This window comes from Canis aureus, chromosome 28 (assembly GCF_053574225.1).
Source record: "Canis aureus isolate CA01 chromosome 28, VMU_Caureus_v.1.0, whole genome shotgun sequence".
Taxonomy (NCBI): Eukaryota; Metazoa; Chordata; class Mammalia; order Carnivora; family Canidae; genus Canis; species Canis aureus.
In genome coordinates this window covers 19,099,135-19,243,313 of record NC_135638.1, presented here as the reverse complement: position 1 = coordinate 19,243,313, position 144,179 = coordinate 19,099,135, and the positions used below count along the sequence as shown (strand labels likewise).

Sequence of the window (144,179 nt, the reverse complement as noted above, 5' to 3'; positions counted from 1 at the left end):
GTTGAGACAAAGGAAGTGTTGTAATTATTAGTGAGCCTGACATATTTAAAAGGAACCACAAATGTTTAATTGTTTGAAGGGAATTTGCAGACATCTGTCCTTTTAGGAGTTAGGCATCCCAGTTTTGGACTATCTAGCCCTATAATTTCACCATGTCTCTTAGTGCAATTTAGAACATGGCCTTCAGCTGGGTGTTCATTTCTTTCTCCTGGAGATGGCTGTCCTGCTATCTGTCCCCCAAGTTTGCCTCCAACTACCACTGTCTCCACCTGCTACTGATTTCACTTTCTTTGTTTCCTTCCCTGGGCTTTTCTTCCTCCTCCCACCTCTAGGTGACTGATCCCAAGGGAAAAAAAAATCCCCTAGTTTCTTGTTGTGGCTTCTACATTCAGTCTCACAGACCTCTTGGTCATCTTAGCTCTTCTGGCTCTCCATGGAACAACTCAGGTTTGCTTTTTCTCTCCTGATAGTTTTACTAGCTGAGACCCTTTTGTTGTAGCTGAGAAAAATGCAATAATTCAGAGGGAACTTTTATTTTTAAAAAATAAAAAGAGGATAAGATTTTTTTAAAAAAAGGTAATGAATTTATAGATTCTAAAGTATTTGAGAGAGAGAGAGAGAGAGAGAGAGCACATGTGAGGGGGGAAGGGGCAAAGGGAGAAGAAGCAAATATCAAGCAGATTCTACACAGAGCATGGAGGCTGACATGGGGCTCAGTCTCACAACCCGGAGGTCATAATCTGAGCTGAAATCAAGAGTCAGACACGTAACCAACTAAGCCATCCACCCCTGAATTTATAGATTCTAGGTTTCAATCCTGACTTAATCACAGATTGACTTAATTGGCACAATTTCAGGATTCTTTTCCAGGACCCTTTTCCTTTGTGCAGGCCAGCCTGGGGGAATGCTAATCTTATCTGCCTGGCTTTTTGCCTCTTATGGATTCTGGGTGACACTGCTGCCGAGTCCAGGAAGATTGAACTATTTTTGATCTTTGCTTTGTAAAGTCCTCAGCTTAATTCTCTGATTTGTGGTTCTCAAGAGCTCAAGAAGTTCTCTTATTAAAACAAAATAAACATTAACAATAAGAGATATAAGAGAAGCAATTTAGATTCCTTTCTAAGGAATTAGGAATTAGAAAATTCCTTTCTAATTGTCTTATTGTTTCTAATTGTTCTCTTATATTAACAATAAACAAAAACAACTCAACATTTTTCTTGATTACTTAACTTTAAGACTGTGGTACCTGGTTTGAGCCATACAAAGAAAAGCAAGATAATTGCTGAAGTAGCTCACGTTTAATGAGAAAGAGGGACAATACCCATAGAATTGCAGTAGAAGGGGGCAAAAACTTTTGGCAGACACTTGACTTTTTTTTTTTTGATTACCCAGCATCCAATAACATCCTTTCTGTTCCTTAGGATCTGCAATAGATTGCATCTTCATGCTAGGCAATGCTTTCCTTCACCTCATATAAATTATAGAAATTCTTTCATGTCCCCAGCAGGAAAATGCAGGCATGTGACCGTGCTCAGCCAATCTAATGCTCCTGCCTAGGATTATGAATAGCAGTGGAAAGAGATAAAGATACAGGAACTACTGAGAAATGTTTTTAAGGTGGTGGCCTCAGCACTGAGTCCAGGATTTGCATTTGGTTCTAGCCTATTTACTAGTGTTCTCCAGACTTCCAGATGTTGACACAAAAAGAACAAACCTTTTAGAATCTCTAAAAGTAAGAGAATTTTATTTGAGCCCAAGTTGGACAGTTGCTAGGAAATACATTCTTCACAGGGAAGAAAGTGCTCTGGAGAATGAAGTTTTTAAAGAGTTAAATACTTTTTTTACATCTTGTAAAAGCTCAAAAGATTATAGATTAGCATATAGGCAGGAATTACAAGTTTTAATGTCAAAGAATGCAGGAAGTAGGAGCATTGATTGGTATCTTAAGAACAAGATGGTTTTCCTTTAGGCTACTCATTTACAAATCAGGTGCATAATGTATGCTTGGTGGGCCATAAATCAGGCTTTTTGTTTAAACAAAGTTTATGTGTAGTCATGCTGAATTAGAAAGGAATCTAAATTGCTTCTCTTATATCGCAGGCCTTTAAGGAGTTTTTGATCTCATCATATGTACTCAATATCTTCCAAAATATATTTATTTTCTCCTTAAGTTTTTCAGTCTTCAATCTGTCTCAGGTCAATTTAATTCTTAGTCTAGCTAGAAGAATCTGAAAGAGGACATTTTTTTCCTCCTCAACAGTATGAACTGGCAAATACTAGTTAAGTGATTGTGCATTGTTACCTCTGATGAAACACTCATTGAAGGCAAGATCTGGGGCACCACATTACTGTGGACACAGAATATGAAGATATGAGGACTCAAGTGTAGTGGGTGTAATGGATTCTTCAAGAAAACCCAAAGAAGGAGAATGATAAAGCCAAATATATAAATTCTCAACTGAAAGCAGAGATGGCACTCCTTGATCTTCTACAACCCTACTAAAAAAAAAAAAAAATCTCTTATCAAGTAAAGCAGCCTGGTTGAGATAGCCCAAAACCAAATTAAAAGTTTATGTAAGTGGCTGAATTACCTTGGTCAGAACTACAGCTTTGTCAAGCCTTTTTTTTTTTTTTTTTTTTTTTAAAGATTTTATTTATTTATTCATGAGGTACACACACAAAGAGAGAGGCACAGACACAGGCAGAGGAAGAAGCAGGCTCCATGCAGGGATCCCGACATGGGACTCGATCCCGAATCTCCAGGATCACACCCTGGGCTGAAGGCAGTGCTAAACCACTGAACCACCTGGGCTACCCCTTTGTCAAGCCTTTTACACAAGTAGCTTTAAATGTTTTTGACCACAACCCATATAAGACATTTATCTTACAACTTGATCCATGTGTGCACATACACACATACCTCCCGATACAACTGAAACAAAGCTGTTATGAAATAACAATTACCTTTATTACAAGCAAAGTGTTCTATTTTTATTCTATCTTAAAAATTCTGCTTACAACCAACCAAACTCAAAACACTGTTACAGGAAGAATGAGGAAGTGTGGGTGGATGTGAAAGACTCAGACAGGTAAATGGACCCCCAGACTACAGGGAGCTTTGTCAGTCAAAGCAGCCCAATTTCCCATGTTTTGGGGCAAGGGACATACCCTCACTTGAATACTCTGTGACTCCCTCCCAGTGTGAAACCAGTTCTTCTCAGACTTTACCCACTTACCACCATCTACTCCCCTCGGCCCCACTTGTCGTATCTCTAAACCTATAGCCAGTGTCAGACCTCAGCATGCCCCAGGAGCCTGATAAAACAAAATTGGGAAAAGGAGACCTCCATAGCAAAGAATTATAGGACTATTAATTTCTGTTACCAGCATACTGGAGAATGTATGTGGAAATAAATTCTGATGGGATGCTTCTGAAGCAAGGAGGAAGAAATCTAATTTTAAATCAGACTAGTTTATTGATAAGCCTGCGCTTAACAGAAATTCTAGGATCAGTGTACTGGGTTTAACAGGTGCAAATCATTCCAATTTTTAGCTTGATTGGCTGACCAAAAAAAGAAAAATGTGGCTTCAATAGCAGCTCCCATCAAATGAAACTGACATGTGTAAGCAGGTAGAGGACGGAATTCAAAAAGCTAGGAATCCTGGAGTGACCTTCCAACCACCAGCTACTTATTCCCCCACAGGAAGACTCAGAGGACCCTCCTTTTGCCATTTCTTGAGAAATAAATTGATGAGAGGAGTCCTGGATCTTTGAAAAGCTCATTAGTGACTTATCTGAAGGTCAGAATTGCTCGAAGAGATGTTTTCATTGAAACAGGGCTTTTGCTTTCATTGGCAAGATGAGAAAGTTGTAGAGGCCCCATCCAAATGCAAACTGAGCAGAGTTTACCACAGTAAACAGCAGATGGGGCATGGCAATATACTCCATTCAAAATTAAAAGACAAGTTGCTGTCCCTTATACCTCTACTATAACACACTAGAGACAACAATTGATACTTATTGAATATTTACGCAATGTGCCCATCACTGAACCCTCATAATACTATGAGGTAGGTACTCCTATGATCTCCATTTTACAGGTGAGCAAAGCAAACCACAGAGGTTAAGAACTTTGTCCAACATCTTGTGGCTACTAAATTGTGGAGCTAACATTCTATTTGTGGGACCCTTGACTCCAGAGTCTATACTATATACTATCCAGTGTTTGATTTTAAAGGCGACTTATGACCAAAGGTGGATTTGCCATGAAGCTATTCCAGCTTAAGCCTCTGGGATGCTTTTTTGCATGGGCTTCTTCTGAGGCTCTGGGAAGGCCCTAAGAATGTACTTACATGGTTTTTTGTTTTGTTTTGTTTTGTTTTTTGCAAAAGTGAAAAGTTTGCAAAAGTGAAATATTTTAACTGCAATTCATTATGATTCCTGTCTTTTTCACTCTCACTTTCCTTGTGTCAGGTGGTTTTGGAGGGGCTATTTTTTTTTTTTTTTTTTTTTAGGACCTAGCTAAGGGGAAGTTGGGTGTTCATTTTGTTTAGTGGGGTTTATTTCTGTGGTTTATAGCCACTCTGTTAGATCCCACCCAGGACACCACAATACATCTAGTTGTCATGTCTCCTTAGGGTTCTTCTGATTGGAACAATTTCTCAGACTTATCTAGTTTTTGACAAATTGATAGTTTTGAAAAGTAATGGTCAGATATTTTGTAGAGTGCCCCTCTGTTGGACTTTTTCTTATGGATAGACTGGGTTTATGTATTTTTGGGAAAGAGACCACAGAGGTACGATGCCATTGCCATTATATCATATCAACATACTGTGATTTAGTATCATAAATCATCATAAGATGATTTTTCACTATTGATGTTGACCTTAATCACATGGCTGAGATACTGTGTGCCATGTGTCTCCACTATAAAGTTAGTCTTTTATCCCTCTTTCAATACTACAGTCTTCAGAAAAAGTCACTATGTATAGCCTGCACCTAAGGCATGGAGAGTGGTGCTCCTCCTCCTTGAGGGCAGACTATCTATATATATTATTTTGAATTCTGCTGCATAAGAGGCTTGTCTCTTCTCTCCCATTTGTTAATGTATTCAATTATTTATTTATGTAAGTATAGAGTCTGGTCTATTTTATACTTTGGATTATAATCCAAAACTTTTAAATTTATTTTGTGAGTCAAATTGTTCCAGCTTTGGCCATTGGGACTGTTTCAGTTGGCTCTTGTGTCCCTCCGGCATAAGTAAGTACTTCCTTACTTTTTGGCAGAACAAGATCCTCCAAGCTCTTATTTTCTGCCCCAGTCCTAGAATCAGCCATTTCTCCGAGGAGTCATGATTCCTTTTACAGAAGAAACCACAATTTGGAGGTTAGGTGTGCTCCTTGCTGCTGGGGTGTTATTGCCTCTACAAGGCAAGGTTTTTAAGAGCTAGATGTGAAAGTAGCTTCAAAGTGGGGTCCACAGACTAGAAGCTTCATTTTCTCTTGAGGCTTTATTAGAAATACACAATCATAGACCCCAGACCCACTGAATTAGTATCTACAGGTTTATAAGATTGCCATGTGATTTGTATGAACATTCATGTTTGAAAGTACTTGCCAGAACTCAGTCCTAGACCCTCCACTGCAAGGGAAGTTGAAATTGTGTGCCCAGAAGAAGAAGAAAATGTGGCAAACATTTTGTACTATCCCTACAATTATATACTCAAGTATTTGCTCAGTATTGGTGTTTTGTTTGAATAAGTTATGCTTAAAACACCTATTTTATTTTTGTTCTTGCTCTTCCATTATATATATATTTTTAACATAAAACATTCATTTATTCAAATACTTATGTTTCTGGCACTGTTCTGAGTACTAGAGTTGCACAATGAACAAAAAGATAAACATTCCTGTCTTTAAACAGCTTGCAATTCATGTGGTAGAGGGTATGGAAAAAGAAAATATGTTAGACATGGTATCTGTTATAAAGAAAAATAAGGCAAGTCAAGGGGTAGAGAGTAATGGAGAGTATGGGGGAGGGGGGGAAATTGTTGATTAAATAGGATGACCAGATCATCTGAGTAGAGATCGGAATGAAGTGAACAAGTGGAGCTTGTGGCTATTTGAGGGCATTCCAGGCAAAAGGAGCACTAGGCAGTGATTTTCTTGAAAGCCAAAAAACTATTTAGATTAAAATTTTCCATCTCAGGTCCAAAGTCAGATGTCAAATATTAAGGGGTTGAAAATTTTTGGATCTTGGACTGATTTTTTTTATTTTTTTATTTTTATTTTTATTTTTATTTTTTTTAGTTCATGAGAGACACACACAGGAGGAGGCAGAGACACAGAGGGAGAAGCAGGCTCCATGTAGGGAACCTGATGTGGGACTTGATCCTGATACAGGCCTTAGGCCGAAGGCAGGCGCTCAACCGCTGAGCCACCCAGGGATCCCCGCTTGGACTGATTCTTGTTTGGTTGTCGCCATCAAGATTTTTGACAACATATAGGTCCTTCTCTGTGATCATAACCTCTTTTGTCATAGTGCATGTGATACGGTAATGTACCTTTTACAGGCCATGAAAGACCACACTATGGCCATTCCCAAAGAGGTTTTTTTTTTTTTTTTCTAAGATTTAATTATTTATCTGAGAGAGACAGCAGAAGTGGGGAGAAAGGGCAGAGGAAGAGGATAAGCAGACTCCTCACTGGGTAGGGAGACTGACATGACACATGGCTGGCTTCCTTCCAGGACAGGTGGCTTGATCCCAGGACCCTGGGCTCATGACCTGAGCCAAAGGCAAATGCTTAACCAACTGAGCCACCCAGGTGCCCTGAGCATCCTGAACGGTTTTTGCTTATATGGGTTACATGTGTAAGTATTTGTTGCATTAAAAATTAAATCTAAGGAACATTTATTAAATCATTTAAAAATAAGAACCCATTACATATTAAGATAAACAACATACTTTTTATGAAAATGTTTTTCAAAATAAAACCAGAATTGAGTGCATTTTTGCAAAATTTGTTGTATTTTTTCTCTGTCTGCTTCTGCCTCCCACGTATTGCAATGTCATAGATCATGTAGCAACTGGAAAACTTTATTTTATATCTGTAATAGAATATGAGTAAAAAGGGCAAATAACAGGCTAGCATTATTACAAAACAGTTTTGACCTAAGGACCTCTCTCAAAAGGCACCTCCAAGGGTCCCCAAAGCATAGTTTGACAACCTTTCCCTTATCGCATTCCAGCTTCACTATTCCATCTTGGTAAGTCATTGAACTTTTCTGTGCGTGAATTTCCTCAGTTTAAGAATGCTACCTTGAGAAGTTGATGTAACATTTGTAAAGCTGTGCCTGGCACAGATAAAACTCAAAAGTCATTTGCATTATTTTTAAATACGGAAGTTGATTATGACTATTTTTGATCTGTGATATTACTCACATATAGGATTTAATTTTGTACTACTTCCTTGGTCAGAAATTCACCCCCTACTTAACACCTTGTTGTGGAAAATTAGGCATAGGGGCAAAAAGTATTAAAGACTCACACACTGCTCTTTTCCTTTTCTTGAACAACAATTTTTCACTGTATTTTAAGCTTCATTGAAATTTTTTTCATATCGATCATCTCTTTGTGATCAGAGCTGGACAAAACATGTCCTTCCTCTCCCCAAGAGAAACATGCCTGTACATGACAATTCTCCAAACAAAAATCTCATTTGCTATTTTTTCTCACTGATGATCTGAATCCCTGAGAAATCCAAGAACAAAATTGCCTTCAACCACTGTAATAATTCCTTAGAGATCATTGACTTTCAGTGCTGCTTTTATTTATAACCATTTTGCATATGTAATTGTTGTGAAAGTAGTGTGAATCAAAAGTGCCAATCAAGAATATTAAATAGAATGTGCCCCCCGACCCGTGTTCAGATTGCAATGATTTCTCTTAATTCAGGATGTTTGGCATATTCGTTCCATTGTTTGGTTTCACCATGTGAGTTAAAATGAAAACGCTTCGCATCACTTAAGCAACAGATGTACGACGCATGCAAAGTTGTGCAGTCTTGTAATAACTCTCTTAAATGTGAAAGAACTTCAAACGATAATAATACTAGGTTAATCCAAGAAGCATTAGCAGTCTCCTCTTCACTCACCCTGAAAAGGGAAGCATTTATGTAACTAATTAGTTTACCATAGTAAATAATCCACTGACATTTAGAAGAAGCTTTCCTATTGGAGCCTGGAGTAAATATTATGTTACATGTTAAACTATAAATAGGATGAATTGCGGTGCCAGGCCCAGTTTTAAAACGCTACGGAAAATAAGTGAGCTCCATCTGGGGAAAATGGGTGTTACGCGTCCTCTATACACAAGTGTCCAATTGCCCAGCTCAGGTTCCGTATAGCTGCTGTGGAAACTTGACGATTCATCTCACTTTCCAGTGCAATTCTACAAGGTAGCTAGAAAAGTGAGTGTTTCTCTTGGGAAAAAAAAAATGTGGAAGAGGAAAGAAAACAAAATTTGTAACCGATTTAGAGAAGGAAATGTCTAGTTTTAAGCAAATGGAGAAGACAGCATTTCCTACATAGGGGAATTTTGAGGTTCTACTTACAGCTTAGATGATTTGAAATGTTTATACAAGGAAATCATATGATGCTCCAGATCATTTTATTACCATTTATCTTAGCTTCAGAGATCAGGGCATTTAGTGATTGTCTTCAAAATCGCACATCAAGTGTAACAGGAATAAAGCCCAGAGTAGAAAAGTGAATGATGCAACAGAATCTCTACATACAGAAAGCTTTTCAAGATCATGGATTTGTGTGAAGATAAGCCAGGTGCTCAGTTTAAGGCCCAATTAAGAGGGGGTTGAGGAGAGGAATAGAAAGGAAAACCAGTATTTTTAGGGCTCACCCAGGCATAGCCAAAGCAGCAGTTGGCTTTCCAGGATATAAGAAGGGACCAGAGATTCTCACTTGCCCCATTCTTGAAATTCCTACCAGGAGAGCCACACATTCAAATGAAATCTTTCTTTGTTGAATGATCCCATTCCTGTGTGTGACAGCATATTGATCCATTCAACTCATTGATTCAACATTTCCTATGACTCATGAATTATTCTGGAAACGTAAAGATGTTAGAAAAAGAGATGGGTTGTTTCCTGTTTTAAGGAAGTTCATAGTCTAGTGAAGTAGAAAAAGAGATAAGAAAACAATGATGTCTGTCTTAGTTCGGGCTGCCATATCGAAATACCACAGACTGCGTGGCTTAGACAACAGACATTTATTTCTCACAGGTCTGGAGCCAAATCAAGGTGCTAGCAGATTCTGTTCCTGGTGAGCCCTTTCTTCCTGGCTGCATCTTCATGTGGCAGAGAGAGAGAGAGAGAGAGAGCTCATTCTAGTGTCTCTTCCTCTTTCCATAAGGACACTAATCCCATCATGGGGGTCTCACCCTCATGACTTCATCTGAACCTAATCATCTCCCAAAGGCCCCACCTCCAAACACCATCACACCAATTCATATGTTAGGGCTTCAACATATGAATTTTGGGGGACACAAGCATTCAGTTCATAACAATGACATATTAGTATGACAAGTGCTTTGTGGATGATGAGTGTATGGACAAATGGACAGATGCACACTTCACACTGAAGACATCAAAATATTAGCAAATGCGATTTTGTTCATCCTCTTATGACCTAGAAAAGTCCTATGTTTGGTGGCGGAAATTTTTAAAGATAATACAGTTATTTCAAAAATGGTGTCTGCCAATCATCCCAGGAACAAAGTAAAAAGGAACAAAAATAACCTAAAATACTCTTAGCCTTAAAATATGGGGGGGAATGGATTCTGACCCAAACATCAGAAAAGTTGGGGAACGTATAGCTACTTCCGCAGGGAATATAAACAATATTCCTTACCATAACTTTGAAGAAATCATTGTAGTGTCATTTACCATAAAATACATACATGCTTACTGTTTTCTTTGCGTATCTTTGTCTTTCTAATTACAAAGGTAACACAGTGTGTGCAGAATTAAAATACACAAACATAATTAAAACACAAAAGTCTCAGGGCAGCCTGGGTGGCTCAGTGGTTTAGTGCCGCCTTCAGCCCAGGGCCTGATCCTGGAGACCTGGGATCGAGTCCCACATCAGGCTCCCTGCGAGGAGCCTGCTTCTCCCTCTGCTTGTGTCTCTGCCTCTCTGTCTCTGTGTCTCTCATGAATAAATAAATACAATCTTAAAAAAAAAAAAAAAAAAAACCACGAAAGTCTCCAAGTTGCCAAAGGTAGCCATATTTTTCTTTTAGTTATGTCCAATTCATATTTGATATGAGACTTTAGTAAAGTTCCCCGTTCTTACATGTCCATTTCCATTTATTCATTAAACAAGAATGCCAGCTCCGGAAGGGCAGGAATCTTTATATGTCTTATTCACTGTAGTACCCCTAGCTCCAAGAGCAGCACCTGGCACATAGCAGATGCTCTAGGAATAATTGTTATGTGAGTAACACCCACGATGAACACCAATGGTATGCCATACTCTGTCCTGAGTAGGTTTAGCAGTGGAAAAGTTGGGTAAGGTCTGGCTTTCGTGGATTTAGAGGATTGGCATGATTACCCCATCTAACCCTGTTCCTGAGAAGCCCAGAGACCCACACCCTGGATCTTATCTTTTCTTCTCACCTCTACCTGCCCCCCCGCCCCCATCCCCGCCAGGGAAGATTACCCAAATCTATTCCAGCCACACTCCTACCTGGGTTAGATTCCCATCTCTTGTACTTATTCTTGCTTACTTATCTCCAGCAAAGCGCTTATCACACTAAAATGTCAACTGAATACTTGTGTCCCCCAAAATTCATATGTTGAAGCCCTAACCCCAGTGTGATGGTGTTTGGAGGTGGGGCCTTTGGGAGATGATTAGGTTCAGATGAAGTCATGAGGGTGAGACCCCCATGATGGGATTAGTGTCCTTATGGAAAGAGGAAGAGACACTAGAATGAGCTCTCTCTCTCTCTCTCTCTCTCTCTCTCTCTCTCTGCCACATGAAGATGCAGCCAGGAAGAAAGGGCTCACCAGGAACAGAATCTGCTAGCACTTTGATTTGGCTCCAGAACTGTGAGAAATAAATGTCTGTTGTCTAAGCCACGCAGTCTGTGGTATTTCGATATGGCAGCCCGAACTAAGACAGACATCATTGTTTTCTTATCTCTTTTTCTACTTCACTGGACTATGAACTTCCTTAAAACAGGAAACATATTTACTATGTCTAAACAGATTAATAAGTGATACAAGTAAACAGGCAATGTCATGTTGTAAGTGCTATGTTAGAGGAATATATCATGTTATGGGAACACACTGTCAAACCCATTTAGCTGAGATGGAATTAAGTCAAACCCAGGAGAATGTAGAAAATGGAATTTTAAGATACTTTCGTACACAACTGTTATATTTTAAAAATTTCCACTTTTAGCTAAAATCATTTGAAGGGTTTTTGTTAAGATGGTTAGGTGATTACCTATATTGTTAAGTAGGTGTGCCACAGAGAATTCCCACCTGCATGGTCCTGTGCTTTGGGGACATTCTACAGAAGTGCACACTAGATAAGGCTAACGCGGTACCCAAGGTAGTAGAAAACTAAGTAGAGAAACAATGTTTCCATAATAGTTCTCACTGATTGGTGAAAATAAACCAACCAGATGTTCAATTGAAGACATAATTAGGAAGGAAAAGAGGAGCATATCAATGTATGCCAATAACCAGGGTGCTGTGGTCTGAATGTGTCCCCTCTAAGTTCATAGGTGGAAATCCAAATCCCCAAAAGTGATAGTATTAGGATACGGTGCCTTTGGAGGGTGCTTAGGTGGTGAAGGTAGAGGCTTCATGAATGGAATTAGTGCCCTTATACAAGGGCTTGCCGCTTCCCATGTGAGGAAATAGCAGGAAGGCACTGGCTAGGAACAGGGAAGAAAGCTCTCACCAGAATGTGACCATAGTGGCACTTTGATCTTGGACTTCCAGCCTCCAGAATTATGAGAAGCAAATTTCTATATAAGTTTACCCAGAGTGGCATTTTGTTATAGCAGCCTGAACAGACTAGGACAGAGGGGCACACCCGTTATCAGGGCCCTTACTGCCCCTCATGCCTGGTTGCTCTTCAGTGTGTGCCAAAGCCCTTCCCTGAGAGCTGGTCCATGAAATCCCCCAGAGTGAGGGATCTCCTTTGCAATCTGGTTTCTGTTACCCCTACAGAGATGGAAGGGAGGCTACATCCAATATTAATGACCTCAACTGATATTCCCATGTGACCCATAGGCTTAGAAGAAAGAATGCAAAGAGGGACAGTCAAGTCAAATGGTCCTCTGCTGGAAGACCAGCTCCCCAACTCTTCTAGAGCTGATGTGCCCCCTGGGCCAAGGCTGCCTCCAGTTGATGGTTTCCCTCACCTGGGATCTTAGTGGGATGTGAGGAAGGCTGAGCGAGGGCAGCTGCAGGGCCTGTTGCAGGATGCCCTTGGTAATCCCTGTGCTGGGGAGTACGTGCTCTGATTTACTCCCTGCATGGAGAGCTGATGGGGGCAGGGCAAAGCTGGGACTCACACACCAGGGAATCTTAGTTTCTCATCAGGGAATTGGCTTTCAGTTCTCTAAAGCCTCATTGGGACATAGCATCTCAGGTTGTTCAAGGCACTGGCTATTTAAGAGTTCCATTCTTGTTTTGATTCCTTTTGTCTAGTGCATCTGCTTGGGGAGGGGATTTTATGTGGCAGGGATGATCTGAGATACAGACTTCCAGTAGGAATACCCGGAGTGCCCAGGCTGCTCTACACATGGCGGCTTTGATGGATACGGCATCCAGGTGCCTTGATGACTGAAGCAGTGGCTAGGGAGGCTACTTAGTGTCCTGCTCTGGGCTTGCCCCTGTCTACCAGCTTTTCTCCTCATTCATGCTATGCTACTGCTCCAGGTCCCCTCCAGGCTGCTCCAGCCAGAGAGGAGGTGAGGATAGGAGCACCATTTTCCAGGGAGCCCTAATCCAATAATCTCTCCCTTTGAGAGGGATGATGAAGGACAGCACCTCTTGCCTCCAGAGGATTCCCATTCTCACTCTAAAACCGGGATATCTTGCCATACCTCCCGGGGCCCTGTGTGCTCTGGCCCCCGCAGATCTTCCTTTGGTCATTCCCTTCATTACTTAGCTCATGTCAATTTTGCTGGCTTCTTTGCTGATCCTGGAAGGTGACTGTGGTGTAAGCCTGTCTCTGAGCACTTGTGCTTGCTGTTCCTTCTGCCTGGGTTTGTTTGCAAGCCTCACTCTCTCTCGAGGGCTTCTTTCAAGTTTCTGTTCAGATGTCTCATCAGAGACCACTCTACCTAAAGTATTACCTTTCCTCTTCTCCACATCACCTCTTACTCACCACCTGCATTTATTTTGTTTCCTGGCACTTCTTACCATCTGACATATGTTGTGTTTGATATGATATGCCAAGTGCCTCTCTCTCACCACTGAAATGCAAGCTCCTGAACAGCAGCTACTTGGTATGACCAGTGCCTAGAACAGGGTGCAGTGCAAAATAGGAAGAGTCAAAACTATTTTGGGATGCTTGTTGAATGGGTGAGGGTGGTTTTCTAAAACAACGCCACCAACAGATCTACCTTCGCAGTCTCTGTGTGCTCACCTCTGTTCACTCTCCAACCCACAGCAATGAAGCTTCCTCCTCGCCTGAACAATGACTTCTTACATTTGTCCAGCCATTTTCAGCCTTACTTGACTTGACCTTTCTGAAGCAATTTATGCTATGAAAAGAGTATTACAAACTTTGGAGCCAGATCGGTTTGGCTTGAATCCCATTTCACCACTGGTAGCTCTGTAATCCTGGGCAAGTTACTTCTCCTCTCTGGGATACAATTTCCATTTTAGTTAAATTAGGAAACTAATACTCACTCATGGGATTTCTCCAGGAGCATTAAGTGAGAGAACATATGTAAAACTCCTGGTACAGGGTTGGGTACAGAATCAGAGCTCAGTCAAGGTTCACTCCATTGCTTTCTTTTCTTTCTTTTCTGCTTCTGTACTTCCTCCCTTCCTTCTTCTCAGCTCTAGTTACTTCTTTGTTTCCCTTGCACTTTTCTGTATGTTTCTCCCACCCCTGGAACTATTGCTTCTCTGTCCTTAGCTTTGTTCTCTTTATCTGCTGCTGTGTGCTACCTGGGTCATCTCATCTACACCTGTGACCCCAACTACCATCTGTCTATCAATGATTCCAAAATCCATAGTTCTCTTCCCAATCTCTCTCCCGAGCTCCAAACTCCTGTCTCCCACCTCCTATCATGTCTCCCACCTAATCACCTAGGTGTCCCACTGGCATCTCCACTCCCACTCAACATCTTTTATCCCAACTCAACTCCCCTACCCCCACCCCCGTGCCTCCATTGTAGGGAAAGACACCTTCTTCCCAGTTGCCCAGTGGAAATTTGAGTCAGTTTTCACTTTCCCTATTCGGTAAACCCAATAATTTCTAGTTTCTAAATATCCCTTAAGCATTTTCACCCTACCTGTTCTCTTAATTCCAACTCTAACCATTTCTTACCTACTTGGCTGCCATTATTCTTTTTTTTTTTTTTTTTTTTTGGCTGCCATTATTCTTCACTAGCCTTTCCATTCAGTGTATCCTCTTTTCTAAATAACCCTCCCTGTAAACTTCCTAAAATGGAAACATGATACATCACTTTAATTTATAAACTAAGCCACTGAACATTACCTGTCACCTTTAAAGATCAAGTTCAAACTCTTTAGCATGACAGGTGACATTTCATGAATTGGCCCATTCTCAGACACGCTTGCAGTTGCCCCAACAGGCAGCACCATCACAGGTTCCCCTGCTTCTGCCTTTAGCTGTTCCCTTTGCCTGGAACATACTCATCTTCCCCTAGTCCAGTTGGCAAATTCTGCTCAGCCTCACAGTACCCAGTTTAAACATCACCTTCTCTTTGGAGCTTTGTGGACCTTGCCAAGCTGGAGAAAGTACCTGCCTGTGGAGTCCCTCCACTCCCACATACTCTCATTGTGAGACTGACCAGACTCCACTGTAACCCATTGATTCTCCTGTCTCTTGTGTGGTCCTACAGGCTGGAATGTTGCTGAGGCATTTCCCTCTGCTGCCCTACTATAGCACAGTGCCTGGCTCTGAGTAAAGAAAGGCCAGCTGGATGGATGGTGGGGTTAGTGCTTATTTTAGTAAAGCAGTCTGGCAGCGGCCTAGCTCGTCCTTTAGAACAGTGAACCTGTTGATAAATTCAGCTTTGCCCTACTCCTTAACCATTGTTTCTCTATCACATATTGCATGTGCCCTGGTTCTAGACTTGCTTTACACTTCAGCTTTTGTTTTTTAGAATTAGCTCAGTTTTTCTCTGGAATCAAATTCGAGGGAGTGCATTGGACTAGTTCATCTGCAAATTCCTCTCAAACTCTGATATATCACAATTACTTCTAGTGGGAATAGATACTAGGAGACCCAAAGTCACGTTCCACATCTGCCACTACACAGCTTGCACAAGTCACCTAGCCTCCATGAGCTTCGCTTCTCTCCTCTGTGAAGTGGAAGAATAATCTTTTAAATATTTGTGAGAATTGGGGGCACCTGGGTGGCTCAGTGGTTGAGCGTCTGCCTTTGACTCAGGTTGGATCCTGGGGTGCTGGGATCAAGTCCTGCAATGGGGAGCCTGCTTCTCCCTCTGCCTATGTCTCTGCCTCTCTCTCTCTCTCTGTGTCTCTCATGAATAAATAAATCTTAAAATAAAATTTGTTAGATTAACACGAAAGCACTGATATGCAAGGCAATATCATTGGGATGTTATGCCACAAGTTTCTACGTTTTCTGCCATCTTGAAATAAAGAGAGACAGATGCCACATGGATCCCTGGTCTAGCTATTTTGAATGAGGAGAGACTATCAAAAATCATGGGTGAAGTCGTGAAGAAATAATGCAGTCCTGAAATAACTCAGAGCATTCAGAACATACCAGAAGACTCTCAGAGAAGTGGTCTAAGAATCTCTTTTTTTGAAACCTGGACAAGCTGAAATGGAATTTCCTGGGGTGGAGCTGTGAAGACTGGGATGTGTCTGCCTCACTGGGTCTCTCTGAGTTCTGTGCTAGACGAGTTCAGGGCGTTGTCCTGGTACATTCTGTTGATGCCCTCTTCTGAAACCATTGGCAATCACCGATGAAGATGTTACTGCTGCAATTTAGAAATCCAGGAAGCCCCAAAGAATGTTCCCAACATAAACCCCAGAGATTGTCTGGCTTAATGGTGACAGAAACAAATTGAGAAGGCAGGGGGCCAGAGTAGGAATGAAGCCATCTATGGACACATCAGTCTGTTTGAAAAGACTGACAGGGCAACTAATATGTGCCAGGCCCCCTGTGAAGCTCTGGAAATACAAAGATGAATAAGAAATGGCTTGTTGCTTACAGTGGGAGAGGTTGGAGGGGTTTGGCATCACCAGGGTCTATAGGAAGGGGCACCCCCAAGGAGATGTCACCCTTCCCCCAATGGCTGGACACCACTAACCACTGCGGAAACGGACCACAGCTGCTCTGGGATAGGACGTGTGAGGAAGCCTGACCTGGGCCCCTCTCTCTGCAGCCCTTGCCAATAACTGTGTGAATGACAGGACACCAGTCCTCCCAACTCTATACCCTGGTGGCCTTACTGCTTCCCAGACATTCAGAGGCAGAACTGCTGGTATGGTCTGAGCTTTGAGCAGCCTGAGAGAATTCTTGTTCACACATAGGATTCGATTTGGTAGGCACCAAAGCCCCTCCCACCTAGAAGAGAGACTCGTACCACTGAAATTCCACGATTACAAATTCATTCCTTCAGACTCTCAATGAGTGATCATTTGAAATGTGAATAATTCTGCATATATTAATGATAGCTGACACCTACTGATATTTCCTCCATGAAACTCTGGTGTAAGGGCTTTACAACTATTAACTCATTTAATTCTCATAGCAACCTAATGAGGTCAGTATTTTTATTATCCCCATTTTCCACATGAGGAAATAGAAGCACAGAGCAATTAAGTAACTTGTCCAAAGCAGGTCACTAGAAAGTGGTAGAGACAAGATTTGAGTCCAGGCAGACTGGCTCCAAATTCATACTATTAATCACTATTCTATTCTAGAAAGAGCTGTATTGAGCTTTATTAACAAGTAGTTCCTTAATGTAAATCCTAGTAGTCAATATTTAATGCATATTTGTGGCATTCCAGGCACCACACTGAGTGATTTTTGTTTATTATTCCATTTATTGTTAATAAAGCCCAATAGGGTAGGTAGGTATCATTAGCATTAGCATTTTTACAGATGAAGGAAATAAAGACAAGTTGAGGTCACATAAGTAGGAAATATAGAGACAGGATTTGAAATCAGGCAGTTTAATTTCCAAATCCATGTGTCCAACAACACATTAAGCTATAAAGTATAACTGGGTGAGAGCAGACACTTGTGAACTGGAATGCCCCATAAGTTTTCTCAGGGAGAGAATGTTTCCTGTGGGGAAGGTCAGTTCAAGGGCCCTGTGGTGCTCTTCAGGCGAAAGGGATGTGGGGGCGAGATGGAAACAACCTCTTTTTTACTCCTCACTCGCACTTGGGACTAACTCTGCTCTATGTCCAGCTCAGAATTTGAGGGAATAGTTTTATTTCCTGAGGCCTTACTTAATAGGCCAAGCATTCTATCACTGACCTTTAAAATCTGAAATGTTAATGATCTTGTCTCCAACATCCCGTCCAGGGCCATACGTAAGTTCCCTGGTAGATACCAACTATCTCTCTTCTTACACATTCTCATTCACAAGAACTCATGGCTCCTCAAAGACAACCATTGCTATCTCTGTGAGAGCTCTCTATTGCTGCCAAATCATTAAGCTGAAATCTCCCTCCCTGCAGCTCCCCACTTGGAACTAGACAAACTGGGCCCCTCTGTTTTGTATCCATCTCTTGGTCTCATCTCACACCAGGCTCCCCCCACTCTGAGGGCTCCTAGTAAGAAATCAAAAAAAGCTATGCTTTCTGCTGCCACAGGACCTTTGCTCATGCTGTTTCCTCTGCCTGGAAGGCTCTCTCTTCCAATTCACTTTGTGAATTTTGACTCTTTCACTTCAACTCAGTCCTTTCTTCAGGAAAGCTTTCCTTATCGTCTCGGACTTGGTGAAATCTCCCAGTTATATACTTTCAGAATATCATTGTCTTAGATTAAGTTCTCTAAAAGCAAAGCCTGAGGTGTCAATGTGTGTGTTCATAATTTATTGAGGAAGTGCCCTTAGGAAGACTGGAAGGGAGAGAAGGAAGCGAGATAGGGAAGGATAGGCTGCTGCACGAGAATGTGGTTTTGGGCAAAATCTTGATCAGTCTGATCTGGAGGGGAGATCTATAGGGTAAACTGAACTACAGTCTGTCCTTCTCTGAGACAAACACAACACATCTGTACTTCCACCCAAGTCAGTGACTGGCCTCTGGCTGCTGGGGTAGGTTAATTTCCAAGCACTTCCTGTAGGAGATGTCAATGGACAATTCTCTGGAGAAGGTTGCAGGTTGAGGCTTTAGGTAAAAACTGGCCACAGCAGCTTGGGGATAGGCTCATCGACCAAACAAGTAGAAGTTATCCCAGAGGTCTGGGTGGGGCACCCACTGGGGATGCTACAATCAGGACGTCCTCTTCATAGAACCTGCCCGAGTAAAACTTTTGCATTTACACATGTGATTATTTGCTTGAAATGTGTCTCTTCCCTTGGAGCATATTTTTTTTTTTTTTTTTTTTTTTGTAGGCAGGACCTACATTGGTTTTGCTCTTACAGTTCCTCAAGTGCCAAGCACAGGGCTTGTAGATAGTTGGTATTCAGGAGGTATTAATAGGTATCAATAGTTAAATACACAGATCAACAAATAAATGAACAAAGCCTACTTCCTCTTTTAGATGATAGCTGCCTCTTTTACTTCCATGTCTGTTTTTCTATTTATCAGCTTTTGGGACACCTTTATTTCCCTTCTGTCTTACAGAACTTTTCCTTTCTGGCTTTCTTGAATTATATTCTCCATCCTATCTAAGAATCCTACATCTTGGTTGTTAACAAGCCAGGATGTACAGAGACATTCCTTAAGGGCTTGTTCTCAAGAATGGTGTCAGCCTACCTTGTAACAACTCCTCATTGTCAAGAGCCTCAAGGAAAGAGAAAAGCAGCAGATATCATTTAGTTCAAGGTTCCTGTATGTTTCCTTAGTGTCCCTTTCTGGGTATCAAGGGCAACAGTGGTGAATTACAACTTTTTGGTTCTCTAGGAAAGTCCCATGGTAACTTCCCATTGATCTTTTGCTATATCTTACTACCCTGCCTTATACTATTTAGACTGCTGAGGATCTTTATTAATTCTTGCCCATCTGTTGTCCATTGGTTAATTTAATTAGTCAAATCCCACCTGTTGCCATATAGGTTGTTGGGGGGTGGTCAGGGCCCAGAGGCAATGAAATGAGAAAAAGTGAATTTTTAAAAAGATTTTATTTATTTATTCATGAGAGTCACATACACACACAGAGGCAGAGACACAGGCAGAGGGAGAAGTAGGCTCCATGCAGGGAGCCCGATGTGGGACTCGATCCCAGGACTCTGGGATCACACTCTGGGCCGAAGGCCAATGCTCAACCGCTGAGCCACCCAGGCGTCCCAGAAAAAGTGAATTTTTGATGGTAGAGAAGCTGTTTTGAGCCTAAAAGCCTTTAGAGTGTTGAAGGTACTGGGTACTGGGCAGAAGACATGCTAGCAGATAATAGAAGGTTCTGGGGCACAATGTGTCTGGCTTAAAGTCTAGAACTGACTCTGTCTACGGACTAGGCACTAGAGTTCCATGAATGCTCTGCCTTGCAGAAAGAAGCGTGTGTGTATGTGTGTGTTTCAGTCAGTTATCCAAAAAATACTGGCTGGGATCTACTCATTGCAGGCAGTGTTCTAGGCACTGGAGCTATAGCGGTCAGTGAGATCCAAAGTTCCTGCTTTAAGGAGAGTTCCAGAATGTATGCATGTGCGTATGCACATGTGCACCTGTAGGCATGTATCAGCTCTAAGATTTGCAGCTCTCTAACTCTTCTCCTGAAACATGCATACTCATCGGGATTTCCACAACTCCCCTAGTACAAGTCAGAGCAGTATGGTATATGAGCACAGAGCACCAGTCCAGGGGTGAAAAGAGCTGGTGCCCGTTCCTGGCTCTGTACTGCCCAGCTGGGTCACCTTGGGAATTCTACTTCACCTCTCTGAGCTTTAGCTCCTTCATTTATGAAATAGAAGTGTTGGAGCAAATGGTCTCCAGCTGTAGAGTCCTCTGGATACATTTACTGGGGGGTCTGCTATGTGCTGGTTACCTTTGTGCTCATTGGATTTCATCTTTTCACTGAATTCTTTGTGGGACTGGTGTTGTCTTTGATTATAGATGAAGAAACTGACAAGGGCCATTGAGTTACTTGTCCAAAGCTCCTTAGCAACCTAGTGTTGGAGAAGGGTCAGAGTTATTAGATCTGAGTCCAAGTCCAGTGCATTTGGAGTCACCACAGCCACCCAGGTCATTCTCCAGTCCTTGTCTCATCATTCCATCTGCTTCACTCCTCACTCCTGTGCTTGCCATCAGCAAGGAGTGCAAAGTGGCTTTGGTGGGGAGTCAGGACACAGAAATGGAGGGAACATCCCATGTCATTGGCTACTGCTATCCTGTTTAAAAATCTCTGACTCTACACCTTATTCCATGCTGGTACCAGTGGGTAAGCAGCATCAAGGGGAAAAGGAGAGCCCTTGATAGAACAGTGGGCATGCAGGAATGAGAGTGATGTTAGCAAATCTGACATACACCTAGTGACAAGCACCATAGTTACTATGTTCTGTAGCATTGAAGAACAAATAGCAAGTAGTTACATAAGTATGATTAGTGTTAGATTTTAGAAGTTATGCTAAGCACTGAGAGTTTCAGAGAGAAAGAAGACTTGGCCACGATAGAAAATCTTTACAGTCACTGTTCCTCCAAAACTATTCGAGTCCCGGCCCTAACCTTTCCTGATGGTGTGGTCTTGGGCAGCGGTTCATCTGGCTCCCTGACCTGCAGTTTCACCACCTATGAAATGGGCTCAGGGGCAGCCCCAGTGGCACAGCGGTTTAGCACCGCCTGCAGTCCGGGGTGTGATCCTGGAGACTGAGGATCGAGTCCCATGTCGGGCTTCCTGCATGGAGCTGCTTCTCCTTCTTTAAAAAAAAAAAAAAAGAAAAAAAAAAAAAAGGGCTCAGTCATGATAACTATTTTCTGGGGTTTTGGTAAAATTCGATAAAGATTTGCAAACTGCAAAGTGCCGAACAAACGTTAGTTATTTTCTGGTGAGCTTTGTGCTATCCTGGTTGCCCGGGAATATGAAAATAAAGAGGGCACAGTCATGGCCTTTAAAAAACTGCTTTCTTGAAGCCCTCATGGCCAGGCTACCTTTGATTGAGTTTTCTAGCTGCTGCAGGCCATATAGTTTCCTATTTCCCTCACTTCCCACAGTTAATGTTACGCATAGAGCAGATTGAGTTGATTTAAGGGAATATCTCCTTCCCTCCCTTGCAAACCTTCAGTCTCCTAGTGTAGATTTTTCTAACAGCAGCATTTGTCAATGGCTGATGGCACAGTACAGAGGCACAATGCAGGGTGGATTGCTGGCATGAATTGCTGGTGGGGAGGAGAAGTCCCCCACAGTGGCCTGGTCTAGCAGAGGGCCTTGACTTTGTCCAGATATAAGGGGTGAGTGCACAAGACTGCACATTGTCCATTCATAACCTTCCTTCTTCCATTAGGCCGAGAGCCCCACTTTGACTGCTAAGCTCCGTTATACCTAGGTGTGCCTGCACAACTGAGTTCTGTGGTGCACACAGAAGTGATGTGTGCAACTTCTGGGTTATGAACAAAAAGGGATGAAGTATTTACTCAGTCTTCTCACCTTTCTGTAGGCTGGAATGTTGACATGATGGCTTGTGTAATGGCTGCCATCTTCGACTATACAATGGAAGCCGCACACCAAGAATGGCAGAACAAGATCAAAAGTACCTGTGTTCCCAACACTATAGAGATGTCATTATTATTATTTTTTAAGAGATTTTATTTTTAGGGGTGCCTGGGTAGCTCAGTCAGTTAAGCATCTGCCTTTGGCTCAGGTCATGATCCCAGGGTCCTGGGATTGGGCCCCACATTGGGCTCCCTGCCCAGTGGAGAACCTGCTTCTTCCTCTCTCTGCTGCTCCCCCTGCTTGTGCTATCTTGCGCGCTCTCTCTCTCTCTCTCTCTGTGTCAAATAAAAATCCAAAAAAATTTTATTTTTAAATAATCTCTATACCCAATGTGGGACTTGAACTTACAACCCTGAAATCAAGAATCTCATGCTCTACTGACTGAGCTAGACAGTACCCCAAGGGATATCATTATTAATAATGGACTACTTCCACATTGCCTCCTACATAAGGGAGAAATATATACTATTTTGCTTGGGCCTCTATTATTTTGGCCTTTGTTATAGCAGTTATGTTCTAAGTGATCCAGCTAGAAAGAGTATTTTTGTGCCCTGGTAGTGATTGACACCTCTATATACTATGATGAGGGAGTTGTAATTTCATGGGATAAGCTCAGACATTTATATTGCAAGATTATTTTAGCATTGCCACATAATAATTATTAGGCAAGTTATTAACCTCTGTGTCTCAGTTTCCATATCTGTAAATAATAATAATAATAATAATAATAATAATAATAATAACAACAACAACAGACCTAAGAGTATCAACTTCTAACATTTTGTTGAGCACATAAGTTGGTTCAGGTGCCGTGTAGTTTGGACTGAAATAAGAGATTCTTAAGTAGACATGATATAAATGTTAATTATTTTTAAACTTTATTATACATATATGTGTTATTACCTTTTTTCCATATTGATTTATTATTAACTGCTTCCTGGGCATTGGCCACTTATGAGCTTACCATCCCTCAAAGGACCTCGTTCAAAATTGATCATATAATAGGTAATGAATGTGTGTTAAAGGCATAACTTACTTTTAATACTTCTATTCACAGAATGACATTTTTATCTTGATTTTTAAGAATTTAATTGTGCCATTAAATAACATAAAATTTACCATTTTAACCAGTGTTAGTGTACTATTCATTGGCATTCTGTCCATTCACATTGTTGTGTGGCCATCACCGCCATCTATTTCCAGAAAGTTTTCATCATCCCAAAGAGAAATCCCATACTCATTAAACAACAACCCCCCATTTCCCCCTCCTTCCAGCCCCTGGTGAATTCTGTTCTGTTTCCTGTCTCTATGAATTTGCCTTTTCTGAGTACATGTAAGTGGAATCATAAAGCATTTGTCCTTCTGTGTCTGGCTTCTTTTACGTGGCATAATGTTTCTGAGGTGAGTCTTTGTTGTAGCACATGTCAGAATTTATTTATTTATTTCCTTCCTTCCTTCCTTCCTTCCTTCCTTCCTTCCTTCCTTCCTTCCTTCCTTCCTTCCCTCCCTCCCTCCCTCCCTCCCTCCCTCCCTCCCTCCCTCCCTCCCTCCTTCCTTCCTTCCTTCCTTCCTTCCTTCCTTCCTTCCTTCCTTCCTTCCTTCCAACCATCCTTCCTTTATTTAAAGATTCCATTCATTTATTCATGAGAGACACAAGCAGAGGGAGAAGCAGGCTCCATGCAGGGAGCCCAATGTGGGACTTGATCCCTGGTCTCTAGGATCACGCCCTGGGCTGAAGGCAGACGCTCAACTGCTGAGCCACCCAGGCTGCCCTTTCCTTCCCTTTTATTTATTTATTTATTTATTTATTTATTTATTTATTTATTTATTATTTTTTTTAAAATTTTATTTATTTATGATAGTCACATAGAGAGAGAGAGAGATTGGCAGAGACACAGGCAGAGGGAGAAGCAGGCTCCATGCACCGGGAGCCCGATGTGGGATTCGATCCCGGGTCTCCAGGATCGCGCCCTGGGCCAAAGGCAGGCGCCAAACCGCTGCGCCACCCAGGGATCCCCTTTCCTTCCCTTTTAAAGCTGAATAATAATCTGCTGTATGGACATAGCACATTTTGTTTATCCATTCATAGGTTGATGGACACCTGGGTTGCTCCTACCTTTTGGCTATTGTGAATAGTGCTGCTGTAAATATGAGTGTACAAATTCTTGATTTGTTGTTCAGACAGCAGTTTTGACTTCACCTCTGGAGTGGACAGCTCTGTTTCTCTGGGGTGGCATGGTCCTGGGACCTGCCTGCAGTGTTTCTCCAGGAGGCGTGCTTGGAATATTGAAAATGCCTTTTTGGTGCCTAGACACAACAACTGGTCCCTGGCACGGCCGCGAGAATGTTTGCAGTATGTGGCCATCTCCTCACTTTGCACGGAAGGACTCTAAGGGACAGAACATGCAGAGGGTGACATTGGTCTGTCTGGGCACCATATACATTTGTGCAGATGAATTTCTGTCTGTTCCTGGATTAGCATATCTCCGACCTGACATGGCCAGCTGCACGAAGGGGCACCTCGATTTGCTGAAGAGAGTCCAAGGCTGGCGTCTTGGAGCTCAAGGTCAGGCCTCCGTACCCCGGTACTGTAAGTGCTGTATGTGTTTGGCTGATAATCCTGTGGTCTCAGTGTTGGCTCCCAGTTGTAGAAACAGAAGCTCATGACTTTGAAGCTGTGTTACAGGAGAAGAATGCCTGAGGAATGTGGCCATTACTCCAACTTCTGAGAAATGCAATCATAAGGATTCTCACTTAGGTCATCGAGCTCCAAAGACATGGCCCCCGAGCGAGGCCTGTAGTTTTAATACTGGCTGCCAGTGAATTTTAGAGTCCCTGTCAACATAGAAACCACTGCATGGCCTTGGAGTCCGTCACGTTGATCCTGCAGTCTGTGATATCAGATTCCAGGATGATGGGATTTTGACTGTCTCTAAGTTGCAGACAAAGTCAGACGAGGACAGCACAGGCAGGTGTTCTCATATGTCCTTGGTTTTGGGATCTGTCCCTTTTGGGTTTCAATCATTCAGTAAAAATTCAGATCCTTTTATGTATTGTGGTTTTAAACTTTCTGTTTTTACTGCTTGCCAGACTGTGTAAAAGGCCTAATAGGATGCACTAAGAAAAATGAGGAGGTTGAGTTGTGTTAGAAGAAAAAGGACTTATATTTAATTTTTTGGTTAACGGCAGCAATAAAAGTTTATGGAATAGAATAGCTCCGAATCCACTGGTTGAGGTCCAGTGCCTTCATTTGTTATGCTCACTGGGTTTCTAAAAAATGAACTAGTTCTCCCTCTCTCTCTCTCTTTTTAATTGAAAAAGAAATATATACACATTGCCTTAGCCTAGGAAACAGAGCTTGAAGAAAAGCTTATGTGCTATTGGTTAGATGGGAGGCACATTGACATGTGGCCAGAGTGAGGAAAGAGGTGGGGAAGATGGGAAGCACGTATAAGGTGGTGTGTTACTTCACATACACATAGGTGGTGGCTGCTGCTTCACAAATGAATCTAGACAGTTTCTCAGTCTCAAGTAGGGGGACGGGGGGCAGGGTGGCCCTCTGGACAAGATACAAAGAGGCACCATACCCTGGAGCATTCCATCAGGGGATGAATGAGGAAGATATTTATTTGTCGGCTCTCTTCTACTTCCTGTCTTTCCATAAGCTGAAGTTCATCCCAGGGGGTGTTACTGCCCCCTCCCCTCTCACCTGATCCCTAAGTAGCTGTGGAGGTCAGACCCTACCATGTGGTGTTTCATCTGAAGCAGTGGGAGGAGACAGAGACACTGGCCACTTGGCTTACCTGGTGGATTCAGCATGTCACAGTGGTAGCAGATGAGCAGAGCAAGCAGCAGGTCTAAGAGAGAGCTGAAACTACAGAATCAGGTCACCCCTAAGATATGTCTATATAGACATAGTAGACATTTAAGCAGTAAGAGTATCTAATAAATACATTTCCCTTCTAATTCATGAAAGTTTTTTATGAAATGATAAAACCACAGACCTTCAAATCATTGTCTATAGTTTGTCACAACATCCAAGTATACCAAATATTCACCTATATTGGCAAGATTGTATCAGGATAAGATTTTGCTGCTTGTAGTAGAAACCCCAAATACGTGGCTTCAAAAAGAGATTTATTGTTCTTTGTCATAAAGAGTTAGAGGAAGGCAGGAGGAAGGCAGACAAATAACAGCTTCCTAATTATCATTCTGCTCCATCAATCTAGCATGACTTCTTCCTCCAAGTTTGTTTTTTTTTTTTTTTTTCAGGATAGTTACTGGAGCTCCAGCCATCACATCCATGTACCAGGCCATAATTAAAAAGAAATATCAGAAGGGTGTACTCTTCTGGCTGAGTTAGCTTCATTGAAGCAGTTTTGTAGTGGCCTTCCCCAACAGTTAACACTTACACTCACGACCATCTTCAGAAGCAAAAGAAGCTGGGAAATAAGGGGTTTTGACAGGTGCTTTGCAGCCCAGAATAAAGTCAAGGTTTGTTTAGTAAGGATTAAAGAATGAATGACTGGGTAGACAACAAGCAGCTTCATTTCGTACAAATTCAGTACCTTGCTTTTTAAATTCAATGTTTATTGTGGTGTATATAGACTTCAGCAATTTGAATACCAGCATTGCCTTCTATCATGTGGAAATCTGAAAATCTACTTAGCATGTCCTGTGTGGGTAGATATTTAAATTATTTTCAATATTTTGGCTATTATAAACAGCACAGCAGTGAACATCCTTGTATATATGTACTCATTATTCAAATATATATCTCTAGGATAAATTTACAAATGAGGAATGGCTGGTCAAAAGGATAACTGTATTTTACCTCTTACTATATATTGTCAAATGGCTTTCCAAAGTATTGACATTAATTCACATCACTCAACAGTATATGAGAGTGCTTATTGTCTTCCAGTAAGCACTGTGAAGAGAACACAGATAACACTGTGTCATTAAACTTTACGACTTCCTCCAACTTGGTAGGTAAAAGTGATATCCTGTCAGTTTGAATTTCATTAGTTGCCTCGTGAACTTTTTAAGTGATTATTGAAAGCCATCAATTCTACTTGTTTCCTGGCCCTACACCAGTTTAGATCAATGAGTATTTATAATACTCTTCAAGATTCAGAAAGAAAGATTTAAATTCTCATATTGCAATTCATTCCGGTAGATTAAGAATTTAAAAATTAAAAAAAAATAACAGCTTTATTGGCATCTGATTCACAAACCATAAAATTCATCTTTTTAAAGTGTTCAATTTAGTGGTTTTGAGTATGTTCACAGAGTTGTGCAACCATCACTACTCTCTAATTTTAGAACATTTTCTTCAGCCTCCAAAGAAACCCTGTTAGCCATTAATAACACTCTTTATTCCCTCCCTTCCCACAGTTCTTGGCAATCACCTAGTCTACTCTCTGTTTCTGTGGATTTGCCCATTTGTCTATTTTGGACATTTCATATAAATGGAATCATACAACATGTGGGCTTTTGTGACTGGCTTCTTTCACTTGGCACAATGTTTTCAAAGTTCATCTATGATGTAGTAGGTGTCAATACTTTGTTCTTTATTTTTGGTAAGATATATATATATAACTTTTTATCATTTTAATAGTTTGTGAGCATATAATTCAGTAGCATTAAACATATTTATAATGGTGTCAACCCATCAACACTGTCTATACCCAAAGCTTTTTCATCTTCCCCAGTGTAAATTCTATGCACATTAGACAATAACTCTCCCTTTCTACTTCCCCCAGCCCCTGCTAACCTCTATTCTACTTTCCGTCTGAATTGCTTATTCTAGACACCCCATACAAATGGAATCATACAATATTTATCCTTCCGTGTCTAGCTGACTTCACAAAGCATAATGTTTTCAAGGTTCATCCCTTTTATACCACATATGAAAATTCCATTTCTTTTCATTTTATTTATTTATTTATTTATTTATTTATTTATTTATTTATTTTCCCATTTCTTTTCAATGGCTGAATAGTATTCCATTGCATGTATGGATCACATTTTGAATCAATTTTATATACATGAAGTTGAAGTGAAACTTTTAAAAAAAAATATTTATTTATTTATTCATGAGACACAGAAAGGGAGAGAGAGGCAGAGACACAGGCAGAGGGAGAAGCAGGCTCCATGTAGGGAGCCTGATGTGGAACTCGATCCCAGGACCCCAGGACCATGCCCTGGGCCGAAGGCCGGCACTAAACCACTGAGCCATCCAGGGATCCCCAAGGTGAAGCATTTTCAAAATCTGTTATAAAACAAGGAGTTTTTCATTATATTTAAACTCCATACATCCTCCCATAGTTTTAGTTCGTTTTCCTTCAGGAGAGATTTGTTCATTCATTCACTCATTCAGCAAGTATTTATTGAGTAACTTCTCTGGGCCCAATTTAAGTGTAGAATGGCAAGGGGGATAAGGAATAGTTTCTATTTCCAATGAGCCAACAGTGAAGAAGGAAAAAAGGCAAAGCAGCTAACAATTACTGGTTGCTATGGCGATAGGACGGGCATTTCATTCTGAGGAGGTCAGGGAAATGTTTCTCTGGAGAGAGAATGATTGACTTGAGCATTGGATGAGTGTGATGGGAGGGAGATGTCATTCCAGGTGGGGTGAAAACACAGGTAAAGAAAGCCAAAGACACATGAGAAAGCATGGTACATTTACAGATGTGCCTTGAGGTTGTTATCATGTGAAGTATCATATTGGGGATCTGTAGTACAGTTCTGGTAGCAAAAACCAAAGGTGAGCAGACCCTGTCCTTGGAGGCCTTTGCTGTAAGTTATGAAAGGTCCAACTAGAACAGAGACAGTGGAAGTGAAGTGGGAGGTAGGTTCAAGGAATTCAGTGACATTGAATAGATGGGGAGTTGGTGATAAATTATGTTTGACCAGTGAAAAGGAGGAAGTACCTAGGATTAAAGCTTCTGGGACCTCGGGGGGACAGTATGGGAATGATGAATTCAATTAAGGACCTACATATGGTTTGTAAACACCTACCACATTTTAAGTAAACTTGGGACAGCTCCAGAGCTTTCAAAAGGCTCCAGAGAAGGTAGTTTAAGTGCTTTATTCCCCCACCAAAGTCCAATATTTCCATTTGACCTAAAATATGGAGTTTCCTTTTAACTTTTTTTAAGGATTTAATTTTTTTTAATTAATGAGACACACAGAGAGAGGCAGATACATAGGCAGATGGAGAAGCAGGCTCCCTGTGGGGAGCCCAATGCAGGAGTTAATCCCAGGACTCCAGAATCATGACCTGAGCCGAAGGCAGATGCTCAACCACTGAGCCACCCAGGCACCCCCCAAATATGGAGTTTCTTTTTTAAAAAATATTTATTTATTTATGAAAGACACACACACAGAGAGAGGCAGAGACACAGGCAGAGGGAGAAGCAGGCTCCATGCAGGGAGCCCAATGCGGGACTTGATCCCAGGACCCCAGGATCATGACCTGAGCCAATGGCAGGTGCTAAACCGCTGAGCCACCCAGGGATCCCCTGGAGTTTCTTATACTGTTGCCGACACATCACTGTAGCAGGCTTGTATTCGTCTCTTCTCTCTCCTTCCTCCCTCCTCTCTCATTTCCCACCCTCCCCTTTCCCCAATATTCTTTTTATATTTGTGTTGAGCCAGCCTATTGCAGGTGAAAAGAGCGAGCTCAGGACTTTCTACTTAGCACTGCTTTCCCCCCACAGCCTCCCTGTGCTGTGGTTCCTCTCTGTGTTGGAGAACTCACCAGAGCCCAGTGATACAAAGGAATTCACTTTCTGGCTGGTTCCCTTGGTGAGAGCACTGCATGGAACTAGCAGATGCCTCACAAGGAGGAAAAGCTGTTGTTAGGATAGGAAATGCGGATAATTGGCATCCTTTCTTTCGTCTGCCAACGCTGCTCTGAAAACAAGTTGCCATAGACTGCAGCTTTTCCTCGGTGCAGCTGTGGATCCCAGCACACAGGATCTGTTCTTTAGGAATTAGAAACACATTGATCTGAGCCGTAAGAGCTGATGGCTGAAGACAGTCCAATTGCATATGTCATCTGAGAGGCTCTAACTAACGTATTGTTCGGTCAGTGGGGCTGTCAGGGTGGTGACAGAGCGAGCTTTTTGCCGCTGCTTCTGCTTTGCTGTGACCCAGTGCTTCCACAGCACAGTGCTGGGCACACGGACCTTACCTTCAGGCCCAGGAAACTCGAGGTGGTCGGAGAGCCACTCCTTTGCTGGAGTGTAAGCTTTTTGAGGACAGGGGAGTGGAATTTACTGCATTTCCCAAAGCACCTTGCCTCATGTTCTTCCAGAAAGAAGGTAGTTCAAGCCAATTTACCTAAGTGGCTTTGTTCTGGGAAGGCAGCAGCTTGGTTGCATCATTGCCTCTCCGTTTCCGCACCCATTTTCAGGTGAGCTGATGAGGCTTGGGGCAGGTGTTCAGGCCGCAGTTTCCCAGGATCTCTCTCAAGAGAGCACACACAGGATTTTCTTCTCCTTGGTGCCTGGGGATGGCTGCGGGACCAGCTGAAGAGGAGAGAGCTTGCCTCTCCTTGGGGCTTGGGGTGCACGCTGGCATTTCATGGTTGCTCAGGAGGCTGAAGCTGGAGAACATGACTTTCTTTTTTTTTTTTTTTTAATTAATTTATTTTTTATTGATGTTCATGACTTTCACTTGGTGATCCTGCTGACCTTGGAGGGAACGCCCCTCCCCAAGCTTCAGGAGAATGGTACTGATTTGCTGGCTTGCTTACCAAAGGCCCACCTTCAACCCCAGAGCCTCCATCCTCCTGACTCCCCAGCTTGCATGGCTGGGGACGGGCCATGGGACACAGATTCATGAACAGCCACTGGATCCAAAAGCCAAGTAGGATATCTGACCCAGATGATCCTCCAAAGCAAACTACTGCCACAAAAAACCAACAACACCTCAAATCATGAACATTCTTAAGGGAACGAAACTAGAGGTTTAAGAACGTTTTATGGAATGAAAGAATCATGTTTTTTTTTTTTTTTTTTTTTTTAAGAAATTCAATAGATGCATTTTGAGTGCTTATTCCTGTAAAAAACCCTTTGTGGAGCCTTTTGAAGAATATAATGATCACCGAGATTGCCCTTTTCTCAAGGAGTTTATAATCTGCTGAAGAAAAGAGACTAAAATGACTAGACGTGGAGAAAGGAGGATGACAGAAGAGCTTATGTGAAGTGGGAGGCAGAGGTTTTGCACGTAGAAGGGACATCATTCCAAGCGGCAGCAGGGAGCAGCTTCAAGGAGGCAGCACTGTTTCAGTGGAGGTGGGGGGCACGTGCATGGTGAATGCTGGGCTGGGGAAGGACCAGTGAGGCTGGAGGCACGTCATGGGAGGCGAGGTTGGAAAGTGGTGTGGAGCCAAAATAAAGGGGGTCTTGATTTCTTGATTGCTATGGAAGGAATTTGAGGACTGGCGATTGGTGAACAGTGTGAAATATCAGCCACCTGAGGGGCTCCCCAGGTGTAGAAGCAGCACCAGGGGCCAAGATGTTGGCATCAGGTGTCCCTAGGTGTAAAAGCCTGTCATATCCCTCACAGCTGTGTGACCTTGACCTCGGAGGCATCTTGCAGTTTGCTCTTCTGCTGATGTAAAAAGAGAAATGCTGGAAGAGCTGGGAACAATGTACGTGCAGGGTGTTGGGTAGGTCATGGCCTCTCGGTGTAGGGCTGCTGCCTGAATAAACGGCTTGGAGAGAGGCATGGGTATGTTACTTCATTTTACAGTTGGAATGTTTGAGGTTGAAAGAGTTTAAATAGCTATCTCAGCTGCCAGAACAAGTAAGAATTCTGGCCCCGACTCCAACCCAGAGCCCACCTTCTTCCCTTTGGAATATACTGCTTCATGGAGAGAAAGGCCATCGTGGGGAGGGATACTATGTCAGAGCATGTGCCACTGCCCTCAAGGGGTTGACCATCTGGCCCTTCTAACATGGGAAGTTGGATTGTGAACCAGGGTTGTGGTGCTGGTGGGGCTCAGAGTTGTAGCCCCTGCGAGAGGCCACGCGATGGGCCCCCCCACCCCCCCCCCCCCCGCCCCTGGATTTCACTGAACAGAGGCAATTCAAAGGGCGGTGGCTGCTGTGAGTGCTGCCCAAGATCCAAGGCTGGGCAACAGGCCTGGTCCTCTCATCCACCTTGGAATGACTCAGGGCGGGGGGTGCCTCAGCCTCACTCAGCCAAGGCCCTCCTTGGGGCTGCATCACAGCTCAGCTTCTCTCTCCTCCCTCTCCTGCTTCCCCCTAAACCTGCCACAGGTGCTGACCTGAGAGCCGCTCCCTTCCTGATGGACATTGGCAAGCTAATCTGTGTCTCATTCTGCTTCCTGGGGGATCCCCAGTTGTCATATCCAGGTTTAGATAATAGCCTTGTAGCTTTGGACTGCAGTTGCATCTACAAGGTTCCGACCTCTCCCTAGGTGCTCATGGTGAGAGGACAGAGAACCATATGGAACGTAGATGGATGCCCAAGAGCCCCCTAAGTACTCTCTTACAGGACCTGCAGCCTATTTGGGTCTACTCCCTTAAAATTCTTGTCTGGGACAGACATTCTCTTTGATGCCTGGTGGGATGAACAGACCATGTGTGTTTGCAGGGGGGAAGGGAGGTGGGCAGTGGGTGGCAGCAGGGGTCAGTAGCTCTAGGAGTCTGAGTGGAGGCATTCATCTTCCAAATGCCCCTGCGGTTACTCTGGAATGGGGAGAAGTGCAGAGCCTGGGGAGGGAAAGGTGGGAGGACCTGGCTGGCAGTGGGGTACCACAGAGAGCTGGAAGGAAAGTCAGATTCCAGGAAGGGCACTTTAATGCCTCAGTCTTTTTTTTTTTTCTGGTGTGCAACGATTCCTCAGTTGCATATGACACCCAGCACTCATCACACCACGTGCCTTCCTTAATGCCCATCCCCTAGTTACCCCATTCCCCCCCTTCCCCTTCAGTAACCCTCAGTTTCCTATAGTTAAGAGTCTCTCATGGTTTGTTTCCCTCTCTGATGACATCCCAGTTTCCCCTCCCTTCCCCTATGATCCTCTCTGCTGTTGCCTATATTCCACATCTGACTGAAACCATATGATTGTCTCTCTCTATTGACTTACTTCACTCAGCATAATATTCTCCAGTTCCATCCATGTCGACGTAAATGGTATTTGTCCTTTCTGATGTCTGAATACTATTCTATTGTATATATGTAATTAGCCTCAGTCTTTTTGAGATCCTTTCATAGTGAAAAGGATTGCTGATGTGCAGAATGGAGAACCCAACATCTGCAAACCTCCACCAGGAGAGTTCCACTCAAATGTACTTTCTATGGTTTTGGTGATGAAAGAAGCAAGCTATTCTTTATTCCATTTTATGTGTATAAAATTAGAATTTTAAAAACTGAGACCCCCGCCCCCCTTGGATACAATGTTGTTGTTTTTTTAAAGATTTTATTAATTTTATTCATAGAGACACACAGAGAGAGACACAGAGAGAGAAGCAGGCTCCATGCAGGGAACCTGACATGGGACTTGATCCCGGGTCTCCAGGATCACACCTCAGGCTGCAGGCGGCACTAAACCGCTGCACCACGGGGGCTGCTCCAGAAACAATGTTTAGTGCTAAGCATTGCAGCCTGAGGCTTTGTGAACCTGGAAAATCTGGCAGCCTAGGGCTGTGGGGTCCCTTTACTGCTGAGCAGCTCCTGGAACTCAGGGACCCCAGGAGCTGTCCTTGCACCCCAATGAGAGGAGGGTGCACACCTGGCTGGCCTGTGGTTGTACAAACTTAACACTCAAGTTTCCGGGGAATTTTCTGTTTAGCCTTCTGCCCCTCTCCTGGCTGAGTTCTCTGGCTAAGTGCTGGCCAATTGGAAAATCAAGACTTGGCAGGGGACTGGATCCCACTGGGGGATCCTCTGATCATCCTCCTTCAGACCTGAGGACCTTGTACTGGAAAGGGTCTGGCCTGGTGCCTGTTTCTTCTCATTTTTAGGGCAGAGAAGAAGTGAGCATACATTCTATAATAAGGAGGTCACAGGTTTGGAGCTATGTTCTAGAAATATTTGGCTTCGTCTCTCTGGCAAGTCCTAGTAGGAACAATAGGAAGGGCAGACTGGGGGCAGGGAGACCAGTTTGGACGCTCCCATGATCCACTGCCTGGTAGTTACTAGGAGCCAAATCAGAATGGTGGTGAGGAGACCACAAAAGGGGGGATCATTCAAGAGGCACTGGCGGCAGGAAGTGTGGGAGGTTAACAGTGGCGCCTACAAAGAGGAGTCAGTCAGCCCTGAGGGAACAGTGGCAGATAATGCCGGTCAAACAAACTGGAAATCAGTTCTCACAAACCCTATGACACAGACTTCATAAATAGACCTGGTTTCAAATTCGAGCTCGGTTACTACTAGCTGCGAGGGTGCCCCTGGATATACATTACCTCATGGAGCCTGATTTGTTGTTTTTAACTTGTAAATCTGGGATGCCAATGACTGCTGCGTAGTTATTTATTGTAAAGAATGAATTTAATGAGAAAAAGTTCATGAAGCATTTCTAACAGGCCAGTACACAGTCAGTGCTCAAATGGCAGGGACTGGGGAGAGCCTGACTGGTGCAGTTTATGAGCTTGGGGGTGTGTGTGGGTAGGATGGACCCGCAGAGGATAGCGAATGGTCTGGTTGAGGAGAGAAGAGTTCACGCAGCTGTCTCTTCAGGTTTCCAATGTTGTATGTATTTAAATTTTGTTAGTGAGCATACAGTGCAATACTGGTGTTTGGAGTAGAATTCAGTGATTCATCACTCACATATAACACCCAGTGCTCATCACCACCAGTGCCCTCCTTAGTACCCATCACCCGTGTAGCCCATCTCCCACCCACCTCCCTCCATCAACCCGCAGTTTGTTCTCTGTTGTTAAGAGTCACTAATGGCTTGTTTCCTTGTTTCCTTTTTTATTTTTTCCTTTCCCCCTTCCTGTACGTTCATCTGTTTTCTTTCTTAAATTCTACATATGAGTGAGATCGTATGGTATTTGTCTTTCTCTGACTTATTTCACTTAGTATAATATACTCTAGGTCCATCCACGTTGTTGCAAATGACAAGATTTCATTCCTTTTGAAGGCTGGGTAATATTCCATTGTATACGTATACCACGTCTTCTTTATCCTTGGGCTCTCTCTGTAGTTTGGCTGTTGTTGATAGAGCTGCTATAAACATCAGGGTGCATGTACCGCTTTGAGTTGTATTTTTGTATCCTTTGGGTAAATACCTAGGAATGCAATTGCTGGATCATAGGGTAGTTCTATTTTTAACTTTTTGAGGATCAGGTCTTCAATGTTTTAGAAGTCCAGTTCTCTCAAGTACAGAAATGAATCGACTTCTAAATGGTTTCTTCTTTTTAGGGTAGATGCAAACAATAAGCATGAACATTGTTGTCTTTTATATTAACACAATGTTAGAACCATTTCTCTCCTTTTATTACCTTTTAAAAGGGGGATTTTTTTTTTTTTAAAAAGGGGAGATTAAACCATAATGACATTTATTATTTAACAAGAAAATTACATCGTTATTAAGGATCCAAACTTTTTCCAATTTTCTGCTTTTCCCCATTCTTGTTTGGTTTTCTTTCTTATGCTCATTGCTTCACAGTTTCAAGATGGTTGCCACAGCACAAGACATCAAATTACATCAAGACAGAAAAAAAGAGGAAGGTGGAGCAACACTTTCTCTCTGCTATCTATCCCTTTTATCAGGAAAGCAAAACCTTTCCAGAAGATTTAGCAAAGTTTCATTGGCCAGAATTAGGTCACATAGGCACCAAGGATTAAAAGAATCTGAGAGAGCAAAAATCTAGCAAAGAGGAATGAGATTACCTGATAATGATTTCCTACCCTAGAGGTAGATTTTTAGGTAGCTGAGATCTTAGAAAAGATTTTGGCAAATTTAGAGCTCTGATTTATCTAGCGACTTATTTAACTGTAGATCAGTGGAAATTTTCATGGATTAGTAGGTAATCTCTCTGTTTTCTAAGAGGTAAGAGAATTGAAAGACCATTTTAATAGACAAGATCTATTTGCCCTTTTGGTTTCCCAGGACCTACAGAAGCTTTCTCTTTTCTTGACTCTTTTTCTCCTTCTCTCTCTCTCTCTTTTTAAATTTCAGTAAATAAATAGTGGGTCTTTCCATCCAGATAATAACTAAAAAATACTGGTTAACATCTAGATCAAACTTTGTTGTTTCTTCTTAAATTTATCTATGAGTTCAGTGGGAGGCTCAATTGCACAGGAAACCGAAAACAGGAAGGAGGACGAAGAAGCCAATCCCACCTCATGCAGGAAGGGGCTTGAGCAGTAGTGATTAGCAGCTGCCCTCTTCTGCCCCCGGCTCCTCCTCGTGAAGGAAAACTTTCTTGACCCTCCGTGATTCAGCTGAAGATTGCTTAAGTATTCACAGATACATACAGTATTTAATCATCAAATTCTTTGTTATAAAATGAATTAGAAAAATTGTGCATTTGATGTGATGCCCAGTGACCTCAGACTCAGGAGAAAAGATTTATTGTAATTACTCCAAACACCTCTGTAATAATTGAGCCTGAATTAGTGAAATTAATGACAAAATAGTTACTTTTGGAAAGAGAGGCAATTGAAAAATATCAGTTACAAAGAATCTGAGGATGGATAGTGTGGTGGTTGCACAGCAGTGAGTGTGAATGCCACTGAGCTGTACACTTAAATCTGGTTAAAATGGTAATGATGTTATATATATTCCACCATGGTAAAAAAAAAAAAAGTCTTCTGAGTGTAGTCTTGTCGAGAGACCTGCTCTAATGAATAGATAGAAATATTTGTGAAGAGAAAAACGAGTTCTTGCACTTCAGTGTTGTTATCCCTTTGCCATATGCTGGGGACACAACTTGCAGAGTTCTCTGGAACACTGGGCCCATGTACTCAATGGCATCCTCTCCTCTGAGCCCATCTCACAAACCCCTCAGGTCCACCATGTCTCAAACTAAAACTTGTGCCTTCTGGCCTCCCATGCACACCTCCTATCTCCCCTATCTTAGGTAAGGACTCAAGCACTCAATGGCTCAAGCCTGAACCCTGGGTGTCATTCTGAATCCGACTTTTCCCTATTCTCTATACTAAATCACCACTTTGGGTTTATTCTGTTTCCTCAGTGTTGCTCTGATCTGTTCATTTTTCTTCCCCTTCCAGTTGCCACTCTGAGGCAAATAATGCATGAGGAACTCTCATCTTTGAATGAGCTCCTGGCATCCGTTTGCCATCCACCTAATCCTAAATATCTGAAAACATTTCAAGGTGTTAAATCATTAAAATTTTTTATGGTAAGAACAAAACATAAGATTTACCCTCTTAAAAGATTTTTTTTTTTAAGATGTATTTGAGAGAGCGAGAATAAGAGTATGTGAGTGGAGGGAGGGGTAGAGGGAAAGAGTCTTCAAGCAGACTCCCCACTGAGTGCAGAGCCTGATGTGGGACTCGATCTCACAACCCATAAGCTCATGCCTGAGCCAAAACCAAGAGTCAGATGTTTAATCAACTGAGCCACCCAGGGGCCCCTCTTAAAAGATTTTTAAAGGGTGCAATGCAGTACTGTTATCTACAGGCACAATATTGTACAGCAGATCTCTAGAACTTACTCATCTTGCTTAACTGAAGCTTTTCTCGTTTATTAGAAATCCTTTTCATAATCAAGATAGATGATCTGGTGGCTGCCTTGGATATATTATCAAATTGCTTAGCAAACTGCTTTTTACAGAGGCTCTCCATTGTGATTTTTGCCAAGTAGAAATGAGTGACATCTGAACAGGATTTTTACATATGCTTGAAGTTGCTTACTCTTCCATAAATATTCACCCTCCCCCCACACACATTTAGCATAGTAATATTATTATGATAAGACCAAAGAATTGGGGGTCATGTCCTCAGAGCATGTTGCAAAAAGATAGCTTCCTTTCAATAGTGAGCCAGCCGTCCAAGTAGGCAAGGTTATTTTGGTTGTATTAACTCACTCATCAATCTTATTGGACATATGTACGTGCCAGACACTGGTGGGTAGAGACATAGGACAAAGTCCCCACTTGCAAAGAGTGCACAGCCTAGTAGTTGGAGACAGATTTGAAAAACAAATGGTTCATGCAGTAAAGTGCTAAAAATCAAGCAAAGTGGTTTGGAGTAACTGAGGAGGGACTTTTGTGGAGCTCAGGACAGTTTCCCAGAGTGAGGAAGTGAAAATGCTCTGGAGTGGAGATCTAGGGCTGACTCCAAATCAAGCTCCTTTACTATTTCAGCTGAGAATGTAGTCAATGTGGCAGGCACTGGATTTTGAAAGTCTTATTATTTTAATTTGCATTTCCCTGGCTACCCGTCAGATTGAGCATCTTTTCACATTTATTGACCATTGTGTTTTCCTCTTCTGTGCATTGTCTATTCTTGCCATTGTGGAAAATCTCAGTGTTGAAGATAGGCTCTCTGAGGCAGATCGGGAACTTGTCTGATGCTCCTTGAAGGATCAATTTCCTAAATCCCACACACGTCTCTTGACAAAAATAAGGACCAGGATGTTTTCCTAAAAGCCCCCTTGCTTCCTGGCAATCACTGCCTTCTCTCTTCTTTGATAATCAGGTTTCCTCTTGGAGGCTGGTGATTGCTGAGGAAGGTCAGCTGACATGATGGAATCTGCATGTGAGACACTGTTGTCATATTTAATGGCATAGAGTTTTTTTTTTTTCCTGTCAAAAATAAGGGAGATTGTCTACACAGATGAATAGTTACGTGTAGGCTTGTAAATGTGAGCATGCCGGATAAAACGGAAGTACCTGAGTGTGCAAATCTTAAAAGAATGAGGTCTGATTTCATAATGTGTTTTGAGAGAAATGGTTACAGAGAAACCACTACATGGGCTTGAGAAAGACTTTCATTTATGTGCTAAATGATGCATTGCCTTCAACTTAGATATCAAGGCTTTGTTTCAGTTAAACCGGAGGGCTCAGCCTTCATGTCTTGCCTGACAGTCCTCAGAACAACTTTGCAATGTGCGTGGTGTTCTAACCTTTCAGTGACCAGGGGATAGACTCAGAGCTGCTGAGATGTAGGAGAAAGAGCACCCAGACTCGTTGCCAGAGGCACTTGGGTGGGAGTGTTGGTTCTGTTCATTAGCTGTTTTTTTTTTTTTTAAAGATTTTATTTATTTATTCATGAGAGACATATATATATATAGAGAGAGGCAGAGACACAGGGAGAGGGAGAAGCAGGCTCCATGTAGGGAGCCCGATGTGGGACTTGACCCCAGGACCCTGGGATCATGACCTGAGCCAAAAGGCAGACGCTCAACCATTGAGTCACCCAGGTGTCCCATCAGCTGTGTTTGGTTGAAGAGCTCTCTACCCCACTCGGCCTGAGGTTTCTCACTGCAAAATGGGAAAGTTATCTCAGTTCTTTGATCTATTATAAGGATCAAATAGTATTGTGGTAACGGGTGTTAACATGTATGTATGTATTCTTTCCCACTCTTCTCTTTGCCACACCACACACACAGCCGGGCCGTGGGCCTAACTGTAGTTGGTGACTCCTACTTGTACACTGCGTGATTATATAACACGGTGGTTCTCAAAAGTGTGGTTCCCTGGGCAGCAGCATCAGCATCACTTGGGAACAGGTTAGAGATGCGAATTCCCAGAACTACTAAATCAGAAACTGGGTGGGACTCAGCAGTATTTTACCTCTAAGTGATTCTAATGCTCATTGAAGTTTGAAAACCACCGAAATAGTCTCCTTCCTGTTGTGGTTAATATAGAATGAGATTTGGTGGTGGTGGTGGGGGGAGGGTGTGTTTTAATGATATAAAAGCTATTTAGAGTCCCAGGAGGTGACTTTTCCTCGAATGCCAGGTTTTCTTAAAATAGTGAATGAAATATGTTTCGAGCAGGAGAATTGTTTCTTATTTTCTATTGAAGAAAAGCATTCAAGTTTAACTTAATGCAGGATTTGAGATAAGCTATCAGGAGATCTACACTGAACTGAGCAGGCAACTTCTTATCCTCTTTTCTGTTCTTTCTAAGTATTAATGACGAACTTACAAACTAAAGATGCTACACTAACTACTCAGCTCTGGAGGATCTGACATGAGGATGTTTTGCTATGCTATTATTTCTGATTAAATGTATTTTAATTTTCTTTAAAGCCAGAGCCATTTGCCTATGTTCATAACCATAGTGATTAAACATAATAGCTGGGCCCAGTAACACATTTCTGCAAATGAGTGAACATCTCGATGCTCTACCTGCCTCAGGAAGTTTTTTCCTACAACCAAGAGTATAATCATCATGGCAAGTCTTTGTTGGGCTCATTTCTCATACACCTTAATTGTATCTTTTTATCATGCAGTTTTTGTGAGTAATAGACATTAATGAATAGTTGTACCTAGTATGAGTGTTCCATATTAAGTATTCCTAAGCTTCTAATGAGAAGCGCATCAATGCTCACTAGTGTGTCTTCTGAGGATCAGTAAGGACTTTCATTTTTTTATTGTCTTCTGCCTCTGAACTCATTTAACTATTTAAAGTACAGCTGATTCTCTATGTAGAATACATCCCTTAGTGCAGGAGGACCTGATACTTAATGACCAAGGAATTTCATTTCAATGAATTTAAGGAAAAATCAGTTAACTACTACTGAAATATTCAAGAAAACAATTTAGGTGTTAAAAACAAACTTTAACACTTCATAAAGTAAACAGTCTCCTTTTGGAGAACTGCAAAATGGGGTAAAAGGCAGGAAGCTTTTATAGGTTAAAGAATAAAGAAAAAAGAAAAAATGTGATTGGTAGGGACCATAACACTCAACCTTGCTTAGGGTGAGTGATCCAGAGTTGGCCTGGGGTTTGGGGTTTGGGGATTCGCTGACTGGATATACTGTGTTTCTGGTCAAATAGAGAATTTATAGAAACCCAAAAGTTATCTAAGTTCTAGTTTGCTGACAAGGCACCCCAGGCAAGGGCCACTCTATCTTGGGCCTAGAAAGTCATTTCAATGATACATAATAAATGTTTGATGAAGGGATAAGTAAAATTGCCGATAAAGTTGAGACTGTCAAGTGTAATACTACCTACCGTATGTTGAGAGCTAACCATGTGTTAGGGAGTTGATTGAAGTTCTCTACTTTGATTTTTATAAAAACACTATGGAGGAGCTGGGGTAGCTCAGTTGCTTAAGCATCTGACTCTTGGTTTTGGCTCAGGTCATGATCTCAGGGTTGTGAGATTGAGCCCCGCGTTGGGGCTCTGGGCTCGGCGTGGAGTGTGCTTAAGATTCTGTCCCTCCCTCGTCCTCTGCCGCTCCCCCCACCTGAGTTCACATGCGTGCATGCGTGCTCTCTCTCAAAATCAATAAATCTTAAAAAAAAACAAAAAACTAAAAAACAATATGAGGCCGATATTATTGTTCCCATTCTATAGACACCAAAACTGTCCTTAGACTATACCAAAATGGACATGTAGTTTTGGCATTTGGCACAGCCAATGAATTGGGGGATAACTCAAAAGGAAGTGTGTGGTTGGTTCTATAAACTGGCATCTGAGAAAGTGACATGCCTTTTTATGCTTTTCTCTTTGAATTAATATCCTCAATTAAGCTGACATGTTTGTCACACTGCACCAGTAAATTGTGTGTCTTTAAGCATGCTGGTGAGCTGAGGAGCCATGATTCAGTGCAGTGGAGAGCTCGGTTTTTCAGGGCACTAAGGGGTCAGGGTGGGTAGTGAACGCACAGGCTACATTGAAATTCCTGAAAGCTCATCTTTTGAAAAAGGTGGGGGGCAGTGTCTGGCTGGCTTAGTCAGTAGAGCATGTGACTCTTGACCTTGGGGTTGTAAGTTGGAGCCCCACATTGGGTGTAGAGATTACTTAAAAATATCTTTAAAAAAGCAAAAACAAAACAAAACTCCAGGGAGTGCGCAAAGCAGGGTAGCACATCAGTTTGCAATGCTTCGTCTATAATTTACTCAGATAAGTCTGTAGAATGTCAACACAATACAGGTAAATTGTTGACAGCTGGAGTGAACCAACAGAAACCCCAAAATACAGCCTAGGGTCTTTTAGATTAGTAATATTCTTTCATGGAGGAAAAAAAATGGACCGGATTGTCAGAAAACATGGAAAGAGATTCCTATGCACAAAAATCCTAATGGGAGAAAACCAAATTGAAAAGTACGTAAATATTGGGAAATTAAAGTGGACACTGAGAAATGAAAAATTATGCTGAATCCCCCACATCACTTTGTATCACACCAAACAAATGAGATGTAGTAGATAGCGTCAAACTTTATTTTGGGCAAAGATGTAGGGCATTCTTTGGTGCTTTCTTGTGTTGAGATTACTTCCCAAATTCTTGCTTGGTTTCAGTGGACTGATGAATAACCATGGACTTAAGTGATAGCGGTCTATCCTTTTAAATATCATGTGGATTTGAATGTTTCTAATCTCTGCTAACTTTTATTTGGCCCAATTATCTGACGTAAAATTGCTTTTAAAATGCTAGGTCTAGTCCTCAGGTGACAGATTGCACCACCTGTTAGCTCTACAACAAGGGTATGTTTGAGCATCTTCTTGGCCTTTATTAACTTCAGGAACAGCTACCTGACTCTAGGTACTTGCTCCAGTGGTTGGAGGCTGTTGTTAGAACATGTCCAGAACATGAGAAAATTAGATGACCTTTGGCTTCTTCTCACCTTTGCTTCTGCATTTACTGTATGGGGGGCATGATATTTATCTATCAGTTTCTTTTCTTCCAAATATGTGCCATAAATGGCAGGAATGTGACATGTGACATACATTCCTGAAACCAAAGAACTCCATTGCTTTTCCTGAAGCAAATATCATAATTCCATTGAAAGCTTGATGTTGTTCTTGATATTTCACGAATGAGTTTGCTTGGGGCAAGGATGGAAAGACCTGTACTTCTGTACTGTTACCTTCCACTGAGTCCGTCTTTCCCACTTCATTTCTTCTCTCCAGAATTCTCTTCAAAGATTGATACACTCCTCATCTTTGATAAGTCACAGCTGCTTTGCCAATCACTAGCCAAACAAATCTTAGGCCCTCACTTTTGTGTTAATTTTAATAGTTTACCTAAATCACATCTGGGATCCAAGACAATACAAAGACACTGTATGGAACACTGAGATGATGTCACAAAAGAACATCATGATATTTGTCTAAATCTTTTAAGTCTTTTGGGCACAATGTGTAATTTCTGGGTTAATCCTTGAGATCAAGTTCAAACACACAGAGTTTATGTACAACATGCTTCTTACTCCAAAATATTTAAATGCTTTTGTTACTATTTAGTATTTTATGAGGTTCAAAAATATATCAAATACTTTACTAAAAGTCATGAAACAGGACTGTAAATACATTATTCAGAACTTTTAATAAACTCTACTATAGTCACATTAATCTTGTGGCATTAAGGAACTTATGGAAATGGACTAATTCAACCCATACTGTCACCTTGCATTTCATCATGTTTTCTACTTTTTTATGGTCGATGAGCATGACAGTATGGAAATAGTATAAACCAATATGTGAATGAGAAAGTACCTTCAGAGTCAGAGCTGGGACTTGGATACAAAGTTTTGTAACTTTTTGGCTACACGACCTTGGGCAAGTCATTTAATTGCAGGAATTCTTCCCTAGGAATCTTTTAAGAATCTTTTTTTTTTTTAAGATTTTTAAAAATTTATTTATTCATTAGAGACAGAGACACAGGCAGAGAGAGAAGCAGGCTCCTTGCAGGGGAGCCTGATGCAGGACTTGATCCCGGGACCCAGGGTTCACCCCTGAGCCAAAGGCAGATGCTCAACCTTCTGAGCCACCCAGGTGTTCTGGGATCTTTTAAGAATCTAATGAGTCACTGCCGCGAACGTTTTTCGTAAAGCAAATGTCTCACATCATATTAGACAGAAAACTGCCTCTTAGTGTAGAGCAGGAACTCTGTTTAGAGAGGCCTTTGATTTTCTCAGTGATCACCACTGAAGAGAGAACATCTGACCTGTGCCATAATTAACCTTTAAAGAGCAGCCTTTATAGTGGGATCTCACTATATTTTTTAATGTGTTTGAGGCACTTAGAGAAATTAAGATTGTTTTTCCTAGTTCCTCCAACTGGCAAAAGCTAACGCAACAGAAACTATGAGCCAGGCACTATATGAAGCACCTAACAACGTAAATGAGCTCATGTCACCTTTACAACCACGCTGTGAGGTCAGTGCTGTGGTTACACCCATTTTTATAGATGAGGAAACCAGGGCACAGACTAGAGAAAAATCCAGACTCAATCATGACCACAGCTGAGAATTTTATCCATATTCACTGCATTTAGGACTATTTGTTTTATTCTATATATTTTCTCCTACTCCCATAAATGAGACTCATGTAGGAAGAGTACAGAACACTATTTTTCAGTACTTTTGGGGTAAGAAGGAAATGATGGACATAGATAGTCCACAAGCCTGGGATCATCAGACAGCCTGATGAGCCGCTGGTTACGCCGTGCTCGCCGAATATGCCGTGTGCAAGGCCACATAGTAAGTTGGGAAGCCGAGGCTCTACAAGTTTCCAAAGTTTCCATGGGAGGAGAGCTGCAAATTGCAATGAGCGTATTCCTGAGGAGCCTGCTTACCATAGTTCCTGAAATGGTTATTGCATTAAAAGGGTATGTAGAAAAATTTCCAGATTTCCCAACCACGAAGTCTGCACCCCAGCTTTGGCTTTAGCCATTGAAACTTGTGGTTTGGGCATGAAGCTGGAATCAATAACCTAACACCCTGTGCTTTGCCTGCCTGCTCCAGAATAGTCTGTTCTATGTTCCATTCTTTTAGGATTTACTAGGGGATTAATCACTTAAGTTGAAAAATCTTTTACTACTTAGAGGTGATAACTTGATTATTTGTACAGGGGTCTCCATACCTTAGCCTCCAACAGGAGTGACTCATTTGGGAACGTAAAAGCCCCATGGCAGTTCCCTGGGCAGCTGTTTGGAGGTGGTCCTTTTATTATATACCTCATAGCTTGCTACGTGTCAAGGCAGCCTTGGCCAGTCCTGGATGGCTGCAAAGGGAGCCCAGTGGCTGGAAATTCTGGTGGCGGCAAGTTTATTCAACTGCACAGTGTCTCTAGCCTTCCAGAAATGTGTCTAAACAGGGGCCATAGCAACGTATTAGCTTATTTGGGGCACAATGATCCAAAAACTTTAATTAACTGAAAAGGACTCATGCAGGAGGGGGATTTACTCCAACTCTGAGATTTCCCTAAAAACAGGAGCAGACTTAAAATCCCTGGCTAAGGAGCTAATCCAATTAATGAAGGCAGTGAGCAGAAAAATGAAACATATTTTACAAAATTATTTGAAAAGCTCAGGATGAAAGAAACGTAGAAGAGAACAATGGTACAGTGTAACTACCTTTTCCCATGTGGCTTCATTGAGCATCTTGCACCCCGTTTCTATTGTCAAGTTTTCAGCAGATCTTTCAATACAACCACCAACCCAAAAATTCCACATAACTCAAGACAGTAATTTACTCACAAAGGAAACACACCTGCAACTTTATTAATAACCAACTTTTTTTTTATTAGAGCGGATACAGTTGTGAAAACTGTACATTATACATTTTGGTTTCAAGGATTATAAATAAAGGAACTCACAGGTAGGGAGTTCTTTTTCACAGCAAGAAACTTTAAATAAACAAGGTCATGTTTTATTAAGTACATTGGCAGACTTCATGTGCTGTCCAAAATGTAGAGTACAGTATAACAACCCATTAGAAAGAGCCTTTCATGTAAAATACAGCTGTGCACATTTTAGAAAAATACCAACAATTTGAGCTTTGTTTTTTAAAAAAGCTTATAAATCATACATATATTTATAAATGGAACCAACATGCTCACTTTATAAACATATCCTTTAGTTATCTGTTACCCATTATTTCCAAAGCATTACACGTTTTAAATAAACACTTAATAAGATTAAATATTTTATTTTTTTTAAAAAAATCTGCTTTCCCAGCATCAAGAGCTACAGGGTTAGGAAGGCGCAGTGAGAGTACTGAGACTGACACAGGAGCTTAAATGTTTCTTGGCTAAAAACGTACTTCCTAAATTTAAAAGTCAAAGCAAAATGTAAAAAATAAATAAATATACAAGTTGTAATTTTCATTTGCTCTCTTTCTGCTTTCTTCTTTATTCCATATTGGTCACACCCAGGATTCTCAACATATTGCACTTCTGCAAAAAACATCACTGGGTTACTACCCTGCAGATGACAAAGCATTCAAGTCCACACCTGTGCTAACATCTGAATTGTCTCTTCTGCATTAAAAAGGTAGCAAATAAGGTAAAAAGAATCTGATTAAACCATGCAGATCGTGAAAATATTTAGGAATAGCTAGCTCCTTCTCCACAATGTAATGTCTTCGAGAAATTTAAGATACCTTTCCTCCCCTGATTTCTTTTTAAATAATTATTTTTATAAAGACCACGTAGTGTCTCTAAATAAGCATGCTTCTGAGTAATAAAGATGAATTATAAAACAGCAAAAAAAATCAGATTATGTCAGAATAACAAAGGACTGCAAAAGACAAATATTTAAATAAAAATGTCTAAGCCTTTAAAATGTGAAATAAAATTACGAAAGGACTTTGAAAAACACGAAAGGCGTAAAATTGAGAAGCAGAGGTTTAACAAAGCTTTACGCTCTACCTGAATGTATTCAACAAAAATTTAAGTTGGAGAAAAAAAAGAAAAGAGCAGTTATTAATAGCATCTTGCTTAACTTTCATGGGAATTAACATAGTCAGTGACAAGATTTTATTTGGTTGTAAAGTACGTCAGCAATGAAACTGAATCCTTTAAACACCGATTACTGCAATCCATGCAACATTTTGACTACACTTCTTAGAGTTCTGTTGTCCTTCAGCTTTTAAAATTTAGCACCTCTTAAGTGCATAAATAATTCATCTCAGTAATGTTAAAAATATTTAAAATTATTTCTTAGGAAGGTACGATGCCTTCACATTGCTAAATTTTAAACAGCCTGTTACAGGTTTAGGAAGACTAAACGGCATGAAAAAAAAAAAAAAGATGTATTGCTATCGAAATGAACACATCTTCTCTAGAGTGTTGTTGTTTCTTTTCCTTGAGATGCAACAAGTGTGTCTCATCCAGCCAGGACCACACGTTGTAGAGGACTCTACATCCTATTTCAATAAACAGCAAAAATGAACATAGTCGTGCACAAGCAAACGAAACGTTCTCTCCTGGAACATTCCAGGAGATGTTTAGAGCAGCAGGTCATGGCATAAGACTGGTGAGTGATGCTGCTACCTATTTCTTCTAATGAGATAGGAGTGAATGCTGGAACCATGGCCACAGCAACACAGTCCTCCGACCGCATTCCTCGGGCAGTCGTTTGTTTCCCCAGCTCCCTACTAAAAACGTCAGATGGTAAAATAGTAAGGCAGCTGTTGACTTCCATCAAAAAAAAAAAAAAATGCAGCTCCATACATTTCCAGTTTAGTCACTCTCTGCTAGGACAGATGGAGTAGCCAATGCCAAGAACTTCGCCGGATGGGGCTGCTTCAGCAGATTTTAAAAAAGAATGATTATTAAGTTTTGCTCTCCGACACGGCTGCTTGCTTCAGCTCCCAGAGGACCCCAAAGCCACAAAGCATTCCCAGGGGAACTGAACAGGTCCTCTGGCTGAATTTTCCAAGTGTCATCTCTTTCGCGATCCCATCCTAATTCCAAGCCTCCTTCCCTGAGTCTGAGTCTGACTGGGGTGTGCCATTTAAAGGGCTGATGATGCCACGGCAGAGAACTGTGCGCTAACACCGCTAGTTGTCATGACTTCACTGAAGGGTCAAAACAGTTACATCATTAAGTAACTATGTTGAATCACATTCAGGCACAGCCAAAATTTAAAGTGAAGGACAGTATGCAGTTGTTAAAAAAATATATATAAATTCGAATACGGGAAAAGAATGTTATATGCGGTGATTTTATGTAGAAATTAAGGCTATTCTTACCTTTCCTAATTCCAATCAAGTTAGAAAGTGAACAAAAAGAATGGCCAACCCGATATTCAACAGCATGACGAGGACAATCATGACTGAATTGGGGCCCTGGAAATGAAACAGAACAAAAGGGCCATAATGTTTCCATGTTAATATCAACACGCAAACTAGCTCATAAAATCAATTACCAAAAATATAAAAAAACTCAACCCCGCTGCAGTAAATAAAGCAGGAACAAATGACAGCAGCTCCAAAAGGTATAAACTAAAAATAGCAATGCCATATTTAGATGGAGCCGTCTCCGCACTTTCACTACGAAATGAATCCAGTCTTGATTAAGTCTAAAAGAAAAAAAAAAAAAAAAAGACTTACAAATAATCTAGTTCATTCATCTCAAAACCTCTGACAACAGTCCAGGTGAGGGTTTGCCACAATGGGGTTCGGGACTAGTGGAAGGTGGACAGGCACTGTTTGTGAAGATGTAATTTAGGTGAGAAAGAGTGATCTCCTCAGGAAGGCAGTTAGAATAAGAGTAAGAATAAAGTCTTTAGGGTATGAGGCCTCTCAGGAAAAATGTAGGACTCTTGCTTTTCCTGGTCATAGTTTTGGACACCACCCCATCCTTAAAAATTGCCAGCGGGGAGTTGAACACTTGCAGAAATTATTTTATCGGCCTAATTCTTTGCTTTTTTGCTCACAGCTACAACATGCCAGAAATCAAGTTCTTTTTAAAGATTTTATTTATTTATTAGAGAAAGAGAGAGACAGCAGCAGCACGAGAGAGCATGAGGAGGGGAGGCGGAGGGAGAGGGAGAAGCAGGCTCCCCGCTGAGCAGGGAGCCCATTGTGGGGCTCGATCCCAGCACCCGGGGATCATGACCTGAGCTGAAGGCAGGTGCTTTACCGATTGAGCCACACAGGTGCCCCAGTCAAGGTCTATTTAATAAACTACAGAATCCTATTTTGATAAATGCGGCTGTGATAAATACCAGCAACCCAAGGTACCCAAACTTTGTTTAAACAAAAACCCACCTTATGACCTGTCTTTTCAGAGCTGCTCATGCTTGGCCGTCTTTATTAGAGACATGATCTTGGTATTTACTATTAAAATAGTGTATTAAGTAGTATTAAATGTGTTTTAAATTGGCCCTATGAGGTGGGTGGGGTAGTATTTTAACTGTTATTTTACAGATGAGGAAACAGTTTTACTATATTTGAGTATCTAATGAGGCTACATTGAAACAGGGTAACCAAGTCCTTGAATGTTGTATTGGTGTGATTTTTGTTGTGGGGGAGGTAAGGAGGACTGGAATTGTAATTGGTCTAGTGCTCACGTTGCAAGGTATAGAGCCTGGGTCATATCCTTATAGAGATTTCCTCCCCAGATGAGGTCACAACTTCCCTGGCAGAGGTCAGGACACCCCAGCCATTGTCTATCCTAACACTTCACACTTTGTGACTTCTTGTTAGTTTCCATCTTTGCCTTAGACTAAGTTCCGTAGTGGCGGGAGCTGTGCTTTGCTCACCACCGTGCACCTGCACACACGGGTTGCCCAGTCCATCCAGGTTTTCATTATGAACACCTACTATCTCATCTGGTACTTTTCCAGGTGCTGTGGATGTGGTTGTTGACCTTATTAATTCACCGCCTTAAATGAAGAACACAGTGATTAGTAAAAATCAGAGTGGGGAAGAAAAAGAAGTAAAAATGGGTATCCTTGAGATAGGGACTACGAGGAAGAAGTAAAGCCCTAGTCCCTAAACCCCAAGTAAATGAGGGGAAAAAGCACAATTAGAGGGTAGGTGTCTTGCCCAAGGTTACTCATCCAGTTTAAACAAATTACAGAACTAAAATTAAACTTTGTCTACTTCAGAGCTGCTGTTTTTTCCCCTACATCCTTGTTACAGCCACAGGACTTAGTTTAAATATGATAATTTCTAATCAAGTTCTTGAAAATGGCATTTTCATCTCTATCCCTCTGATTTCATTGTAGCAGAAAACCATCAAATCTTGATATGACCAATTGTTCTTTTATAATAGTTGCATTCTAAGTTATTAGGAGGGTCCTAATCTATGTAACTCTTCAATAATAATTAACTTAAAATGTATGGTATAGGAAATTCTTATAACTCAGAAAATAATTGAAATAATCTTTCAACGTCATAACTCAGCATAGAGATTAAAGAAATGCTCTTACTACCATAAATTTTGATTAGATTTTTCTCATGAATATGATCAGAAGTTTGGATTCACTTGACTCTTTTGGGTCAGTGGATTTAATTCATAATTCCTTTCACATATGAAAGATGAGGAAAAGTATATGGGGTCAGAACACCACAATGTAGAGTTTTAGTGTCTTGGTCCTTTGGACCAAGGAAAAGTAGAACAACAAAGAAAGTGCATTCAGTGAATCTAACTTCTAAAGTCTAAGGTATGTCTGGACCTTAAACTCTTATTTCATAAATCCTTATAAGGTTCCATGAATTTATCTAACTTTTTGAATTAGTTAGCATTTTTGGATGAATGACATATTTATATACGTAAATATATGTAAATAAGTATACATATATAACACAGACACATATATATTTATCCAACTAGTACAACTCCATTTATAAAGCTATTTTTAAAGATGACTCAGTGAAGATGAGGGTAAGGCAGCAAAAGAAAGTTCAAACAGCAACCAGGTGAAAAATAAATTCTGGGATGCTATGTTTAATAGGCAGATATGAAGACGTGACCTCTGTGTTCTTCAGATACCTAGGCTGGGCACAGGGTGGGGAAAGCTTTAAGGTGAAGTCTCATAAACATGACTGTGGTAGCCAGTTGTGGCTTAAAATAGCAAAATGAAAAAAAAATCAGTCTTGCTTTTCAAGACTGACTGAGACAGGTGTAATAAAAGAGGCTGCAGCAGGGCAAAGTGCAAGTCTTGATTGGAAGAACTTTGAGACAGAAAATAATAAAGTGTGGGAAGTCAAAATATGGAAAGAAGTTCTAACTCAAGAAATTTAGCTTTTTTTTCTTCAAAAGACTATTACTCATTTAAAACAATGAGGAATCTTCTGAAGGGTTACTATAGTTTGTTAAATCTAAAACTTCTCTAAAAACATGAACAAAATTCAGTATTAATAGCCAAATTTATATATATTCACTGTTTGTAGGGTGTTAGTATGTGTACATGGTTCAAAAGGGTGTGACACGGATGCTTGGGTGGCTCAGTCGGTTAAGTGTCTGCCTTTAGCTCAGGTCATGATCTCAGGGTCCTGGGATGGAGCCCTGCTTTGGGGCTCTCTGCTCAGTGGGGAGCCTGTTTCTCTCTCTGCTCCTTCCCCCTGCTCATGCTTTCTCTCAAATAAAATCTTAACACTCCCCCCCCCCCGCCCCCCCACATGACAGGGATGCCTTGTTTTACAATTCAAAAGAAAGGTAAGTTTCAAAATAGACTTGGAAGAGAGTAATGGCTAAGAAAAAGTGCAGGCAGTTCTCAGAAGAAGTCAAGATTCCTAATGAGAAGACCCCTTGCTAGTCTGCTTGATAAGGCTGTAATGTCTCTTCTGGCTCCTACCCAAGTTGCCATGTTGCAAAAAATGTTGGTACCACATGGAATGTGTTTCCATGCATGAAACATCAGTCTGTGTGCAACCATGGCTCATACGAGTCACATTCCTTGAGAAGCGTTGTAGAGTAATCTGTGGCATAGCCTCCTGTCTCTTACCACTCACACTTGAGTGTTAGCTTATGTCTCAGAAGATTTTCTGCATTTCTAGGAGATCAATACCCAGGGTGATCCTGAGGATGGGTCAAATCTATTGGAATATTTATGAACTAGTTTATGCTTCAACTACTACAGTACAATAGCCATTGCCTTTTGAGCACTTACTATGTGCCATGCACTGTGCTAAGAATTGGGTAAGTAGTAACTCATTTAATTTTCCGAACAACCCTACGATATAGGCAGAGATGAGGAAAACTACTCACGGAGCAGTTAGGAAACTTGCCTGAGGTCACATGACTGAGAAGCAACACAACTGGGATTTGAACCTAGGAAGTCTGGGACCAGAGTCCACACCCTTAGCCTCCAGCCTATCCTGTCTCAGTCAATAAGCTGGTGACTAAAATTCCAGGTCCCAGGGTACTCAACCACCCAAGAAATGACGAATCTGACTCATACTAGATCTCTTGCTCACAAGGAACACCGCTTCACTGTGGTTTTCCCTCAAGGGTGTGCTTTCCTGTGACTACTCCTACAAATTTTCAAGTTATTTATAAACTTCTAACTTATACAGTGTCTATCTTAAAACTGTATGCAGTACTCTTTTGTTTTAAGGGTGGTTCATTAACTACCTTTATGATGATTTTATCACTTCTAAACTGTCAAGTAAACAGTCATCAGGAGTGCGAAAGGCAGCTTTCTGTTATTATCAGGAAAAAAAGGTTAATTGTTAAAATCTTCACATGAAGGTGCCAAGCCAATCTTGACTTCTGGTTCCTGGCATGCAGAGTGCTAGGCTTTCTTTCTTTTGGGGTATAGAAGGATCCCTAGAGATCAACCTACCAGGCTGGAGGATGCTTGGCTACCTCCAAGAATCAGACGGTTCTGCACATAAATAAGACACTTCTTCTAAACAAGGAGGCTATGAATTTATCAAACATTAGTAATATTTCATATAAAGGGTCATTCACCACCTCTTATGGAGTTCTAGAAGTCAACTGAACCCCACTACTGGGTATGCCCAGGATAGAAACTATATGGCCTTGCATTGTTTGAATTTCACCCTTGTAAATCAGGCAAGCTAATAATAATCGACTTAGTCTGTCTTAAAAACCATTTATCCCCATGCAGGATGATTCTCAAGAAGTTAATCTGATTAATCGAATTATATTTAGATGATAAACCTAAGAAACACCAAATGTAAGTTAATAAAAAAGATGAACTTCAATTATTTAACATTGTTACTATTTAATTGTGAACAGTGTAACTCTTAAAATGGACAAAAGAAAAAAAACCTAGTTGTATTATATTCTTGTTCATCAGTTTATAATCCACACCTTTATGCAAATGACTCAGAAATTACTAGTAAATATTGGGTCATCTGTGGCTTTTCCTAAGCTACATTTAACATGCAACACCACTGTTGCAAAAACATGTGACTAGGTCAACAGATCAGTTGATCAATTTATTATTAATTACTTAGCTTCAAGAGTTTATAAATTCTATAGAATTTGATAAAGTATGAATTCCATATATCATTCAACAAATTTCTACATGCTCATCAAATGACACAATAACATACAGATTTCTGGTTGAATACTTAAAAATGTTAGATTCTCAAGACTAATTGATAATAAAACTAGCTTTTACCAGAAAACTAAAATTTTAGAAGCATTTATACTCTGAGAAGTTAGAAGACCAAAGTGATTTTAAATAGTTGGAAAGAAAGAAAATGTTCTAGTGGCAAAGCCTGACTAATTAAGTAAAATCCAAACTAAATATTTAGGGGAATAATTCACAACAACAGCTAGAAAAGATACTCTTTTGTCTAAAGATGCTGACTGGAGTATTTTTCCTTCTCCTTCACTTTTAGTCTATTTCTTTAGGTCTGAAGGGAGCCTCTTACAGGCACACAGACATAGGTCTTTTTTTTCTATCTACTCCTTTATTCTATGTCTGTTGTGAGGATCAAAAGCAGGACTAAGAACCTAGCAAATGGTGATGGAATCCTCTTCCCAGCTAGGGCTCTGAGAGGAGGTGTCCATTCTCAGGGCCCATGATTCCTTTCTAGCCAATCGGAGGATTGAGCTGTAGTTACGGACTATGTGTTCATGTTCCTCCAAGATTCGTATGTTGAAACCCTAATCCTCAATGTCATGGTATTTGGAAGGGGGCCTTTTGGGAGGTGGGCCCTGGGTCATGAGGGGTAGAGCCCTCATGATGGGATTAGTGCCCTTATAGGAGACCTGAGAGAGCTTGCTCTTCCTCTCTGCCATGTGAGGGAACAGCAAGAAGGTCTATGAGCCAGGAATCGGGTTCTTACCAGACATCAAGTCTGTGGTGCCTTGATCTTGGGACTCCCCAGCCTCCAGAATTTTAAGAAATAAATAAGAAATTTTGTTGTTTAAGCCACCCAGTTTATGGCATCTTTGTTATAGCAGTCTGAACTAAGCTACCACAAAACTTACCAAGAAGTGTGAGTCAAGGCTTGCTAACATATGATGCGAACAAGCTGGCTACCTGAATGATGTCTAAGGTGGGTGGCTGAGCAAACAGGGAGGAATTTCTGCCTGGGGAGCTCTTTGCTGTCCCAGGATACAAATGTGCTAACCTCTATTCTACATAGAGTTCATCATTAGGACTTCAGCTAGAGAAGCTGTCATCAAGATGTAAGTCACCCTGTGCTGCTACCTCAAAGAATCAAAAGGAAGAAAAAACACATCTTGCACAACTTACTGAATTGGCTTCTTTTTCCAAAGAAGGGCATGAATCGTTGCTTGCTGGATTCTTTGGTATAGCAAGTTCAGACTTCTTAGCTTTTGGCTCAGCTTTGCTTTCTTTGGCAACTGGTTTTGTCACAGATTTAGGGGGACTCCACTTGTTGGGTGATGGCTTGTGCACCAGCGCTGAGGAAGACTGGCTTGATCCTTCGTCTTCCTCCATGTCTTCTGGAGGGTGCTGGGGGGCGTTCAGTTTCACATAGTAGCCGTGGTACTGAGAATGCAGTTCCCCATTACTGGGGTTGGGGATGTGGTGGCGGCCAGAGTACTTGGACGTGGGCACCATGGCTCCCACCTCCTTCGTGGGAGCCTTTGACATCAAAGGCTTATTGACGATGGCTGTCACGTGCTCATCAGCCACACTCCGTTTGTCTTGGTTGAGTCTTGCCCCTGAGCTGGGGTTCTGCTTCTTCGTGGGTTTTGGGGAGGAGGGCTGGGGAGAGTGGCTTTGTTTGGGACTTGCTTCAGGAGACCTGGGGGGTGTCGTGCCTTTGCGATAAAAATGAGGAGATTCCTTTGGTGTAGGTGGCTTTTCTGGTACTTTTTCTTCTGGATTTTCTTTAGCATCTACACCTTCCTGAAATCTCTGTTTGATATAATCTGGGCCTGGGGAAAAATTGACAACAGAAGAGAAGCTAATAAAAATAAGGCATAAAGGCTGTTCCTTCTGGCTATCTATACGCATTTTTGCTACGTCAGATTAGCCATTCCTCTTTTTTTTCTTTAAAAATATTGACAAGGCTTGGATTAAACATGAGCACACTTCATTTCCCAGGGAAAAGATTATTTGTTGCAGAAAAACTTAATATTTACCAGTATTCCTACTATTTTGATAGCCATAAAGGTCAAACAGTTCTGACTTCCTAATAATTGCAACATTCCTACCTGCTTGCAGAACACTGAGGTGAAATTCACGTTGATGAAGCACTGGATAACACCATATTTAATCTGCATATTTAAATTATCCAGCATAACTAAAACACAAAGTATATACTCAAGCTGACTCTTATATGTTTAGTATATTGAAATATTTAAATTATTTAATAAATTAACATTTAACAGAACATCTGTGTAAGAACAGAATCTGCAGATGACATTTGTAATGCTATTTCATCAGAGGATCATTTACTTTTTATTTCTTTTAAATATTTCATTTATTTATTTGAGAGCCAGAGCATGAGGGGGGAGGGGCAGAGGGCAAGCAGACTTCCTACTGAGCAAGGAGCCTGACATGGGGCTCAATCCCAGGACCCCAGGATCATGATTGAAGCTCAAGACAGTTGCTTATTAATCCACTGAGCTAGCCAGGCACCCCATCAAAGGATCCTTTAAATTTCCTGGAGTCCTTTCACAGCATGGATCCATTTCACTATTTTCTGTAAGCAAAGACATGACAAGGCAGTTGTCCTAGACACTCTAGTCTTAGGATTTTTTTCTGAATATTTTAGGATTGTTTATAACAATCATGTTATTCTTTTAAATGGAAAAATTTGTACTTAAAGAAATGGACCCTGGGTGCCTGAGTGGTTCAGTCATTGAGCATCTGCCTTCAGCTCAGGCCATGATCCCAGGGTCCTGGGATTGAGCCCCACAATGAGGTCCCTGCTTTCTCTCTCTTCCTATGTCTGCTGCTACCCCTGCTTGTGCTCTCTCTTTGTCAAATAAATAAATAAAATCTTTAAAAAAAAAATAAAGGACCTTGGTATAAGTGTTGCTATCAAGTGTTTTGTTGTTGTTGTTGTTTTTTCATTAGCAGGGAGTATCTTTTCCTACCTCTTCATTTTCAGGCTATCTATCTCTTTAGTTCTTAAGTGAGTCTCTTATAGGCATATAGATACAGGTAGGTCTTGTTTTCTATCCATCCTTTCACTCTATGTCTTTTGAATGGAGCGTTTAGGCCATTTACATTTAAAGTAATTATTGACAGATATGTATTGTTACCCCAGTTTTTTTTATAAATACATTAGTTCAGACAAAATAGATGTTAAGACAAAGACTGTAACAAGACACGAAGAAGGGCAATACATAAGGATAAGAGGATATAACAATTGTAAAGATCTATGCATCCAACACTGGAATATGTGAATACATAAAGCAAATATTAACAGATATTTGTCTTCTGCCTGGCTGATCTATCCATTGATGTAAGTGGGTGTTAAAGTCTCCTACTGTTACATTATTATTATTTTCTCCCTTTAAAAGGGAGCAGTGTCTTTGAATGATACATTAGACTAGATGGACTTAACAGATGACATACAGAACATCCTATCCAAAACCAGAAGAATATACATTCTTTTCAAGTGCCCATGGTAGATTCTCTAGGCTAGATCACATGTTAGGCCACCAAACAAGTTTCAATAAATTTAAGAAGCCTGAGATCCTATTTTGCATCATTTCCGACCGCAATAGTGTGAAATGAGAAATCAATTATAAGAAAAAAACTCAAAAAAAAAAACATAAATGCAGAGACTCAACAATATGCTACTCAACAACCAAAAGTCAAAGAGGAAATAAAAAAATACATGGAGACAACAAAAATAAACTCAAAATGATTCAAATCTTTGGGATGGAGCAGAAGCACTTCTAAGAGGGTAATTTACAGTAATAAATCTCAAACAATCCAACTTTATACGTAAAGGAACTACAAAAAAAAGGAATAAAGCCCAATGTTTGACATTTAGCCAGACTCATTAAGAAAAATGACAAAATAAAATCAGAAATAAAATAGCCAGCACCACAGAAATATGAAAGAGACTACTGCAAAACTTATCTGCCAAAAAATTGGATAACCTAGAAGAAATGGATAAATTCCTAAAAACATACAGTCTTCTAAAACTCAATCAGGAAGAAACAGGAAATCTGAACATATCAATTACTAGTAATGAAATTGAATCGGCAATCAAAAAACTCCCAACAAAGTCTAGGACCAGATGGATTCACAGGTGAATTTTACTAAACATTTAAAGAAGATTTAAAACCTAGTCTTCTCAAATTATTCCAAAAAATAGAAGAGGAGGTAAAAGTTCCACAGTTATTCTATAAGGCCAGCATTACCCTCATATCACAACCAGACAGACATTACAAAAAAATAACAGGCCAATAGCTCTGATGCACATAGATGCAAATTCCCAAAAAAATATCAGCAAATCTCATTTAACAATACATGAAATGAATCATTAACCATGATCAACTGGGATTTATTCTGGGGATGCAAAGGATGGTTCAATGTTTGCAAATCAATCCATGTGATACACCACATTAACAAAATGAAGGATAAAAATCATATGATTATCTCAATAGATGCAAAAAAAAAAAGCATTTAATAAAATCCATCATTTACTCATGATAAAAATTCTCAACAAAGTGAGTTTAGAGGGAACATACCTCAACATAAGAAAGGCCACATATGACAAGTGCATAGCTAATATCATATTCAGTGGTGGAAAACTAAGAGCTTTTCCTCTAACATCAGAAATAAGAGTGTCCACTCTTGCTACTTGTATTTAACATTGTTCTGGAAGTTCTAGCTGCAGCAATCAGACAAGAGAAAGAAATAAAGGCATACAAATTGGTAAGAAAAAGAAAAAAAAAAGGCATATAAATACCTACCATTTGCAACAAGATACTAATATAGAAAACCCTAGGGGCACCTGGGTGGCTTAGTCAGTTAAGCGCCTGGCTCTTGGTTTTGGCTCAGGTTATGATCTCATGGGCTTTGCACTCACCAGGGAGTCTGCTTGTAGGGTCCCTCCCTCTGCCCCTCTCCTCACTCTCATGTGCTCTCTATAATTAATAAATTTTTTTTAAAAAGAGGAAAACCCTAAATACTCCACCAAAAAACTATTAGAACTAATAAATGAATTTGGAAGTTGCAGGATATAAAATTAACATATCGAAATCTGTTGTGTTTCTATACACTAATAATAAAGTGGCAGAAAGAAATTAAGAAAACAATCCCATTTATAACTGCACCAAAAACACTGATGAAAGAAACTGAAGATGACACAAATGGAAAGATATTCCATGCTCATGGATTGGAAGAATATTGTTAAAATGCCTATTCCATCCAAAGCAATCTACAGGGTCAATGCAATCCCTATTAAAATACCAAGAGCCTTTTTCACAAACCTAGAACAAATAATCCTAAAATTGGTATGGAACTACAAAAGACCCTGAGCAGCCTTAAGAAAAACAAAGTTGGAGGTACCACAATCCCCGATTTCAAGATACACTATAAAGCTATAGTAACCAAAATAGTATCATATTGGCACAAAAATAGATCAATGGAACAGAATAGAGAGCCCAGAAATAAATCTATGCTTATATGGTCAATAACTCTATGACAAAGGAGGCAAGAATATACAATAAGGAAAAGACAGTCCCTTGAGAAAACTAGACATCTACATGCAAAAGAATGAAAGTAGACCATTTTCTTAAACCATACACAAAAATAAAAATGGATTAAAGACCTAAATGTGAGACCTGAAACCATAAAGCTCCTAGAAGGAAACATGGGCAATAATCTGTTTGACACCAGCCGTGGCACCATCCTAGGGGATGAAAGTTATAAATTTTCTAGCTATGTCTTCTCAGACAAGGGAAACAAAAGCAAAAATAAACCATTGGGACCACATCAAAATAAAAAGCTTTTGCAAAGAGAAAAATCAACAAATCAAAAAGGCAACCTACTAAATGGGAGAAGATATGTCCAATAAGGGGTTAATGTCCAAAACCTTATGCAAGAACTAATGCAACTTAACACCAAAACCCCCACAATCTAATTGAAAAATAGGCAGAGGACCTGAAAAGACATTTCCCCAAAGACATACAGATGGCTCAAAGACACATGAAAAAATGCTAAGCATCACTAATCATCAGGGAAATGCAAATCAAATCCACAATGATATCACTTTACATCCTCAAAAAATTAACAACAGAAGTACCATATGATCCGGTATTCCACTATTGGGTATTTACCCAAAGAAAATGACAATACTAATTTGAACAGATCTTTGCAACCCTGTGTTTATTGCAGCATTATTCGCAATAACCAAGATATTAAAGCAACCGAGGTGTCCCTTGATGGATGCAAAACAAACTAAAAGCAGGAACAGATTCATAAATACAGAGAATGGATGGTTGCCAGAGGGGAAGGGAGATGGTGGGATGAGCAAAATGGGTGAAGGTGATTGGAAGATAAAAGCTTCCAGTTACAGAATAAGTGATGGGGATGAAAGGTATAACATAGGGAATATAGTCAATGATATTGTAATAGCATAGTATGGTGACAGATGGTCACTGTACTTGTGGTGAGCAAAGCCTAAATGTATAAACTTGTGGAATCACTATGCTATACACCTGAGACTAAAGTAACATCTGGTGGGGCAACTGGGTGGCTCAGCCAGTTAGGTGTCTGGCTCTTGAGTTTGGCTCAGGTCATGACTGATCTCAGGGTTGTGAGACTGAGCCCTGTGCTGGGCTCCATGCTCAAGCAAGGAGTCTGCTTAAGATTCTCTCTCCCTCGGCCCCTCCCGCCCCTGCTCCCACTCTCTTTCTCTTACAAAACAAATAAACAAGTTTAATAAAGTAACATTTGGTGTGTCAACCATATTTTAATTAAAAAATTGTACTGATATGTGGGAATTTTTGAAGGAGTGAAGAAAGAGTAAAGACCCAGACTATGCTGCACAAGATGGTACTGCCTTGAGAGTTTATGAAGGTCAGTGGTCCAGGCAGTGGAAACCCTGGGGCTGTCCAAGACAGCACTCCAAGGCAGCACCTTCCCTGTAGGCACTTCACCTCTCAGCAACTCCCCTATGAGCAGATCACATACTTCTTATGGCCACTGCTCAACCTATCAGCCACTTTCATCTCACGAGGTGAAGTCAAGGTCATACAGTACAGGTGGCCCTATTCTCTGCAAATGGGCAGGAGCCAACAATATCATCCTTAAGTATACAAGGAGAAACCACCCCACCAATTTGTTTACAGAAACTGGCATCTGTTCACTTTCCTCCCTGCCCCCTACTCCTACTCTTCAACCCAAACTCAGAAGATTTACAGAGAAGCTGAAGAACGATCATCCTTAATCGTTAAAATACACATGGCCTACTTATACTTTCGATTGCTCTTCTCTGGTGTTCTGAGTAGTTTTTATTGTTCTGAGACTGCTATTTAGATAAGGTATTTTCCAATTTAAAGCTTCACCAAAATCTTAGGAAGCAGGCATCATGTCAATTGACCAATGTGAAAACAGCTATAGTAGCTGAAAACCAAAAAGTCACACAGCTCCTGCGCATCCTTAAAATAAAATATGATGCAATGTATAATGTAATACTTTAAACAGAAAAATGAGAATTCCCAAAGACCCACAATTATACGTTATATTCAGGGCCCCAAACATAACAAACAGTATTATCCCATTTTTCATCCAAATAGGATAAGATCATGTGTCAACAATTGTGATTTCCTTTCTAAACTTGGTAAGCTCCCCCAAATTTGGCAATTTTCTTTGAAAGTATAAATTCTTGGCCTAGAGAAAGGTATCTCAGTGCACTGAAGAAAAAGGGGCATCTGAGAATCCTTCAAAAGGTGACTATTTTCCTGTTTCTAAATTCTCTCTTGATGCTGGGACCTGCACATACCACCAAGAGAAAGAAGTAGCAGCAGCACCAGAAAGTGGTGTTCTTTCATCAACAGATGTGCCCCTCCTTTAAAAAGCCCATTAAGGGGATCCCTGGGTGGCGCAGCGGTTTAGCGCCTGCCTTTGGCCCAGGGTGCGATCCTGGAGACCCGGGATCGAATCCCATGTCGGGCTTCCGGTGCATGGAGCCTGCTTCTGCCTCTGCCTATGTCTCTGCCCACCCCCCTCTCTGTGTGACTATCATAAATAATAAAAAAAAATTAAAAAGCCCATTAAGGTCATTTATACGGGTCTTTCATGGAAAAGAACCTCATGATTCCATGGCACATTTATTTATTTATTTATTTATTTATTACAAAATCTCTCCACCTCTCCTGTGATAAGGGCTAATACCTGATAGAGTCTGATGCAGTGTGTTCTTTATGTATTTCTTCTTTTAACCCTTCTAGCCAAAATTTCACCAGAGTTGGTTGATTTTATTTGTACTTTACTGCTATTCAATTTTACAGCATTATTGGAATACAGAAATTACAACATACTTTTAATGCCTTCAATCTAAGGGGTAGGAACAAAAGTTATTTTTGCTAATCTAAAGATAAAGGCACATTAAAAGCTAATATTTAACTTAATTACCAGGACAGAAAAGAGCAGGGGAAAATGGACTCTGACAAACATGATTGGTTATACATTCTTAAAGTTGTGAGGAAAAGACAGTCACTGAACCATGAGAAATAAAGCTGTCATAAAGCCCACATGCTTCATTTTGAAAATGTGAGACCATAACGGTGCAGCTTACAAATTTAGGATTTATCCAAATTTGTAAAGAAGTAGTAAACTGTCAATATTTGCAGATAACACGATACTATACCATATACACAGAAAACCCTAAATACTCCACCAAAAAACTATCAGAATGAGTAAATGAATTCAGTAAAGTTGCAGAATACAAAATTAATATACAGAAATCTGTTGTTTTTCTAAACACTAATAATGAGGTAGCAGAAAGAGAACTTAAGAAAACAACTGCACCAAATATAAAATACCCAGGAATTAACCAAGGAGATGACTTGTATTCTGAAGACTGTAAGACTGTAAGAAAGACACTGATGAAAGACACAAAGATGACACAAATGTAAAGATGTTCCATGCTCATGGATTGGAAGAATTAGTATTATTAAAGTGTCCCTACTACTCAAAGCAATCTATGGATCCCTATCAAAACACCAATAGTATTTTTCACAGAATCAGAATAGTCTTAAAATTTGTTGGAATTGCAAAAGCTTCAAATGGCTAATGCAATCTTGAAAAAGAACAAAAAAACTGGAGGTATCACAATCTAGATTTCAAGCCATACTACAAAGCTATAGTAAGCAAAATCAGTATGGTACTGGCACAAAAACAGACACATAGATCAGTGGGACAGAACAGAGAGCCCAGAATTAAACTCATGCTTATATGGTCAATCTATGGCAAAGGAGGCAAGAATATATAATAAGGAAAAGACAGTCCCTTTTTAATAAATGGCTGGGGAACTGGACCACTATCTTACACCATACATGAAAATAAACTCAAAATGGATCAAAGGCCTAATCATCAGGCCTGAAAACCTAAAACTACTAAAACTGGCAATAATCTCTTGGGCATTGGCCGTAGCAAAATTTTTCTAGATATGTCTCCTCAGGCAAGGAAAACAAAAGCAAAATTAAACAATTGAGACTACATCAAAATAAAAAGCTTTTGCACAGAGAAGGAAATGAAAAGGCAACCTACTAACTGGAAGAAGAGATTTGCAAATGATATGTCTGATGAGGGGTATCAAAAAATATATAAAGAACTTATACAACTCAACACCAAAACCTCAAATAATCTGATTAAAAAAATGTCAGAGGACCTAAACAAACATTTTTCCAAAGAATATATACAGATAGCCAAGAGATACCTGAGAAGATCCTCAGCATCACTCATGACCAAGGAAATACAAATTAAAACCACAATGAGGTATCGCCTTACACCGGTCAGAATAGGTTAGTTATGTTATCAAAAAGATCAGAAATAATAAATGTTGAAGGTGTGACGAAAAGGGAACCCAAGTGCACTATTTTGGTGGAAATGCAAATTGGCTCAGCTTCTGTGGAGAACACTACAGAGGTTCCTCAAAAAATTAAAAATGGAAATACCATACATTACAGTAATTCCACTGCCGAGTATTTACCACAAGAAAACAAACACTAATTCAAAGATATGTGCACCCTTATATTTATTGCAGCATTTATAATAGACAAGATGTGGAAGCAACCCAAGTGTCCATTTACATATGAATAAAGAATATGTGGTAAGCACATGCCACACACACACACACACACACACACATACTGGAGTATTACTCAGCCATAAAAAAATGAGACCTTGCCATTTGTGACAATGGACAGACCTAATGAGTATTATGCCAGGTGAAATAAGTCAGATTTGGAAAGACAAATACTGCATGATTTCACTTACATGTGGAATCTAAACAACAAAACAAACGAACAACTAAAAACCCCCCAGAAACAGATTCATAAATACAGAAAATTGGAGGTTGCCAGAGGGAAAAAGGGGGTTGGCAAAATAGGTGAAGGGGATGGTAACTGCACCTAAGGTGAGCATTGCATAATGCACAGAATTGTCAAATCACAATACTGTATACCGGAGACATTGGACATCAAGTACTCCTCAATAAAAAGAATTTACTAGAATCTTGGACATACATTCTTGGACTTCCTTCCACATTAAATTTCTCAGCTTTACTGTCCATTAATAAATGGCTAGATAAGAAAATAAATGTACTCTGAAGCAGTGGCTCCATTTTTGCTGTCCATCAAAGGCAGCTGGGGTGCAAGTCGCAGAGACCTGGAATAAGTGCCAAGTCTTAATGTCTAACACATGCTCCAGGTGATTCTAATGTACCCAATATAGCCATTTAAAAGCCTGCAAAAAATAAAAAATGTTGTCTAGAGGTGGGCCTAACTCCAGCGGGCAATGGTTCCAACATGGGGCAGTCACGTGGGGACTGGCCAGCTAAGGGAGGATATACAGTTAGATTTTCCAGAGTAAGATGAAATGCTTCTTGAATAAGACATATAATGCAGAGGACAGAAGTTTTTCCTGGACTATCTTCGTGGAAGGCACATGTCGTGCTTGCTCCTTGTTCTGTGTAGTAATGTGTGTCAGCAGTGCCATGCCAGCAGCATGAAACTGATGAGATGCAGCAGTTCATTAAAGAGACCAGTCAGGTGACTGCCGGGGAGCAACATGACCATGTATGTTGAGAGCCGTCACCGTAAGCATTTTTCCTCTATCTTTACAGGCCACATCTGTGAATCTTAAGCGACTTCTTCCCTTGGGGATTCATAGTAGGAAGAAGTCAGATGCAAGTCACCTGCTCACTGACATGCCCCACCACTGAGCACTGAAAGGTTCCTTGCTACAGTTGGCGGGAAGGCTCTGAACGGAGGGTACGGCAGATGGTAACAGCAGGGCATGCAAGTCGTTCCTCAGAGGTGAGCCTCGGTGGGCTGCCTATGGGCAGAAGGAGCACCGTGAAGATTCCCCGGAACAAATGTCTACAAGGGCAGGGCTGATCGCAAATGCTTTGTAGTAACATCAGAATTCATTAAATAGAAATGAGATATTTTCTATGGAGACTGCCAATCAGTACAAGAGGATCACACTGAGAGATTCTGAAAAGGTTGTATGTCCAGTAGCACGATTACTTTCATATTCTATGTGGAAAGAATGCCCCTTTCCTACAGGCCTTGAGGAGTCCCATCTATAAAAATACTGCCACTTCCATGAGCACAGCCACAGCGCTCTTGTCTGCACGCCGTGGGACATCCATTCTTGTGCCTTGCGCCAGGCTGGCACTCGGCACACATTTGTGGAGCTGAATATACAGAAATGAGGTAAGTGGTAGGAATAACCAGCAAGCTCATGAATTATTAATTTCATGTCAACTAGTGGATTATTCCATTTCCCTTTTTCCATGAAAAAACTGATTCTGAGTTTTGGGTTTTGGAGAGTGGGTTTAGAAGTCATCTGTTCCAGGATACTTCCCTTATTCCAAAATACTACATACTAATGATAAGCACGGACCATTATATAATGAAAATATGCTCTGATCTCTAAAGATTTCTAATTCATACCAGAAATGTGAGCTTAGTTAACACTGGCCCATAATAGCCTAAATATTTCACTTTAAGTAATGTACAGAGAATTATGTGTGTGCACGTACATGCTATTATGGACTAAATGTGTCTCCCCCAAATACATATGCTGAAGCTCTAAACACCTAGAGTGTTCATATTTAGAAGTGGGGGCTTCAGGAGGTAAGTAGGTTTAGATCAGGTTATGAAAGTGAGACCCTCATGACAGCGTTTGTGCCCTTACCTTTAGAAAGAGGAAGAGACACCAGAGTTCTCTCTCTCTCTCTCTCTCTCTCTCTCTCTCTGTCTCTAACCATACACATACACCCACGGAAGGTACGTGAGGACCCAGGGAGAAGGCCATCACCAAGCTGGGAAGATGGCTCTCTCCCAGAACCCAACAATACTGGCACTCTAATCTCCAGATTTTCAGCCTCCAGAACTCTGAGAAATAACTTTCGATTGCTTACGCCACCCTGTCTGTAGTACTTTCTTTCGTTATAGCAGCTGAGTTAACTAATACACACATTTAAACATAGGAAGAGAAGAGTGCTCACTTGCTGAGGATGTTGCCTCAGGAAGTGGGCTAGTTGTCTCCTAAGAGGGCCAAGGTAAATATGCTTATACCACATCCTGGGACAGTACTTTTCAGTCTTTTCTCACCCAGTCTCTCCCATAGCTGATAAATAGAAAAGTTTTGCACCCGTTTAATACCCCTTGAAATTAAAAACAAAGTCAGTCCCTTGATGGGAAGGAGACTGGAAGAGCACGACAAAGAGCCATACAGTTTCCCAATCAGCCTCTCCTCTGCTTCCTCAGTGATGGGCCAAAATCTCATCTCAGCTTTCCTGGCTTAGAAACCTGATTTCATCAGCACTTTGAAGCAGAGCCATCCCTTGGGGGCAGACTCACATCAGCAGAGCTCACAAGACTGATGTAAAACACCAGAAGGTCAATTTGTTAGTTGACAATGAGCTCTGTAAACATCGCCTAGGCCAGGGGACTCGCGCCAAAAGCACCAGTGCATGCTGTTCCTGTTGGTAGACCTCCGTGAGCAGCTCAATCCCACATCAGAAGGTTACGGTGAGCATGGAATCAGGACAAGAAGCATGAGATGAATCAAATATCGACAGGCATGAGGCTGAGCTAGCCTGATGCATCCATTTCCTCAGTTGGATGATCTTGCCAATAAAGCCATCCACGGTTGGCTGCAGTTCCCTGCATCCTTCCCCATAACACCAACGTCCTTGCCAATTCAAATGCAATACTCTGAGATTTTGGCCTCGGCTTCTCTCTCCTCTGGACGGTGTCTGGATGGGCGCTGCCAACTTTTGCCTCTGTGGCTTTTTTTTTTTTTTCCTATACTACTTTGGGTGACCAATTGTTTAGATGTTTTAATACACTCAATCAGGTTACAAGGAAATCTTGCTGTAATATACCTGTGCTATTTCTTATGATCACTATATATCTTTGTGCAGGATCCCGGGTCATTTGAAAATTTAACTCTCAAAGGGAAAGGTCAAATCTAAGTTCTTGGGGGATGACTTACTGTGCCATTTGTACACATGACAAGTAAGGTTTCTTTGTGTGTATATGTGTAATTATCTACATATACACTCATATACCTCCACTTGTATGCTTTTTATTATTTGTTAGAACTTAACCCTTTGGGTGACCATCCCCCATGGGTCTATTTTTTCCTTAGTTTTTAACTGAACTGTAGAATAATGCAGTTTTGAACTAAAAGCAAGATTAGATTTAACTAATGGCAAATATCTGAAAATATTGCCAACGTTGGGAAAAAGCGTTCAAAATGTAAGGTAGAGCAGACCTCCTTTATCCCAGGGCCAACAACTTCTATGCACGACAAATGCATTTCAAACAATGGAAATATTTATATCTAAGATACATAAATTAAATGAGAAGCCTGATTTTAAAAAAGTACTTGAAAGCCCTTTTAGAAATGTCTGATTTGATCGCCCTATAAATGCAGAGTGGAAAGCTTGAGTTATGCTCCCTTGAGAAGATCAATAATACTTAGTACAGAAAAGGCTTTCTGTCCAGTTGCTGAGGGAAGAGTTGGCTGTGGGTCAAAGGGGACTGCAGCCTTCCCCTCAGCCCTTGTCTTAAATAGACCCGTTGTCAACTCGCACTACTGTGATGTATTCATTACTGATGGACAACTTGCTTGTATGAAGCTGGTATGTTAGCGAAGAGGGTGGAATTACAGTTTCCCACAATATTTTCTTCCCTCAAATGCTTTTAGGCCATAAAAAGCTTTTAAAACCACTTAGTCTGGGAAACTGAGATGACCTTCGGTATCATTTACCTCTTGGTAACACCTAATAGAAATCTATAGGGACCCTATCCCCCAAGAGAATTAGCAACAGAACCTAGAAATTACCATCCGCAGACAACAATACTAAGTTTGTTTGCTTTCAGAGAGGCTCAAGCCTAGGACTACTTCATGGAGCAGCACCAATCTCCTGAGTACTGAGCTGCTTCCCAGCGGTAGTGCCATTGGGGAGGGAACAGGACAGTACCTCTTGGGTGGCTGCACTCTATCTGCAGCTGTCACACCAACAGGTAGTGACCAATAATATACTTAGGCATCAGAGAAGTGTGAGTTCATGTCACACCAGGAAATAGTTTATTCCTAGCAGAGGTCACTGCAAAGAATGGAGGGTTCCCCTTTCTTAATTATATACATATACATTAAATGATTGAAGTCTCATCCAGAGGCTTAAAAAAGAGGTACGTTAAAGAAAACACCCATTACCATGGTCGTCTCCCTGGAGTTGAACTATTACAGAAGTCCCTCTGACAGCTCTATCACTCAGCAACAAATAGAATGAGTCCTTTTTAGTCTCTCTCATGTAAAAATGGAGTCTTTTCCCCCTAGACTTTTACTGTCTTCACTCTTTGTAGGAGAAAAAAAAATCACCATGTCCTTTACCTTCTCATTCCTCCATCCTTTATTACAGCCAAGTTTCTAGCTTTTGTATGGATCTTGTTATACTGTTCACTTTGACCTGCCTAGTTCATCTGGTGGGTTCCAGGATTATATTACGTTTACTGGAACCAAACATGGATTGAACACCTTTGTTGTTGTACAGGGTGCTAATTTTCCAGCTTGAGTTCATAGAAACCAATGTGGAAAAATTCTTTACCAAGAAAATACAAATTTTGGCATGTAGAAACTCATAGAGCATTTATTTTGATCCCTTCATTTAGAAATCTGTTGATCCCTCAATCACTAGGGAGATGTTTCTAAAACAATGAAGAAACATAAATAAAAAAGCGGCTAGAGTATTATAGAGAGGGATGGAAACAATCTACTAAGAAACCACTAGGAAGTGAGTTAAATATTTAAACCTACTGCAAATATTTGTGTATTGTTACTTTATTACATTTGAGAGGTAGATGGTAGAGGTAGATCTGGACTGAGACTGATTTTTTTTTTTGAGGTTGTTATTTTAATTTCTTCTACCATGACTTGGATTTTCCTGTTAATATATGCATATTAGTCTGCCTTTAAGTGTGTATGTCCCTACCTAACCACAGTCCTTTGAAATTCAGTTTAGAAATATTAAAAAAAATAGTCACAATAGTTATTGGTTCATCTCTTACTACCGCTAACGGTATTGTTATACCTGCCTCTGAATTTGGAATGTTTGTGACGACATCCACGACAGTCACTAACACACTAATGCCATTGCTTAGAATCAGGTACTCCTTTGGGATTCCCATCTCATTTGATGCTATCAGCTCAAAGTTTGTTGCTGGGAGTCAGGAGGCAGGAAGGGAGAGACACTGGGGAATAAACCAAATCTCCAGCACTAACACTCAGACTTCAAATACTTAGCACTTTTTATACCTACTTGTTCTGTAGTATTGCTGGTATTCACAGACCTTTAAGGAAAAGGAAAAAAAAAAGAAAGGAAACCGAAGGTCCAACTCCTAGTTCTCCCATCAGTGGGCAACGGTCTCACCTGGCTGGTAGAAGTCAGGCGACAGCTCCCTGGCCACAGCTCTTGCGATGTCACACTCCTGGCGGGCAGCCTGGGCAGCCTGGTCGGCGGCGTCAGCTTTGGCTCTTGCGTGTGCAGTCCTACACAGGGCAGAAAGGGGAGTCAGCAAGGGGGGCGCCTTGTTCATGACACGTGGACAAGCACACGGTCTGCGGCCTGGGGAAGAGCCACGCTCACTGTGGTCATGGCCCGGCGCCTCCCCTGCAAGTTTTATGGTCACATTGTTGTGAGCCATCGATGAAGACAACATGGGTGGAACCACCTGTATAATGCCTCAGTCCTCCTTTCAAGGGAAACGAAAAGGGTGAGCAAGTTCTGCGCAGCTTGATGCAAAGCCTGGTTTTCAAAACTTATGGGTTGAAGCTCCTGCTGCCTTTGGCTGGCAGCTCCCCCCGCCAACCATGGAGAGTAGAGGTAGAGCTTAGGAATACAGTGTTCACGAATTTATTTCCTGCGGCAGAATCTATATAAGAATTTGATCAAGGGGATCCCTGGGTGGCTCGTGGTTTAGCGCCGCCTTCAGCCCAGGGTGTGATCCTGGAGATCTGGGATCGAGTCCCAGGTCAGGCTCCCTGCAAGGAGCCTGCTTCTCCCTCTGCCTGTGTCTCTGCCTCTCTCTCCCTCTCTGTCTCTCATGAATAAATACATAAAATCTTAAAAAAAAAAAAAATTTGACCAAGAGGGTCTGCCCCATAGAATGCTGGAAAAAAGTAACTCTGGAAAAGAAAGTAGCATTGATTTCCATGGTTAAATACTCCCTCTATGACCAATTCAAGTGACCAGTGTGATGTCACTGGACGTGCAGTTGGGAAGAGACACACACAACAGGCTCTCACCAGCCTGTAGAAGCAGAGCACCAGGTCTGCACTTAAGAATATGCTCAGGAGGTTCTAAGGAGCCCATTTAATTGATCAATTAATTCTTGTGAAACAAAGAGGCCGAGGTTGGAAAGAGGAAACAGAAGTCTCTCAATCTTCCACCTGCCCTCTGGCCCATCCTCAGTCATGAAACCTCCTGTCTTTCCAGAGGACTAGGGTGAGGGAGAAGGCAGTAGGTTTAGAGAAGGGGGCTGTTTATGGCAACACAGGAGAACTGATGTCCACGTGCCCAAGAAGAGAGGATTCAGTGGGTAAGACAGAGAACTCTAGGTCATCCACTTCCAAAGAACACCTTGTCCGGTCAGTATTTAGATGATAATCATGGGCATCTATTTCTTCTAGTTTTGCTAACTTTCTATTCTAATTTTATTAGCACCAGGCAGGTATTTAAGTAACTATAATAAAAGCTTAATGAAAGTCTGAAAGGTGCCTGCACTTATTTTGGAAACAGCAGGAGATGGGGGCACCTGGGTGGCTCAGTCAGTTAAGTGTCTGCATTTGGCTCAGGTCATGAGCCCAGGGTCTTGGGATTCAGCCCTGCACTGGGTTCCATGCTTAGCAGAGAGCCTGCTTGTGCACACTCTGTGTGTCAAATAAATAAATAAATACATAAATAAATAAATAAATAAATAAAATCTTAAGAAAAAGGAAAGAGAGAAACAACAGGAGAGAAAAAGTTGAGAAGCAACATTGTGCCCCAGCAGTTCTTAGGAGAGAAAAGGCAGGTGGCAGGTGGAAGAGGTCAGCAGATGGAATTCCTGGGACTAGCTGCAGGAAGGAAGCAGGGAAGTTGGGGTCTGCCCTGAGACTGAGGTGGGGGCTAATGGGCAGGAGGTCCTGTTCCCAAATTCTCCAACTACCTCCTCTCATTCTGTGTCTTCATGGGATCCTTCACTCCCCCTTAGGACCTAGCCAAGACGGAAGGCTGGAAGTACTAAAATGTAAGCTTTATGAAGACTGGGATTTTGCATTGCTGGTCCTCTGCTATATTCCCAATGTGTATGACACAACCTGGCACATGGTATCGACTGAGGGTTCATTTTATGAATAAAGGAGTCAATGATGTGTCCTCAGGAACATCTGGGTAGTTACTTAAAAATGAATGGATTGACAGGGGTACCCGTGTGGCTGAGCAGTTGAGCATCCACCTTTGGCTCAGCGCGTGATCCTGGGGTCCTGGGATCAAGTCCTGCATTGGGCTGCCTGTGAGGAGTCTACTTCTCCCTTTGCCTATGTCTCTGCCTCTGTGTTTCTCATGAATAAATAAATAAAATCTTTAAAAAAATGAGTGGATTGACAAAACTATTGAGCCAGTAAAAAGATTGGTGGTTGCTAACGGTTCAGAGTAAAAGTAGGGGAGGGATGAACAGGTGGAGTGCAGGAGAAAGAGCAACACTACTCTTTTTGATACTGTACTGGGGGCTCCACAACACTATGCACGTGTCAAAACCCACTAAACAGCACTGCACAAAGAGTGAGCCCTCATGTCAACTGTGGTCTTTAGTTTACACTATAGTGTCAATACTGGCTCATCAGCTTTACCCACCAGTGCAAGATGCTAGTAATAGGGGGAACAGTGTGGGGGAGAGGAGGTATATATGAGAACGCTGTACACACACAAAACTACTCTAAAGTCCATTATTTAAAAATGAATGGATCTACTTTCAATCATCGAAACTGTTACTTCTGAATCACAGAGGATGTTTCAGATTATAAGGTACCATGAAACGGAAACAGAGTCAAGAGGGTAAGAGCATCCTAACACCCTCACAGGAGCCGTCACTGAGGATGGATAACACTGTAGCCCTTGTGCTCCTCCTGAGAATCCATGGATGCCCTCTTTTATGTTCTTTCACAGTTTCTCAGAATCTCAACTCTTTCCCCCAGAATTATTTTCCATCTTCTCTGCTATTTTTAGATAGAGCCTAATTATGTCTAGGCATCATAATTAATGAAGCCGTAAGAGAACAGTTATGCTGCCTTATAACAAAATCTGCTAGCCCTTCAGTGAAAAATTTGTAAAACTAAGTACAGTTTATTCTGATAATATCAAAACACACCACCACATACACAAATAAAATGATAACATTTATCTCCACCACTTCTTATGATATGCTAAACTGGAGAATAAACAAATATGGGCTTAACCTTTCTGCAAATATATCTTGGAGGCACAGTGTCAGTAAAGCCCTAACCCCTTTCCTTTTCTACTTGCTCTTTCCGGTAAGACCAAACAGGGATGGGGACCGTTCCATCTAGAGCCCCTCCCTGTGTCAATGCTGTTGCACAGTTGGTAAGATGAGTCAAAACCACATTCAAACCTGAAACGAAAGGTCTGCACGAGAGCTACTGGTAGCCCTAAATCCAATGACAGGAAGTAGAAGAGAACAGGAACCCATCTGAATCAGCTGTCTCTGCTAGCTTTGTGTGGCTAGGCCACTGACAAGTCTAGATTTGCCTGGGGAAAAAAATCTGGGCTCAATAATGGCTCATGTTAGTGAATTCATGTGTTCAAATCCCAGGCTCAGTTCCAGAGCTCAACACACGACCCCTTCATTCAGCCAAGTGGTAAGACATGCCATTGTTCATGGGCCTGGAGGCGGGGAGGGAGGCGGGTTCAGGCTGGGCAGCTGCAACGATGCAAAGTAGATGATGCCCTGCTGTGTAGCTGGTCACATAGAAAACACACACACACACACACACACACACACACACACACACACGGATCATGCTTGCCCAAAAAATCTCGCATGTATTCAACACACTGCCAATATCCATAAGGGGTCAGGCCCTCACAAATCTCCAAATACCATTATCACATACACTTTCTCCCATAAAATGCAGTAAAAAGTAAGTAAAAAGCAACTTTCCATTAGGGCCATATTTTTTTCCCCCCAAATAAACCCATTTTAGCTTGTAGAGAGTTACTATGTATAGGTGAAGGGGCAGGAAGACCTGAGGGGCTGGCTAAGCTCACACAAGCAGCTGGGTGAGTCCCCCCTGGACCTTGGTTCTCCTGGGAAGGTCATTTGTGAACAGCCAAAACAGTAAATGTAGAATTTCTGGATGTGAGGCATCCTCTGTACACAACAACTGAATTTCAAGCTATTTTTTCAATCAGTAATTTGATGATCACTATCCAATTTTTTTTTCTTTAACAACTGAAATAGTTTTTCATGAACTCTCAAGTCATCTTACCCAGAAGAAAATAGTCTGGCTTTCCAGATTTTTCTTAAACCTAGGAATGCTTTTATGAAAAAAGTCTATCAACAATATACCAAACATGCCTGGTATATATTCCTGCTAAGGTAACAAACTGGACTTTAAGCTGTCTGTCTCAACTTCTAACTTTAATCTTTTTTTTTTTTTTTTTTTTTTACAGATTTTATTTGAGAGTGAGTGAATGAAGGGGGTAGGGAGTAGAGGGAGAGGGACAAGCAGACTCCCTGCTGAGTGTGGAGCCCAAGGCAGGGCTCAATCTCAATCTCATGACCTGGAGAGCATGACCTGAGCTAAAATCAAGAGTCAGATGCTTAATCGACCGAGCCACCCCGGACCCTCTAACTTCAATCTTTTACTCATCTATTCACTGACGTAGCTGATGAAGATTTTAATTTAGAATGGACAAGAAATCTGCTAAAGACAAAACTGTATATAATATTAACAAATTTTGCTATTTCTGCTTTTTATGTGTTTTCTTCCCAACAATAAACTCCTTTAAAAAAAAATGTGGATTTTGATGTTTGATGTCTTTTTAAAATTTGTTATATTAAATCTAAGTTTACTGATATGATTTAAAATTTGACAGCAGAGCTGATGATCTATTTGGTTCAGGGGCTGTATTCATGATTTGCTTTGATGTCGAAATATTTAAAGGAGATTATTAGGAAAATTTAAAAATAATCTCAATTGTACCTAAGGATCCAAATCTCAGGGGATGGCAACCCCATCTTCCAGTTCCTCAAGTCTAAACTCTTTAGTCATCCTTGATGCCTCCCTTTCTGCCATACGCCACAGCCACGGTCAGCAAATCCAGTTGGCACTACCTCCAAACATATCCTCAAACCTGCCAGTTCTTGTTGTCGTTGCTGTGCCTGCCCTGGTCACACCGCCACCCTCTCTCACCAGGGTGACTGCAAAGGCAGATCTGAAGTCCCTGTTTCTATCTTCACTTCCGTTTCCCTTCTGGTTCTCCTGAAAACATATGACGATAGCTAACATTCTTCCCTGCGCTAAGGCACCATGATAAGGACATGAAAGAAATAGGACTTGTTAGCCTTCCTTTTGGACTGTGACCCTACCCGTTTATGTTGACACCCAGATCTGTGAAAGCCAATTCTCTTGTGCCTACAGTTGTAGTCCTTTTTAAGAAGAAATCAGTTAAAAAAAAAAACAAAAACAAAAAGAAAAACAAAAAGAAAAAAAAGAAGAAATCAGTCTGTTGTGTGAGGAATACTCTTGACAGGAACAAGAGAGGGGAGGCTGCACAGATCTTGGCTGAAAAAACAGAGGCATGATTTCTGAGTTACTGTACCCGGAAGAAACTGCTCTTTTGATCTTGATTTGGTTCTCTGATAAGACCCAGCCCAGCAAGGCTCAGCACATGCTCCTCCTGTGGAGGTACAGGCAGGGCTCTTATATGTTGGGCTTGACTTCTAACTTCCAATCTTCTGGTGCCTGACATAGCAGATGAAGATTTTAGTCTGGAAAATGGGTACATGTTACATTCTGTTAAATATCTATTTTCAGTAAACGTGGTTTGGGAAGACTACTTGTTATGGGTCCAGTCTTTACCATTTTATTAGTTCTTCAGTGTTCATTTTCTCCCTCAGTTACCTTCTTGTTTTTTTTTTTTTTAAAGACAAGACCTGGAACAGTAACTTCAAGACAGGATTCTTAGGTCCTGGTTAGAAACAAGTTACATCATCAACAAAGAGTTGTCTCTTTCACCGGGCAGGAGTTCATGTCTTTCTTTTCAAAAAGTGATATAGAGTTATAAAATATAAACTAAGGGGCGTTATATCCCCATTGAAGTTTGGTATTTGATCTTGCAAGGGCCCAAACTTTTACAGAGGTGTGATAATATGCTGGCTTTGAAAGCATTACTAGCCAAAGATGAGGCTGAGTCCAGTCTAGGCCACAGATGATTCTGGTCCATGAGATCAAAAGTCAAACCACATTACATTAGCTATCACCGAAATCCCTTTGTAGAATCATATCATACCCTTGGCTTTTTATCAAAGGCAGATGGGAGGAACCAAAATTCATATGAAGAATGTTTATATGTATTTTTGTAAAATGCCATCCACTATGTGTGACATTGTTAGGTTTATAAAGATCTTGGTGACACATTCCTCTTAAAGTTTGTGCCAGGAAAAAATAGCCTCCGATGATAAATCTGTGTGCCTCCTTGTATCATACAATGAGCACTACATAATGTATTCTCCCTTTTTGTTAAGGCTACTAGGAATCTGGAAGTAAAATTAACCTTAATCTATGTGTATGGTTATGTACTCTCACTACATGGCTTTAACATTCTCTAATGTCAGGAATGCTATTATGTATGTGAATCATAATGCCCTGCAAATCCTTTTTGGAAACTGGATATTGAAAAAAAAATCACCAGATCAATAAGCTCTTGTTACACTAAGTTTTCCAAACTGTAGCCCCTCGCAATATGCTAAAGCTTAGGAACATAGGTCATAACTTAGAGACAGCAGAACCTATTTATTATTCAACTTCCTTCACAGGATTTTTTTCTATATCCATTTTCAAGCTTGAAAAATAAGTCCTCATTCTTAGGTACTTTACAGATTTTATTCCATAATATTTGATCAAATTTAATAAGCTTAAAGGCTATATTCTCTGGAGAGCCAGGTCAAAAGCACATTTGTAATCCTCTGTTGGAAGAAAGGCCAAATAACTGGATATCTTCTACTTTATTCTGAGTTTTATAACATTTATTTAAAATTGACCTTCCCATGTAATTTATGCACTGAGAAAAATCTGACGTAAAAAAGAAACATTTAAGACATGTTTTACTCTTCAAATGATTTATAGAAAATGTCCTTTTAAATTGAGGGTCATTCTAAAGTTCAAAAACATTATCACTAAATTAGACTAAAACTTCTCTTTAAAATATAATCACCTGCAACTCACTGAATGGGAAATAATATTTGCTGATCATTTATCTGATAATGGGTCAGTATCTAGACTATGTGAGAACTCCTTCAACTCAATGACAAAAAAACAAAACAACAACAACAAGAACAAGAACAATAACAACAACAAAAAACAAAAAAACCCCACCTCAACTAAAAAAAGGGCAGGGGCTCCTGGGTGGTTCAGCTGGTTAAGCATCTGCCTTCTGCTCAGGTCATAATCCTGGAATCCTGGGATTGAGCCCCACACTGGACTCCCCACGCATGGGAGAGTCTGCTTCTCCTCCTTCCTCTGCCTTCCTCTCCCACTCTCCCTCCTCATGCTCTCTCACACACGCTCTCTCTCTCAAATAAAGTCTTAAAAAAAAAAAGATACAGCCATCAGAAAGGATGAATACCTACCATTTACATTGACATGGATGGAACTGGAGGGTATTATGCTGAGTGAAATAAGTCAATTGGAGAAAAACAATTATCATATGGTTTCACTGATAATGTGGAATATAAGAAATAGTGAAAGGGACCATAAGGGAAAGGAGGGAAACTGAGTGGGGAAAAATCAGAGAGGAAGGCAAACCATGAGAGACTCCTAACTCTAGGAAACAAACAAAGGGTTGCAGAAAGGGAGGAACAGTAGGGGGATGGGATAACTGGGTGATGGACATTAAGGAGGGCATTTGATGGGATGAGTACTGAGTATTATACTATATGTTGGCAAACTGAATTTAAATAATATATAAAAAGAAGGCAAAAAACTTGAATAGACATTTCTGCAAAGAAGATCTACAAAGTGTCAACAAGCTCATGAAAAGATGCTCAACATCACTAATTATAACAGAAATACACATGAAAATCACATTGAGATACTACCTCATACTCATTAGGATGACTACTATAAAAAAAAAAAAAGGAAACAAGTGTTGGTAAGGATGTGAAAAAATTTAAGCCTTGTGCATGGATGGAGTGTAAAATGGCATAGCTGCCGTGGAAAATAGTATGGTGGTTCCTCAAAAAATTAAAAATAGAATTACTATATGATCCACCAATTACCTGAGGGTATACAGTCACAAGAATTGAGAACAGGGTCTCAAAGATGTGTCTGTGCTCCCATGCTCACAGAAGCATTATTCACAACGGCCAAATGGGGAAACCCTTTGGTGTCCATCAACAGATGAATGGATAGGCCAAGTGTGGTGTACACATACAGAGAATATTAGTCAACTGTAAAAGAGAAGGAGATTCTGACACCTGCTATGAACCATGGATGGACCTTGAGGGCACCATGCTAAGTGAAGAGAGCCAGTCACAAAAGGACAAACATCCAATGATTTTGTTCATATGAAGTCCCTAGAAAAGTCAAGTTCATAAAGACAGAAAATAGAAGGGTAGCTGCCAAGGGTTCTAAAGCAAGGGGAATGAGGAGTTGTCCTTTAACAGGTACAGGTGTTAGTTTTGCAAACTAAGAAAGTTCTCAAGATTGGTTGCACAACAACGTGAATGTACTAAACACTACTGAACTGTATGCACACTTACAAATGGTTAGGACGGTAGATTGCACATATATTTTACGTGTATATTTTACAATTTATTGTATGTATTTGCATGTATATTTTACAAGTAAAAATAAAAAATACCTTCGACTTGATATCACTTGATGTGTAAGTATGGATCATCCTATGTATTCTGACGAAGTGAGGAGAAAAGACCAAAGGCTAGACTTTTTTTTTTTTTTTTTTTTTATGATAGTCACAGAGAGAGAGGCAGAGGGAGAAGCAGGCTCCATGCACCGGGAGCCCGACGTGGGATTCGATCCCGGGTCTCCAGGATCGCGCCCTGGGCCAAAGGCAGGCGCCAAACCGCTGCGCCACCCAGGGATCCCCAAAGGCTAGACTCTCAGATGAGCAGCTGCTGTGCTAGTCCAAGCCAGGGCACGTTAAGTATCTAACAAGGGCAAGAGTTGGAAGGAACAACACACAGACATTTTAAGGGAAGGATTATCAGAACTTTGAAACATTGAGGGCAGCCTCTGTGTCTGTCTTGCCAGCTTTTAACAAAAATCCTGGAACAGAGGATGTTTCAACAAATACTGGTAGAATGGGTAAATGGGTAAGAAGAGAAACATACAAGATAACCCCAAGGTATCCAACTTGGTGTCCATATGAATGGCTTACTACAGATCGAAACTGTGCAGGTAGTAAGGAGAGACAGTTGGAAGGTGATGACAAGTTCAGTTTTAGACAAACCGGATTTTTACATAACACAGGCATTTCTAGTTGGAAATACAGGGCTGCGATGCAAAGGAAAGGTCAAGGTTACAAACAGGAAGGTGATCAGAGAAGACATTCCAGAGTTCATGGAGATGGATGAACCCAAGTGAGTCACAAAAAAGCAAAGAACTGAGGGAAAAAAAAAAAAAAAAGAACTGAGGGCAGAGGCAAAATTGTTTTAGGGACCTGGAGAAAGAAATAAGTATTCCAAGTTCTTATTCTTAGATAAATTCTTAGATAACTCCTCTTATGAGTTAAGTGGGGCCAGATGTGAACGGGTCTCTTCTCTGGGGCAGAGGCACTGATTTATGTGCAATCCCAGAAACAAGCACAGTTGGAATCTGAGGAACGGATGATTGGTAAATCCTGCCCTGTGCTAGAGAGAGGTGAGGGCAGAGGAGAGGTTGCTGAATTCAATAAGAACTTTTGAGAGGGCAGTGTGAACAAGCAGCCCACTACAGAAGCCAGACTGAGGAGGGCTGGTGAGGAAACCGGCAGAGGAAGTGGAGGAAGCAGGTGTGGGCCACATGCTGGAGACTTTTGTCCAGAAAGGAAGGAGGAAATGTGGACAGTAACCAGAAGGATTAGCTGGGCCAAGGGAAAAGGCGTTTTACTCTTTATCTTAAGAAAACGAGAGCTGATCTTATCACTAGGTGGGAAGAAAGATGCTCAGACAATAGGGGAAAATGAAGAAGCCTTGAGAAGGTGACAATTGTTAGAGACAGGTCCTGGATGAAGGCAAAGAAAGGAAACAGGAAAAAACATGAGAACAGTGAGGGGGTTGATGCAATATTTTAAGGTTATTCGAAAGATCCTTTGATAGCTTGAAAGAGACCGAGAGTGCTGTGGGCTATGGGATGAGACAGACCTGGGTTCAAACTCCAGTTTATCATATACTGACTGTGTTCCTTTAGCCTCAATTTCCTTATCTATAAAATGGGGAGGACATTACCTTGTAGAGTTGTTCTGGATCAGAACTGGTTGATATGAAGCACTTAGTACTAACTCGGAGAGGGCAGGTAGTCAATAAATGGCCATCATTAGCCTTCTGCTACAATTCAGGGCTGATGGGAAGGACCTGGGGAGTGACAATGGTGAAGATTTGGAATTAGAACTGCACAAAGATTCTAGGAAATGGAAATAAGGAATACTAGAATTGCTGACGAGGACCCGGAGGACCTGATTTCAGGTCTCCAGGATGCTACATCTTCCTCTCGCAGGGCTCTCTCTCTTCTGGGAGAAGCACAGACAGTAGAAAGTAGCCCTGATGCAGGGTAGAGACGTGAACAGGGAAGATGTGGATGGAACCCTGTGTAGGGAGAAAGGGCACAGCCTACGGTGGACTGTGGACCAGGGGAAACAGCAAGGGTTAAGTTAGGATCAAGTGAAAAATGTAAAGGAGATTTGGTAACTGTGAAGTGCTATCAATGCAGACTATTTTTACAGTTTTAGGCATTTTTTAACTGATTGAAATAAGGCATCTGGCTTTCCTATGGTGGATGCATAGAAACTGCCTTACTCTGCCTAAAATTGGTGCGCTACTAAAGGGTAGATCTTTAGTTCAAATTATCAGCCAGGAGGCTCTTGGTAACAAAAGGTGGGGCAAATTATTTTAAAATGGATGCATGTTCCATAAAATGAAACTGGATGCAATCACGACTTTTTCTATTTAGTGCATTAACAGAAACACCTGGATGTGCATGGTTAAGAACTTTGCAACCCTCAGAACAGAGAAGATCTGAGTAATGACAAGAATTGGCAAGTCAATGCTGTTTTTATTTCTCATCTCATTAGTGTTATTATGGTTCTTATCCTTTACCAGGGATCCATTATGGGTACAATTAAAGTATGACTACGGACTAGAGCAACTGAAGACTAATGGTCAAAAGACATGCTAGCAGTCGATAGTACTGAGCTGAGTGACAGATGATAGAGTGATTGGCTCACAGGTGGACCTAATCTTCACTTACTGCTGCCGGTGCCCATTACATCTACACCCTGGTGCTCAAACTATTCCATTAAATAAATGTTTGTACATTTAAAAAATTAAGCAAACATCATTCACTCATTAAAATCACAAACTCTCTAGAATTCTTCCTTGAACTCATAGTTGAAACACATTTTCTTAGGTAATAAAATATCCATTTCCATCTCATATAACCTAAAATTGTTCTCTCTAAATATCCCAAATCTAACAGTTTCCATTTCACTTTGCTCTATTTAGATAAGTTTAGAAAGTGAACAATAAGGGATCTATGTCTCTGTTGAACATTTGATGCAGAATGAGCAAGAACTGGCTTGGGACTGACCATGCAAAACCATTCTGCATCTTGAGCTGTCATGTTAAACGTGCGTATTTTGAAATTACAGAGTTTAGGAGAGGCTTGCCTTGTGAGGAATGCTGAAATAGTAGGCATAAACAGTGGACTCTTGAACAACGCAGGGGTGAGGGGTGCCAAAAATCTGAGTATAACTTGACTCCCAAAACTTAACTACTAACCACCTACTGTTGATCAGAGGGCTTACTGATTACATAAACAGCCACTTAACACGTATCTTAATAATATTATATGTATTACATTCTTAAAATAAAGATAGAGAAAAGGTTAATAAGATAATAAAATATATTTATAGTATTTTACTGTATTTGTAAAAAAAAAAACCTGTTTATATGTTCAATGGTCAACTGTGTTGTTCAAGGGTCAACTATAATTATACTTTCAGCAAACTGGTTTTAGTTACTTTATGTTTCCTTGTAGGATTTATGATTCAGTTAGTCCATATATTTCATGCCCGGTTCCTGACAAGGAATCATTCAGTAGTTCAACTAAGAGTCCCTAACTGTTCTTACTTTCAATCTTCAGTCTTCTGCTGCAACAGATACTGGGGACAATGATATAAAAAGCATGAAGGGTTTTCTCTGATTTATGTTAACCTTCTGGTTTTGAGGAAGTGACTCTTGAGAGTTGTGCTTTACCTGACAGATGAAAAAACACAACTGTTCACTGGAAGGGACTCTGAGAACTAGAAGGTACTCATGTGGTAGCAGTCAGGCAGGACCCACCAAGTCTCCTAAGCTTTAGGGCAAAGCAGGTGACTATATTGTAAAATGGTTTCTGTATTACCATCTTCTATATTTTGCTTTAGCAAATATTCTATTTAATTATTTCATCTCCTAGTTATAAACTTTCTGTTTTTATTCATATCCATAGTTTATGATTCATGCTTTATTATTCATGCTTTCTCTTTGGGTCTGTTGCCCTCCTTATTCCTCTATCTGATCCTTTAACCTTAATAAATTTATGTCTCCCTCTAAAAATTGTGAATTTTGAGCTTTCTTCTTTAAATATTTCTTAAGATCAGTTTTGGCTGACTTTCAAATGAAAATAACACAGCTCAGAAAACATCTCGCTATAGACTATAGGAAAGATTTGGTTTTCATCAAGGGTATTCTTTAGCAGGAACATTTTTAGGTGGTGTTAAAAATACTACAGATTCATCCAACTCATAGTTGCCTTTCCCCAAATCACCGAATTAGTAATTAACGCCTCCGACTTTAAAAGGAGATATCAGAAGATCATCCAGTTCTTCCGGAATTCTTAAAAAGTTTTCTTCTTCATCCTCATGAGAATCTCAAAAAAAAAAAAAAAATCTGTGTTGTAATTTTACCTGTACTCAGCACTTGCTGTGTTAAACTGAGAACAGCAATTTTTCATCCCAGTATTCAATGGATAAAATAATGGCTTACCCAAGGACACAGAAAAATGGAGACAGAAACAGATATACAAACCAGGATAACCAGTTTTCTGTGTTGTACCCTTCAATAAAAGTAGCAGTATAACTTGGGAGGGGGGGCAGAGGCACTTTTGAAGGAATATATGAATATTGAGATAAAAATGTAAACTCCAGTAGAGATGGTGGTAGAAACACAAGCAGGATTCAAATAAAGTAAAAGAATCATCTTATATTCGGGCTCAAATAATAGGAATCTTTTCCTCCTGGTCCTGATAGATTATCAGTGATGTGCTTCAATACTACATCCTTGTGGGGCTAATAATACTTGGAATATTCCTGACCAGCAGCCTATTGTCTGCCTATGCCTACCCTAGACACATTTTGATGAACTTTTAACCTTTATTTTTCTTCTTGGAATTAATCGACTCTGGAGCCTGGGATGCCATGCCTGTCAGTGGGATGGATGGACTCCTGCTATAGCCACTGGGGGGTATAGGAGCTGTCTTCCGGAACTCCATTCCTTAAGAGACAGATGCATTACCCGAAATGGAACTACTGCTCATCAATCTGAGATTTAGATCAAGTCCAAAGAATCAGAAGAAGCATTCCAGGCATAGAAGGAATACCGCACATCCCAAGAACAGGGGAAACTTTAGGACGTGATTTGCATTAAAGTGAGGATATCCTTTGAGGCCCCAAATTCCAAATCTACTAATTGCTATCTTATAACTAGGGGAAAGTCAGATTGAACTCTGGAGGGACAGGAGGAGTTATCTGCTCTCCCCCTGGCAGAGAGCTGTCCAGTGTTAGCACAAAGGTTCAGTGTCTTCCCTGCTGCTGCTGCTGCTGCTGCTTCACTGCTTTTTGATGGTTGCTCTAGAGGCCTGCAGGTTTATCTCAGATCATTGGGCTACGCTTTCCAAGTTAGATTTCCTGATTGTGCTAAGTTTTAGCCACAGCAGGAGTTCTGGAAATAGTTCTTCCTTCCTTTTCAATACAATCACAGTATCTACTGAAATGACAACAGACTTGGGGACAATGGGATGTACTCTTGCCTTAGGGCCACTCTGCCCTATCTGACTGATGTAGGAATGTGAAAAATCTCCTTGCATCTAAGGCAGAGAACTCCATAGCCCTGAGAGCCTCTGTAAGATTCTGCTAGAAACTGATAAAACATAATTTTGGACCCAAAGAATGCCACAATGGACATGAAGTGTAATACTTCACAGTCTTCATTTTGTTCTGGAATGATATGGGGGGCACAGAAAGTCCCTTTATAGCTTAGTATACAGACCCTTTGGGCCCATCAGTTACCCTGAACACATGAAGGACATCAAAGGAAGGAGATGCCGACGAGAGTCCATCGTGATGCACATAACACGCTCATCCTGAAAAGACCTCCATTCTTTGAGGAGAATGTGTGGACTCCACCGCCCTGTTGACAGTGCTTCCTCCAGAGAAGAACTAGAATGCCCCGGGGAATGGCATTGGTTCCACAGATTAAGAACAAGAGTTAAGAAGCTCTTTCCACCCAAGATGAGGAGGAGATGCGCATGGAAGTCTGAGGCTGGTGAGCAGCTTGCAGCTAGCTGTTGGGAGCTCTTACTAATGTTAAGAACGTCCCACTGTTCCTCATCTCCCTATGGACACTTCTCCAGGTTTCAGATCACTTTTGGATTTGGCTCCCTAAGATAATCACCCCTGGCTGTCTCTCCTGACATCTTCCCATTGCCATCTGAATCCTCATTTCATGATCAACTCCTAATGTTTTCTACCTCAAATAAAACCTCAACATACTTAATCATTACAAATGTCTAGAAATGCTTTTGAGTCATTTGCTACTCCAGGCACACATAGTTCTACATAATTTTAAACATCACGCTCACTTTTCTTTCTCGGCTTACTATATCTGTATCGCATACCTCACCATCCTGCTCTGACCCCTCTGCAATTCTGGCAATGCAGGTGGTGAAATTAAAGCTTATTTTCCCTTAAATTTCTCTCTGGCAGATGATCACTGCTGGCAACAGTCAACTGTAAATACGAAATTTCTCTGCAATGTTTTCCTGAGACATCACAGCAACAGTAGCTCAAACAAGTGATCTTGGGTGGCAAAGTGAAATGAAAAAGGTTGATGTTGGTCTGAGAAAGAGGCTTCCCCTCATACCCTGAGCTCTGAGACACTATATAAAATGTTTCCACAAGCGACACATTTTAATACGATAAATAACTTCATGCATTTTATGTTAAAATACCTTCTCCATGGTGCTGGCATAGTTCCAGAAAACAGCTTATCTACCTTAGATACCTGTAAGTCTGAAATTAATTTTTGAGGCAAATCTTTTTCATTCTAGACATAATGGAAAGAACTAGGATTTTTTTTTTAAATCTACTTTGTAATCTTAGAAGTAGCCATCAACTATCAATTTAAATGCCTGTTAAGACCATTAATCTCTGGTATCACTAAAAATTTCTAAAGTAGTGCTAAAGGTATGCTTGGTAGGTTTAACTGGACAGTGAGTTTTAGGAGAAGAATACACAAATACATGTCAATATACAATATAGCACACATTTTAATATGTGGCTGCTATGTTTGATTGAGATACATCTGTGTACCTACAAATGTGAACCACTATTATAAGTGTCTAAAAAGGGTTTTTTTGTTTGTTTGTTTGTTTCTTCTCATTGGGGGTAAATATCTAACTGTACTTTTAGTCCTCTACTAAAATGTTTCTTTGGTTTTACCGAGCCCAGGGAACACAACGGGGTTGGAATGAAGAAAAACTAAAAAACCAAACAAGAAATTTTAGGGATAATTTAACCAAAACACTAGCTAAAACCCTTATACTGACTATAACACTGCCCTAGCAACTCGTTAAGTTAGGGTTGCTTATATTTTTAAATTATAATCTCATTATGTACAGCACCAGGCTGCTTTGACAAAATAAGGCTTTATTACAGGGCCATGATGTAATTTAATTCATGAGTTAAAAAGGTTTCCTATGACTGGAAAACCTAATTGCAATGGTATTGCCCTTAACTTTGCATGAGAAATCATGAAACTGGAACTCAGTAACCAGATTTTAATTTAAAGATAATAATACAGCACATTTTAATCAGTTTTTGAGATAGCCTTATAAGCTTCTGAGTATTTTCACCAGTCTTCTTTTTTATGCTCTGGGAATTTACATTGACCTGAAATTTAAGTTATGAAGTAGGATCCTGGGGTGTCCTATTTGCTGTTGTTACCGGAGCCTGGACGATCCATCCCAAAAGCCCATTTTTCCCGTCCCTCAGCCATCTCTTGGCAAAGAGCCCCACTGCCTGCCATTTGCCACTTGTTCTGGGCTATTTTAATTCTGGACAAGTTGTGGTCGTAGGCTATATTTAAGTTGGCCTGCTCTGTGAAGAAACACGGCAAATGCACGTGGCACCTTTTCCCTTTTTGACATAATCCAATTGTGCTTTGGCTTTGAGTCAAGCTGTGTAAGGTTCTGTGTCATTCAGGCCGGCTTAGCGCCCACTCCCCACCCATTAGGTGGGGTGGGGGCCATTCACTGGGAAGGCATGAGGCATGGCAGGGACCCATGGAGCAGCCACCAAAAACTTTAAGAGCAAACTGAGAAACAGGAACGAGGACGAAAGGAAAAATGAAGACACCTCCAGCTCTTGGCTGAGTGTTACTGGCATATTTGCAGAATAATTTCTCAAAGATGAACTTCCAGATATGAATTTTGTAAAATATTATGCCTCTATTGAGAGAGCCTTAAGAGAAACTACATGCACCTTTTTAGAGAAATTACATGCACCTTTTAAAAAGCCAGCTTTCTCATTTCTGAGCTTTTAGAAGTGGACATTGGAAGAAACTCTCAGTTCTCACCTGCCCCTCCTAACGGACCCCCACCTTCTCCACTGCATCGGTTTGTACACTTTCTATCTAGTACAGAAGTGTTGAGTTTTCACTTGGAGTTACACTGTTCCTTCAGAGAAGAAAAATAGGTCGGAAATGCACACTAATCATTAAAGTTAAATACAATGAAAAAAACACCTTTCCAGAGAACTACGCTGAGGTCTTGTAAACTTCGGAAGTTCAAAGCTAACCTAAAGGCAGGCTCTGGGATGAAGAACCAGAAGACACTTAACTTTTAAGGAAATATTTTACAAGTCCAGGAACTTTGCCTCGAGACCTTAATGTACAAATGCTGGTACTGATACTCATTTTGCTGGCAGTGGGATTCAAATCTGTACTAGTTACATGATCCTATTCATCTAGCCATCTAGGGAGGCGAGGTATAAAAACCAAATTTCTGCCTGTTTACTTGAGAGGTTTTAACTCTGACTGCTTGGTCTATTAGAAATGACCAATTTACTGACCTGTTGTGAGCCAACACTCTACTTGTTTTTTTTTTTTTTTTTGCTGAGTCAGCTTTACTACCCAAGCAGGGAGTAAGTAAGACTAGGCCTTTTTATTCTGGAATGGTCAGGAAAACCATTTCAGAAATACTATGTTAAGACAGCATTCACTCACACAGACTCTTGTCAATTAATATGAAACCACTTTTAAATGTCCCTAACAAAGGAAGGGCCATTAGTAGACTATTTGGTTACATGCAGTCAGGGCTACGGGCTTTCAGATTCATCTACACAGTAGCAAAACAGAGATGAAGAAAATGGATCAACACAGAGATGCCTGCTTTTTACTAGAAGGCACACCAACGTTATGGAGTATCATTATGTTCTGAGTATCATGAAAACACAACCCAAAATAAATTACCCTTTAGTTCTCTAAGCTTCTCTCCAGAGCTTATTCCAAATTTCTTTTTTTTTTTGATTCCAAATTTCAATAAATAAAATGCCATCCTGTTTCCCAAATGCATTGCGAGGCTCCCTGGTAGTCTTTTAGGAATGAAAATTACCTAAGGTTTTCCCTATCTTTCCTTTTCCTAAAATACTGTCCAAACTCATCCTTAAAGGCAGCATGACAATAAAAAAAAACTGAGCGACTCTTCCGCCACAACCATGCATAACCATTTAGGATAAATCATGTATTTACAAGTCTGGATCAGGAACCTGCCGTGGAAATGCTGCCAATGGGAGTATAATTGTGGCTACAGCACAACAGATAATAGAAACATAATGTCCCTAAAGGAACTTCAAATCCCTTAATATAACTGCATTAACATCACCAGGATTTTCCTTCTAGAACAAGGATAGGAGGTAGGCTTTTCTGCACTCCCTGCTCTGAAAAGGCCTTTATGAGAGTCATATTCTTAGGTCAGAGCAAGGCAGGGAAGAGACTAATTCTGGCTTTAAAACAAAACAAAACAAAACAACTTAAATGATTAGTAGCATTTGAAAAGACATTTTTAATGATGTCTTAATTACTAGTTCAACTTTTATTATATTGTGTGCTGCTGGTATTATCAACTAAAACACACACATATACAGATCACACATGTCCCAAGATTAAAATAAACAAAGGGCTTATGTGTCATTATTTCTAGGAAGGACAGGGTAAAGGAGAAGAGAAATTCTATCCTATTTTTTTTAAAGAGCCCGGGAGAGAAGTGAACATTAGACAGAAAAAACAAAAAACAAAAAAATAAAATAAAACCATAGGTGGTAGGAGCTGAAAACAAAAGGGGCACGGGCCAAATTTCTGGGTCTGCGGGATATAGAGAAGGGTGAATGGATAGGACAGGACCCAGAGGTTTACAGCAGCCATTGGCCATGCTTCGTGTGACCTGATCAACAGGCCACGGTGAGCTGTCCTGTGTGGTCTCTGTGGCATGGAGGTCGGCCCTGCCTCTGGTCATTGTGTGGTACTGACAGCATGAGACACAAAGCAGAGGGGCAGATTGTTTCTGGTCAGTTCAATGTCCTGTACTCTACGAAGTATCACCATTGGAAAAATATAAACGCCTGGGATATATCCATTGTATTAAGTTAATCAAGCAAGTAAGTGTTGATGATGATGGTGATGATAAATACCATCACTTACTGAGTGCTTTGTATATGTCAGGTTTAACTGGCATTATCTGTTCCAAGAACTTTTGGTGTAATATCTCCTGTAATCCACCCTGGATTGTGAGCTAGTGAGTGGTGGGAGCTAATCTGAATTGAAGGTAAGGATTGTGCATGCATTCCCCCATCTCACCCCCAAATCCTAGTCAAACCATAGACTTTCCCCACGGTGATCTTTCCTTTCATTCTGTGAATACTTGTTTTTCCTTATCATCTGAATTTACTAAAAGATAAGCATTTTTTTTCCCCAGATATGATCTAAATTAACATATATATTTTATCTTTTCTCATGAGTTGATTCTTTTATAGAATAATCTTTTAGGGACAGTTTTTAGTTTGTCTTTTCTTTTTATTAAAGATTTTGTTTATTTATTTGACAGTGCGAGCATATGCAGGGGGAGGAGGAGGAGAGTGGGGAGGAGCCTCTGCTGAGCCAGGGAGCCTACACAGGGCTCGGTCCCGGGACCCTGGCAGATGCTTAACTGACTGAGCCCACCCAGGCACCCTGACAATTTTTAGTTTAAATAAGAGTATACTCGATACTATCAAGTAACAAGTGAGTATTAGCTGCACCAGCTTTTCAAATGATTTTACTCTAAGATATGGGATTTTTTTAAAACCAGGTTGCAACATCTCCCTCAGACCTTTATAAGATGTTGAGGCTCTGCTGTCTTTCATTGAGGTTTCAGAGAGACGCCCCTAGAGTGGGCATTTCACCCCCATGGTAGTGGCATCTGAAGCCTTGCGCCTGCTTGGTCACCCTGAGGCCACCATGCCATCCATCCTGGTTCCTGCTGTCTCCTGCCATCTGGAGGCTCTGGCTGTTCCTTCCCCACACCTACTGCCCTCACCATGTCCTTGGGTGTCTCAGCATTGGTAATAGTTGGCATTGAAAGCCCAATACCTCAATCTACCACATGTTGTTACAACCACAGCACCAATGTAATCCTTGGATTAGATTAGCATAATGGAAATTTCACGGTCTCCCTGGGCTTGCTCTATAGATGTGGACACATTATTTAGGATTCACAGACTTCAAAAGTGCCAAACTAAAAATATCTCTTACATCATATTGGAACACACTCAAGATTGAATTTCTTGCTATTTGTCGAATTCCTGCCTATAGTGGCCATAAACCTGAATTCTAGAGTCAGGCCGCCTGGATACAAATTAGCTCTCAACACTCACTAGCCCATAACCCAGGGCAAGTTACTGACCCTTGCTATGACACTGTTTCTTCTGTAAATCGAGAATACTGGGAGAACCTGCTTTGCAAAGTTATTATGATGAAGATCCAGGTGATACATGTAAGGCTCTAAGAACAGATAGTGCAGATAAAGCTGGGCACAGAACACTCAACATCATTATAGATAATATTTATCTACTTAATTAACTGAATACCTTAAAAATATATTAAGTTGCTAAATACGTAATATATTCAAAGTGGTTCAATGGGAAAAGTCTCCCTCTTACTTTGTCCCTTATTCATACCCTTGTATTAACCCAGCTACAGCTAACCAGTGTTGCTTTTTTTTTAAAGACTTTTCCAGAGTTTCTTTAAGTATATACAAGAAAACTGGAATTTCATATTTCCTTTTCCAGACAAAAAGAAGCAATACATATATACTGTATTTCTGTACCTTTGTGACACACAACCACAAAACGGCCACCAAATTCCATTGGGCATCATACTGTGCCAAACTAATGCAATCCTTAACTTTCATGGGAAATGACAGCAAGTGTGACTAGCCAAGTGAAGCAGGGGCAGCAGAGAGGTGACAAGGGTTCTAGTCAGAGGACCTGTATGTGTGTCCTGGTCCCACCATTTGTAAGCTGTACAATCATGGACAGATTACTTAAAAGTCTTGGAGGCACAAATTGGTTTTCAACATGTTTGTTGTGGGGATATCATGAGATCTGCAAATCCGAAGACATGCACAGACACACCCACAGTGTTATTGCCAGTTAGAAGCTACCACATCCCACAGGGCTACTCTTTCTGCTCTGGAAACACTGGTATGTGGATATGGAGACAAATAGTCTCTATCTATGACCTGGGATGTGGCTGGCCTGATGCAGTTCCTTGCCTAAGGTCACAAAGGTCTACTTTTCCTTGAGCAACAAAGAGTTAGTATGGGCTATACTCTGTATCTTAAATCTATCTTGTTCAACTTTTCCAACATGGATCCAGTTTCTCTGACAGCTGATCTGAAATTGCATCAACAAAAATTCTTACTTTACACGAAGCTTAAGTGTTGAAAAATAAACCAGAGGGTAAATTGGGAAGGGGAGTATAAGACCATACTGAAGGCCCTAGTGTTCTTCACTTCCCCAGAAGCAGTGGAATGCATTCAGTCCTCTAAAGGCACGGCTGATGGGCTTCATCACTTTGTGTCCCTGATACTGGCTGCAGCTGGGTCTGTTGCTTCTTGTATGGGGAAGCAGGGGTCTGAGGGGTCTGAGCACTTGTATGGAGCGTAAGAGATTTGGCTTCTATTGCTGATTCCTTACTATTTATGACCAGAGGCCTCTCACCTTCCTCTGATATACTAGCATCCTCATCTATAAAATTAAGGAGTCAGAATGAGAATTCTAATTCGTTCTTTTTGAAAAAAAAAAACTTTATTTTTTATTTTTATTTTTTAAAGATTTTATTTATTTATTCATGAGAGACACCACAGATTGAGAGACAGAGAGAGGCAGAGACACAGGCAGAGGGAGAAGCAGGCTCCATGCAGGGAGCCTGATGTGGGACTCGATCCTGGGTCTCCAGGATCATGCCCTGAGCCAAAGGCAGCACTAAACTGCTGAGCCACCCGGGCTGCCCAAAAGATTTTATTTATTTGAGAAAGAGCATGTGCATGAATGGTAAGGGGGTAGGGGATGGGGAAGAGCAGAGGCAGAGGGAGAAGCAGGCTCTCTGTGGGGCAGGGAGCCAGATGTGGGGCTCTATCCCAGGACCCTGGGATCATGACCTGAGCTGAAGGCAGACACTTAACGGACTGAGGCCCTCTAATTCATTCCTATAACCAAACTTAACCTACTTTCCCCTACCCGTATAAAACTGGATAAAAGTGCTGACTTTTATAGCATGAGGGTGCCCATCTCCACCTTCTCCTGTCCATGGCCCCTCCATAAACCCCGAAAACTCTGAGGTGTGCAACTATGCTGGAAAAGGCATTCTAAAGTTCTCTTCAACCTAAATATACAGTAACTTGTGGCAGCTATGCTTATTTCTAGGGAAGTTTGCTTATTACATATGAGTAAAAACTAGACCTCCTTTTATTTTTTTAAAAAGTAGTAACAGTCTTCCTACTAAATCTGAGGAATTATTTTTGCTTTGGTAAATAAACTTGGGGACATCAGATTCAAGTAGGAGAGGCAGCTGTACCTTCTAACTAAAACTTTCTTACAACTCGAATGATAAAGAACTCTAAATAATGGCTCCCACACAGCAATCACATCATCTGTGGAAAGTAAAAATTCCAATTGTATATATTTTATAACATAGATAAAAAAATCTAGCAGTAGGTGTTTGTACACATGAGCATAAAGCCTAAGTGTCCTCAAGGATTCATGGCGGATTATTTTTATAAGTGGATCTCTAATGCTGGTCACAGCCTTTAAATGTCTTGTAATCTGCTAATTAAAACTGGAGTTATTAATCATTGCATCAATGTATCTTACAAAACCTGGAAATGGAGAAAGACCTCAGAAATCATTTAGTTCCAACTCATTTATGTGGACCAGGAAGCTGAGGCCTGGAGGGGATACAGTTATGTGGCTTACACACACACACACACACACACACACACACTGGGGAAGTCTGTGTCTGTATTATGTGCTCCACAGTTCCTGAACTGTGGTGCTGGCACGGTAGGAGGCTCTATAACAGACATACAGGATGCAAGGTAGTAATATTTCTTTTTTTAAAAATTTTATTTATTTATTTATGAGAGACAGACAGAGACACAGGCAGAGGGAGAAGCAGACTCCACGTAGGGAGCCCAATGTGGGACTCGATCCTAGGTCTCCAGGATCATGCCCTGGGCTGAAGGCGACGCTAAACCACTGAGCCACCCGGACTGCCCAAAGTAGTAATATTACTAACCAGTTCAGCAAAAGGTATCATTTCACCAGCCATAAGGTGGTGAAAGTCAGGAGACCTGCCATCCTCAAGGGACCATGAAAGGATGTGCCCTGTATACGTGGATGGCTATTTCAAGTCCGCCTGCCAAGAACTGGGCTACTCTTCAGCAGACAGATGTTTCCACTTATTTTTTTCAAATAATGATACTACTACCACATTCACCCTTAAAAAAAAAAAAAGATTTATTTATTTAAGAAACAGAGTGTGAGTACAGGAGCAGGGGAAAGGGCAGAGGGAGAAGGAGAGAGAAAATCTCAAGCAGACTCCCTGCTGAGCACAGAGCCTGACTCAAGGCTCAATCCCATGACCTGAGACGAAACCAAGAGTCGGATGCTTAACTGACTGAGCCACCTGGGCGCACCTCACCTTTCTTATTAGTGATGAAATGTGAGAGACAGAGGAGAGGCAGGGAAGGAGCAGCCCACACAAAAGGAAGGTGACAGGGGAAGGAAGTTGGGGAGGAAAGGAGAGCCAGCAGTGTGCTGACTGCTATGGGTTCACATAGAGCGTAACCACACAGTAAATATACTAGAGTTAGTCTGACATTCAAAAATGATCCTAAGTCCCTGAGAGAAATGTGGAAATTAAAGTTTTCCTATTTATATGACTACTGTAATGTGCATGTACAAACACACAGACTGATAATATGTGAATATATACTATCCTGCAGTTACTGAGCATATATAATCCAGGAACTTTGCTAAACACTTTATGAACAAAATTATTGTGCTGGACTCTTGCAACAGTCCTTCAAGGCTATTATTCTCTCTCTTATGTATGAGGAATCAAGCTCGGATACGTAGTGTTTTGTCCAAAGTACACAGCAGAATCAGGACTGAACCCAGGTACGCTTAATGAAAAAGCCCATGCTCTTTCTTCCACACTATGCTGCCCATCAGCTGGAAATAATTAAAATGTTATGGGGGCGGGAATCTGCCAACTTGTGATAATTGTTTGCTTGGTACACTGGTTTTTGTATTTAAGTCAAATAGAATCCCAATAAAATGAACTTTCACTAAGTTGATCATTCAGATAAAGGTTCTTATCAGTTGGTGAGCTACACGTAAACCTAATAATCAGCTGGAAATTCATGGCTAAACCAACTCTGCTTACCATTGTCCTCCCCAGATCAGAATGTTACCAGTGGTCACTTGGGCATTTAGGGATTGCCTTAATATAGTAGGAGCAAAAACCCTACTGATCCCTCAGTGAGCCCAACTGGTTAAGAGAGCTGAAAATACTAAGTGGACAGATGTGTTTACCCAATTATTTCAGGCAAACAGGCCCAGTCTCAGTATCTAACACACTGAAACAACGCCGTTCTTCTTTGGAAGCAAGTGTCTATGGACAAGTTTCTAACTGAAGCTTGATAAGCATACAGTGTTTTCATGAGAGGTTGTGAAGGATGCTCAATGTTCTTCTGATTGCCGGAATCCGAGTACCCAGCCCTGGCTCCCCACGAATGTGCCAGACCGGTTCTCATCTGTCCACTGTGCTTAGTGGGAGCTGCCCAACCCTGACCTAGCTCAGCCCACAATTATCTCCTCACATTCATACTTTGATGATAGTAGGTCATAGGATAAATCTTCTTAAACACAGTTGGATTTCCCCCTCCCACACCCTGTCCTTTTCTTATAACCGCTGGTGCCACCCACCGCCAGCCTCTGCCTTCCGAGGAGTGCCAACCGTCAGCCACCTTTGACATTACAACAGATAGAAGATGGGGAGAGGCTACAGAACAATGACCAAGCCGGCTCTTGGAAAAATGTTTGGAAAGTTGTCTAATCTAATCGGAGGTGAGGAGACTTTTCTAACGTTCCACAGTTACCCCTTATGAAAGGCTCATCATGTGTCAGGCATTACAAAAGATCCATCTCATATAGTAGCTTATTTAGTCCTTTTGATGTTCTTATGGGGAAGGCTCTATAATCCCTAATTTTATTGATGAAGAAACAAGGGCTAAGAGAGGTTAAATAACTTGCCCAAGGTAGAGTTAAGGCATTCCTGACTGGAAAGCGTGTTCTTCCCACACTCCATGCCGTAAATTACAGAGTGTGAATAAGATCCGTCCTCTGTACTAGACTAGAATGTTTCTCCAAGCTTTGCCTATCAAAGACTCAAACTATTATTGGGGAATATGTGTGAATATTTTACTCTAAAACATAACACCCAGAGGCTATCTGCCCAATCACACAATGCATTCATGCTCTATCAGAAAGTTTTATTTTTTTCTGTGCCATCAGGACAGAGATGTCAAGAATACTCATTCTGTGATGGGTTACCAACATTATTCCAAACTACAGAAAAACTTTTAAATTAAGAACTTCAGAATGTATAACATTTGAATTTAAAATAGATGCCCTAGGGTTTTCCTACAGGCACTTTAATGAGTTGAATCTTGGCTTTTATTTTCATTTATTTTTTAAAAAAATATTTATTCATGAGAGATACAGAGAGAGAGGCAGAGACATAGAGGGAGAAGGAGGCTCCCTGTGGGGAGCCTGATGCAGGACTTGATCCCAGGATCACGACCTGAGCCAAAGGCTGATGCTCAACCTCTGAGCCACCCAGGTACCCCTGTATCTTGGCTTTTAAAAGAGAGTTGAACATCATATTTATTATAGTGCTGTTTGTGATAGTGGGGTGGTAGAGGCAAACTAAGCATCCATCACTGAAGGAATGGTAAGTAAAATATGATGCATGTGTACTTTAGAATATTGTGAGGCAGTCACAACCAATGGCCCAGGTGTACATATAGCAGCATGGATACCAGGTGTACATCCTAAAATAGTCCTGGGTGGCAAAAAAAAAAAAAAATCAACAAAACTTTAACATTATTTAAAAAATGTAAAACAAAACTTTACCATTATTAATATTAAATGATTACAAAGAGAAGAAAATGAGCTGTGTGACATAGTGCCATTCATATAAACTAAAAATATCTAGAAGCAACACCATACTTTTCTATTTGTACAGAATCAAATGGCCTATCATCCACTTATTACTGAGTGGTTATGCACGGGAAGGAAATGGGCCAGGGGAAACCAATCAAGGGGAAAGAAGGAAAAGTAGAGAGAGACCTTCCATTAATAGTTGCAGACAGAAAGCCAGGACCTGAGGAATGTGATTGCTTTAACCTTCTCCACTAAAGGGTTAAGAAAACACAAGGAAGGAGGGAGGGAGAGAGGGAAGGAAGTGGGGAGAAGGCTGGGGGAGGGAAGACAGAGGAATAGACAGGCAGAAGATGGGCACCAGTTATGAATCCAGGTCAGAGGGGCGCCTGCGTGGCTCAGTGGTTGAGCATCTGCCTTTGGCTCAGATTGTGATCCTGGGGTCCTGGAATCGAGTCCTGCATCAGGCTTCCCGCAGGGAGCCTGCTTCTCCCTCTACGCCTCTGCCTCTCTCATGAATAAATGTAAAAAAAAATCTTAAAAAAAAAAAAAAACCGAATCCAGGTCAGAGCTTTGTCTCCATATTCACTTTTATCTCTTTGTTCTATCTTATAGTGGCACAGTACACACCACCAGCTTGGGGACACTCTTTGATGTGTCCGTGTGTACACAATCACCCCCATCCCCACCCCCAAGCACTGCACACCCAAGCCTGGATTAGAAGCCCAGTTTGTAGGCTTGAACACTAACATTAATTGAAAACCATACTCGTTGGCATTAGAATTGAACACTTGGGTTGATTCCTACAAAAAACGCTCTGTTTTCTTTTTATAAATACATAGACTGGCAGAGTACAAACAACCCAGAACGGAGACCAATGAAAAGCAAAAAGGCAAACTAATGACTGGATGTGATTAAAGGCTCCTTCCCCCCCTTTTCCTCCCCTTCCTCCCTTCCCTCCCCCCACAGCCTGCACCCAAGGAGTCCAAGGGGTGGTGGCTGTGGCTGCAAATCTTCCTTGGGACCCCAGCCTTGGAGAGGTGGGGCCGGCTGGGGAGGTGCTGTGGTGGCTGGGGAAAAAGCTTTCGGGAGCCAGGAGTGGTGAATGAACTCCTAAACAAACTCTCCACTGACACATCACTAAAAATAAGTATGCTTACATGCATAACACATTTTTGGAACAGTAAACTGAGCTCTCTCTTTCATCCTCTCTAGAGACTTTAAGTTTCACGTTCAGCTCTATAGAAAAGAAAATGCAGGTGGCAACAGCTTCAAGCATGGCAGGTAGGAACTTTGGGGGTAGATGATAAATGCACATCTGCCAAGACGTTAAGGAATTGCAGAGGGCGGACGAGCACGCTCATCAGCTGCTTGTCCGTAATTGCGGTCAAACGCTGATAAGGCTCACTTGGGCATTGCCTTATATAGTCAGACTTCTCTGCCCAAACACCGGTGCACGGTGACAACAGCGCATGCTATTACCAGTCTTTCTCCTTTCAGTCATTGGCGCTGACACACCAATTAAAAAGAGTGTCTCCGTTATTTAAACAGCCTCTTGCCTTGCCTAGTAGCAACTATTCTATAAAGAATTATCATATTACGAATAAACCTGCATGTGTTTATTTGGCAAAGAATCCTCACAAGGAATACTGAAAAGTAAATTCTAGTTCCCCAGGCTTTTTTTTTTTTTTTAACCCAATACTGAACAAATTTTAATGTTGTATGTTACTGCTCTGTTGGTTTGGCTCAACTGTGTGGGTTTTTTTTTTTTTTTTTTTTTTTTTTATAAACCAGTATCATTACTATTTCTATTACCTTTTTAAAAAAGGATTATAAAGAGTTTTAGAGAAAATGATGATTCTGCTCAACTGTACCAATCTATGAGTCTTCTATATCTATACACACATAAATGCTTATGAACACAAACTACTGTATGTATTTAAATCATTTTCTACCAGAAGTACGTATATGAACCAGTTCTAACTGCTTATAGAATGAGGAAGCTCTTTATGTACTGGTATGAATCGACTTCTAATATATATTGTTAATTAAAAAACAATAGGGTACGGAACAGTGTGTATTCTAGGCTACAATCCTTTATCTGTAATTCCTATCTAAAAAGCTTTAAAAATCAAAATTTTCATGTTTAATGCCAAAACTTATTTGACAGTAACACCTGAGTGCAACTGGCATGAGGTTATTTATGGTCCTTATTTATCCCTTTTGGGGTGAATATTCAGTTTCCCTGGAGAATTAATGTTTGATTACTCTGTGCTGTTCAGACCCTCCTGTAGATATTATGCAATTTATGCTATAAGCACCATTTTGCTTTTCTAGAATCCACTGAATTCTGAATTCTAAAACATATCGGACCCAAAATATCTTGAAAGCAATTATGGACTTGTGGTATATAACCATTTGTGTTAAAGGTGGTAAGGGTAAGATGTATATTTGGATGTGTAAGTATGAGAAAAATTTTATGAAGATGCTAATAATAACAACACTGACTGTCTTAAGGAAAAGGAACTGATCAGCTGGAATCAGGAATGGGAGGGAGATTTATCACTCAGTCTTCTATTTTGAAACTTTACAATTTTGAACCATGAACATGTATCATTTATCCAAAAAATAAAGAATATTAAAATTAAGAGAAATTACCACTTAAAAGCATATGGTAAAAGCATGATCCATTTAAAATACATTTTGTTAACAAGTTTTCAGTAGGGCAACGTTTACATCTACAGTCAGTGGGTCCCCTTGACTAGTCCTCTTGATTTGCCATGAACTTGGGCTGTTCTTGGATCTCATTGTAAGCATGCCCACATCTTCACTATGTTGCCACTTCTGCCTTCAAAATGCCATTTATAACTCATTTCTTAAATGAAGCTTTTACCTGCCTATCTGTGGTTACTTCAGGTATATGTGTCACTCTATAAAACTCATGGTATTGGCTAGCTATATGCTCTCTTATTTGTCCTATCTTTTCTATTACACTGGAAATTCATGAAAGGGGTGATAAAAATAATCTGGCTTTAAACATTTTGCTTGGCAGTCTTTCTTATATTGATGGTTAATTATACTGTGTATTTGCTCTTCCTAATGAGCCTGCCAAGGGCCTGTCCAAATAATAAATGATAAATACTAGCTAAACTAAATTAAGTCTATAAAACAAAAATCATTTCCCAGGAAGGTTTTATAATGAAAATGGAATTTAAAAAAATAATCAAGGCAGACTTCTGAAGACTCAAATACCACCTGTAATGACAACTAAAAGTAGAGCCTGGCCTGCCAGGGAGCTATTCTAAATTTCCAAATTTCCAAATGTTGCTATGTGCATCGATGCTGGGGAAAACCCAGTTATGTTTTGGTGCTCTTGCACACATTAAGAAGTGATCTAGGAAGAATTATTGTAAATTAAAAATTGTATCTGTTCCCTGTACTGTTAAAGAAATAAGTTCTCTACTAATTGCAATAAGTCCTGAGAACCTATATTAAAACTCAAAAGCTTTGAAAATCATGGGCTACTAAATTTAGAAATAGCCCAAATCCTTATATTTCTTAGAATCCTTGGAATCACTTCAAGATGATTTTTGAAAAGGTCACTAAACTGTACGTATACATATTCAATTTAACAATTAGCTCAGTTTCTCTTTTTTAAGACAGCAGAGACTTTGGAAGAAGAGTCAAAGTCCATCTAATGACCAATGAAGTAAAATTTCTTCCTGACTATATATATACACACACATATATATGTATATATATATACACACACACATGTACATATACACACACACACACACATATACACACACACACTCTTCCTTCAGGGCCACTGTTTTGACATTGGTAACAAACTTTCAGATTCAGAACCATTAAAAAAACCCACCAAAAATAAAAACTACAATTTCTTTCCTTTTTATCCTTAGAAATTAATCCTACAAAAGAAATTTGCTTTTAAATCATGTCTGCATCATCACAAAATAAAGACAAAATGTCTATATGGTTTTCCATATAAATATGCTCTTGCTTTGGCTGATAATTGCAAATTCCTTTTTTTTTTTTTTAAAGTCAGAAAAACCCTGGAAAGAATTCTAAGTCTCCGTTCTCACTTTACAGAGGTAAAGACCCAGCCTGGGGAAATCACAGTTTATGGGATGTGTCCTACCCACTATCCACCATGAGGTGTACAATTACTAGTAAGAACTGGCTGGATGAAACAAGCACAGACATACAGTCTAGGAAGCCCCGGAACAGGGGTCTGCATGGAAAGCCAAGGAGCAGACAGGAAGATGGAGGGAGCTGGGGAAGGCAGCCCCATGAGGGGCTTTGCTGGGGCAGGTTTCATCTTCCCATCGTCCGTGGGTTGCTAAGCCTCTTGCCGCCCTCTCCAGCAGAATTTCAGCTGCACCAGCACTTCTGCCCTGTAATGGGCTGTTTACTTGTCTGTCTCACCTCATGACATGATGAGCACCCAAAGGGCAAGTGCTGCCTTTGAAAACCCATTTCTTGGACCTGCATCATGTCAGCAGGAAGGAGGCTCTCAATTAACATCCATTAAAATGAACTGGGTCTACAGGGTAAAAATGCGCCAGGCAGAGCTGCATATCCAGAGGGTAGTGGATGGTAAGTCTAGGAGTGAGGAAAGTTGGCAGGGAGAAGGGCAAATGTGGGTAGATGACAAGAACAAGCAAGAGGCAGAAGGAAAGAGAGTTAAGGAGCACATGAGCATTCAAAGAAATGCTTTAGGAGATGAAAATAGAGCTCACAGACAATTTCTCAAAAGAGATCAATGTGATTACCATCCTGAGTCAACACTAAATAGAGTCCATGAAACCACAGACTTACATAATTGTCATGACAAGCTTAGGTTATTTGAATAATCCTTTTTTTTTTTTTTTTTTTTTTTTTGCGATTTATTTACTTGAGAGGGGGAGAGAGGGAGGGAAGAGAGAGAGAGAGCACGCATGAGCAGGGAGGAGCAGAGGGAGAACTTACTTCCCACTGTGCAGGGAGCCTGACTCAGCTTTGGGGCTTGATCCCAGGACCCCAGGATCATCACCTGAGCCGAAGGCAGATGCTTAACTGACTGAGCCACCCAGGCGCCCCTTGAATAATCTTTTATTCACACGTTTCTGTTAAGACCTTAGTAAATATTTTCACTATGTAGAGCTACTTAGCCTTAAAAGTGACTTTCCAACTATGCATTTCTTTTGTGCATGGAGGGAGGATTTTACTTAAGAGTTTGCTGGCCTCACCCACACGTGAAGGGAGTGGTTGGACTGCTAGAAAGCAGGCTGCTATGCAAACTCTGAAAGATGCCAACAAACCAGGCCAGAAAACTACACCTGCACAAACCCCACCAAATCCATGAAACCAAGCAACCGTCAAAAAGGGGAAAATAACATTTTATATAGAAACCTTGCCTGAGAGAATGGAGCAAGAGTTCACTTAGATCCAATTTTCATTTCTTTACGGGGTTAAAATAACAAATGATTAGTGTGGTGGACATACCTGCATTTATGGCAATGAGTGTGTATATCACAATCATACCACCAGCTCCAATGTGGTCCTCTTCAGAGAGTGGTGATAACACAAATCTGCTCAGCAAGAACAGTAGGATGGCCTAACAGATTAATAATGGTAATGAAGGCTTTGATTTTTCAAAAAAGAAGATAACTCCAAAGGAATTTAACTGAAAAAGGCACAATAAATCACAAACCTTCAGTAGCATACCAGAGCTGGGTCCCTTACAGGATGTCCCCCCACCCCACTGCGACCTCCACTGCCATAGCCCTCAGAGCTGTTTTTTTTTGTGCTCTTTTCTCATGCTTTTGGCTTAGAACAGACTCTCTTCCATTTGTGCTTGCAGAAATCCTTCCCAAGGTCCAAGATCCAACTCTAGCCCCTACCCCCTGAGACCTCTCCTGATGCTTCCACGTGGAAAATATCCCTATGTTTTTTAAAACTTTACACAAGACAAATAAGATTCTGAAAAACACACTCTCTTGTGGCACTTGCTCTTCACCTTGCATTACGGTGACTTGTTACACTGTCCTACTGGAGGCTGCCTGAGGGCCGGATGATCTCAGACTCACTTCTAAACTCCAAGCGGTGTTTATCCCTGGAAACACTCTAAGTACTCAGTGCCCCAAAGGACAGTGGTCGGGTCTTCCATAATTTGTCACGATGGCCTATGGCAAATGGGTCTGTAGGTACTGACTCCTGGATCCCTACTTTTTACTCTACTCTTCTGATGTCATTTCACAGATTGCAAATTTGCCCAACAATATATTGGGGATGCAGTTGGGGGAAAGCTGGTTTCAATTATTTCCCTAAAGCTGAAACAGATATGCCTCAGAAGGGACATAATGAAGACGCTTTCATCATCTTACAATACACGTTTCACACTGCTTCGTTTTTAATCAAACATAAACATACGTGAGGAGGATTTTCTATCTAACTTTCAGGTTATTTTCTCATACTTTCAAGTCTGGCTATTTCTTGTGAAGCACTAGGAAGTAGGAATGCAGAAGTATGGGCCTGTAGGTGGGTAACCGTGTTGAAAAGAGAAGTCCAATCAAATCCTGTTTTGCAAGGCAAGACCCAGGACAAAGATACAGGTGTTCAGCTCAAAGCTGTTTAAATTCCACAGCATGCAGCACACAATGGTGAATGAATCTGGCTGGTCGGAGTCTCAAAAAGGAAACCTGCATCATGAAAACCTGTCTTTCTATCCACAGTTTGCGCACACCACGGAGCGGCCTGCAGGCACTTCAAACAGAGGTGTGGCTCTATATACCACAGGCTGGGATTTGTCTTTATGTTTGTATGTGATGTCTTAGGAACAAATCATTTGTGCTATTCCAGAATTTGGGGGAGAATCTCTACAGCTGTCCTTCTCAGAAACCTAGGAATGCCAAGAAGCTTCCACTAACCCAATAACTGAACATGCAAATTACTTGAACTTCATAAAAGCCTTGGATAGTACCTCAGAGGCATTATTTCTTCAGATATGCTCAATGAGGCATCAGGAGAACAAGTTCACCCCAAATTTCTCTATGGGCACCATAGTAAGTGTAAGAGTGCACACCTGCACCATGCTCACTGGGGCCAGGCACTGTCCCAAATACTTAACATACACCAACTCAAGGAGTACTCATTTTAACTCTGTGAGGAGGCACTATTAATTATCATGGCCCATTTCACAGATGATGACATTAAGACTTAGGTAAAGTTGTTTACTTGAGGCCACTCAGCTAAAAAATGTTACACTGCCAAGACCTGAAGTTGCTGTGGCCCTGACATCTGTGCTTATAACTACAATTACCATATTGCCGAAAGAATTCCCTAACCCAGTCTGGGCAAAAATCGGGCTGTCAGTTAAACATTTATTTGAATCGTTTCCCTCTTTTGTCCCTTCTGAAATTCTGCACTAGAGCGCACATTCACTTCTTCCTTGATTTTCAAAGGCAAAGATGCCCGAGTAAGAGTGGACTTGCAAGCCTCTTTTCCCAGGATCAGACTGGTCAAAGAGAAGAGATGGCACATTTTCAGAGCTCAAACTGTGGGACAGAGTCAGGCATAAACCACCATCTGTGAGTGGACTCTGCCAGAAACAGGATAGCTTGGACCCAATTGTTGAAAGACACGGGGTGGGTGGGGGGGCAGTAGACACCCACCTCCTCCTTCCTGTGAGCTGGTGGCTCCTGGGAGACATGGGGGCTCTTGTAGAGCCTGGCAGGTGCTCCTCCACTGCGGGGGAGGGCTGCTCACTTCTTTGCTTTCTCAGATCTGGCTTTGCATGCACAACGCAGGCCTCACGATGCACTGGGGCAGCAAAGAAGATGGCAACCTGCAAGTCTGGGGGGCACTCCTTTGAATGTGGGGAGTCGGTGTAGTGACTACCAGCAAAAGCACCAGAACAGGAGCAGCACGGGGGCTGGGGAGGCTATTCTGTGATTGGGCTCCAAAGCCTAGGGCCTGGGGACTTCCTGGTAACCTGACTTCTTCCCACTGAAGATCAAGTCTCTGGTGCCTGACTTGCCATCAGCTCCTGCTTTTCCTGCATCTCTTTTAGGCTGAGGATATAAACCTACCTTATTTACCCTCCCAGCTTCAGTTCTCAGGGAAGCATTTGAATGCCATCCAGGTAAATGGGCGAGGAGCCAAGACAAAGTCGGCCACGGGGAAGGAAATGGGCCCAACAGTGCACCTGGACGGATCCTGCCCTCAGTCACATGCAACAGAGCCAAAGCGAGCCAGGATGAGCGCTGGGTGAAGATTCTCTACCAACTTCATTTCTCCCAAGAATTCCTCCTTCCTTGGAACAGATTTCTTTTCTAGTGATGCTCCCACACATTGCTTCAGCCTCCACGTAGCTCTTCCTTAATTTCCAGCTGCACTGCAAACTGTTTACCTATCCATCTCTGCCACTAGGTTATAAATTTCCTAGAGGATAGGGCCCTAGTTCATTTTGGTTTCCCCCGCAAACACCTACTCTTCCCACTTTATGCAGAGCATGGGATTCGGGAACCGCTGGCTGCGATAATTACAAAACTTACACTAGCATGAAACATTCGGCATCTGCATTCCACTTCCAATTTCTTATCTCGTTTAACCCTCAGAATAATCCTGCTAATAGCTACTACTGTTCTTTCCCCACTGCGATGAAGGAATGTGAAGCCTGAGTCCCATCATGACCTGACCTCGCCAGGATCCGAACCCAGACAGTAGCCACAGTGTGTGTTCTTAACCAGCAATGGCCCACACGCACTGCCTCTCCATGCCCTGAAACTCCAGAAGTATCAGTAACAATAGCATTTTAGTACAGAAGGGACCTACGAGCTCTTAATCCCCCACGAGTTTGCCCTTGCAGTGCCCTCTGCTAGGAAAGCCCTTCTTCCCTCTTTTGTTCCTGGACATGCTACTTGTCTCCTCAAGACTGCCCAAGAATTGCCCCTGGACACCCCTCACCGCTCCCCCAGGTGGTGAGGGATCCTCTGCTGGTTTCTTAGATACACTGTCCTTTGCCGTGTCCCATCCTATAATATCTGCCGCTTTTCTCCTCAATCTCCTGCCGTGGAAATAGGAGCTCTCAGAAGGCAAGGTCTGTCTTGACACAGTACTCAGTGTGGAAGTAATCGACAGTTGCTGGCTCTATCAGCTTATTTAGTACCTGTTAGGTGCTACTTACTGTGTGAGGGGAACTCATATACTAATCAAATTTAATTCTCTCAACTTCTGTGAGTTGGGTGTCAAATCACCCCATTTTTTGGATGAGTAATCTAAGGCTTACAATGTCACATAGACAATATTTGAGTAAAATCTTCTCCCTAGCCCAGTAACCTGCCAGCGTCTCTCTGGCATCCTGACCCCTAAACATAAGGCAGGGCCAGCACCAGGAGGGATGTGGAATGTTCTTCAGGTCATCTGTGGATGGGTCTCTTGGGGTCTTGCTCCTGGGCCCTGACCTGAGCGGGAAAGGGATACAGTCTCCAGGCAAATTGGACCTCTCAAAATTCAACTCATCACCCAACTGTCTCTTATCACTCAGGTTTCATGTGTGTGTTGTAACTGAGCCCTAGGAAATCGGGGTCACTAACTATAAAGGACTTTCAGTAAGGAATGACCATTTTCATTAAATTTAACTTTTATGGGCAGCCTGGGTGGCTCAGTGGTTTAGTGCCGCTTTCAGCCCAGGGCCTGATCCTGGAGACCAGGGATGGAGTCCCACGTCAGGCTCCTTGCATGGAGCCTGCTTCTTCCTCTGCCTGTGTCTCTGACTCTCTCAATCTCTCTCTCTCTCTCATGAATAAAAAGAAAACTTAAAAAAATAAATTTAACTTTTATGCAATGATCTCAGCATAAGGATTAAAAGATATGTATGCTGTATCGAGCTTATATATGAACCATCAGAAACCCAATGAGATCTTACGTCTATAAGGATTCTAAGTCTCCAAGGAAGAAAGCCAACTCAAAAATGATGAATGAATCAAAACCAAGTAGTTAGATTGCCTATCAGGTCTTGATACCTGTGCTGAATCCCATGTAATGTAGAAGACTTATTTTTATTAGCTATACAGTATGCATTAATACACATAAAGTAGGCCACTGAAGTCTAAAAATGACCTCTTATTCATGATCATAATTTTCTTTCTGGGTATAGGAAATATTTTATTCTGGGTTTAACTCTTGTAGTTCTTACTTAAAATGATTCTAGCTAGCTTTAGATTTGTGCCTAACTCTTAGGAAAAACTTGTAACTCTATGGCTTTATAGTTCACTAGTTCAGTATTCAGATTTCTAAAACTTATTTAGAATTTAGGGGAGTAGCATTTGAAACTAATTTATAGAGCCACAATGGATGGAGGAAAAGGAAGAACAGAAAATTAAGAGGGAAAAAACCTTGAAAATGTCATGAGAAAAACCAGTTAGGTACAGCCTATTTTAAACTCCTAGAAGTCACTATACCTCCTTGGTAAAAGGACTGTAAGTATTTGCCTACAAGTTTTTTTTTTTTTTTTTTTTTTTCCTTACAAAGAAATCCCTTCCTAATCTCCATAGCTTGAACACTTAAAACTTTTACATCCCTGGCTAATTCAGAGTCTTCATCTAGACAAAAATTGTAAGGCATGACTCAATGTAATCCATGCTTTTGCAAGAGCTACAACCTTATATTTTGATTTAGTAAGTGTTTAACGTTCAGTAAAAATATTTTTTCTTTTCATATTTTCGTGTTTCGTGAGAATACGAAAAACTGTTGCCAGACTAGACCAGAACACACGTTACCAGTTTCTTCTTAATGGGAAAATCAGACTGCTCAACAGAGGCCCCTGTACCTCGTCAAGCACTCCTGCACCTGCCTGACTTCCAGCAGGAGGGGGGATTTCTCAGGTGGTTAGAGCCAGCTGGGGCGGGGGGGCTTTTTGAGCTGGGACTTGCCACTGCCAAGAATCTGCAGGAAGGCTGAACTGTGCTCTTGGACATGGCTGCTCTGGGAAGCGAGGTGGACTATTATAAGCTAGAGAGGGGTCAAACAAAATTGACTTGCAACGAGTTAGAACAGAGACCAGGGAGTGAAAAAAAGCAGATGGTACTGGGGAACAGAATGATGAGAAAACAGACCTCTGGTTCTCCCGTGATCTTGATCTTTCTTTTTTTTTTTTTTTTTTTTTTCGTGATCTTGATCTTAAGCTGAACCCCAGTGCTCTTTGTAAGACTAACTTACCCATTGTTTTTTGTCCTACCTACTCCATGTAGGTACAATTCCTACTAATGTCCTTCTTGGGGCAGGTCCTAGGTGATATGGTTTGGGGCCTGAAACTAGCCTCTGCAAGTTTTCACACTCTTTGTGTAATTAGTATCTTCATACAAGCCATGTGCTTATTCTCTTGATCTGTTTTGTACATAAAATAACTAAGCAAAAAGATGCCTTTCCAAGGCAAAGAAAATCACAGATGTCAATTTCACTCTTTTATATGGACTTAGTCAAAGACAACAGGCAGCAAAAAGAGTTAATGAAAGCTCTGATTACCATATAGCTGACCATCTAGATACTGCAATGGCCACTCTATCAATAGAGTAAATAAAAAAAAAGGATTTGCTAATTTGATTTCAGACAATGGAATTATCCAAATAGAGATGCAAACAGAGATAACCACAATCAAACACTGCTCAGCATCTTGCCTAAGCTTATCTTAGCATAAAATAATTCCCTCGTTTCCACAGCATCTCTGATGAGTCCTTATAAATTTCTCGACCCCAGGCTTCTCTACTCATTTTTTGACAATTCTATTAAAAGTGACTATGTAAACCTTTGATTTTGATGTCTTCATTTCCTTTGGAAACTCTTAAATGCACAAGCCTTCTGAGTACCATTCTTAGAGGAATCTCTTTTTGCTTTGTTCCTCCTTGAAAGTCCAGGACTCAAAGATTCATTATCCTTCTCCCCAAAGTGTCACCGCCATTATTTACGGTCCACGTGTGCTCTTAGTGCATTATCCTCAGATCCTTAGGGTTTTGACTCTCTTTGTATACAACCAGTGGTATACAAGATGAGTTCTCCTTTGCCACTTTCAAGAACCCAGTTCTTTATGCATTCATTTATTCACGTCTTCCATGGTCCAGTCCCAAACTTCTGCTGCTTCCAATCCACCTTGTACATGACAGCTAAAGCCATTCTCCTCAGATGTTGTTTTGCTCATGTTACTAACTTCCTCAGGACTCTGAAACAGTTTCCACTTGTGTCTTGCATAACACCTGATTAGTGCTTTTAAGATCCTTCAATAGTCAGCACCCTTATCTAATTGTCCTCTTCTCTGACCATGACTCAGCTGTACTTACTCTACACTACCCGCAGCAAAGCAAAACACTGTGCGTCTTACATTATACACACCAGCAGGGGGGTGCACAGCCCAGAAGGGTTTTGAGTGTGCTTTTGTACACACACTGTAAGACTTCTCAAAAAAAAGATGAAGCATCAGAGTGAAAATCTAACAGAAATGTTAGATCCAGGGTCTCTAGCCTCCTACCTTCCTATCATTTTTATTCTTTTCTACAAACCAAACAGCATTAGCTTTCAGAAATTTCAGACCAGCCCCACTACTGCTATCCCTCAATTTACTAACTTTCTGGACCTTTTATTATTTTTTTTTTCTGGGTAGTAGGATGAGGGTGAAAGGGAAGTGTCTACATACAAAAGACCCTTGTTTTCAGGTTCTGTTGGCCATCGGAGTCACTGGGGAATACCAACACAGAACACCAGAAGATTAATAAGGCTTTGAGGCCAAAAGCAATATCTACTCCAGGGAACCACGAAGACAGTACTGCCAATCGATAATGAACACTGGTGATCTTTACTGCCTTGAAGCATTTCTCATTCTCTTCAGGCTGTGAGTCATCAGACATGCCATTCTTCCCCACCTGGCAAAATCTCTGTTGCCTCTATGACAAATCATGCCTTAGCTTCCCTTCGAAATATTGCTCGAGGCTCAAATTCCCTATGAAATCATTCCAGACCAAGTGCACCTGGCACCAGACATGCCAATTATACCAGGAACCCCTTTATTCACGCTGTCTCTCTCATTTTCCTCCCCTTTCTCATTACTCAGCATTGCCTTAGGGCTAGCATCTTCTACACATGAATTTACATATTCACATGCATGCATGTTTACATAGACACTTTGCAGGGGTGGTGGGGTGGGGATGCTGGAGACTTTTTTATTGTCTTCCCTTTGTTGACTTACGCCTTCTTTTTCCTTTGAAATTTCCCTTATTGGGCACTGAATACAGTGGAGGCTCTGTAACTGTTAACAAATATAGCAACTGTAATTTAAAGAAAACTTTTGAAGAGTAAAGTTTAGCAACTGAACTTTAACACCACAAAATTAACATATTACTGAAGACTCCAAAGGCAAAAAAAAAAAAAAAAGAAAGAAAGAAAGAAAGAAAGAAAGAAAGAAAGAAAGAAAGAAAGAAAGAAAGAAGAAGCTCTTATATATGGCCTTCTTTCCTTTGTTTTCATTTATAGAATGAAACCTTAGGGGATCCCTGGGTGGCTCAGCGGTTTGGTGCCTGCCTTTGGCCTGGGCATGATCCTGGAATCCCGGGATCGAGTCCCACATCGGGCTCCCTGCATGGAGCCTGCTTCTCCCTCTGCCTGTGTCTCTGCCTCTCTCTATCATGAATAAATAAATAAAATCTTAAAAAAAAAAATGAAACCTTAGGGACTGCATGCTCTATAGATTTTAATCATTCCAACACTGGGTTGAAAGTTCTTCTGATTTAGTGAGTATGAAGAATAATAATAGTGAAAAATGCTTTTACTCTCAAGTTCGTATGGTAACATGAAAAAAATACCTCAAAATATTACTAGTGGCCAAGAAAAGTCTCTGGAGGTGCTTTATGGACAGGTCAATCTTTAATTCCTGTAAGGCTGACCATTTAGACATTTACATAAACTACTTCAAAACCTGTATGGCATGAGGTGGGCACTAATAAACAGTTGACCAAATGAATTGCTTTGTTATTATTTAACTGCTCCCTGTGGGTGTAAATTCTCTCCAACCCTAAGCCTAAGGAGGGGTCAGGCCCATGCTTCCTTTCTCACACTTCAGGTCTCGCGTGGTCCTAGGTATGTCAACATTTAACAATACCCCTGAGATGATCAAAAATCACTGGTGTGTGAGCTGTGCTCCTGGAATGCTTACAGGTACTTCAAAATTGGTTTTGATTTTGTCCCTAACTGTAATCTCATTCTTAACAGTTTACACAATGGCACATTTTCCCTTTCTGACAGAGGACAAATCTGGAGTTGGAAAAGTAAAACGTCAGTGGTGTTTTGCTGTATTTACTAACTGAATAATTTCTATAAAAAGTGTTATTGGTATGGCTGGGTGAAGACAAGTTCAAATACTGGCAAAGGAAGGGAATTCACACAGCGGTGGAGGCCCAGGCTTGGGTTTTCCACTTTCTCTTCCCCATTGATGAATTTCTCCCTCATCCCATCTATCGATGAGAGATCCAGATAGATGACTTTGCTTTAATATATTTGAAATAAATGACCCACATTCCAGGAATGATGAACCTTTTCACTAATCCAATTTAGGAGCATTAGGATATCACACACAAACATCTTAGATTTGTCTCTGTTTGTCACCACTTCTATCCATTAATTCCTCCTAATTTCATCTACTTCTCTACTACTCATGCCCTTGACTGGGTCTTTATCATCTTGCCACAGACCAGGGCTCTAGTTTCAGCCCCACTTAAATCCATCTCAGAAACAGAGTTCCCTGCTCCACTTCTTTCAAAGACTCCCTAAGATCAACACAAGTAGACAATCCAGCTCCTGAAGCTTTATGACATCATTTCCTATCACATCTTAACTTACACTTACCAACCTTCACTGTGCCTCAGAATAACCAGGAAAGTTTGTAGAACGCAGACTTCTAGGCCTCACCCAAAGATGTGCAAAGTCAGCACTGGGTGGGAGCCAGAAATTTTCAAGTGCCTTGTGATTCACTGCAGGGAGTGTGAATGGATCGCATCTGCAGATGCACTGCCCCTCTATCCAACTGCTGCTAGGAACTTACCCCATGCACTTTCAACCTACTCTGTCTTCTTCAAGGTATGCCCTGTCCAGAGCATCCTTGCCACCATTTGCTTTCCACTGAATCTTGAATTAAGCCTCCACAGCTACAGGCTCAGCCTTAGCCTCGCATGTGCTCAGTGTTCTTCCTTCTTTTGCATTTTAAGTTTTTCTTAGAATTCACCATACTAAACTGGTATTATCTATTGATGTTTGTCTCAGTCACAAGATTTGGGGCTACTGAATAATATTGGTTAAATGAAACTGACCAAATGAAGCATATGACCAAATAATACTGCTCCCAGATGGATCTTCCTTTATGAGCCAAAGGCAAGCGCATGGGTAAAAGCAAAACAACAACTATCTCAAGTCCCCAAATCTAGTGGACATTAAAGGCATGGACTCTGATGCTGTGCTGCCTGGGGTCTGCCCAACATAGGTCATCTACTTGCTTTATCACCTTTCTAGGTCTCACTTTCCTACTAACATGGATTAGGTGAGATAACAGATGCCAAGTTCATGGCACAAGTTCAGGCACCAGGTAACCACTTAACCATGTCAGCTCTGTTTATATGTGGCCAAAAGGCATCACCCAAATTGCTATCCTCAGATGGGTGCTTGCACTCGTGTGTAGTATGTGGGGGAAATGTTTAGATGTGTCTACACTGCTTCCATATGTGGAAACATGGCCAAAAAAATGAACTTACTGCAAGATAGCTAACTTTGACGTTGTTGTATCCAAATGATGCTGAGATTCTGCTACCATCAAAAATCATATCTTTAGGGAAAAAAAAAATCATATCTTATAGATTCTATGTAATTTTATTAAATTAAAATTTGGCTATTGAATTAAAGTTAAATTAATTTAAATTGAAATTATTTGGCTATTGAAAAGATTTGATTTTTTTTTTATTTTTTTTTAAGAAAGCACCAGTCATCTCCTTAGCACTATAAAATTCTAATCTCTGTATATTCAGTTGATAGCATTGCTACTGTCAGGGGTTAAAAGTCCATATACAAAGACACACTTTTTAGGTTTTCTTAATTCAGTCCCATAAGGACCTCGAGCATGATCACAAAAGATGGACAGAGGTTAGGCAAAGGAAAGGGGCCTGGATGTGAAGATGCTCCAGGCAGAGAGGGAAAGTGACAGGCTCCCTGAGGTGGGCTAGGTGCTTCCCGGTGGGTCCCTTCACCCCACAGCCCCACCTGGCTCACAGCATCGGCCCGCTGCACAGGGGTGCTGTGAACTCCCCAGCGCATTTTGCTCTTCATGACAAGTTTTGTTTCTTATTCATCTTTGTATTCCTAGGGCCTAGTGCCATGTTTGGACAGGGCTAGCACTAAATAAATGTTTGCCAAATGATGTTTCTTTAGCACAATAATTTGTGAGAGTGGTATTTTGTTTCAGTGTGCTGCCAAGAAAGAAACAGGCCAACAGATCTTGCTCACTGGGTAGGTCCTTTGAGCACAAATCTTAGAAAGCAGAATTTCACAAATTCAGGAATAGGCATTCTGATACCTGAATTGCATTGTCCACAAGCAAAGGTTCCTTCTGGTTACTGAATGTGAGAATTGCTTAATTTGTACATCTTAAGAAGAGCTGCATCTATTGGGCAGCCAGGGTGGCTCAGCGGTTTAGCGCCGCCTTCAGCCCAGGGCCTGATCCTGGAGACCTGGGATCAAGTCCCATGTCGAGCTCCCTGCATGGAGCCTGCTTCTCCTTCCGCCTGTGTCTCTGCCTCTCTCTGTGTGTCTCTCATAAATAAATAAAATCTTAAAAAAATCTTTAAGAGCTGCATCTAGTATCATGTCTGCGGAATTCCTCTTTTGTGATGTGCCTCATAAATGTCTTTGTTCCTCAGGGTTTGGGTCTGAGCTCTCTATGGATGGGACACATTTGAATTTTCCTTTTATCTTTGGGGCCAGCATATCAAAATTCAAAAAGTAAAAATCCACACTCATCCTCCTCTCTACACCCGTACCCTCTTCTCTGTCCCTGTCTGAATAAACAGTATCTGCATCCATCCAGTTGGCTGGCCCTGAAACTTGGTGGTCACTCTGCCTCTGCCTCTTCTAGGTTTGCCACATTTATTCAACCAACCAGACTCCTACGGAGTCTGCTTGGGAGGCTGTGCTTCTTTCCATCCCCACTGTCACTGCATAGCTTGGCCCAGAGGTTCTTACCTAGGTTATCAGTTAGCAGATCACTATCTAATCAGTCTCCAGTTTTATTGCCCCTTGTTCTTCCTAGTCCCTAGACTACCTGCATCCAAAGTGATCTTTCTAAATTTGATGTCATCCTTCTGTCTAAAACTACCAGTAGCTCTCTCTGGTCTTTATGATAACGTCTAATCCCCACCCCCCCATAGGTCAGTGAGCCCCTGCCTTCTTCTCCACCTCATCTCTCAACACCCACCCCCCACCACCTTGTGTTCTCTTTTCTAGCCATACCAAACATTTTACAATACCCCAAATACACGTGGGCCATTATCCTTTGCACTCTTCTCTACCTTTTTCTGGAAATACCTACACATCCTTCGGTTTTCAAGCTGGATACCACCTGCACAATCAATGCCTCCAGCCCCAGGCTAGGGTTAAGCTCTTCCTATGTGCTACCTTAGCTCCTAGCAAGGCGGCAATCATCTGAGACATAACTGCATTTTTATCTGTCCTAACACGCTACGGAAAGGACTGGATCCTAATCATAATTTTACATTTACACAGCATGCCATCCACTAATGTTATAAGAATGATTAAGATTAATATTTCATGGAGATAAAAACCAAGCCTTATGAGATGGGCTGGTAACCTAGTGTCTTTCCTGCAAATCCAGACCAGGGTATTAATTAGTATGTTAATTTGCAATCCTTCCACGGCATTTGCATCTCGCAAGGTATTCTAGTAGTCACAGTTCAATTGATTCTCAAATCACTGAGGTGAGTAGGAGGAGTGGGAATGAGTAACAAGGACCTGTGGAGCATGGGCATGGCTCCTCCATTCCCACTCCTGAACCTGAAAGTCCAACTCTTTTAGATTTTTCCTCAACACATTTTGACTAGTAGGTTCCTGACATAAATATCAAACCTTTCCCCTAATGGATGGAAGTGAGCATAGGAAATCCTGAAATACTAATTCAGAAAACTCCTGCACCAATGAAAAAAATGAAATAGATAGGGATCTCTGGACCAAGATAATTGAGATCAAAACTTGAGGGACTCGATACAGCAAAACTCAGCAAAAAATGTTAACCTTATTCAAAAGTTTTTAAAAACAAAAATATAGCAAAGTTATTTGTTAATCTCTGGCATAATCAATTATTTAAAAAATGCTAGGAAAGGAATTAATGTATTTTCCTTGGTTTGAATAAGTTTCTTTTGGCACTCAGGGAAATCCTAAGAAGATTTGACTTCAAAGAGCCGTACTCTTTTGGAGGTGATCTTGATTCCTTACATATTAATTAAATTCCTGATAAAGCAGCTTATTGTGAATTGAGGATATTATACAAATAAATGTGAAACACCAACTGAAACAGAAGGGCAAAATTATTAAAAGCTTATTTGGTTTTATTCTCAAGAGGCCGTTGTACTAAAGCTGAATGACTTACATAAATACCTTTGGCATTTGTTGGATCCTGTTCCCAAACACAATGTTCATATTTCATCTATAATAAGAAAAGCATCTCAAAGATTTGCAAGGCACTAGTCTTGCAAGCGTCCCGTTTGGTGTCTTGAGTAAAGTGAGGTTGGCAGAGTCAGCTTAATCCATAATGGAAAGTTGTGAGCGGGGTGCTTTGGCCGCCTGGCAGCTGCAGCTCAGGAGTCTCCCAGCTGTGTTAGCATGCACACAGAACTCCGCCACTTGCCTGAAAACAGAGTAGCTCCAGATCAAGGCTAAAATTTGTACGGAGCACGTGGGACAGAACACGAATGCTATCACACCTTTGGCTTTCTGGGAAACAGAGTAAGGGGTCTTTTGTTACAAATGAAGTTACACTAGGAAGTAACTGCTGCTTTAATTCTTCCACGTTTACAGAATCGGGAAAAATGTCATGCTTCAGAGATAAATGAGATCGAACCTGCTGCAATTTGTACTGTCTAAGCACACTCAGATTTTTACAGTTAAAACAAGGCCAACATGTGTCCCAAAAACCTAGCTTATCATCCCCCTGGAACATTGCTTTTTTCCCTCCAGTCTTTGCAGCCAGTTTTTGCCAAGTAGATTTCTGCAGAATTCAACATTACCTTGTATCTCGTTCACACCATATACAGACAGCATCTTCTCCTTATGCTCTCTGCTTAATCAAAGTGGAGAGCCTTGCCTACGTGATTCGGGGCTATAAAAATGCATGCTTTTAATGGCCCACACATCTGAATAACTGTGTGACCCTCCTGTTATTATGGTGCAAGACCAATTTTCATTAAATTTGTATTGCTTGAACCTACTTGGTTGTCATTAGAACACACACCACCCTCAAGGCCTCAGTTTCTGAATGGGCTTGGACTTGGGAAGGTTGGATAAAGAGTTTTTAAAGAGAGGTCTCCAGAAACAAGATACCCTAGGAAAGTTTTACAAGGTTCCCATAACACAGTATGTTCCCATGTTATGTGTAACGACCTGCTAAGCAGTGAGGTACCATAAAATCAGAGCTGAAAGAGAGAAGCTGGGCATGTTCCTCTTATGAAGTACCAGCTTATCCACACTTTGCCCCTTATTTGGGGGCAGGTCAGAGCAGACGCCTCAGTATCTTTCTGGTTTCAGCTGCTCCCTCTGTACACCCACACAGAAAATCCTCAGTGACTGCTACAGAGAAGTCCTGGGCCCCTCACCACAGAGAAGTCAGGCTTTCTTTAAACAGCCTGGGCAAGAACATGAGGAAATTAGAGCAGACTCTTTGCTCTCACCCATGGGAAATGGGCATTCTTCATTAAGGAGAAACATGTGTTTAAAATTTGTATGCACAATACATAAACTATAATAATCAAAGAATCGTGACTTACACTAGTATACCTACACAATATGAAGATAAAAATCTTTATTATCCTGCCTTCTCTTCAGAACATTACCCCAGCACAGCTTGATACAAATACATGTGCCATTTCCTTGCTCAATTTTTTTTTCAATCTTAAAATATATAACTACCTGTTGACAATAGATTGACTTCAGAAAGATCTGAGGCTGGGAATGGGGTGAGTCTTGGTACATACCCACATCTAAACACAGGAGGTCATGCTTGGTGGATTTAACGCCTTTCCTTTTGCTTATTCCTGTTTTTGCTTCCCAAGCCTGCCTTCCTTTCCTTTTTCCTTCCTCTCTCCATCTTTACCTCTATCTCAGTCTGGCTTCTTGGTCACCTGTCAACTCACACTTATGGGAATCATACTCATAGGATTTCAAAACATGAACTGGATATGGTGATTCACAGTTTACATACAAAGCCCTATGCCATCCACTCTCTCATTCAACTCTTAAGACAATCCTCCTGTAAAGACAGAGGAACTATCAATCCCCATTTACAGGAACTTTTCTGCACCTCAGCCTGAGTGTATTATCCAAGACTCTGGAATCTGTTTGTAGAAGGGCTGGTAATAACAGGTGGAAAAGCCAGACAGGCAGCAAAGGTTGATACAGATGAGCATGGAAGGCAAAATAAAAAAAAAATCATTAATGCACTCAACACTGAAATCCACATTTTAGGTGATTCCCCCCAAATTTCTGTAGTTATTTAATGGCTTCTTCAATTAAATGGCTTGCAAGACGTTACAAAAAATTCAACCTTCCTGCGAAAATCACTTAGGTTAAAAACTGAACGTTTACGATAGCCCCAGTAGAAGAAATAAAAAGAAAATCCATGGAAAAGATAATCTGCAATTATTTTTAAAGATATGAGAGGACTACAAACATTACAGGAAAGAAAAAAATCAGAATTTTGATTTACAAAAGAGAACTGGAATCCGCTTGCCCAACTGAATTTAAGAATTTCAAATTCCTGGCCCTTCACACGAACTTGGCAGAGGCTGAGCCTTTTTCCCCTACAATTGGTAGAAGTTTAATTTGGATCTGTAATGTGCACTGACTCATGGTTGACTCTAGGTTTTAATTACAAATAAGTGAAGTGTGAATCAAGTCAAGCAATCTTTTAAGGAACTGTTTCTATTGAACACTATTATTTGAGCTCATGAAAAATTTCAGCCAAAAAAAAAAGACAAGAAAAATCTTCAAAAGGGAATAAAGGCAGCTGAATATTTAGCAAACAGATTCTTAAAAAAAACAGTAAGCTCCTATTTTCTGACCGATCACATAACTTGGTGATGTCAAACAGGCAGGATGAGCTAATATTTTTTATAGTGAGTATAAGCTGACTTTCTGGAGTTTCCACATCTGTTTAAGGGAAGCACTCACATGTATCACTGGACCAGCTCATTCTTATGAAGAATGGAGATAACAGTCTAGCTTACCCTCAAGTTCTTATTCCCAGGCCCTGACTTAGTAATGACTCTTTAACGATGTTGACATAGCTAAGAAAAAGCATACCTGTAACATACTTTTGCATTTTCTGTACTTCCTTGATTATTGCCAGATTTATAGCATGATGATTTCCTTTCTTTGAGGCTGGTTTATAAATGCCCAGGAAAATAGAATTAGAAGTACTGGTAGTGTTTGTAGCCTAAGTAGTGAGAATTTAATTCACTTATTCATCAAATATTTACCAGAGCCCTTACGAGAGTGCCCTGATCTAAACCAGCTGCTGGATGTCTAAAAGCGAGCAAAGCTGCCTTCAGGATCTGGCTTTCCGATCTACTTGGAGAAAGAGATACCAAACAAATATACTGAAATTCGATGAGAACTTAAGACAAATGGGCGTCTGGGTAGAAGGGGGTGGCAGTGGGGTGGGAGGGTGTGGGCTTAGGGAAACCTTCCGTGAGGAGACTTGATGCCTTACCCAGAAGATGGAGTGGCCTAAGAGGCCAGCTGGGGCAAGGGCACCAGGCAGGGGGAAAGCAAAGACTTCCCTTGGAACTGAAGAAAAGCTGTTGTGGCTGAACCATTCAGGTGATGGAGGAAAGAAGGAGAATGGTAATGAGTTATATCTTCTTAGAAGAAAACTATAGGAAATATATTTTCATGGAGGATTTTTGGGGAAAAAAAAAGTGTCATTTTTTTATATTAAAGTCCAGAATCAGCAACATGGAATCCGATCTCTAATTCTGAAAACAGGTGCTGCAAGCTCACCTGTGCACCAGATACCTTGAGGGTGGGCCTCCACATTGTATCTCAGGCTTCCATCGCCCTGTTACTACACGTGTGCCAGGCCCAGCAGGGCTCCATCCCAACATTACCTATCTCAGGGCTGCTGTCACCACCTGAAGTCTGGGAGATGTTTGGAGCAGCAGTCACTGATATTTCACACTAGCCCTGGAAAGCCTGTCCAGCCACATACCCTCCCAGATTCAGTGAGGCGGGCCACAGAGTCAGAGAATGGTGGTCCAATCTACCCTCCCACTTTATTTTTTTTTTTCTTCTAATCTGTGTGATGCAACAAAGTCAGTACAAACAAATGCCTGTGGTTCTCAATTGGTCTCTCCCATCCCTGTCACCAGATATCTTCCATTCTTTAGCAGGATGATCATGTCCTCTGGGGCTCAGAGTCTACAAAGCTCTTCTTTGGTCTACATCCTTTTCTAGATTATCTGTCCTTTTCCACAAAGTGTGGTTCTCTCAGGGCCACTTATTTGCTATCTCAGCCAAACGCCTCACCCTAAAATTCTTCCTTAAGACATCTTTCTCAAGGAACAGTTTTTTGAACATCTCATAAGCAATGACCAGAGACAAAAGTTACATGGAGTAAGAGCAATCAAGTGAGAGCTGTAATTGAAACAACAGGAAGAATGGGGTGATCTTGGGCAGAGCTGTGGTCTCTGCCTGTGAATGTGAGGAACCTGAAATATTCAGAGTTGCTCTCCTACCTCTTGGACATTTCTTTAAAAACAAGATTGAGACATTTTCTCAATTCCACATGATTTTTAACCCACAGGACCACGATAGGAAGGGAAGACAACATTTTGTTACCTCTTATAGACACAGTACTTTTTAGATCAGAACAGAAACCTGAATAAAAGTTATAGGAGTCAGCAAATTATTAGTCTCCCTTGGTGTTTTCACTCTTTTATGTGCTAACTTTCTAGTAAACTATCAGTATCTGCGAATTCTCTATCTGCTGCATTATTTCCACTAACTGTTAGATGATCCTCACATTCCCTTACTGATAAGAATTAAACAGAGACCCCATAATACGCCTTCTGAAATGAGTCTCCCATGCGTTTCCTGCAGAGACACACCACTCCCTCCACGAAGAAGCAAAGAAAAGGTCCACAGACCTTCTTGAATCTCCGGGCCAAAGGTGGTTTCCCCGAAGGTGGATACCATTATTTTCTCTCAAGGCTAACTTAAGACTTTGCTTCAAGATGATATGGAGTGATGGCACAAAAATGGATCCATTTTCCTGAGACTTAAACAAAAAGGGGCTAAGAAATAACAGCAATAGAATAGTGATTAGCATTATCTGGATGGTGAACTGAGGTGCTCAGTAAGTGTTACCATCTCCCTCTGTTGCTAATGGCCAGCGAGCCATTTTGAGAGCTGCAGCTGCCAGGAGCCTCACTTTCTGGTTGTTACTTTGCCATTACTGGAGGAGGCCCAGGGGGAGAGTGTCACCTACGTTCTTAAACTTTTGATATTTTTTAAAACCAAAACATTAATAGTAACTACTGGAGGGGTCCAGAAAGGACTGAGCAGATAGTCAAGCATTATAAAGAGGTATGGTTTAGGGGATCCCTGGGTGGCTCAGCAGTTTAGCTCCTGCCTTTGGCCCAGGGTGCGATCCTGGAGTCCCGGGATCGAGTCCCACGTCGGGCTTCCTGCATGGAGCCTGCTTCTCCCTCTGCCTGTGTCTTTGCCATTCTCTATCATAAATAAATAAATACATCTTAAAAAAAAAAAAAAAAACTATGGTTTGTGACACATAGCAAGAAGGCCTTCCCGCAGCCAGCAAGTTCCAAAACCTTCAAACAAGCTTTTTCTTTTTTTTTTTTAAGTTTTACTCAATCATTTATTATTTTAGAGATTTATGAGAGAGAGAGAGAGAGAACACAAGTACGTGTGTGCACATGAGCACACAGGGTAAGAGGGAGAGAGAGAATCCCAAGCAGACTCCCTCTTGAGTATGGAGCCCCATGCGACAGGGGGCTCAATCGTATGACTTTGAGATCATGACGTGAGCTGAAATCAAGAGTCAGACAACCAACTGAGCCACCCAGGCACCCCAAAAAAGTTTTTAAAAGAATGTAGAATTTTAAACTCAGAGCTACTGACTGAAGGGGAATGTCAGTCCTTTAGCTACTTTCTACAAAAATCAGTGACAAAACTCTGTACCTGAAGCATTTATTAAAGCAAGGAATTGGGGCCCCTAGGTGGTTCAGTTGGTTGAGGATCCAACCCCACATCGGGCTCCCTGCTCAGTGGGGAGCGTGCTTCTCCATCTCCCGCCACCCTTCCTACTGTTTGTGCTCTCTCTCAAATAAATAAATAAATAAATAAATAAATAAATAAATAAAATCTTAAAAAAAAAAAAGAGCAAGGAATCTGGAAAGAGGAGTAATATATGTGGATGTAAGATGTAAAAGGTTAATGGAGTATTTTGTCTCTTGTGTCATCTGAATAGCATACATATATTTCCTTACTGTGGTTAGAACACTTAATAGGAGACTTACCCTCTTAACAAATTTATAACTTTATAGCTGTTGAACAACAGCTCCCCATTTCCCCCCTCCCTCCAGCCTCTGGCAACCACCATTTTATTCTCTGTTTCTAGGAGTTTGACCATTTTAGACACCTCACTTAAGTGGAATCACAATTGTCCTGTGACTGGCTTATTTCACTTAGTATAATGAATGGCATATTTTCAAAATAGCTAAGTGAAATTTTTATGAAATAGTTAACTGGCTAAATTGTTGATTATAAACTATGTAATATAGTATTCTCAAACTACATGACTACTATCCCCAAAAGATTTTCAACAGGGTTAATGTGGCTAGGACTTGGGTAAGAGTTTTATGATCCTCGTATAATCGGAGATCCTTGTGTTACAAGTATTTCCCTTTCATTATGTAGATTTCTCCAATTTAAACTAACGATAAAAGTCAATAATCAAAGCAAGTGTAAGAAAATCATGTTAGATCGTCCTGCACAGGTGTACTTTCCATCTGCCAAGATCGAACTGCCTCTACTAGATCACTAGGTTGTAAGGTGAAAACAAAGGGGAGCATCCAGGAGTCCATTTAAAATTATAGGCCAGGGCATAACCCAAGGTAGCTGAAGGCCAGGGGAACCAGTAAGATTAGATGTATCAAGTATCCCATCTATAAGCAAACTGAAAAGCAAGTAATGTAACTTCCTGAAAGTCTGTGCTGATCAACAAGCAACATTAACTTTAAAACAGGATGAGTTTGGGATAAAGATGGAAACCCTGCATATCTCAATATAATGCAAAAACAAGACCAAGTAGAGCTTCAGACACTAAGAAATAAATAGTAGCCATAAAATAGTTTTAAAAGCAACTTCAGAAGTCTGAAAGTATTCCACTGAACCACATGAAATTGCCATTTTTGCAATTTTGATCATTAAAAGGTCCAAATATCAGTAATTTCATATGGCTCAACCAAACCAAAAGAGGGTTCATTAATTCAATGCTAAGAATAAAAATCTGAAGACATGCTCATATCTTGTGGCTTCGAAAGGAAGCTTTACTTCTATGAAAAATATTACTGAAACAGGAAGATAAATGCCTCAAGTCATACAAAACTGTGGCCAGTCAGTGGCCATGTAAATAAGCCTAAAAATAATATTTTCCATTTATAACCATCCTTTTTTTGAATTGAATAGGACAATTCTATTCCCGCTAGAGTTCTCCATCCCTCTCGCTGGATCCGTGAACCCAGCTATTAATGGTAAAACTTCAAGCACATAGTCCTTCTATGCCCACATGCACCCCACTTCTCAATCTATAATTCACCGCTTTCTCCTACTCACTCCATCCCTTCTCTACTGCTCTACTTTCTTCCAACTTTGGCACGCTGACAGTCCCATCTGTCCATGTCAGGTTCCCCCCCCCTTTCCTTTTAATACACCAGTGATCTAATCATTCCTGCACAGAATGCGGTGACTTGCATGAGCTTTAGTCCCTCTGCCATTCCCATATAGATGGGCTCTATATTTTCTTTTTTTTTTTTTGCAGTGATATTTATTTTTTTATTATCTATTTTTTTTTTAACTTAAATTTTAGGTAGTTAACACACAGTGCAATATTGGTTTCTGGAGTAGAAGGCAGTGATTCATCACATATACCACACCCAGGGCTCACCATAACAAGCGCCCTTCTTAAGTTGGATGGGAGTTTTAAAGAATGCATGCAAGATGTGGTCTTATAACTGCATTTCTGCCATATAGACTTTGACGCCTTCTCAAATAAAAAACAAAAAATGATAAATAAAGCACCCCTGAAAGTGTGCACAGGGTCTGAGCGACCTGACGTTAAGTATCAGGGAAGCAATCTGTAACAGGAAGGGCATCTCCACGTGCCTTGGGCCTTTTGTGATAATCACGTTTCAGGACAGTGCAGGTAGGTTTCGGACTCATTCCGCTGGACTTAACCAGCTTCTAGCTGTGGTTCTGGCAGTTGTAGAGGCTACCTGGTGAGGTCGCCGACACAAAGACAAACCTAGTATGGGGCAGCCCACTCTTCTGAAGGACCAGCCGCGACCACCCAGCCTGCAAGCGACATACCTCGAATTTGCAATTTCCACTTTGGTTCTGGCCATGGCAGCTGCCCTTTGCGCGCCTTCGATCGCTCGGTCCACCTTCTCCCTAGTTTTTGTATTTCGTATTGGTATAAGCTGCTTCCTTATTCCCCGGACCAGAATATTATTTTTGTATTTCCCCTCTTCCTTGGAGCCGTCAGGAAACACGGTGCAGCCGTACCCGTGCCTCTTGTTATTCGCCCACTCGCCTTCGTACTTCATGCCGTTGGAGCGCTCGCTGATGCCGAAGCCGCTGCGCTTGTCGCTCTTCCACTCGCCCATGTAGGTCTCCGTGGTGGTGGCGTCCACGTGGTCCTCCACGGGGCAGAAATCGCAGTCGACGTCGCCGAAGCTGATGGTGGAGTTGGCGTCGCTGGAACTGATTCTGCTCATGGCCGCGTCGCTGCGGACCGAGCTGCGCTTGCTGGAGATGGAGGACTTGGATTCGGACTTGCGGAGCTTCATGCTCCCCAGGAGGGAGCCCCTTCGAAAGAGGCCGCCCTTCTTCTTGCCCGCGAGCTCGGCGTCGGCGTGGAAGTTGAGCACGAAGCCGCCGCGGGTGCCGGCGGGGCTGTCGGAGGCGGCCGCCGCGTCGTGCAACACGCTGCCGTTGCTCTGCTCGCTGCGCAGCGAGGCCATGGAGGTGCGCAGCGGCGAGCGGATCACCGTGGCCATGCCGTAGGGCACGCTCTGGCGCACGCCGTAGCCGTGCCGCATGCCGCCGGCCCACTGGCCCTGGTAGGTACCTTCGAGAGAAAGCACAGCGTGAGGCGCGCGCAGCTCACCTGCAAGCACCCGGGCGCGCGCACCGCAGGCGGCCCGCAGCTCACCTGCAAGCACCCGGGCGCGCGCACCGCAGGCGGCCCGCAGCTCACCTGCAAGCACCCGGGCGCGCGCACCGCAGGTGACCCGCAGCACACCTGCAAGCACCCGGGCGCGCGCACCGCAGGCGGCCCGCAGCTCACCTGCAAGCACCCGGGCGCGCGCACCGCGGGCGGCCCGCAGCTCACCTGCAAGCACCCGGGCGCGCGCACCGCGGGCGACCCGCAGCACACCTGCAAGGACCCGGGCGCGCGCACCGCAGGTGACCCGCAGCACACCTGCAAGGACCCGGGCGCGCGCACCGCAGGTGACCCGCAGCTCACCTGCAAGCACCCGGGCGCGCGCACCGCAGGTGACCCGCAGCTCACCTGCAAGGACCCGGGCGCGCGCACCGCAGGTGACCCGCAGCACACCTGCAAGGACCCGGGCGCGCGCACCGCAGGCAGCCCGCAGCTCACCTGCAAGCACCTGGGCTTCAGGCGGCCCGCGGCCAAACCCCGCACGCTTCCAACCCGGGCAGCTCCCAGCGCCACTGCTCACCCGTTTGTGAATTCCCGCCCTGTAGCTTCGCGTCTATGGTCTTTTAAATTTTTATTTTATTTTTTATTTTTCGGGTCTATGGTCTTAATGTCATAGCATTTTAATAGCTTTTTCAATAGCCTGGGAACTTCGCTTTTCCTTTCAAAATCTATACAAGTGTTTCATTGGAAACCACTACTTTCTCATTTCGAAGGGAATGATCCTCAGAAAGCGACTTTTCTCCCCGAAATTATTATTCTCCTCCTCCACCATGGGAAGGCAGTGTCACAGAAGATGAAAATGAGTTCTGTCTGTGAATTTGAATCTCATTTTATTCCTTTAGCCAAAAACCTTTAAAAACGCCAGGTCTGTCATTATAACAGTCCAATAAGCTCAAAGACGTAAGTTATTAGTGATCTGAATACTCGGGACAGTGGCCAAATTATTTTACATTTTCTTTCATGTTCACCATTTCTTTTTTTTTTAGGGTAGGGAAAATAGTTTAATATTTAGGCTTTTATTTAGATTTGGGAGAAATTTTTGGAGCTAAGAGTGATTTGACAAAGAGGATATGTGAACCATTATGAAAAAAAAATGGGCAATTTATTTTGTACTTCCTGGTGAACTGGTTTAAGATTTGTCCTCTACTACTTGCCAAAGTTCTGCTTTCTCCTGGCCATTTTCTTCATGGATTTCCCTAGTCCCTGCCACTACATATTGAAACACGTTGTAGACTAGAAGCACTCTGAGGGCAGGGGTTACCTCCTAAGCAAACATAAAATTTCCAGTCTCATGGCTCTATGTGTCCTGTGGTCTCTAAGTGTTTGATGACTTTATAGTAAACAGCTTTGGTGGCTCAAAAGAATATACTATTTACCTCTAGAAAAACTGAGATAAGGCCAGAATAAAACTTCCACTCTTAATAGTATAGAATTCACATCTCAGAGCAAACGTGTGTTTGACAATGTCCCTTAAAACTCTGTTGACACCAGATCGCTTTTTCAATGAATATTATGTCTTTCTAGGAATAGGATAATTTCTAATCTAAAGCATTTGTGCTTAGTATGTTTTTCTATTAAATAAATTAGCTAAATTTTCTATTAAACAAATTAGCTGGTGTGGCTTTTTAAATAATCGCATGGAAAAACTGAGTATTAAAATTAGGGAACTTAGGAAAAGAGTAAAATTAGGGAACTTAGAATTTTCTTTTCAAAGTCAAGGCAATTTCCTTTAATTAAAGGCACATTTTAAATTATAGTATCCTCCAGAAGAAGCTCTATGGAAATTTTAAGATATAATTATTTCTGTATTATTCAGAGTAACTCACAATATCATAAAAAAATAAATCATGGTTAGAGTCTGTCTTGACCTCTTTCAGTATCTGATTATATTGATATACCTTGTAGTCACTTTTCATTTTATATTGCCACATACAGATTTCCATTTACTTTTTAAATATTGAGCTATATATGCTAGTGGTTTCATATCATTGTGTTAATAGGGGCTGATTATTTCACTGCATTTAAAAGTGTAATAGCTCCAAAATCAAAAGTTTTGACAAATTTCAAGACTACATTCTCTGTTTAGTCTGATAGAGGTCCGATAAGCAGACAACAGCAAGACAACAATGAAATTCTAAGTAGGTCTGGTACTATGGATGTCCTATTCTGGGTAAACGTACAAGTCTTAATCTGACATTTATGAACTACTGAGGAGGTAGGTAGGCGATAGCATTCTCAAAAGGACTAAACCCCAAAGGATAAGATAGTCATATACAATATCCCAGGCTAAGAAGGTTCCTACTGAATATTAGTCATTTCCAAATAACCACCACCTTAACAGGGAAGGGAATTAAATTAGGAAATTTCAACTCTGATTTTCCCTTTGCCTAGATAAAATAGAAGTTCTAAGATAAAAGTTCTACAACCTGACTTAAAAAAACGTGTACTGAAAAAAAAAAACCCTTGTTTTTTGCAAGGACAGTTTCCAATGGTGCTATTTGATATGTTTTATACTTTGAAAATGCAACCATACCATCTTAGTAAATGATGAACAGTGAGGGAAAATTAACAAGTAGTTTCCTTAAACTGGTATCTCCAAAAATAAGACGAATATTTACAATTTCCAAATAAGTGGTGTTTGAAAATCCAAGCAGTCTAAGGCAACAGCAGTAATTAGAAAGCTTAGGTCTCTGCTTAACTGTCAAACAGGGAAGGGGGTAGGGACAACAGCATTGGCCACGTTCCTATGCTATTTTGTTAAATCACAGTATATGGAAGACCTCCTCCATTGGATTGCTAAAAACCAATTTACAGTCAAACTGTTAGTAGTTCATCTGAAATTTAAAATAGGTTTAGTCAATGAACTTAGAAAAAAAAAGGGCTTCTATTTTTTTTATGAAGCAGGTGGGTTCCAACCTTCTCCCTGCTGTCCAACTTAAGTTCTAATTAGTTCCTTTCCATTCCTCAAAGATGTATCTTTCACAAGTGTAAAAATTATTTTTACAGGTTTTGTCTTAAATTATGTTCTATGATTTTTTTTTCATCTGGGAGCTGGTTTTCTAGATATAGCCATCTTAACTACACAATCTTGTAGTGGAAGGCATCCAGTTCAGAATGAGTTCCAGTCAAATGTAGACTGTGCTATGCCAAACTTATATTTATGTGCTATGAATGGGTATATGCAAGTATGCACATAGTTAATAAAGCAATGTGTCTTCCTAGATATTTTCAATAGTTTTATGACTGGTGAAAAAAATGAGGTAGAGCAGATTAGACTTTATGCAAAAAATTCTGGGCACCTAGATTAGGATTTCATTAGCATGGTACTAATTTATTCTTAATATTCAGACAGTTTTGGCAACACTTCACACACAATCATTAATAAGTCAGGTGATACTCTTCACCTGGAATTAATACTTCCTTAGTCATCTAGTTTAATGTTGTCACAAAATACATGGAATCAGATTTTCCCTAAATTTGACAGAGAGTGCCCAGGGATGGACCTGTGGTAGCACAGAGACAAAAATAAACGAATTCTTAAGTAAGAATAGGGAAGGGGGTATTTCCTATTTTGGCTAAACCTTATATAAAATAAGTTATAGCAATATACTTCTACTTAGACCTCCCCACTTTAGGGACTTTTGACTTAAATGGAGTGGCATCTGAAAGAAAGCAGAAAATCAACTAGCACAGAGAAGACATTCAAGGTTGTTTTTTTTTTTTTTTTCCTTCCTAATTGGTAGCATATTTGATTTTTTTTTTTTTTTGGTAGTTGGTAGAAAAGGAAAACCACAGTTCCATGGTGATGCCAAAAATTTAAAAATTTTTTTAAATTTAGTTTTACATCAGAAGGCAGATTATCCATAAAGTCATCCTGGTCACTTATTTGAGCTTCTAGAACACATACATAGAGGATCTTTATTGTGCCATATATATATATATATATATATATATATATATATATATATATATATAATATGTATATTATATATAAACTATTTTGCTAAGTGCAAATATAATTTGTCAAGTGTAACGAATCCTCTAGAACCAAGAGATTTTGTTTAGTAAGTAGTAACTCTAAAAGAAGACTTTATTATTTATGACTTATTTTTAACTTTCCCAAACTGAAGAGAACGATCCTCAGTCTTAAGAAGTTGTAATATGCACATTTAAAAGAGAAATTTTGCATTCTACTTTTGCGCATGGAATTTAGTTATATTACAGACCTAGGGCCTCTAATAAAATCCAGTAACAAGCTAACATATTTATAGGGCTGTCAGCCAAGGCACTATATGCCCATTCAGAACATTTAAGGGCCCTAATTAACTACTGTGAGACTCAAGACTCCTGTAGCCCATATAAAAGGATTAGAGGAAGTTTTTTCCCCCCACCTTTTAATCCATGAGAATCATATCCTCTATTTATACCATAGAACGAAAAGATGTCCTTTTTATCAAATCCTACCATTTTGCATTTGAAATATAGCCCGAGTGTTCTGATTAAGTGAAGTGTATATAAATTGTATAAGCTTCTGTAGAAGTAGTGGCCTGAGGTTGCAGTGGGCTGGAGAAACTTTTATTGGATCTTTTTAATACCCTTCCACTCCGAGCTGTGTAATGACAAAAGTTGACACTGCCTTCCCTAACTCTTTTCAGCTATGATTATGTTTATAATCAGAAAAATGTATTTTGCCAAACCATAAGCCATTCATCCTTCATCTGCTTATTACGCAAGTACATTCATCAGGTTTTGACACCTGTTTCAATAATGGCTACTTTTCCTAATTAAAAACAACAAAAAAAGGAACCCTGCCCTATCACATACACAATTTATTTTGCAACATTGTTAAATATGAAGTGAAGTTTGTTTATAGCTAGCCAGGTCGAGGGCATAGACCGTAGTGCAACTGGGTGATTCCACGGTGGCTGCTGGCTTAGCAACTGTAGGAATGTCATCTTTCGAGAATATTTCTTAAAACGTAGACTTCGTTGTTCACTTCTAAGACATTTCCCCAGTAACTTGCCCAAAGATCTCCAGATCAACAGCGACTACCGTTCTTTGGATGGAAAAACCACTACTTTGAGGAACCGAATGGAAACCGGGAAGGGAAAAGCCCTCAGTCTGTGAGCCCCACCTGCATCAGGTGGCCGCTCCACCTCCATGGCTAGGAGGTTCCCAAATGCGCTCCAAATAAGGTACAATTCCCCTACATCCTAGTTATGGGGTTCTGGCTTCTATCTTTAGGCTACTAGAGGACCAGAAGCGAAATACGACTCCACGTGAAACCAATCCGGGGAGCGGTCAGCACCGGCCGCCAGCCTCCCGAGCCCCGGGCGTTCGCTCTAACTCCCCGGGAGAGGCGTTTTCAAACCCGGCCGGGAGAGGGAGGGATCAGGAACGTAATGTGACGGGCTCAAGTGACAGCGTCCTCCTGCCGCCCAGCCCACCCGGCGGCAGCGCAGCGCAGCGCGGGCGCGGGCCAGGTGCACTCACGCCTCGCTCCCCCGGGGGCGCACACGCGGCCCGTTCCAAGAACCGGGTCAGACCCCCCCTCCCCTCCCCTCCCCGCGCGCGCTCTGGCCGCCTCTGCACGCCGGCGCGGGGCGTCGGGGGGTGGGGGGCCGGGGGAGGCTCCCCCAGGTGTTTTGGCGGGTTTCCGGACACGTGCGCCTCCCGGCCTCCCCGCCTCCCCGCCTCCCCGCGGCCCGGGCAGAGCCCCCCGCACCAGCCCGCGGGCAGCCGAGCCGCCTGCGACGCCGCTCACCTCCGTCCCCGTAGGTCTCCACGCCGTACCCGTCCTGCAGCCCGTTACTCCAGGTACCCTCGTAGCGAGCGGGGGTGCACAGGCTCTGCCGGACCCCGTAGCGCCCCTTGAAACCGTGCGACCACTCCCCCCGGTACATCCACTTGCCCTTCGTCTCCACCCCCAGCCCGTGCCGCTTGCCCTGCGCCCAGTAGCCCTGGTAGGTGTTGCCGCTGGGCCAGGTGTAGCCTCCGGCCACCTCGAAGCCGTGCGACCAGGAGCCCGAGTACTCGCCCTGGCCCTTGGGCCCCGTGCAGATGCCATGCCCGTGCGCCTTGCCCTCCTCCCAGCCGCCGCAGTAGGTGCCGCCATCGTCGAAGTCGAACCTTCCGCCCGTCATTCGGGGGGCAGCCCCGGCGCGCTCCCCGCGGGGGCACGGACGCGGGCAGAGCTGGGCACGGCAGGGTGTAGCTCGGGGCTGGGGGCCCGGCGCGCGAGCTCACGACAGCGCCCCGGGCAGCAAGCGCCGCCGCTGCGCTCCAGTCCGACGCCGCCCCCGTCCTCCCCTCTGCTCTCGCCGCCGCCGCCGCCGCCGCCGCCACCGCCGCCGCCGCCGCCTTCCTCCGCCGCCTCCGCCTCCTCCGCCGCCGCCGCCTCCTCCGCCGCCGCCGCCGCCGCCTTCCCCGCCGCCGCCCCGGCCAGCGCCGCGCGCGAGAGGACAGCCCGGGCTCCCGAGCGGACCTTCAGCGGCGCCCGCCCGCCCACGTGAGCCCGGCGCCGCCCCGCGCCCGCCCCGCGTCCCCTCCCCGGGCGCCCAGGCCCGGCCCCGCCCCGCCCCCGCCCCGCCCCCGCCCCGGGGCCCGCGCTCCCCGCGCTCCCCGCGCTCCCCGGCGGCCGCGCGTGTGCTCGCCCGTGGGAGGCCGGTGGGAGGGCGAGCGTGCCCAGGACGCGCGAGGACCGCCGCCTGCACCCGAGGCGCGGCTGCTTGCGTGGGGGCGGCCCGCGGGCGGCCGGGCTCCTGGCCCCCTGTCTGGGGCTTATCGACGTGGTTAAGCTCCTGTAAGAGCGACCACGTGTGTGTTGAGGGAAAACTCCTGAATGCGGGCTGGTCTGCATGCGGTGTGTAGTTGCATTTGTCAGGCTCAGCTGTCACCGTGCATTCACATCTCCTGGATATATGGATGCATGTGATGTAAATCGCTGGCAGCCTAGATATAATTGTGCAGAATGTTCTTTTACACCTACCCATTTCTAAGCACATGTGTTTGCATTTATTTAATGAAGATCCGGGGGGAGAGCGATGGAAGTCGAAAAAGCACAAACTAACTCGGTCAGCTTTTGATTTGCCATAATGAAGAGGGGGTTTTCTGATCTGCCTTTGCAGGGGTATATGCCCTTTCCTTTCGCATCGGAGCCCCCAATGTTTGTTCTCCCGACAACCTTAGACATTCTGCAGCCAGGGAGGGCCTCTGTACCCAACAGGCGGAGGGCTCAGTCTGTGAATATCCTGTAAGTGTCGGGAATGCACACCTGGTACCTCTCCGCTGGTATCCACAGCTTAACGAAGTAAATAGAAGATGTCAAGGAGGAATACGGTAAGTTAAACACTGCTCTAAACTTACAAAAAGCCAGTGACCTAAAAAACTGGGGACAGGTGTCAGCTGAGCTGTTTTCCAAGCTACCACGCTGTGCTGTTGAATTCACTTTAGGCAACTCTTTTAAACTTGCAAACCTCTAGTTCACCATCTGCCAAATGGGAATGATAAGATTTGTTTTTCCCTTCCTACGTGCGATAGTAACTTGAGTATGTGCTGGTACAGCGCGGAGCCAAGAATTAGAGATTTGGCAATAGGCACTGGAATCAGTATTGCCTCTGGTGAAACCAAGCATTGGTCTCCCCAAAATACTCACGGGAGACACCTTTCTGTGGTCATAGCCTGGGGTCTGAGGTTGGCCTGTTGAGGACACTGCTTTGCGGAGGATTCGTGCACCATATTCCTCAGGCCGAGAGGCTTTTGGATGACTGGGGGAGCAGCGGAGGCTGCCAAAGTTTGTCTCAGTAGGTATTTGATAATCAGATAAAAATGATCTGATGTCAGGGTGTCAGGGTAGGGAGCAGGGGAAAAATAGACTAAAGTGTGCAGAAAAAAAGGAATGAAATGGACCTTCATTGGCTCTATCTCAGGACTGGAGCTGGCCTTTCCTGCTTATCTGGCTGAAATACTGAAAGAAAAAATCTCAGTTTACACAGAACCAAATCACCAAAGAGAATTAGAAACCCTCGTCCATGGCACTGCCTGCAGAGTTGCCAGGAATAGCGCTTACCCTAGTGGCCTGAAATAATTACGCATCTTGCTCAGCATCTTGTCCTGGACTAGGGATTGGTTTAGGCCACTGGGAAAACTAGGGCCCAGGTCTTTGCTGATGAACCATAATTCCATTTCTCTGTTATGGGATATACCAGGATCAGGAGCTAGCATAGATGGATATATTGCCATTTATTTTGGGGTTTTATTTGATGTGAAAAACAGTGTGGTTGCTCAAACCAGCATCTTTTTTTCCTCTTTTTTAACTTTTTTCATGAAATAACCTTTGTCCTTTTCCCTTTTTCTTCTTTCTTTCTTTCTTTTATTTACTTATTTTTAGATTTTATTTATTTATTCATGAGAGACACAGCGAGAGAGAGGCAGAGAGAGAGGCAGAGACATAGGCAGAGGGAGAAGCAGGCTCCATGTAGGGAGCCCGGATGTGGGACTCGATTCTGGGTCTCCAGGATCACACCCTGAGCTGAAGGCAGGCGCTTAACCACTGAGCCACCCAGGTGTCCCAATCATCATCATCATCATCATCATCATCATCATCTTCTTCTTTTTTTTTTTAATCTCCACCCCTACATGTTAGGATCCATATTTGAATATTTCAGGGCTAAGTTTTTGTTTGCAAGCACGGTGCAAACTTTTTTTTTTTTTTTTTGAACTTTCCCTAGTGAGCTCTCATGCAAATGATGGATTTTCTGAAATAAACTAGCACAGAGTAGGTTGGCTTCTGTGGTGGATGTCTAGTCCTGCCAGTGGTGGGTGGACAAAGGACAAAGGATCCACGCACATCATCATAGATAGAATATGGAGATTTGGGAAACATGAAAGATAGGGCCATTTATCTCTTAATCTGTCTCTTGCTATCCATAATAGATGTCTTCTTTGGAAGGCATCTTCATTAAAAGAAGAAGATACCTGATACACCAAATATCTGATAGTAAATTTTAAGAAATTGTAATCCTAACCTGAGTTTGCCATTGGCTCTCTTCATGGAGGAAATTAGTATTGAATTTTTGGTAGCTTCTAGAACTTTTGGCATAGTAACCGTACAAGCCCTGCCTCTACTTACCTGCTGCCATCACAATGGAATGTTGCATTCATGTAAGTTTTCACGTTCAGTGGTAATGGTTGGAGAAGACTGAGAAAGAGAAGTAAGAGGAGGAAGAGGTGCCGAGGATGATGGCATAGAAGATAGTAGGCAGTGGAATAATGTTGCAATTCACCAGTCAGGGTTAGTCATGTCCTTATTTTCCCTCTTACTCTGAACCTTTGCCCTGGATAAGGGGGAGTTGAATTTAGCTTTAAGAAGGGATTAGTAAGAAGAGAATGTGAATGTTGGTTTGACAGGTGGGGTGGGGGAGGCCATTGAAGCCCAGGGGCTGACAACCATTCCAGCACTTTCTTTTTCCCCATGCTCAAAACTCAGCTATTCTAGGCTTCCATTCTCCAAAATTTCATAACAAAACGTAAGCCTTGTTGAGAGTGAATGTCTAGTAGCAACCTTTCGATGAGGATGCTTTGCTTAGAATTTAGTATTTTCTAATGAAGGCATGTTTAAAAATGTCTCAGTGACTTCGGTTCATTTAAGTATTAGAATTATTGAAATTCTTGATAAAAATTTACAAATGACAAAAGCTAATCTGTGGGTGTTTATTGTCTTAAGTGTGTTGCATCAAGGTGTGTAAAAAAGCTCATACAATTAAAATTACTGGGTTAAGCCAATCAAAATTATTACTAGCACATTTGTAATAAAACATTCATAAAGATTTAAGAAATTTATCCACAATAAGTACAAAAGACATATGGTTATAAGCTTTGAGGACAACTTGATGTTGAAAGAGGAAGAATTAATTAAGACCGTTAATTCCAAAATTAATGGTTTTGACAACTTAGAAGGCAATTCCTGAGTTCCAGATTCAGTGTTCAGTGCTTTACATGCATTAATTCATTTAAACCTCATAAAAACCCATGGGATTAAATAGTGGTATTATAACCTTTTTACAAAGAAGAAAATAAGGTTTAAGACGTTTATGTGCCCACGATCATTCCAGGTAGACAATCCAGCTGGGATTCAAACCTAGTCTGACTGTAGAGGTGGTTCTCTTTAATACTGTCCTTTATTGAGCAAGGATGAGAGCTTTCAAATGGAGAGAGAGCAGGCTGTATGGAGAGCAGTGAAGGTGACTTTTATTTCTTATTTTTAAGAGTAGCTGGCCAGATGAATGGTAATGCTTCTGTCTAGTATTAAAGAAATTGAGGAAGAAGAGTAAATTACAGAAGTGGGAAGATAGGTTCGCTAAAGGAGGAGAAAAATCCAGAAATACATCCAAGAGAAGATGTTTAGTTTAGCAGCCAGTTGGGGCAGGTCAAAAGCTAGAAATAAATTAGTCAATAAGTAAATAATCCTTGATTTTCTGCTCTCTCTGGCAGCTGTTCAGTAGTGCCTCCTTTTTGAGACTTGCATGGTGCACTCATTCCACTGGTGGTCCACTCTTGTCTCCATCTAGGTCACTCCCCCATTCATCCAGGACTGGTGGCTCATGCCCTCTTTGCCCTGCATGCTGTTTCCTGTCATTGTCCTGAGGAGATTCATCCTGCCCGCCCATTGTCTTTCCCAGTGTCATGATGCAGCCTGGACCTTATAAGGACCAGGATGTAGGCCACCTCTGAAAACTGGAAGTTTACGGTACTACTCTTTGTTGACACTCTCTGGCCTTCCCAGTCACTGAACAGGCCATCAATTTGCCGTCTCTACTTCTTCCATATGCTACATGTCCTAGCCCTTCCCTGCCTGCCGGCCCTATCACACTGTGCTTTCTATAGTGAACTGGTGTCGGCCCCATCCCCAATTCCCATCCCCTGCTCATAGGAAGCCCCTTCTGGAGGCAGTCACATCAGCTACCAGTTTGCCATAGCAAACCCTGGGGGCCAGCCTTACGTTAATCCCTACACACACACACACACACACACACACACACACACACAGCAGATCTCTTCCCAGGCAACTTCCGGATGCCTATCACCTGAACTCTATGCAGCCCAGCTCTTTCCTACTGAGCAGAGGCTTTGTCTTCTCTCTAAAGAGGAGAAGAGCTAACTCAGGAGCATCATCCCTCTTTTTCCTCTCTCTGGAACTTATCATTGGTTCTTATGTTCTTCCTTTCCCCACCACTCCATCCCAGAGGAAAAGATAATGGATATCCTTTTTCCTCTCCTTGTTCCGGGGGTCAGTTCCTTCTCTCACTTGAATATGCTGTAATTTCTTGCATCCAACAACCATGCTTCTATGTCCTCCACATAAAAACAGCCCTAATTTCTTGGTGCCTGCTTTCACCTCAAGTCCTCTGTTTGTTCTTCTCAAGATCGCTGGCCTCCTCGAAAGCATATTACATTCGTGTAATATATATTTCAAGTATCGTATATATTCATGTATCATATATGCTCGTATATCTTAGCTCTTGTTCTCATGCCACTCAATTTGGGCTCTGTCCTCACTAATCTGGTGAAACTTATGTACCCAGTAGGGACCTCCTGGCTGACAGATATAATGGCATCTCTTCAGTGTCTGTCCTGCTGGTGACAGCTGTGAATTTGACCCTTGTGAGCACTTCTCTCCCTTAGGTTCTGAAAAACCCATGTCTGTCACCTCTGCTCACCCTCTTGCTCTCCTACCTCTTCAGCGGTCTCCTTCCCTGTGTGTTCTTCTTCTGATCCCTTTCTAGTCTCCTTAATTTTAGGCTGTCTTTTGTGTTCTAAGCATTAGCTTCTTGGGACCAGAATTTTGTATAATTGCTGGATACTTGTTGGCTTATCTTACGCAACTAGGCAATCCTGCCCTAAGGGGCTAAGAGTCTAATTTAGAAATAGTCTAATTCAGATATAAAAACACCAGCTGAGCCTTTTCTTTAAGTCTCAAGGGTAGTGCTTTGGTTTCTTCCCATGACCTGTCCCTGTGGCTCTCTGCCTACTTTTCCTAATGGGCAGGGCTCCACGTGCACTTAGCATATGTGTCCAATGATGAGGCTCATAGAGGGTTTCAGGAAAGTTCTCACAATGACAAAGATAAAAACAGCTTAAAGGGAGACTTCAAAGAGACAGTAAGCTTGAAGGCACTGAGTGGATTGCAGGTCTGTGCGGAAACTCCAGTAATTGAAGCAAAACATAAAGTGGATGTGTGCACCTATTTGCGTGTCCATGTGTGCCTGTGTGCGCATGCTTATATGATCACTGGGTTAGGTGTGGAGACACAGAGAAGTAGAAGGCTCAGAACTTGCTCCTAAGGGTATAAAGCATCTCTAAAGAGGCAGGAGGTAGAAAAAAGAAAAATAAGGGATGCCTGAGTGGCTCAGTGGTTTAAACATCTGCCTTTGGCTCAGGGCGTGATCCTGGGGTCTGGGATCCAGTCCTGTATCTGGCTTCTTGCAGGGAGCCTGCTTCTCCTTCTGCCTATGTCTCTGCCTCTCTCTCTCTCTCTCTCCCTCTCTCTCTCTCTCATGAATAAATAAATAAAATCTTTTTTTTTTTTTTTAAAAAAAAGGACAAATACTAAAGGGGCAAGGGAGGCAGCTCCAAGCAGCGAATAAGTGCCAAGTGTCCTAGGAGCTCAGAGGACAGAGGGGTTTTGTGGGCTGCGATAGTTTGTAGGAATCACGGGTATATTGTTAGCTTTGTGGATAAAGTAGAAGGGCTGTCCTTCCAGACATCAACACAGGATGACCTTCTTGCGTGAGGAGCCACCCTACAGAGGGAGGGAATGAAGGGAATCCACACCTGTGACTGTGAGAGACAGGAGACCTCCTGAGGCCTGTGACACAAGATGGTGGGTGCTTCTCTCTCGTGCTGCATCAGAAGAGTGATTTATTCTGAAAATAGGAAGATACTGAGGCAACTCAGTATTGGAAATAGCACCAGTTGGAGGTGGTGAAGGAATACAAGAGCGTATTTGGAAGTGTTGGGTTTTTTGTAAAGTTTTTCTTCAGGTTCCTGTTAGTTAACATGCCATGTAATATTAGTCCCAGGTGTCCAATACAATTATTCAGCGCTTCCACACATCACCCTGGGCTCATGGGAGCGTTGGTATTAAGATGTTAAAAGTTGTGAAAATTGATGAGTGAACCTTTTTGAAATGAGTTGCATAAAGAAGGGAGACACACAGTTTGCTGAAAGCATAACTAAGGGAGGGGTAAATAGCCTCTAAGTACCCGATAGCTGGAGGAGAGGGGGAAAAATCAATTATTAGCAATAAAAGAAAAGTAGGTTATGGCTGGGGACTGAATGGCTCCAAGAGCTCTGGAATGGGATCTGCAACTCTAGCCAGTAATCGGAAAGGTTATCCCTTGACTGAATGACATGGGGGTGTGTTCTATCCTTGCCAGATATTGGTGGCCCAATCCACAGTTCACTGCGACCTGCACACCTCGAAGCTTTGTTGGATTCTTCAGATGCTGATTGCATTGCAGATGAAGCTTCAGATCCTCGTCCTCTCCTTAAACATGCTCTAGCATTTTTGTCATCGCTTGCATTTTACCTTCACGTGGCAAACACTTTGTACAGCTTACTGAGAAGTAGGAACACCCCACGGGGCCGGCCACGCAGGGCACCCCTCTGGTCCCCCTCAGAGAGATCCTGTGAGGAGAGTACTCTGCAGGTGGCCTCTGGCTCCCACAACTTCAGATCTGTTCTGGTGTTCACATCAGGGCCGCATTCTGCCCAGAACGCCCTCTCCAAAGTAAAAAGCAACCAGCTGCGTCTTGTGGGATCTACTACAAAAAAGGTAGCCCTCTTGTGTCCCGGAAGTAACACAGATCATACTTAGAAAGTGCTGCAGCCTATGTGATAAGTGACATGGATGGAAGAAGCTACCAGCACTGAGAGGGCTCAGAGCAGGGAAGAGTTTTGCAGGAAGCCCCGGCTGTGCTGCAAACACTCTGCTTCTTGGACCATACAATCAAGCAGATCCTTTGTTGTGGGTGTTTGGTGTCAGAGGTGAGAAAAGGTACAATAGGGAGATGATGGCAAGCCCCAGCGGAAGAATCACAATGCAGGTCTATGGGGGATCTGAAGCAAGGCTGTATTCTATGCAAAAGGGAACTGTCTCTTTTTTGAGAATCAGTGCTTGGTAAGCTGCCTGACCTTGGTAGAAAAGGAATGCTTGACCATAGGACACCAAGTGACCAGCCATCTAGAATTTCCCATTATAAGCTCAGTCTTGTTGAACCTGCCAAGACAAATTCAAAAGGACCCAAAGCAGTGTACTGTAGGTTGGACACGGCATATCCAGAATCAAGCTGAGTGGGAACAGAGGGCATGAGTAAGCTACCAGAACTGGTTGCCCAGTCCCTCATGTTCCCTGGTGTTGCACTAAGCACCTCTTCCTTAGCTCTCACCTGGGGGAGGATTGAGGTTCTGCACAACCAGCTGAAAAAGGAAGAGAAGCCTGCATTTGCTTTATAGATGGAAAGGCACAGTATGTGGATGAAGCTGAAAATGAATGGAGGCTCTACTCAGGAGTGGTCTTGAAAGTCTCTAGATGGGGGAAAATCTTTCTAAGGGGCAGGGTTGTGAGTGGTAAGCCTGGTCATCTGTTTTGTGTGGAAAAAAATTGGCATAAGGTAGGAATGTATATAGATTTCCAGGTAATGGCCAACAGCCTGGACATCTAGTGAAAAGCCTGGAAGGAAGAGGACTGGAAGATTGGACACATGAAGTTCTAGGGTAGAGACATGGGAATGGGTGCTAAATGTATAGAGTTTTGTGTTGCATGTCATTGCTTTCCGGAGGGAAGCACTGAAAACCCAATCAGACAAAAGGACTCAGCCAGTTGATGTCAGCCATCCTTCCTTGCCACCCATCCTAGATCTGGAACAAGGGACCTGTGAACTTAGTGGCCTTGGCAGCAGAGATGGAGGTAATACATGGGCCCAACAGAAAGGACTCAAATTTATCAAGGCCAATTTAGTAACTGCTTTTGCTGAATGTCCAACCTGCCAGCAACAGAGACTAGTTCTTGAGAATACCGTTATGTACTTGGTGGCAGGTTGACTATACATTAGGCCTCTTCTAGCCCGGAAGAGCCAGTGGTTTATCCTCTCTAGGGGTAGACACCTATTCTGGGTATGGGTTTCCCTATCATGCCCACAGAACTCAGCCAGTATCACCACTACTCAGGAGCTTACAGGATACTTGATCCATAGCCATGGAATTTAATACAGCATCACGAATGACCAGGGGACCTACTTCAGAATGAACGAGTTCCTAAAGTGAGCCCTGACCTTGGGATCCATAGGGCTTATTACATGCTGCCTTACATACTACATACAGCATGCCTCTGTTATCCATGAGGAGCCAGCCTCATGGAATGGTCTGGTCTCCTGAAGGCACAGCTGAAGTTCCAGTCTGCTGGTAATAATCTGCAAAAATGGATTGGTGTCCTTCAGAATGCAGTATATTCACTAAATCAGCTTCTACATAGCACTATGTGCTCCGTAAAAAGAACCCATAGGCTCCAGGAACTAAGAGGTGGAAGCAAGAGGACCTCACACAACATCACATCCAATGATCTTTTTCTCTCTGTGTAACTCTGGGCCCCACGGAACTTCCAGTGGGGAAATACTTGTAAGAGGACAAAATGAAAATCCTGTTGAACTGCAAATTCTTAGCAGGAGAAGGCTTTTATAAAATGGGGACAGAAGGGAATATGTGTGGAACACAGATGCTCCATTGGGAGCTTCCTGGTACTTCACAGACCCCTTGTAGATGCACAGCTTCAGCATGAGAAGGGCATGAATTACCAAGGTTTGGACCTTCCAGGAATGAGGGTTTGGGCCACACGACCAGGTAAACCTCCAAAAGCTGCTGCTGTGGTAGCTCAGGGTAAGGGGGATTTAAGAAGGGTGAGAAGAAGAGGGAGAGGATAACCACTCACAGCCCCAAGACCTACTACAGTGATGGGGCTTCTATTTGTCCCAGTAACTTCCCATTTCTAAGCTTTCCCTTAAAAAGAGAGCTCCCCAAATGTGCGTGGAGAAGATGACCTTCCCAACGCAAGGAGAGATGGTAGTGGCCACGGCCACTGCTCAGATCTTCCTTCAAGAGGACTTGCTGCAAGGAGGGAGATCGGTCAGCAGCCTCAGTTTGCTGCACCTTTGGATCCTGGCCGTGTTCATGCTGAGACCATGCTTCACCTACCTTATAACGGAGGACAGTGGGATTGCTAGAGCTGGACATTCCTTCTCAACATCACCTATGACAGGCTGACATTTCCTGTGCTCCCTATTGATGGCTGAAACTCTCCAGGGCTGCACTGCAATCTGAGGCTCCTCTACCCAAGCCTCCTTCCTTCCCTCTTTCCTTTCATGGGTTTCAGACCTGTATTGTGACCTAGAGGCTTTCCCCACCTACTCCGATTTTCTCTGGCCTTTATCCTTCACGTGTATGTCTAATTCTGTTCTGGCATCTGCTTCTAAGAGGCTCTGCACTGACAGGTGAACTGATCACCCAGTGATCTTTTAAAAATAAACACACAAACATACACATGCACACATACATACACACACATACACACTTATTACACGTGGGCCATGGTCAAACAAAGATGAAGGTCTGACTCTGAACGTAATAAAATTGAATTCAGATATAAGGGGTACCTGCGTGGCTCAGGTGGTGGTCCCGGGGTCCTGGGATCGAGTCCCACATCAGGCTCACCACAAGGAACCTGCTTCTCTGCCTTTATGTCTCTGCCTCTCTGTGTCTCTCTGAATAAATAAAATCTTAAGAAATTCAGATTTCATGGTCTTTAAAAAAGAATGATGAAGTTCTCTATGAACTGATAACGAAAAATCCCCAAGACCTATTAATGGGAAAAAAGCAAGGTTCAGAATAGTATATGTAACCTGCTGTATTTTTCTTTATTTGTATGTATATAGAAACCGGTAAAGATACAGAGAAAATTAAAGGGAGGGGTGGCAATGCTCCCTGAAGAGCATTTTGATTTGCTTTATTTTGAATCTTGAAATTGTACTACCTATTGATAACTAAATTGTAATCAATCTTCACATCTTAGCATGTTGTTTAAAAAAAATCAATATTTTATGTGTGATTGAATAGAATCACATATTCCTGTTGGCATATGATGCAGTAACGCGTACAGTACTGAGTGGACTTCATGAATTTTACGACCCTCAAAAACAGTGTTCCAAATGGAAAAAGACTGTCTGGGTAATCCAGATGGCATGAGTGATTTCTGACTCACCAACTGATTGAATAATTCATAGACTGTCTGCCTGACTGTGGCAGAGTGGACATTTAGCAACCTCCAGCTGTATACTGGCGTGTCAGTCCTGCTGTGTGTGCTGCTTTGAAAAGTTTGCTCCTTCTAGAAGGAAGTATGCTCCATCATTTTCTTCTTCAGTGTTAGAGCCTAAGTTAAATTATGTCTTATTTCCACACCTCGGATCCATGTTAAATGTTACTTCAGGACTGATATTTCATCAAAGTGCAGGTACGAATCCCTTGGTAAACGTTTTCAAAAGATGCTTGTTTAGGCTCCACCCTTCTCTAGCAAAATCTTTGAGAGAAGCCCCATGACACACATGATTCTACTGTATTTCTCTGATGAAGAGTCATTTTTGTAGGGTAATTTCTAAAACTCCCCTCATGACAGTCACCAGGGGGAATATATACATGTCTAAGTCTCTCTCTTGGTGAATTCTGATTTAGTGGGTTTGAGTTGGAGCTCAGGAATCTGTATTTTTAATTACTACTCACATCATTCTTATTTTAGGGTAATCCCTTCATATCCCATTATAGTCCATAAATTGATAAAACAAATTCAATGTTGCCTGATACTAGAGTTCTCAATATTGGTTCATCTTTCTTGCATAAATTCTCTTTCAGAATGCTTTGATAATTAAGAATAATCTCATCATTTTAAAAGCAAAATCCAAAAGTACTACGTATGAGCATGTCTCCTGAGGATAAGTATGCAATAGATAGTGAATACTTACAAAATAAAGCAAGCCATTAACGGAGTGGCCTTGAAATCCAGACCCTAACAAAAATCTGATAACTCTAGGCCAAATCAGTTGGTGGATTTGTAAGGTCTCCATTCCTTCCCCAACAGTATCTCTGAAACTTTGACTCAGGGAGTTATGCTGTCTTTCAGAATCCCTGGCCTTGAGAGGCCTGTCTCCCTTCATCCATCTTGGAGAAGCAGCAGGGCATAGGGTCTGGGCTAAGCTGAGAAGGCCTGAGGGTTACCACATAGCAAAGTATCCCAAGCCCCAGTTCCTGAGGTTTCCATACAGTTAGAATTATAGCCTTATCCTGCTGGCCAGTTTCATGGGGTCCTAGACTAGCTGGGCACAGTGGCAGTGGGACACACTGGCCTGCCCCCTGCTCACTCCTAATTATTGGTATCTGGATTAACTGGTTTTTCTTCCTGTCCCTCCTGGGGGTTTGGAGCAGGGTTGAGATAGGAGGGGCTTAGGGTGAAACACACAGGAAGAAAATGTGTTCAAATGATCCTGAGACTACCTCTTTTAGATTTTTTTAAAAATCATTATGTCAGGTAAATGAAAAAAAATCTGCTGTTATAAGAAAATGGTTTGATGACTACTGAATCATACATATCTTAAGAGCCATTCTGTGTGAGCAATAACTGAATTTCACTGAAAAAAATCTGTAGCTTTTATAGTCACTTTCATACTGATTATAGTGTATATTTTATCTTTGATTAGAGTCTCAGGAGGCTGGCTGTATGCATGGGCTGTTTCAGCTCAAAGGCCAAAATTTATCATTTTCCTCAAAATTTAATCATTTTTTGGATTGTCCCATGTTATATAACCCATTAATTCAAAGAATTTAAAATGTTCATAGTTACTTAGTGATGTGAATGCAATCTTCAGGTTTTCCTTTTGTTCATGTACTCAATACATACATATAGTGAATGCCTTCTAAGTGGAATACCTTCTAATGGATATAAAGTCATTAGTGAGCTGCCCTCATGGAATGTACAGTCTACTAAGGTGGGAGGAGTGGATAGATCCTAAATCAATATGGCATTGAAAATTGCTGTATTATAGAAGAAAAATCAATACTCTAGAAAGGAATATCAAGTGACACTTTAATTTAGATGAAAGGTCAGGGAAGGCCTCCCCACCCAGCCACCCACCCACCCCCCTTCCACCCACCCATCCATCCGTCATTCCAACAGAGACTGCTCAGATGCTTCTTTAACAAAGTGACATTTAAGCTAAGCTCTGAAGGATGAGTAGGAAATAGCCTGGAAAATACGTAGGAGATCAGCTGGAGAAGAGGAAACAACTGTGAGGTAGAAAAGAACTTGGCACATAGATGGAACTGAAACGGGACAATATGCTGAGGCTCACTGAGAAAGGAGAGGATATTAGTGAGAGATGATGGTGGGGAGTGAGGCAGGGATAAGGGCCTGTTTGTGATCTTATTCTAAGAGGTCCAGTGAGAATATGTGACTGTTTTGCAACTTACCCCATAGCTGGGGGTAGGGCAGAGAAAAAAGAGAGGAAGAAGGGTGTTATTAGAAAGAAAATATGAAATTGGTGCTAAATGCCAGGCCCCCCTTGTTGATTCTCATACACACCCTGAGCGAGATGTGACCCCCTCTACTACAGAACAGCGTTTTTCAATCTTGAGAAATGCACAAATAGCTTTTGAAGGAAAACAAAAATTTATCCAGATCTCCCTCCCATGGTGGTTAAAATAATTTCATTTGAATGAGTGATCGTTGTGTATGTGTACTTAAATATATAAACTGTAAAACAAGGTAGACTTCTATATACTTATTGTATGTTTACAGCAAAACCAAGATAAATTGAAAACAATATTGAAATTGACAACCTGAATTTAATGTGACAGATGATGTTTTGATGAAATCACTGCTTGCATTAAAAAAAAAAAATTATAGCACTGCCCACAGAGGCATAGCTTCTCCTGATTCCACACATGCTGACGCCTTGGAGGGACTCTTCGATGGGATCTATTAGGAAGCCTTTCTTTGTACAGTGTACTGGCATACCATTTGACTACTGCTTGGTGGAGATGCCTGCATTCTACAAATTAATTGTAGAAAGACTCAGTGTCAAAGTTAGCCTACTAAAACCAGGTAACAGTCCATAGAGATGGAAAAATCTGGAATTACCAGACCCCTTAGAATACTTGGGTGAACTCCCATGGCTGTGTGGACTTCCCTTTGGAAGACTGTTCTAAATGAGAGTGGATTGTTCCCAGGGACTTCCTAGAGGAAACTATTCCTTCTCCTAGAGCCATAGAGACAAAATGAATTGTTTAACAGTCTCAAAAGGGATCATCGGAATCCAAAGTTTGGTGGTGTCAAAAGGATCATTAAGATTTGAGTATAAGGAGAGACCAACTGGGACATGGTCACAAGTCCCTGTGGTTCCTGTTTATGGCACTCAGGACAGACAAGATTAGAAAGAGGCAGCACAGAGATCTCTGCTTCCTGGGCCTTGTGGCTGAAAGAGACTTACAGCACTAGCCTTCCAAGTCAGGTACACAAACCCATCCACTGGAATGTGGGAAGAAAACATTAAGGGTCCTGAGAAAGCTTAGCCCTGCCCTCATGCACATAAAGAACAGTTGTTTCTTTTTTTAAGACTTTATTTACTCATGAGTGACAGAGAGAGAGAGAGAGAGAGAGAGAGAGAG

The 144,179-nt window shown here is 41.7% G+C and overlaps 1 protein-coding gene and 1 long non-coding RNA gene across 6 annotated transcripts; one reads left to right on the top strand and one right to left on the bottom strand.

Moving 5' to 3' along the window:
• Positions 1-45,713: 45,713 nt before the first annotated feature.
• JPH1 (junctophilin 1) lies at positions 45,714-129,710 on the bottom strand. 5 transcript variants are annotated; one of them, XM_077876523.1, is made up of 6 exons: positions 129,181-129,710; positions 122,561-123,320; positions 69,488-69,606; positions 54,628-55,277; positions 48,191-48,286; positions 45,714-48,016 (listed from the first exon to the last, which is right to left on the bottom strand). In XM_077876523.1, exons 1-5 carry the CDS (start codon positions 129,557-129,559, stop codon positions 48,206-48,208), a joined length of 1,989 nt encoding a protein of 662 aa, XP_077732649.1. In that variant the 5' UTR covers positions 129,560-129,710; the 3' UTR covers positions 45,714-48,016; positions 48,191-48,205. The 5 variants fall into 5 exon arrangements, with proteins under 5 accessions (XP_077732649.1, XP_077732651.1, XP_077732650.1 ...); XM_077876525.1 differs by having other exon boundaries at positions 45,714-47,741; XM_077876524.1 differs by having other exon boundaries at positions 45,714-47,738.
• A 122-nt stretch (positions 129,711-129,832) lies between these two features.
• Positions 129,833-140,254, top strand: LOC144300485 (uncharacterized). The gene is made up of 3 exons (XR_013367158.1): positions 129,833-129,924; positions 130,544-130,754; positions 136,853-140,254. It is a non-coding gene; the product is annotated as an uncharacterized LOC144300485 (long non-coding RNA).
• The last annotated feature ends 3,925 nt before the right edge of the window (positions 140,255-144,179 follow it).

Bases quoted from the DNA above. Each gene is read 5' to 3' on its own strand.
- JPH1 (XM_077876523.1), bottom strand. From the start codon at position 129,559: ATGACGGGCGGAAGGTTCGACTTCGACGATGGCGGCACCTACTGCGGC. The intron at 123,321-129,180 runs GTGAGCGGCGTC...TTTCTCTCGAAG, and splicing joins GGAGACCTACGGGGACGGAG to GTACCTACCAGGGCCAGTGG. The intron at 48,287-54,627 runs GTAAGTTGTGCA...TTTCATTTCCAG, and splicing joins TGGAAAAAGAAGCCAATTCA to GGCCCCAATTCAGTCATGAT.